Here is a 144,179-nt window from a genome sequence, read left to right on the forward strand (position 1 = left end):
GGAGCAGGAGTAGACCACTCAGCCACTCGAGCCGAGCAGGCAGGACCTCAGTTTAACATCTCATCTGAGAGACAGCACTTCTGAGAGTGCAGCACTCCCTCCAAACTGCATTGGAGTGTCAGCCTTGATTCCTGTACTCAAGTCCTAGAAGGGCTTGACCCCAGAGGCTTGTAATTCAGAGGCAAGAATCCTACCCACTGAACCACAGCTGGTGCGAGTAGTCCATCTGGACAATGATCTAGATGCATAAATCCACAGTACAAATCTGCCTAGCAACTGGCACTCAGTGATGTAAGAATTGAGGAAGGGGAGATCTATTTGCATGCAATGAGGGGCTCACAGTGGGTGTGAATTTGGATCAACCTGATCCATTGCAATTCTACATGATGGGTGTGAATTGTAAGGCCTCTGATGAATTGACATCCTAAACAATAGTTGGGAATGAATAGGTGTGCTCCTGGCATCCTATTTTCAGCCCTACATAAACGTGAGCTCATTCAAAACTCTGCTGCCCACATCCTATCATGCACCAAGTGCCATTTACACATCACCCCTCTGTTCACTGACTTACATTGCATCCTCATCTGACAATGCCTCAATTTTAAAATTCTCATCTTTATTTTAAAATCCCTTCACCGCCTCACCCCTCCCTCCCTCTGTAACCCCCCCCCCCCCTCCCTCCAATCCCACAGTCCTCCGAGATGTCTACATTCCTCCAATTCTGGACTCTTGTGCATCCCCAGTGTCCTTCTCCCCACCATTGGCTGCCGTGCCTGCAGCTAAAGACCTGCTCGGGTTTGCAAACAAAACTCGAGCCCGACCCGGCCCGAGTGCTTCCATTTTTTCCCACGCCCGACCCGACCCGACCCGACCATCAGCTAATTTACCTTTCGTTTTTCACTTTGTTGCTGATCTGCACAAACTTAAAATAACTGTAACGAAACCACCTTCCTAGTCCAAAAGTTAAATTAACGTTGGAGCCACTTACCTGTGATAGAGCGTGTCCGACCCCAGCCCGACCCCAGCCCGAATGCCGGACCCGGAAGTGCAAACCGACCCGACCCGAGCCTGACACATGCCCGTCGGGTCCTGTTGGGTTCAGGTCAGGTAGCAGGCCTTTACCTCCAACTGCCCAGATCCTAAGTACTGGAATTCCCTCCATGAATCTCTATGCCTCTCTCCTTTTAGACGCTCCTTAAACCTACCACTTTGTCCTAATATGAGGCTGTCAAATTTTGTTTGGTAAAGCTCCTGTGAAGCACCTAGTTCAACTACATTCGAGGCACTATATAAATGCAAATTGTTGTAGTCGGGGTAGTGTGGCGTGTCAGAAAATGGCGGACCCAAATATCCGATTCGCTGTGGTAGGGATGGCCCCCTATGGCCAGCGCAGGCTTGTAAGATGATTATTCTTCAAAATGAGGAACAGGGCTGTGTGTTTATCCAGAATTGTTTGTTGGAATTGCTTTTAATGTGATTCTCATGGGTTTGGCTCTGTTTATATTCCACCACAGCATAATAGCAATGATTTCGATCTCTGCATATAAGGCTTTTTGTCAGTGTCAATATCTTTCAGAGTGTGGAGATTATAAAAAGATACTTCATAGTGTGGAACGTCTTGTTCAGTTTAATGCAATGGAGATTTGTATCTGTGAAATAAGGAGTAGCTTAACCCAAGAACTGTTCTATGAAAAATGTTTGTATTTTAATCAAGATATTAATCTACTTAATTTAATCTGTTAAATTAGTGTATAAAGGGGTTTCATATGAATGTTAAATTTATCTCTAATATTTCAGTCATTTTAAGGTCAATAAGTTTTGTAGTAGAGAGAAATGAGGGGATATTGTGAAAATCTTTTCCTAAAACACAGATTGTAAAATGGAACAGATGTGTACCATATTTAAACATAAGGGACGTTAACTTGTAGCAATTAGATAGAGACCATTGGGTGTGCTGAATAATAATTGTTCTTTTGCATATACAGGCTGTATGGAAAGCCTGTTAAGTCTGGAGCTCTCCTGGGTAGTTCAATCTGAAGCTAGGGTTAAATTTGAACAAAGGAAATTATGAAGGTATGAGGGGCAAATTGGCTGAGGTGGTTTGGGAAAATACATTAAAAGGCATGACGGTAAATAGTCTTTAAAGAATTATTATATAGTTTACAGCAACTATACATTCCTTCAAGGCACAAAAACCCAAAAAGAAAAGTCAATCAACCGTGGATAACAAAGGAAGTTATGGATTGTTTAAGATTAAAAGAAAAGGCCTATAAAATTGTCAGAACTAGTAGTAAACCTGAGGATTGGGAGGATTTTAGAATACAGCAAAGGAGGACCAAGAAACTGATAAAGAAAGGGAGATAGAATATCAATGTAAACTAGCAAAAAGCTTAAAAGTGGACTGTAAAGGCTTCTATAGGTACGGAAAAAGGAAACGTTTGGCTAAGACAAATGTGGGTCCGTTACAGGCAGAGTCAGGAGAATTTATAATGGGGAATAGAGAAATTGCAGAAAAGCTAAATGATTACTTTGTGTCTGTCTTCACTGAGGAAGATACAAGAAATCTCCCAGAACTAGAGATCCAGGGCACTAGGGAGAATGAGAAATTGAAGGAAATTACTAACAAAGTTGTATTGGAGAAATTAACGGGGCTGAAGGATGATAAGTCCCCAGGACTTGATATTCTACATCCCAGAGTTTTTAAAGAGGTAGCTACGGAGATAGTGGATGCATTGGTGATCATCTTCCAAAATTCTATGGATTCTGGAATGGTTCCTGCAGATTGGAAGGTTGCAAATGTCACCCCACTATTTAAGGGAGGGAGAAAGAAAACAAGGAACTACAGACCCCTGAGCCTTACATCAGTAGTAGGGAAACTGCTAGAACCTATTCGAAAGGATGTAATAAATGGACACTTGGATAATAATGATCTGATTGGGCATAGTCAACATGGATTTATAAATGGGAAATCATGCTTGACAAACCTGTGAAAGTTTTTTGTGGCTGTTACGAACAGAATTGATAAAGGCAAGTCGGTAGACATAGTATACTTGGATTTTCAGAAGGCTTTTGATAAAGTCCCCCACAGGAGATTGGTTTGCAAAATTAAAGCACGTGGGATAGGAGGTAATATACTGACATGGATTATGGATTGGTTAACAGGCAGAAAGCAGAGAGTAGGAATAAACGGGTCATTCTCACATTGGCAGGCTGTGACTAGTGGGGTACCACAAGGATCAGTACTTGGGACCCAGTTGTTCGCAATATATATCAATGATTTGGATGTGGGGACCAAATGTAATATTTCCAAGTTCGCGGATGACACAAAACTAGGTGGGAATGTGTGTTGTGAGGAAGATGCAAAGCGGCTTCAAAGGTATTTGGACAGACTTAGTGAGCGGGCAAGAACATGGCAGATGGAAAATAATGTGGAAAAATGTGAGGTTACCAATTTGGTAGGAGGAATAGATGTGCAGAGTATTTAGTTTAGTTTAGTTTAGTGATACAGCACTGAAACAGGCCCTTCGGCCCACCGAGTCTGTGCCGACCATCAACCACCCATTTATACTAATCCTACACTAATTCCATATTCCTACCACATCCCCACATGTCCCTATATTTCCCTACCACATACCTATACTAGGGGCAATTTATAATGGCCAATTAACCTATCAACCTGCAAGTCTTTTGGCATGTGGGAGGAAACCGGAGCACCCGGAGGAAACCCACGCAGACACAGGGAGAACTTGCAAACTCCACACAGGCAGCACCCAGAATTGAACCCGGGTTGCTGGAGCTGTGAGGCTGCGGTGCTAACCACTGCGCCACTCTTAAATGGTAAAAGATTAGAAAGTGTAGATGTACAAAGGGACATGGATGTCCTCGTCAATAAGTCACTGAAAGCTAAATTGCAGGTGCAGCAAGCAATTAGGAAGGCTAATGATATGTTAGCCTTTATCACAAGAGCATTTGAATACAGGAATAGTGAAGTCTTGCTTCAATTGTATAGAACCTTGGTCAGCCTGCACTTGGAGTACTGTGTGCAGTTTTGGTCCCCTTACCTTAGGAAGGAATATTATTGCCATAGAGGGAGTGCAATGAAGGTTCACCAGACTTGTTCCCGGGATGGCGGGACTGTCCAATGAAGAGAGATTGGGGAAACTGGGCCTGTATTCTTTAAAGTTTTGAGGTGATCTCATTGAAACCTATAAAATACTTAAAGGGTAGATGCAGGTAAGATATTTCCTCTGGTTGGGGAGTCTAGAACCAGGGGACACAATTTCAAAATAAGGGGGAAGCCACTTAGGACCGAGATGAGGAGAAATTTCTTTACTCAGAGGGTTGTGAATCTTTGGAATTCTCTACCCCAGAGGGCTGTGGAAGCTCAGTCATTGAGTATGTTTAAAGCAGAGATTGACAGATTTCTAAATACCAATGACACAAGGGGATATGGGGATAGTTTGAGAAAAAGGCATTGAAGTGGATGATCAGCCATGATCATGTTGAATGGCGGGGCAGGCTCAATGGGCTGAATGGCCTACTCCTGTTTCTATGTTCCCATGTTCCTACAGAATTAAGTACCACAATTCAAATTATTGCTTTCTTGTCAATTAAACAATGTTGGAGAGACACAGAGCTGTGGGGCTTGCAGGCAGTGTCGAGATGTTGTCTGGTATCTCCCTCTTATTTTAGCTTTGAGTTGTAGGCACCAAAGCAATGATTAGGAAGAAATTGAATCAAGAGGAGGCCATTCAGCCCTTCAAGGCTGCTCTGCTATTCAACTAGAACATGGCTGATCAGTACCTCAAATACAGTTATCTCCATATCCCTTGATACCCTGACCTAACTCTTGAAAGCTCCAATTATCCCTAGCATCCAGAGCTTTTCAGGAAAAAAATCCAAATTTCTACTATCTTTTGTGTTGGAAACTGCTTCCTAATGTCCCTTCTAAATGGCCTAGCTCTAATTTTAAGATGATGTCCCCTCTTTTTTGATTGTTCCACCAAAGGAAATAGTTTCTCTGTATCTACCCTGCAGAATCTTTTTAACAATTTAAACATCTCGATCAGATCTCCTCTCAGTCTTCCATAGTCAAATGAATACAAGCTAAGTTTATATAATCTGTCTTCATAACTGAGCGCTCTAAATCCTGGTACAAATGGGATGGGAGAGATTAGGGTCGAAAATCTCTCCCATCGACCTATCTGATCCTCAAATGCCACATACACACACACAGACCCATTCAGCAGAGGACAACTGAGGACATAACGAATACTTCAGTGGTGCCAGGCATGGGAATTTGAGTTCTCATGTGGAGTCTCATCATCTGACGTCTTTTCTTTCCCATTTTGTTTCTAAATTAAGTATTTGCCACTATTCCAGAGGTTGAATAGATACATGAATTAGCTAGAGCCACATGGTTCACCAGATTCTGACATTATAGGAAGAGGTGTTAAAACATGGAGTTCTTTACCAATAGTTGGAGCTGGAGTTGGAGAATAGTATTGCATCTCCTCAGAGAAAAGTGGATGAACATTTGACAGCGTTACGGAGAGAAACCAGCAAAATTGGGCCACTCTTGGATTGCTCCAGCAAAGAGCTGGCAAAGAAGGGCTTCTTCCCCATTGTCGAACAGCCACCCAACACAAATTGTCCACGTTCACGTGTGGAAGAGGGGAGGGGCGGGTCGAATGAATTAGGAGAGAAGGAATGAAAATTGGGCAAGGTTCCAAAAAAAAAAAAAGTCCTGAATACTTAAATATTAAACATGCTTTCAAAGTGTGAGGTTGTGGGATGTGATTGACAATATCCAACAGGAACATTGGAGAGTTGGATATACCCTGTTTTTCAATAAAATTAACAATCATCCTAGAGGACTCTGTAGTTCTCCATGAGGAGGATGAGATACGGTTCTTGTAGGTTGGGTTGGATTTGTAGAATATCGAATCATAGAATTTTATAGCACAGAAAGAGGCCAGAATGCTGGTTCCATGAAACAGCTACCCACATAGCTGCGTTCCCCTGTCCTTTCTCCATACTTTTTGCAGTATTGATCCACATTCCTTTTAAAAGCTATTAGTGTTTCTGCCTCCACTGTTGTTTCTGGTAGGGCCATCTATGTTCCAACAAATCCTCTGTGTAAAAACATTTTGCTCGCCTTTTCTTTTGTTCAATTGGTGTCTGTGTTAATGTTATAGCCTCCCGTTACCAGCTCACCGACCAGTGCAAATAATAATTTTCCAGCTTAGCATATCGTTACCACAGTTGCTGTTTGCAAGTTGTCACTGATGCTGAACTCAAATAGTTTTGCAACTTAAAACTCCCCAAAATAGAGCAGTGAATAGCTTGAGCAAGTGGGTCAGTTAGTCTCCTTTTCAATTTCCTATGGGCTCCTCAGGATATTAACTCCCTCGCTTCCTACCTGAATACTTGCTCTTACAGTTGGGGAAAAATTCTATTGCTGCTCTATTTAGTGTCAGCTTCTATGGCCCTCTCCGAATTTCTACTGCCTCCCAACCTCATTTGTTTTAAAATCTCCTTCTGTCTAATCTTCTAGTTTCCTTTCTCTACAAACTTTGCACATCTTTTTCTTTCCCTAATTGCCCCTTTAATTTCCGCATTGATTCATTTTGGAACATTTTGCTGCAACTGGGTGTGGCCCTGTCCTACAGGCCCTACATAATGGTCCAGACTTCACTGGGGACACACGCCATTGCAATGACACATCTACAATATACAGCCCATGTTACAGCGCAGATGTACCAGGAAATTATGGCGTAAGTGACTTTCATCATTACTTGCTCCATGCCATAATTTCCGAAAACTCTTGCTCCACTCCTACCCTCACCAATTAAGTATTTAAAAGAAAATATAACATCTTTCACGATGTCCCAAAGCACTTTACAGCCAATGAGGTACTTTTGAAGCGTAGTCACTGTTGTAATGTAGGAAACACAGCAGCCAAGTTCCGCACAGCAAGATCCCACAAACAACAGTTCAACAAATGGCCAGGTAATTTGTTTTGTGATGTTGGTCAAGGGATAAATATAGGTCAGGACACCACAGAGAACTCCCCTACTCCTCTTCGAAATAGTGGCATGTAATTGTTTATGTCAATAGGCCAGATGGGGCCTATTCAGTTTAACATGCCACCTGAACCTCTGGCAGTGCTGCACTGCCAACCTACATCTTATGCTCAAATCCCCAGAGTGGGATTTGAACCCACAACCTGCTTATTCTGAGGCAAGAGTGCTCCGCACTAAGCCACAGCTAACACTTAATCTAAGACTATTATCCCCATTAAAGTTAACGACAATGGCAAATTTCCTGAATGAAGACCATTGGAGAATAATGTCACTGGTGGCGACGACAATGGAGTGATTCATTGCTCCGAAGTTGTTCTGGTAAACAGGGAGCCACAATCCAAAAGAAGAGTCTCACCTGAACCATTCAGACTGACTGCCTCTGGAACAATCATCACCAACCGTGCAATAACTTGAAAATCCTGGAGCAAACACAACAGTTCTTGCCAGACAAATGAATGTCCTTATCAGGATTCAGTGGTAGTGTTTAATGGACAGCTAGTCCAATAGTCACACATACACACAATTCCTACGTATATTCTGAATATATTAATGATTCTCGGGCCTGCTTGTAATGTTCACACTGCTAATTTTGTCAATTAATCTGACAGCATATGGCTTTATCTTAACTAATTGATAAATTAGTTGATAACTATATTATAATATGTAATGTAAAATCCATAGTATGTGCGATCTGAATCAATGGGTAGAGTTAGCACATGAAAAGTAACACTTAATTTAAGCCTCATTTTTCTAATTATCTCTGACTAGGAACTGACATCTCTGTCACAGCCTCATCTTCTAATAGATACATAGAAAATTCACAGCACAGATGGAGGCCATTCAGCAAATCGCACAGCGGTTAGCACCACAGCCTCACAGCTCCAGGGACCCGGGTTCGATTCTGGGTACTGCCTGTGCAGAGTTTGAAAGTTCTCCCTGTGACCGCGTGGGTTTCTGCCGGGTGCTCTGGTTTCCTCCCACAGCCAAAGACTTGCAGGTGATAAGTAAATTGGCCATTGTAAATTGCCCCTAGTGTAGGTCGGTGGTAGGGAATATGGGATTACTGTAGAGTTAGTATAAATGGGTGGCTGTTGGTCGGCACAGACTCGGTGGGCCGAGGGGCCTGTTTCAGTGCTGTATCTCTAAATAAAAATAAATAAATCGTGTGTGTTCCAGCTGAGACTTCGACATAGACCAGTTGGGCCGAATGGCCTGTTTTTTGTGCTGCACATTCTAGTCATTTTTTACAATATCACTCACTTTCCTTGTAACTCTATGTGGTTAATTGTTTTACAGAAACAGAACTTTCAAAACTTAGCAAAGAGATCAGAAAAGCCTACTCCTATATTGCCTCAAATTGGCAAGAACTGGCTTGAATTAATTCGGAAAGTTGTTCACCGAGTGAAATCGTAGCAAAGAAATGGCACTGATAGGACCGAGATCAGTTACTCAACCATTGGCTTCACTGTGTTGCTCACATGGTCTATGCTAATTGGAAAACCAGGCAATTTCGGAGTAAGTTAGCAACAGCAAGACTAGTGCTCAAAACAGTGAAATTCACAGGGCATGTTGCAGGTAACTCCAGGCCAATGTTTTTGAGGGACACTTCCTTTGAATGGATTTGGATTCGAGTTGTACTAGCTTGACTCAAAATGAGCAGCTTGATCTTTCATTTACAGAATAGAATTAGAGAAGCAGGCTATTCGGCCCATCGTGTTCCGGCTCTTTGAAAGAGCTATCCAATTAATCCCACTCCCACTACTCGTTCTATAATTGCCCATCCTTATCTCCCATTCCCTCCCTGGCCTCACCCCTCCCTATCTCCTCCAGCACTACAACCCTCTGAGATCTCTGCACCCTTCTAATTCTGGCCTCTTAAGGAGCCCCGAACGTAATCATTTCACCACTGGCAGACATGCCTTCAGCTGCCTGGGCTCTAAGCTCTCTGCCTCTCTACCTGCCTCTCCTCTTTTAATTCTCTCCTTAAAACCTACCTCTTTGACCAAGCTAGTGATCGCCTGTCCTAATATTTCCCTGAGTGGCTCCGTGTCAAATTTTGTTTGATAACATTCCTGTGAAGCAATTTGAGATGTTTTACTATGTTAAGGGCACTATGTAAATGCAGGTTGTTGGTATTATATGTGTACATTAAGAATGTGCATCTGTATGGGTTAGGGTTCCCACTCCTCTTACTTTGGACGGGTCTCTACTGGAAGTAGTGTTTGGTCTCCCAGGCACTGGCGATTCAGGAGAAACGGTCCTTACATGTGTGTTCACACAGGCGTAGTATCCTGGCTGTCATGGCTTGCGACCAAACCGTGTTGCCTGAGATCCGCTGGTTCATCTGTTATTCAGAACTCACTGCTTTCTAACTGGGTGTCAGGATGGCAGGGTCAACAAAAATCACCGGGAGCCTCCAAAATCCCTGAGAGAGAAACTGGGGGATAGAAAAAAAGCAATGCAAAGTTGCAAACTGGGGGAGGGGGAGAGAGAGAGAGAGCAACACAAACTGGGGGAGGGAGAGAGAGAGAGAGAGCAACACAAACTGGGGGAGGGAGAGAGAGGGAGAGAGCAACACAAACTGGGGGAGGGGGAGAGAGAGAGAGAGCAACACAAACTGGGGGAGGGAGAGAGAGGGAGAGAAACACAAACTGGGGGAAAGAGGGAGCAACACAAATTGAGGAGAGAGAGAGCAACACAAACTGGGGAGAGAGAGAGCAACACAAACTGGAGGAGGGGGAGAGAGAAAAATACAAACTGGAGGAGGGGGGAGAGAGAAAAATACAAACTGGAGGGAGAGAGAGGGAGCAACACAAACTGGGGGAGGGAGAGAGAGAGCAACACAAACTGGAGGGGGAGGAGAGAGAAAAATACAAACTGGAGGGAGAGAGAGAGCAACACAAACTGGGGGAGGGAGAGAGAGAGCAACACAAACTGGGGGAGGGAGAGAGAGAGAGAGAAACACAAATTGGGGAGAGAGAAACACAAACTGGGGAGAGCGATCAATACAAAACTGGGGGAGAAAGAGAGAGAAACATAAAGGAGGGGTTGGAAAGGGAGAAAGATTCACAAAGTGTAGAGAGTGTTCATGACGGGGGTGCTGATACATGCTATTGTATAATGTGTTGCATTACAGAAGTCAGGCAGCTTGACTGAGGACTGAGCTTCACCTCCCTGAAGCTGGGCATCAGCAGTGGAGTGTGGGAGTCAGTGAATTGAATTGGGTTTGATTTCGGTTGTATTATTTTTTATAACTTACTGTGTATCATATCAAATCATAAAATTGTATGTAAACAACAGCGAGAAGTTCCTTATATCGATGATGTTTTTGTTAAATCAGTGGTATTTACTTGGTGTTTCTCATCGGATCAAAACCACAGAACCATCACAGAAGTAGGTTTTATTTGAACATGACTTATCCTTAAATCTTTCTGTGTCCTGGGTTCTTGTGATCTTTCTTTGATGTTATTCATCTCACTATAAAACAGAACTGGAGTTTGGTGTTGCTGAGGTGTTCAGCTAAGGTAAGTAACATTTGCCAACAGTGGGGAAATGTTGCATGATAAAATGTCCCATGACCAAAACTCCAGCAATACATCAAACCAGAGTTGGCAACGCTAGTATGTGGGCATCAGGGGGCATGCGTGTGTTTAGATCCCTCTTGCATGTCTATTGCAGATGTTGTCTCAGTGTGTGTTGAGTGTGTCTGTTTCATGTGTGTGGATAGTAGATGTTAGGGGAGGGGTGGGGTGAAGAGGTGGTGCTGGCCAGGTGTATCTATACATGGGGGTGACAGCATTGCTATCCATCGTGATGCACCCTGTGGAGGAATATCAAAAGCTTAGGATCTCAAATGCAGAAGTGAGCAAGACATTGGAGAGCTGATGGCTCCTGTCAAAATCCAGTGAGTCTGCACGTTAGGATGGGTACGGGGGTGCGGCAACCTCTAGTTCTCCAAAATCTCCTGTTGCAATTTAGGGACATAGGAACAGGAGGAGGCCATTCAGCCCCTCGAGCCTGTCCTCCCCTTCAATTAAATCAGGGTTGATCTCTGTGTTTTTTTATTCGTTTCATGGGATGTGAGTGTCGCTGGCTCGGCCAGCATTTGTTGCCCATCCCTAAATGCCCTTGAGACGGTGGTGGTGAGCTGCCTTCTTGAACTGCTGCAGTCTGTTCAACTTTGTGTTGCGGTTTTGTACAACTGTGTGGCTTGCTGGGCCATTTGAGAGGACAGTTAAAAGTCAACCACATTGCTGTGGCTCTGGTTAGTGAACCAAATGGGTTTTTATGACAATCGATGGTGGTTTCATGGTCACCATTACTGAGACTAGCATTCAATTCCAGATTTTTATGAATTAATCAAATTTATTAATTTAAATTCACCAGCTTCCAGGGTGGGATTTGAACCTATGTCTCTAGTGAGATCAAATCTTAACTCCATCTACCTGCCTCGGTTCTGTAACCTTTGCCTAACAAAAATCTTACCCATCTGAATGTTGACATTTGCAATTGACCCCCAGCCTCAACAGCGTTTCGGGGGAGAGAGTTGCAGATTCCCACTCCCCTTTGTGTGAAGAAATGCTGCCTGACATCACCCCTGAATGGCCCGGCACTAATTTAAAAATGAGCATCAGCAAATATTCCTTCCAGTCTTTCACTTCATGGAAAGTTTCTACACAGGATTTGTGTAATACCGTCCAGAACTCAAAGAGTTAACCCCCACCCCCACCCCCCTTTCAGATCAAATTTCTCTTTACTTTCCCCTTGCCTGCTCAGGCTGACGTCAGGCTCTGTGAGGATGTGAGAGGGATGTGGTGTGTTTAGAGCTGGTTTGTTTTGCATGGCATACAGAATGTGGAGGGCTGCTTTGATGTGACGGCTCGGCGAGGCTGTTACAGGGACCACTCCCGTGTGTGAGCGATAGTCCAGCGGTGAGGATAGGGGGGGAATGCAGCAGGGCTCAGAATGAGTGTTCCTCTGTTGAAAATTGGAGCTGTACTTAGCACAATGGCCATGGTGACTAACTGGATGTCCCAGACGCTACCCACTCTGGTGGGACTGAATGGCACCAAACTCAGCTCATCGGGGAACACCCAAAAAATAGTGAGTGTGCAGATTCTGAACCCCTTTTTTTGCTAAAAGAAAAGTTTATTGCATGCTGGAATTTAAAAGTACATGGCGTTGTTGCAATTATCGTGCTTCAGACTGAATTAGTACTGTTTTATTATTCGGAAGGACTCAATTAATTCAAGTTATTTCATTTGTGGTGCTTAATTAAAACACTGTGCAGATTTCACTGTTTAAAATTGTACCCTTCCAATTCCGACTGAAATAAAGGATCGTTTAATGCTTATCATGAATAAATGATCACCAGGCTGCCAGGTAGATTTTAAATCTGGAAGTTGCCTGGTTTAGTATTTTCATGCAGCATCCAGGAAGTGAAATCCAAAGGTTTGGAAATGTCCCTCCTTTTATTCTGAGGAATGAAATAATGCCAGGCTTTTCATTACAGTGTTAACATGGTTTAACTTTTTTCTTTTGGGAAAGAAAAGAATAAACCTGCTTTCAGGAGGCGTAAAAAAATATTTTGTGCCTTTAAAAAGTGGGCAATGTCCAGCTTCTATCTGCAAGTGTGATTCTGCGACAGATCAGTAACTAACCTGTAGCAATTTTACTGTCTTTACCTCTCAGCAGTTTATCTCTCTCTCTCTCCCTCTTTTTCTTTTGCTCCGTGTTTTCCTCATTCTCCTTTTTTTCCTCCCAGAGTTCTTTTCTTAGCTTTTCCTTTATCTTTCCCCCATTTTCTAATCATCCTCTTTTTCATTTCCTTCCTCCTGTCCCATTCAATCTGTCATCTCTTCAGTATTTGCTCTACCTCAAAATATTTCTTTTTATTTCTCCTCTTTCCCCTCTCCAGTCTTTTTTCTCTCTCTCTCTCTCCAGTATGACTTCTCTCTCCCCAATTATTTCTTTGTCACCTCTGGCTGATATTTCCTTTCTCCAATATTTCTCCTGCCTCCTCTTTCCAACATTTCCTCTCTATCTTTCCACCCAATATTTAATGTGTTCTCTCTCTCTCTCCAGTATTTCCTGGATCCCATTCTCCATGTCTGTTCTGCTTTAATAAACTATTTTCAAAAGCTATTTCTTTAAATGATTCACAGGTCAGGTGCACAAGCAAAAAAAATTAAAGTCATAAATTTGACTTTGTAGAGTTTGAGAAACAAGGGCTGTGCTGATCTGCAAGAAATTGGATTTGTTTAGATAGAAAGATCACTAAATATTTCGACAGTAAAACTACAGAAGTTCTTAAAATCTCATTTGGTGTTGAAGCTAAGAGTAAGCATTTACAGGAGGTTGCTGTTAATTTGGGAATAGTTTGGTACCATGTGTGTTTAGATTCAGGGATTCAAATCATAACCTCATTGTGTAGATTTATGGAAATATTAAGAGCTGGCAATCTCTGAGAAATGTTCATAAGTTTTCCAAATGATATTGTTTCAGAAGCTACAGGAGGGGAAAATTTCCTCTGGTGCGATATATAGTGATAAATGAATTTAAAATAAAAGGTTTTTCTAGGAAGATGAAGAGGGCAAATCGCCTCACCCCATCCTCTCCAGTATTTTCTATCTCTGCGCTGTCTCCTTTTTTTTCTACCAATCTCTCTAGTGTTTTCTCTCCTATTTATTTCTCTCTCAATACAGTATATCTTTCCTTTCTCTCTTTGTTCAATACTCCCCCATCCCCCCCCCCCCCCCCTCTCTCGTATTTCCTCTCTCTTCAATATTTTTTGTCCTTTCTTTTCTCCTAAGGGCTGTAACGGGGTTTGAAAAGCTGGGGTTCCCAGACGAGCTCCACACTGTTTCTGCAAGTGACCAGTCTGAGGCAGTGAGGAGGAAAGGTCTACACACTTAACTCCATCAATTGTAACCTAAAGACAACACAAAAGTCCCTGGATAAATTCAATTTGCCTGCGTAATTACTCCACTAAAAAGTAATTTCCTGTTGAAGTGCTTTGACAATCTGATGATGCAAAATTTCAATGCAAATACATCTTTCTATCACTTAGGGAGGCTGGGAGTTGGATTGATTCCTGATATCAGGACAACTAGAAAACACTTAATTAATCTATCCACCCTCTAAAACAAATTGTTATACAATAGGAATCATTCATCCGTGTGAAATCATATACAAATTAGTGTTATTTTTTTCTCTTTGATAATAGCCTTTTCTATTAATTTTTCTCCTTAACACTTCTCAATGAAACGTACTGATTTCTTGCTGGGTATGGTTCCATTTGCCATCCACACTCTATTCACGTGAGCCCAGAGGTCTTTACGCTTGAACCCAATCCCATTCTCACCCAACGCATCACTTGTGTGCACGTCCAGCAAATCATGCTAGCAGGTAATTGGGAACAGAAATGCTAGTTGATCATTCCCTCCCCTTGTGATACCCATCTTATTGCTTGCCCATATGCTTCCCTTGGCCATATCATTCATTTTCATCAGGTTAGCCTCCTCGTGTTACTGACGACACCCAGCTCTATCTCTGCCTCAACTCCTCGATCACCGATGTGCTGTCTGATTGTAGAACAACCATTCACAGATGAGCTGGGACTTTTTCCCAAATTAACATTGCCATGATCAAGGTTCCCACCCAAAGCTCTGAAACTTAGCTTCTGATTCCATTGCCCAATCTGGCAGCTCTCCGGGTGTTGTGCAACCTCAACATGCTGTTTGACGACCTTCAAACTCTACAGTGCACCCGTCACCTAGATCCTCTCCTGCATAGGTTTTGATCCATTTTCATCCTGATCCTCCGGGACTTCCATCGCCTCCATCCTCCAAAAAACAATGAATTGAAATTTCTTGTCTTTGTTATTCCCTCTGTGGCCTCACCCCACCTAACTTTACAACCTCCTTCAACCCAATACACCATTCTCTGACTTTGATCTCCAATTCCTGCTCCCCACCTTCTGCTGCACCTTTCATGGTGGGACATTAGCCCACACGCTGGAACCAACATCCCTTTTGCTCGCTACTTCTGCCCAGCTCCTCAAAACGTACCTCTCACTTTGAAATGGTTTCCCCTCTTCCCTAGCTGTACTCCCGGCTACTTCTCAGTATCCTTTTAGTTTTGCCATCTGCAAATTGTCTCAGGATATTTTACTGCATTAAAGGCGCTAAAGGAATGCAAGTGATAAACTCACGGGAGGGGAGAAATGCGACTTGCACCCAAATTGGGAAGCAAGTTGGAGGTGAACGACTCCTGAAAGAAAATAGGACTTTGAAAAGGTTCTGAGGCCATTAGTTTTGAGCGGTTCCTTGAAGGAGCACAAGTTAGGCTGCTGGAATTCCGGCACAACTTGGCCCAATTTGCCCAGTGCAAGCTCTGGCGATTTCTACCAACCCTGCGATTTTTTGTTTTCAGCCGTGAATTGAACATCACCCCCCACCACCCCTTTCATCCTCGGGAGGGGGTTTTCCTCGGTTTGAAGCAAATTCTTTCTTTTCTGCTTCTGCCAATTGTCTCTGTCATCCTGTCAACCTTTTCACTTTACTAAGCTTGTGTGAACATCATTGGAGCTCTTCATCGCATTAGTCATGAGAAAATAGCTGAGACACCCTGTAATCAAACATCGCAACAGTAATTACCTCAAAAAGTGGCCAATTTATTACAGCGTGATTTGCTGGTGAAATGCATTATCTTGAGTGTGCCTTGGAGGAAGTGAAGTAAAGTCCAGGGGTTGAGCGTAATGGCTCATTTTTTATCCTTGCAAACTGGAACTGGCTTCCATGGTTATCTACACTTCACACTCCCTTGTGGAGCCGATTAACACTCTGGTGTTTTCTTCTGCTAAAACCCTGATGGGAATTGATACTAGCCTTCCACAGTTTCAGATTTTCTCCCCTCCTCTCCTGACTTGTAAAATAAATGTAAGTGTTGACAGGCTTGTTAACCACAGTAGTCAGCACACCCTAGTACTGACCCTGTCCACACCCAATGTCCATATACTTGCATATTCCAGAAGGTGTCGCCAGAAGAAAGACTTGCATTTCTGTAGCGCCTTTCACAACCTCAGCATGTCCCCCAACCACCCCCCCCCCCCCCCCCAAAGCATTTTGCAGCCAGTGAGGTACTTTTGAAGTGTAATCACTGTTGACATGTTGGAAACATGACAGCCAATTTGTGCACAGCAAGCTCCCACAACGAGTAATGTGATGATGACCAGGTTTTCTATTTTAGGTGCTGATTGAGGGTTAAATGTTAGCCAGGTCACCGGGGAGAATGGCTGTTTCTATGGCAATGCCAATGACCTGATAGCATTATGCACAGCTGCCTCCATTATTACATAGAATTACATTGAATTTAACAGCACACTGGGCCCAACTGGTCTATGCTGGTGTTTACGCTCCACACGAGCCTCCTCCCACCCTACATCATCTCACCAATAGCATATCCTCCTCTTCCTTTCTCCTTCATGTGTTTATCTAGCTTCCCTGTGAATGCATCCAAGTTATTCACCTCAACTACTCGATGTGGTAGTGAGTTCCACATTCTAACTGCACTCTGAGTAAAGTTCCTCCTAAATTCCTTACTGAATTTCTGAGTGACTATCTTCTATCGATGGCCCCTGGTATTGGATTCCATATGATGCATTGCCCTGCAATCAAACTCAAAAGCTAAACTATTCCCTTCACCACCCCCCCCCCCCAAAAAAAATTGAAGTCTAACACTGCACTAAGAAGAACTGAGTTAGATATGAATCCAGGGATAGTTTCATCCCCAATGCAATTATTCCTGTTCAAATATATTGAAACTCTTTTAAATCAGGGCAGGGGAAAATTGGATTTTTATTTACAGAAATATTTAGTGTTAGAACTGATTTCAAGAACCATATTTTTCTATCTCAGAGGCCTTGAATGATGCTTCAGTCACGGTGAGTTTTACATATTCAACATTTACACTGTCTAGTGAAATCACATCTCTTTAATGTTGGTCTCTGCCTCATACCAAGCCAATAACATGTCTGAAATAAGATCCGTCAGAGTGAGGATGGCAATAATGGCTTCAACTGTAATTTTTGGCTTTATTTCTGATGCGAGAGGACACAATACTTCAGATTTGTTTCTTTCTCGCGTGTCTTGTCTCCCCGCCTCTTTTTTCCGTTTCTATGGGCTTTGCCACCTATCCGACAAGGGACTGTCCTTCATATTGGAGCCCAAGCAGTCAGGCCTCGGCCTTCTGATTACAACCTGATCATTTAATGGGTTACTAATGGCGTTACAATCAGAGACCCTAGGTCTGAATGTCAGCTGCTTATTTAACCATCACCACTGGCCCTGATCCCATTCTCACTCAATGTCCGCCCATGCTCACTTTTTCACCTGGAATCACTTGCTAGTAGTCAGAATCAGGAACCCAGCTGTTTCTTTATCCCCTCATTGTAGCACCTTAAATATGCCCTTCCATGGTTTGGCAAACTCTGCCCTGAGCAAGAATTAAACTTGGAACCTTCTGGTCCCATAACTTGGTACCATGCCAGGTGGTGCCTTCATCTACCAGGCCACTGCGGGGGAGATCGACTCCAACTTGCATAAAACCGAGTGAGAGATGGCCCTTAGTCCGACCGACTTTACTCGTTCTCTGACGAGGCCCACAAACCAAACTGGCTCCAACATGACTATCCTGAGTGTTGCCCAGAAGCGCACCATGGACTGATGGGATGAGTGTCAGCACCATTTATTCCTCCCACCATACACTTCGATTTCATTCACATCACCGAGAGCAGCTGTCAAGTGGAGGCCAAGGAATTACTCTGGAACTTATTAAAAACAAAACTCATGTATGTATATTGCCTTAATGTGTCTTTCAAGATGCCCCCAAAGTGCTTCTCAATCAATGGATTACTTTGGGCTCGAGTCACTGTTGCTAAGTGAAAGCAGCAGCCATTTTGCCCATAACAAAGTCCAATGAACATAACGAGATGAATGGCCTGTTATTAATGAAACAAAAACAAGAAATGCTGGAACCACTCAGCAGGTCTGGCAGCATCTGTGGAAAGAGAAGCAGAGTTAATGTTTCGGGTCAGTGACCCTTCTTCGGAACTGACAAATATTAGAAAAGTCACAGATTATAAGCAAGTGAGGTGGGGGTGGGGCAAGAGATAACAAAGGAGAAGGTGCAGATTGGACCAGGCCACATAGCTGACCAAAAGGTCACGGAGCAAAGGCAAACAATATGTTAATGGTGTGTTGAAAGACAAAGCATTAGTACAGATTAGGTGTGAATACACTGAATATTGAACAGCAGCAAGTGCAAACCTGAAAAAAACAGGTTATTAATGATGTTGGTTGAGGGGGAATGTTAGCCAGGATACAGGAGAACTTCCTGATTTAATTTGAAACAGGCGAAAAGAAGGATGTGGAAATACATGTGCAGAGACACCTGAGTAAGAAGGACTGGCTTTCATAAATCTCTCACAACATCCCAAAGTGCTTTATGAGCTACTTCAACATAGTAAACTAAGCAGCCAATTTACATTCAGTGTTATGAAAGTGCTTCCATTTTTAAAAAAATTTTGAGCATTCATGTTTAAAGATTATGGAGATGGATTAATTTGAGGCTGAAGAGGTCCCATAGATGCTGGATTTTTTTTTTAAAAAGGTCTCTGGAAGGACTTTGGGACTTGTTTTAAAAACACACTTACTGGAAGTCACATATCTTCAGCTAAGGAAATAACAAGAGCCTTGGTGACGAGGGGAGTTGTTTACGGAGAAGTGACATGTCAAGATTTATGGTGGTGAAGAGTTAGTTTTGTTTTTGGATATTGTTTTGAGTCAGTTGGAGGGGTGTCAGCCTGCTAAGGGTGAAAACACCAGTTCATCCTTTCTCTAGCTCTCTTAGAAACCCTGGGAATCCAGTGCATGATAGCTGAAACTCCTGATGCTGCATTTCTCCTGGAAAGCCTGCCAGACTACTCTGAAGAGAACTGCTCCAAAAGTATCCCAATGACAGCCATCTATGCGTACTTGGGACACCAGAAAAGGGACAACTGATATCATTCCACATCTTATCCTTTTCCTTCAAGAATTAACACATTTGCCCAAAGTGTTTTTTTTGTAAAACGATCTCTGCAGAGAAAACCTCCCTTTTTTTCTTTAACCTCTGTGTATGTGCGTGTGATGGGCTAAGTTAGAAGGGAATTTTAATATTTCAATCTGTGTGTTAATGCTTTGCATCTTTACTGATTACGTCTTGATTTATAATAAACAGATAATTTTGTTGTTTATGACAGAAACCTGGTTGGTGGATTTTATTCTGAAATAAAAATAGAGTATATAATTGGCCGTATCGGTAACTGAGTAAAACATTTAAATATATGTTGTGACCAGTGGAGAAGTGGAACTAGAGCAAGACCGTGCACTCCTCCCCCCTCGGTCTTAACAACAGCAAGGCCCCAGGTTATATTAATGTCAAGACAATCTGTTTTAGTGATGGTGGTTGTGGGACAAATACTGACCAGATCTCTGGGGAGAATTCCCTTGGAATAGTATCCTGGCATATTATACATCTACCTGAGAGGGAAGACAGGGTGTCAGCTTAACATCTCATGAAGGACAGAACCTCCAACACTGCAGCACTCCCTCAGTACTTGCAATGGGAATGTCAGCCTGGATTTTCTGCTCAGGTCTTTGGTGTCAGATTTGAACCCACAACCTTCTGACTCGGGCAAGAGTGCTACCCATTGAGATGGCTGACATCAAGTTAATGCAGTAACTTTGGGTTCAAAATATTCTTGGAAATTCTTTTTTGTAGACATTTTCAAGTTCCTTGTTATTCAACAGTCATACTTGCTTCGTGATCAATACCTACAGAACTAGGACAATTCAAATCTGTCTGTTTAATCATTATCCACCTTGGATGTTTCTGACCTCTCATTGATTAGTTGGCAAACAGTTAGATTTCTCGAGTAATTTGTTTCCTTTGTTTTGTTTTTTATCCTGCCCATTTATCAGCAAACATGGAATGTTGGAATTTTCCATTTCACAGCAGTCGGCCATCTTGTGATGCTTCAGACCTCACTTGAGGTTGATGGCTTTCTTAATGGAATATTTCAGTGCGATCAGGTGGGCAAACAATAAGAGAGGCAGGATGTGCCCTAATGCTTGACAACTAACGAATTGCAGTAGGTGTCACTGTTTGGTTACATAGAAACCTAGAAAATAGGAGCAGGAGTAGGCCATTCAGCCCTTTGAGCCTGCTTTGCCATTTATTATGATCATGGCTGATCATCCAACTCAGTAGCCTGTTCCTGCTTTCGCCCCATACCCTTTGATCCCTTTAGACCCAAGAGCTATATCTAACTCCTTCTTGAAAACATACGTTGTGGCCTCAACTGCTTTCTGTAGTAGCGAATTCCACAGGCTCCCCACTCTCTGGGTGAAGAAATTTCTCCTCATCTCAGTCCTGAAAGGTTTACCCCGTATCCTTAGACTATGACCCCTGGTTCTGGACTCCCCCACCATCGGGAACATCCTTCCTGCATCTACCCTATCAAGGCCTGTTAGAATTTTATAGGTTTCTATAAGATCCCCCCTCACTCTTCTGAACTCCAGCGAATATAATCCTAACCGACTCAATCTCTCCTCATACGTCAGTCCCACCATCCCAGGAATCAGTCTGGTAAACCTTCACTGAACTCCCTTTATAGCAAGAATATCCTTCCTCAGATAAGGAGACCAAAACTGCACACAATATTCCAGGTGTGCCCTCACCAAGGCCCTGTATAACTGCTCCTGTACTCGAATCCTCTCGCTATCAAGGCCAACATATTATTTGCCTTTTTTACCGCCTGTTGCACCTGCATGCTTACCTTCAGCGACTTGTGTACGAGAGCACCCAGGTCTCGCTGCATATTCCCCTCTCTCAGTTTATAGCCATTCAGATAATCTGCCTTCCTGTTTTTGCTACCAAAGTGGATAACCTCACATTTATCCACATTATACTGCATCTGCCATGCATTAACCCACTCACTCAACTTGTCCAAATCACCCTGAAACCTCTCTGCATCCTCCTCACAACTCACCCTCCCACCCAGTTTTGTGTCTTCTGCAAATTTGGAGATATTACATTTACTTCCCTCATCTAAACCATTAATGTATATTGTGAATAGCTGGGGTCCTAGCACCGATCCCTGCGGTACCCCACTAGTCACTGCCTGCCATTCGGAAAAAGACCGACTTATCCCTACTCTTTATTTTCTGTCTGCCAACCAATTTTCTATCCATCGCAATACACTACCCCCAATCCCATACGCTGTAACTTTACACGCTAATCTCTTATGTGGGACTTTGTTGAAAGCCTTCTGAAAGTCCAAATAAACCACATCCACTGGCTCCCCCTCATCAACTCTGCTAGTTACATCCTCGAAGAATTCTAGTAGATTTATCAGGCATGATTTCCCTTTCGTGAATCCATGCTGACTCTGCCCGATTCTACCACTGTTCTCTAAGTGCTCTGCTATAAAATCTTTGATAATGGACTCTAGAATTTTCCCCACGACAGACGTCAGGCTGACTGGTCTATAATTCCCTGCTTTCTCTCTACCTCCCTTTTTAAATAGTGGGATTACATTAGCTACTCTCCAATCTGTAGGAACTGTTCCAGAGTCTAGAGAACCTTGGAATCTTGGAAGGTAGTTGCTGATGATTTACGCATAGTCAGCTGCCACAGGCACCAAGGGAGATAGATAACCAGATAATTTGCTTAGGTGATTCATGTTGAAAGAATCATGTTGAGTGAGATACCAGGAAAGTTCACTGCTCTTCTTTGAATAGTTTCCATGGGATATTTAGCATCTACCAGCCAATGAATTGTAGCCATCCACCACCGATGAGGCACAAGTTGGGCGTCTGATGGAATACTCTCCACTTGCCTGGATGAGTGCAGCTCCGACAGCACTCAAAAAGCTCGACACTGCCCTGGACTATGCAGCTCGCTTGATCGGCATCCCGTTGACCATCTTAAACATCCACTCCCTTCACCATTGACGCACAGTGGCAGCAGTGTGTGCCATCTACAAGATGCACTGCAGCAACTTACCAAGCCTCCTTCAACAGCACCACCCAAACCTGTGACCTCTACCACCTAGAAGGACAAGGGCAGTAGATGCATGGGAACACTACGACCTGCAGGTTCCCCTCCAAGTCGCACACCATCCTGACTCGGATCTATATCACCGTTCCTTCACTGTCACTGGGTCAAAATCCTGGAACTCCCTCCCTAACAGCACTGTGGGTGTACCTACCCCACATGGACTGCAACGGTTCAAGAAGGCAGCTCACCACCACCTTCACAAGGGCAATTAGGGATGGGCAATAAATGCTTGCTTTGTCAGCAATACCCATGATCCATGAATGAATGAATGAATGAATAAGGGAGAATAGCTACGTAGGGAGCATGGCAGCCAATTTTGAAAACTGGCAGATCCCATTAACAGCAATGAGATAAATTTCCAGATAATCTGTTTCTTTAGTGAGGGTTGAGGGATAAATATTGGCCAGTGCAGCAGGAAAAACTCCCTGGCTCCTCTTCAAAATAGTGCCATGGGATCTTTTACATCCATCTGAGAGGGTAGATGGTGCCTTGGGTTAACATCACATCTGTCCTCTGTGAAAGACTGCGCCTCTGACAGCAGAACACTCCCTCAGTGCTGGACTAAAGTGTCAACCTAGATTATGTCCCCAAGTCCTTGAACCCATGACCTTCTGTTTCTGAGCTGAGAGTGGCACCAAGTGGGCAAAGTGGCCATCAAGTAATTATCTTGTTATACCAATCCTGCTGACAGGGCTCAAAATAGTCAGCAGTAAGGTGGTGGTGTGGCAACAGTGCAGGAAAAGGAAACCAAACTTGGGGCACAGCGGCCATGAGAAGAGTTTGAAGAGCTGAGGATTGTCTGCCTTGGAGAAGAGAAGGCTCGGGGGAGACAGCAGCCAAGTATTCAAGGCCCTTGAGGGACCAGATCAGTTAAACCTTGATCATTTGTTTGAGATTCCCACAAACATTCACAGGGAACATGGGCAGAAGGTGCACAGACAGGTTAGTTTGAATTAACTTGCTTCGAGACTGGTGAATCTGCAGCACAGACTGTCCATATATGCAGATAATGTGAAAAGTATTCAGTAGAATTGGATAAATATTTGCGGGAGTTGGCAATTATGGGGTATAAATTTTTCGCAATGAAGCATCGGTTGGGGTTCTATAATTTCCTATCTTCTTAGTATTGTGGTTTACGGTTGTGCTAAGCTTTTAAAACCAACCCCTGCTTTATTTGCCTCATCTTTTCAATTGCTCTTGCATTCTGCGCTGTTCTTTCTTTCTTTTGGGCCTCCTTATCTCGAGAGACAATGGGTAAGCGCCTGGAGGTGGTCAGTGGTGTGCGGAGCAGCGCCTGGAGTGGCTATAAAGGTCAATTCTAGAGTGACAGGCTCTTCCGCAGGTGCTGCAGTGAAATTTGTTTGTTGGGGCTGTTACACAGTTGGCTCTCCCCTTGTGCCTCTGTCTTTTTTCCTGCCAACTACTAAGTCTCTTCGACTCGCCACATTTTAGCCCTGTCTTTATGGCTGCCCGCCAGCTCTGGCGAACGCTGGCAACTGACTCCCACGACTTGTGATCAATGTCACAGGATTTCATGTCGCGTCTGCAGACGTCTTTAAAGCGGAGACGTGGACGGCCGGTGGGTCTGATACCAGTGGCGAGCTCGCTGTACAATGTGTCTTTGGGGATCCTGCCATCTTCCATGCGGCTCACATGGCCAAGCCATCTCAAGCGCCGCTGACTCGGTGGTGTGTACAAGCTGGGGATGTTGGCCGCCTCGAGGACTTCTGTGTTGGAGATACGGTCCTGCCACCTGATGCCAAGTATTCTGCGCTGTAGGGCTCAGCCATTCATCTACGTTTGTCATCAGATAACAACAACTTGCACTTATATAGCACCATTTAATGTAGTAAAACCTCCCAAGGCGCTCTCAGGAGCGATATTAAACAAAATTTGACACCGAGCCCTATGGGTTATTAGGAGGCATGACCAAAAGCTTGATCAAAGAGGCAGCTTTTAAAAAGAGCCTAAAAGGGGAAGAGGTCAGGGCCCAGGCGGCTGAAGGCACTGCTGCCAATGGTGGAGTGATTAAAAATTGGAGATTGGGAAGGGTCCAGAATGGGAGGAGCGTAGAGATTCTCTGAGGGTTGTAGGGCTGTTAATGATAGTATCAAACTTAAAGAAAAAGCATATAATTGTGCAAAGATGGGAGGCAGGTCAGAAGATTGGACAGAATGTAAAAAACAGCAAAGAATGACGAAAGGATTGATAAGGAGGGAAAAAAATAGAGCACAAGAGAAAGCTAGCTAGAAATATAAAAACAGTAAGACTTTCTGTAGGTATTTAAAAAAAGAAAAGAGTTAACAAAGTGAGTGTTGGTCCTATAGAAAGTGAGTCTGAGAATTAATATAGAAAATAAAGAGATGGCAGATGAATTGAAAAGGTATTTTGCATCGGTCTTCACTATTGAGGATACAAGTAACATCCCAGAAATACCTGTAAATCAGGAAGTGGAAGGGAGAGAGGAATGCGAGAAAATTACAATCACAAGGAAAGTGATACTGAACAAATGGTTGGAGCTGTGGGCTGACAAGTCCTGATGGACTTCGTCCTAGAGTCTTAAAAGAAGTGGCTAGTGAGATATTTGATGCAAAAACAAGAAATGCTGGATTCACTCAGCAGGTCTGGCAGCATCTGTGGAAAGAGAAGCAGAGTTAACGTTTCGGGTCAGTGACCCTTCTTCGGAACTGGATATTTGATGCACTGGTTTTAATTTTCTAAAATTCTCTACATTCAGGAAAATAGCCAATGTAACTCCTTTATTCAAAAAGGGAAGGAGACAGAAAGCAGGAAACTACAGGCCAGTTAGCTTAACATCTGTCTCAGGGTAAATGTTAGAAACTATTATTAAAGACATTATAGCAGGGCATTTAGAAAAATTCAAGGTAATCAGGCAGAGTCAACATGGTTTTGCGAAAGGGAAATTATGTTTAGCCAATTTATTGGAGTTCTTTGAAGATGTAACAGGTGCTGTGGATAATGGATGTACTGTACTTAGATTTGCAGAAGGCATTTGATAAGGTGCCACATCAAAGGTTATTGTGGAAAATAAAAGCTCATGGTGCAGGGGGTAACATATTGGCATGGATAGAAGATTGGCTAGCTAACAGGAAACAGAGTAGGTACAAAATGGGTCATTTTCTGGTTGACAAGATGTAACGAGTGGTGTGCTGCAGGAATCTGTGCTGCAGCCTCAACCTTTTACAATTTATATAAATGAAGGGACCAAAGGTATGGTTGCGAAATTTGCTGAGACACAAAGATAGGTAGGAAAGTAAGTTGTGAAGAGGACATGAGGCTACAAAGGGATATAGATAGGTTAAATGAGTGAGTAAAGATCTGGCAAATGGAGTATAATGTGGGAAAATATGAAATTGCCCATTTTGGCAGGAAGAATAAAAAAGAAGCATATTATCTAAATGGTGAGAGATTGCAGAGCTCTGAGATGCAGAGGGATCTGGGTGTCCTCGTGCATGAATCGCAAAAGGTTAGCATGTAGGTTTAGCAAGTAATTATCAACGCTAATAGAATGTTATTGTTTATCGCGAGGAGAATTGAATACAAAAGTAGGGAGGTTATGTTTCAGTTATGCAGGGCATTAGTGAGACCACATCTGGAGTACTGTGTCCAGTACTGGTCTCCTTATTTAAGGAAGGATGTAGATGTGTTGGAAGCAGTACAGAGAAGGTTTACCAGACTAATACCTGGAATGAGCAGGCTGTCTTATGAGGAAAGGTTGGACAGGCTAGGCTTGTATCCGCTGGAGTTTAGATGAGTAAGAGGTGACTTGATTGAAGATCCTGAGGGGTCTTGACAGGGTGGATGTGGAAAGGATGCTTTCCCTTGTGAGAGAATCTAGAACTAGGGGTCACTGTTTAAAAATAAGGGATCGCCCATTTAAGACAGAGATGAGGAGAAATGTTTTTCTCTGGGTGTTGAGTCTTTGGAATTCTCTTCTTCAAAATGCAGTGGAAGCAGAGCCTTCAAATATTTTTAAGGCAGAGGTAGATAGATGATAAACAAGGGGGTGAAAGGTTATCGGGGGTAAGCGGGAAAGTGGAGTTGAGGGTACAATCAGATCAGCCATAATCTTATAGAGTGGTGGAGCAGGCTCAAAGGGCCGAATGGCCTACCCTGCTCCTAATTCGTATGTTCAGTAACCAGAGAACAGATTTAAGATAATTTGCAAAAGAACCGGGGGGGAGATGCAGATTTTTTTTAAACGCAGTGAGTTGTTGTGATCTGGAATGCGCTGCTTGAAAGGGCAGTGGAAGCAGATTCAATAGTAACTTTCTAAAGGGAATTGGGTAAATACTTGAAGGGGAAAAATTTGCAAGTCTATGGGGGGGGGAACAGCTGGGAGAGTGGGACTAATTGGACAGCTCTTTCAAAGAGCTGGCACAGGCACGATGGGCCGAATGGCCTCCTCCTGTGCATTCAGGTTCTCTGATTATTTCGGTTCACTCGTGAGGAATGGCCCCCAGTGGGAGGTATTGAGGGGGTGAAGCTGATCAGCAATTAAATAAAATGTGGATTGTGTACTCAGGACAGTCCAGGGCTCAAATCTGGGCCATTCTGTTATGAATGACTTGTCGATATGCCAGATGAACTGGGGACGTGGGGGAGGGGCAGGGCAAGTGCCTGAAATCTGTCAGGCTGTGAGCACCTTTTGTTAACAGACATATTAAATATGTTTTGCCCAGTTAGGAAATTCTTTTGAGTGTCAGTAATAGCTGCAGTCAGTTCTTCGTTATTGTTTCCTTGCTGCTGCTTGGTCTATTCAGACTAATTGTCACGAGAAATTGTCCCATATTACCAGGGATTCCTGTACTCTACAGGGAATGAGTTAAGACAGGTTAATAAAACTATTCAAATCAGAATATGAATATGGTTTAAGATCCTGTCAGCTACTGTGTGGTCTCAAAATGTTTTCCTCACGTGGCAAGTGTCCTGAACATGATATCTCAGACTGATTACGATGCGTATTTGATGACTGGAACATTGGCTGTGTCCATAATTTGCACAGTGTGGGTGCAATCTTGCTATGTGTTAACCTGAAATTCACAGGAATGATGTGCAATAACGCATCCATTAAAATCCTAATGCATAAACTGATAAATGTGCAGTTTAATTTCACCTGTGTTTTCCTTTATGATTTTATGGAAGACCAAAAATTTTTAACTCGGTGAAAAACTGCAGGAAAAGCAGAATTTGTTGAAAATACGCAGCCGATCTAATGGCATCTGTGTAGGGATAAGATTGGTGTTGAGTGTAACCCTTTCACTGAGCTCCTCAGTAATAAAACTGCAGCGTGCAGTGATAAACTCAGACATGGCTGGTAGGAAAGCAATGTCGTTTGTGAGCCTGGAACATCCACAGTATCACTTTTGGTCAAGCTGCCCAATTATCCCCTGATCTTTCCCACAGCCCTGCAGATTTTTTCCTTTTCAAGTATTTATCCAATTCCCTTTTGAATATTATTATTATTGAATCTGCTTCCACCGCCCTTTCAGGCAGCGCATTCCAGATCACAACAACTCGCTGCTTTAAAAAAAAAATAAAAATTCTCCTCATCTCCCCCTCTTGTTCTTTTGCCAATTACCTTAAATCTGTGTCCTCTGGTTACCAACTCTTTTGCCACTGGAAAGAGTTTCTTCTTATTTACAGTATCAAAACCCTTCATGGTTTTGATCACCTCTGTTAAATCCTTCCCTAACCTTCTCTGCTCAAAGGAGAATAGAAAAACAAAGAAATGTCGACACAAACCAAGATGGAGAAATATAAGCATAAATAAGTCAGAGTTAACACAGCTCAGGAACAATCTTTGCTTTATGCCTTACCAGCTGATTTCCCATGGTGTAATGTTGAGGCAAAGCAGATTTAGAGGGCAAGGGATAATTGGACCAGTGCAGCCGTAATTCAGTACTTATTTTATAGTCCTTGCTTGTTACTCCGTGCGTGGCTACGATGTTATTACTTATAGTTAAATAACAAATCTTAGGGCCATTGTGGGGCAGAGCAGTGTTGTTTGGAGTGCAGGAGTTTTGCTGCAGTGCTGGCTGAGGAGCTGGGGATGTGTTACCGTGCCACCAATGGCAGAATGGTGTAATTACAGAGTGACATGTTTACATAAGTAGTTTTGTTATAAATGTGGACATAGGAAGTGATAACGAAAATAAAATTGGCATACAAGTGTGACAGAAAATGTGATAACGGGAAGTATATTTCTGCTGACAGACAAATGAGGTTTTGAATAAGTGATAGATTTGTTTGTTTGCTCTGTCTGAGTGTTACAACATAGGGTTGGAAAGGACTATTTTTGACATTGCTTCACTGGTGGGTAAGTTTTAAATCACAACAGCATCATCTGTTAGTATCAACAACTTGAGATGAATAGAAGATTATCAGGTATGTGGATTTAAGTTCCAGATGTGACCTCCATAGTAACTCCATAGCTTCATAGTGTCAATCTACATGGCTTGGAGAGGTGAAGAGCTCAGAGATCTCTGGCTTAAACCAACGCAGGACAACCTTTTGCCTGTCAGTTTTTGTGTGTGTATGTTGGCTCATGTATCTCCTGTGTGCACTGTGTCTGTGTCTGCCTATATCTTGGTGCCCATGTGTGTATTCATGTGCAGCTGTGTGTGTACACATGCAGGCGTGAGCACCTGTCTCCCCATTGCGGGCATCGCTGGCAAGGCTGGCATTTATTACCCAGCTCCAGTTGCCATGAGCAGGTGATGGTGAGCCTCTTGCTTGGTCTACTGTTAATCTACTGCATTATTATTCTTTGTAGTGGTTTGATACTTCTGAGTGGCTCACTAGGCTGCTTCAGTGGGCAGTTTAGAGACAACCACATTGCTATGAGACTGGAGTCATATAGGTCAGACTGGGCAAGGGTGGCAGGTTTCCTTCCCGAAAGGACATTTGTGAACCAGTTGTTTTTTTTTCCAGTTGCTTCATAGTCACTTTTGCTGTTACCAGATTTTTATTTGCAGATTATTAACTGAATTCAAATTCTCAAATTGCCGCAGTGTGATCTGAACTCATGTCCTTTGGAATAGTAGTCCAGTGGCATAACCATGACAATATCATGCCCAGTGTATCGGAACACAGACACATACCTGTGTCCATGTCCATGCGGGTGTGTGTAGCCGTGCCTGTTTCCATTCATGTGAAGAAGCAGCACTCAATTGGCTGAAGTCTGTTAGCAACATAAGAAGTAGGAGCAGGGGTAGGCCATTCAATAAAATCATAATTGGTCTTCAATCTTCAACCTTCACTCCACCTTCCTGCAATATCCTCTTATTCCTCGATTCCCTCAGTGCCCCCAAAAAATCGTTCAATCTCTTGAATATATTCAACAACTGAGCATCCACAACTCTCAAAATTCCAAAGATTCACAACCCTATCACTGACGAAATTTTTCCTCATCTCAGTTGTTGGTGGCCGACCCCTTATTTGTTCACTTATGATGAGACGTCCCTGATCCATGGAGCTCTAGTTGTAGGGTATCCCATTTTAACCATGTTTGTCTAGTAAGGGGTCTTTTCTGTTCAGGAGTGATGTCTAACCCCTGCTGAGCTACGCCCGAGTAATGGGGAGAAGAGTCCGAAAAGCTCATATCTTGAATGTTAGAGTTACTATCTCTCTCATTTACGCCAGACTACCCTATTTTATTCAGGACTGTCTGCAATTTCCTAAGAATTTAAATCAACACTGTTTCCAAACATTGTGCCCCATGAGGCTTTAGCTACCAAGATTATTTGTATCGATAAAGAAAGACTTGCAACGTTCCTAATAATCCGACACCAAATGTTCAGGGAAAAGTAATTTGACTTATTATAGTTTGCAACAACTTCATTGCAAGTTTGTGAACACTATTTTGCTTCTCTGGAACTAAGTAGTTGTCTGATTATCACACTGATGCAACAACTACTGGAAATAGAGAGCATCTCTAAATTCGAGTACTCTCACTGATAGGTACCATTACAAATTTTAGAACTCGTCATGATCTTACCCTCTGCCTTTATCCATGCTGGACTTGTCAGCCCTCCAGGATTGTCCTAGAGTCTCCAGGACACTGTTGTGAGCAACAAAAATCATAGCATTCAAAAACTGTAGGTTTTTCCATAATCCTGTCAACACTCATTTGTAAAAATATTATAATGGGTGAGATTTTAACTCGTTCAAAATCCACCCACTTACATAGAGTTAAAATCAGGCCCATTGAAGATGAGGGAAAAGGTTGTTTTGACTGACATCCAATCAGCTTTCCAATCAGTGTGGGAAGGCAGTGTGGATAGATGAGTTGGGTGACCAATGGCAGGAGTGTGGAGGCTGGGCTGTTAAAGGCATGAGCTCACATGATGAAACCTCCAGGAATACATGTGTCTAAATTCTGGCTCCATGCCCAGTTTTGGATTTGGCAAAAGATGGCATTTGCCCTTTGGGTTGAGTCACTAGGCTGAGATCTTTGGTTCATCATTAGTAATCCTCAAAGCCCAAATCCTCTTGATATTTTGAGGGTCATTTTCTGACTTTGTGCTCCGGATGGGGAACCTCACTGCAAGGGAACATATATTTGATGTTTGGGTGCATATTGCCCTCAATTTTCCAGTTGTACATTTCAATGGCCAGAAAATCATGAGCAGCACCCCCCCAGAATTTCAGAATACGCGCTCTTGCTGAGGAAGGTTTCCCTTCTGAGAGCCCAAATTCAAAAAGAATCCCCTTTAGCACAAGGTCAAAACCCTCTCACTTGCACAGTGTTAAAATCAGGCCTATTTCGCGTGTGACGAGAATCTTGCTGCACACTTGCTAGTTTTTTTTCCTTTCTCATCAATTTCTTCCCCTTCCATCTCCTCCTGAAGTCATTAACCCCTTGTTGAGATGTATCTCTACTGGTACCCAGAGCCCCCTCATACAAGTTCCAAGTGTCCTCATTAAAGGAACAGGAGCAGGCTATTCAGCCCCTCGAGCCTGGTCCATCATTCAATTAGATCATGGCTGATCTGTATTTTAACCCACCTTGGCTCCACAACCCTTCATACCCGTGTCTAACAAACATCTGCCGATCTCAGTTTTGAATTTTTCAATTGACAACCCCCAGCTCAATAACTTTGTGGGGGAAGTGAGTTCCAGATTTCCACAATACCTTGCGTAAAAAAAGTACTTCCTAAAATCATCCCTGAACAACCGAGCTCTAATTTTAAGGTTATGTTGCCTTATTCTGGACTGTCCCTCCCCCAAATCCACCCCCACCAGAACAAAGAGTTTTAGTTTTATATAGTTTTAGCATTTACCGATTAGGCACGCTATAGCCTACTGGACTGAACGTTGAGTTCAATCATTTCAGAGCATGACTGGCCCGCCATTTTTATTTTTAGTTATATTTTTTCTTTTTTCTTTTTATTTTACTTTAGTTTGTTTCTTCATTTTTTTTACTGTATGCCTGCCCACTTTTTTTTTCATGTTTGTGCTTTTGGCCAGGGCTGTTCATTTTTCTGTCAATTAACACCCTCTTTGCACTAACGCTTTGGGCTGGATTTTACATCAGGCGGACGGGAGCTGGCCACCGACATAAAAGTCAGTGGTGATCCCGTCCCTCATTTGAAGGGTTCCCGGGCTTTAATTGTTCCGAGGCGGGACTTCCACCGGCTTGAGGGAGGAAGTCCCGCCTCATTGATCTGCCGGCCAATCATCGGGCCGGCAGCTCTTAGTCCCAGCAGCATCACCGGGAGTGGTGGCCGCTGCTGGGACTGCAGCCCAGCCGAGGACATGGAGCCAGGAGTGCAGGTAAGTTTGGGTTGCCTCGCAAAGGGTAATCGGTCGGGCCCCGGCGAGGCAAGGGCGGTCGTTTGGGGGGGGAAGGGGGGAGCATCTTGGGTCCTGGGAGTATTTGTGGAAGTGGGGGTGACCCTCAATTGGGCAAAGGCCATTAATTGGCAACTTAAGGGCCTTGATTGGCCTGGGGCGGGCGGCCCGTTTTTTGCCCCCCCCCCCCCCCACTATGTAAAGTGGGGTGGAGGTGGGAGGGGTCGGGAAGGCCTCTCGGAGCCTTCTGCTCCATTTTACTATGGAGCTGCCTGTACTATGCTAGAATATTTTGAACTCATTAAACCTTGTTAATATGTTAATGAATTCAAGGGAATTTCGATCAGTTCCAGTGATAGCTTGGGAGAGCGGGGAGCACATAAACACAGCTGTTTGGCAGCATCTGTAGAGGGAGAAACAGAGTTAACGTTTCAGGTCAATGACCTTTTCATCCCAGTTCTAAAACGTTAACTCCTTTTCTCTCTCCACAGATGCTGCCTGACCTGCTGAGTATTTCCACCTGTTTTTATTTCAGATTTCTAGTGTCTGCAGTATTTTGGTTTTATAAACACCGCTGTGTTTACACGCTGACAATGCAGTGGAGTCAAAGTTTCCTCCAGCTGGATGGTGAGGAGAACAAATTTATCACTTTAGGCCCCTGCCGCAACTCTGCTCCCTCCCTACTCTCTCTGACCACTCGTGCATCCTGAACGAAAGAATACAAGACCCAGGACTGCGTTTCCAAACCCATATCCTATCCATCAGTATATTGTTTCCTTATCTTCCCCCATCATTCTGCCTTTTAACATCAGGACTGCCCTTTCTGTCAAACAGCATTGTAAATTAGCGTAAGGTCCAAATGCGCGACTCATTTGAGCACCCTGGGGTGAACTCTGTGTCCCCTCATCTTTTGAATCTGGGTTGAATTCCAGACCAGATGGGATGAAAGTCTGCTGTCTCACTTAGCTGTGAAGGCCCAGTTTCAGTCCAGTTCCTGGTCATAAAACTGCTCCAAAATTGGCAGTCGCACTCTGGGAGGGTGCAGGGCTGGCTGTTGTGTGAAATGGAACTGTCACACTCCTGCTATAGAGGGTGAAATAAGATTAAGTTTAGGAAGATGTGTTGTGCAATAACAATGAAAGGCCAGTATTTATTAATAGCAAATTGTCATCAATCTTTAACTACCAACAGAAAAATGATTTTCACACGACTGCTCGACGAAACTCATCTTTCACATTTTAAAGCCCAATTTCAACCCAATTATTGCATTTCACCTTAACTGACCTTTGACTCACCTGGAAGTGCTTGCTTATAAGATAATGTACCAAAGGAAATGGAAAACTGTTCTATTCCCCGTTAATGCCTCACTGTGTCCAACACAGAAACTAAAAGCTGTTGTACATTTGTAGTTGCAGTAATTCTGAAACAGTCTAATTTGTTTGTACTGTAATGTGCCTCTTTTAAAGGGGCCGTGTCTCTCTATTTTGTCTCCTTTAAAGAATGGTGTTACTACATTATAAGTGTTCCATCGGGGTAACGTTACTGTTTTACATTTTCTTTAAAGTGATGGGGCTGTTACATTTGCCTCCTTTTCAAGAGGTAGTTTCTCTGTATTATGTCCCCTTTAAAGAGGCATTGCTACTATATTCTGCCTCCTTCACCACTGCTTATTTCAAACTTCCCAGATCCATATGTGCTCAACTCTGTTCCATTTTTTGCTGCAGAGCAGATTTTGCAGCAACAGGGAGCTTCTGAAGCATCAGATTTTTAGTGTCACAGTTCTCCAAAAGTCACTTTCATGTCTTTTGCCTTCTGGTTGCCAAGCGACAGTGAGAGGAAACAGGTCGTACAACTGGGTGGGCTGTAACAGGGGAGAGCGAAATACAGAAACCAAAACAAAAGATGGGGAAAGCAGCTAGAAAGAGAATGTGAAAATGCCTCTTGGTGATTCAAGGGCATCGCTTATCAACTTTAACTGTGTCTCTGGTGTGAGCTGTGAGCTCAGTTATTGAACTTGTCACCAAAAGTCTTATACTTGTGCCTTGTTCAGCATTGAAAGCAATATTGAGAAACAGATCTGTTGTGTTATTAGTTCCAGTATATAAACTTTGAGCGAGGCAGACTCTGCATTTACGTAGTGCCTTGCCCAACCTCAAAGCCCCAAAGCACTTTGCAGTCGATGAATTACTTTTAAAGTGCAGTCTGCTGTTGTAATGTAGGAAATATGACAACCAGTCTGTACACCGCAAACCCCCACAAACAGCAAATGTGATGACAACCAGATAATCTGCGATGTATTAGTTGAGCGATAAATATTGTCCGGACCCCTGCCAAGAACTGCCTTGGTCATCTTTGAAGTAGCACCATGGGATCTTTTACATCCGCCTTTAGAGAACAAGCAGGGCTTTGGTTTGATATCTCATTTGAAAGACGGTATCTCCAAGAGTGCAGCACTCCACTCACTCACTCCAGAGTAAGATTTGAACCTATAAATCTTCTGATCTAGGAGTGAACGTGCTATGCACTGAGCCATGACCGGCAAGCGGGCAACTGTCTTTTTTTCATTCTTTCATGGGAATGGGCATCACTGGCAAGGCCAGCGTTTATTGCCCATCCCTAATTGTCCCTTACAACTGAGTGGCCTGTTGGACTATTTCAGAGGGCAGTTAAGAGTCACCCACATTGCTGGAGTCACATGTAGGCCAGACCAGGTAAGGATAGTAGATTTCCTACCCGAAAGGAAATTAGTGAACCAGATGGGTTTTTACGACAATGGTTTCATGGATCTATTACTGAGACTAGCTTTCAATTCCAGATTTTTATTAATTAATTGAACTTATTAATTAATTGAATTTAAATTCCACCAACTGCCGTGGTGTTGGCCTGGGCCTCGGGACTACTAGTTCAGTGAAATTACCACTACGCCACCATCTCCACCTCTCCGAGTTGGACTTGAACCCTCACCCTATTGAGCCAAGCTAGCATGTCTAGGATCCTGAGATGACCTGAATGACACCTTATTCTGGTTAAGCCTTGCGGCTATAGAGAGACCGGGAAAGTTTCCCATAACTTTCCCCGAATTGTATTTTCTCTGTTTGTGTTGTTCTGATTTTGATCTCGCTACCACCTGCAGACAGTTTAGTTTATTTTCTTTTCCCTGCAGACTCTTTTCCCAAGTCCCGAGGAAGGCTGGGAAATCTACAGTTCCGCCCAGGATCCCGATGGGAAATGTGTGTGCGCCGTGGTGGCCCAGCGGAGTATGTGTTCACGTGATGCGCGCAGTAAGCAACTTCGACAGCTGCTGGAGAAGGTACAACTTGGGCATTACTTTATTGAGGCTCCTTTTGACTACCTGTTCAGGCAATCTATTCCAGATCATCATAACTCTTCCCCCAACTCCCCTCTGGATTCTTTTACTATTTATCTTAAATCTGCATCCTTTGATTACTGACCCTCCTGCCAATGGAAACCGTTTCTTCTTATTTACTCTGATCAAAGCCCCTTCAGAATATTGAACATTTGAGCCCAGATCTCGGATTGTAAGGCAAGGTCCTAGGCCAGTAATTCATCTAATCTTGCACTCAGTAGCCTCTCAGCAGTGCAATTGCAATTTCAGCTTTCTTAAATCATTGTCATGCTCATATATTAATACAAGGCTTTGAAAGGCGGAGATGAAGTGCTTTGCAGGTTAATTAACAGGCAAGAGTCAGCGGAAAGCATATTATTATTTCATACCTTTAGGGAATAACATGCGTTTAGAACTGTTGACCCTGGTCGATTGCCAAATATCATTTAATTATCCCAATAATGTTCTCAGTTATTTATACACCCAGACTATGTGACAATTAAAGTGAAATCTTTTCTTCGTTTAGGAAGCAGTCCACTGTCAAGAAAACTGTTTTATTTAAATATGATCCAGCTGCTGACCAAGAAACAGTACAGAGTCCACTTGGGTTAAAGATGAAGAGTGCAGCCACCCAATCCACTGGGTATGGGTGTGGTTTGCACACTTGAGAACAGAATCATGTCCGTCCGCAGGGGTGGCACAGTGGTTAGCACCGCAGCCTCACAGCTCCAGTGACCCGGGTTCAATTCTGGGTACTGCCTGTGCGGAGTTTGCAAGTTCTCCCTGTGACCGTGTGGGTTTTCGCCGGGTGCTCCGGTTTCCTCCCACCGCCAAAGACTTGCAGGTGATGGGTAAATTGGCCATTGTAAATTGCCCGTAGTGTAGGTAGGTGGTAGGGAATATGGGATTACTGTAGGGTTAGTAAAAATGGGTGGTTCTTGGTCGGCACAGACTCGGTGGGCCGAAGGGCCTGTTTCAGTGCTGTATCTCTAAATAAAAAATTATCTGCGATTAGCAAGATGTTTTTTCAAAATCCATGTGGCTTTGTAAACTTTTTTTTTTGTTTGTATGTGGCCTTCATTTCTCAGGATTAAAATAAAAGAAAGATTTGCATTTATATAGCACCTTTTATAAACTCAAGAGGTCCCATACCATTTTATGCCAATGAAGTACTTTGTGAAGTGTAGTCACTGTTGTAATGTAGAAAATCATCAGCCAATTTGCACACAGCAAGCTCCCACAAACAGAAATATGCTAATAGCCAGCTGATCTTTTTTTTAAATGATGTTAATTGAGGGATAATTATTGACCAGGACACTGGGGAGAACTCCCTTCTATTAGAACAGTGCCTTTGGATCTTTTTCATCCACCTGAAATGGCGGGCGGGGCTTCAGGTTAACATCTCCTCCGTAAAACACCACCTCTGACAGTGCAGCACTCCTTCAGTACTACAATGGGAGTGTCAGTCTGGATTATGTGCGCAAGTCTCTGGAGTGGGATTTGAACCCACAACCTTCTGACTCAGAAATGAGAATGAGACCCACTGAGACTTCTCAAACAATGTTTTTTGGTTGCCTAACCAATCAGTTAATTCTTTTGTTGTCAATTCTTAGTTCCTACCATTTTAACATTGTATTTTTTTTCATTCTCCTTAGCTCCCTTGCCTTGTGCACAATTTCTCAGCTGATACAGTAGACAAGCCATTTAGATCGCAGTCCCTAGATGTTCTTGCATGTAGATTTGTGCCCACATATAGTGTTTTCCAGTTTTATGGGAAGGAGACGAGCAGAATTCAAGCTTTTTCCTACATGATAAAGGAGGGGGAAATAACAAAACCTGTCCAGGTCCTACCCAACACAGAAACAGGAGTAGGCCATTCAGCCCCTTGAATCTGTTCCACCATTTAACGAAATCATGGCTGATCTGTATCTCAGCTTCATTTACCTGCCTTATCTCCACTGCTCTTGATACCCTTAACCCAACAAAAAACAATCAATCTCGGCCTTGAAATCTCGCATTATTCCCCCAGCATCCACTACCCTTTGTGTGAAGAAGGGCTTTCTGATTTCGCTCCTGAAAAGTCTGTGTCTCATTTTAAGATTAAGCGCCCTAGTTCTGAATTCAACACATCTCTTCGGAGGAGTCTAGGTATCAGCAATCCTGCAGCCTGGGAATGGGGTTGTCAGTCTGTCCTGTTGGTCTGGAATTGGGCTTTAGACAGGGAGTCGGCTCAATAAAGTTAAAGATGAATATCAAATAAATCCTCCATCAAATTAGTAGGGAAATCTTTTATCCCCTGTGATTATTTGTACAATTGCATTTGTTGATACTAACCCATTCAATGCTGTAAAACCACTGCCTGAAGACTGCATCAGGGCAGTTTTCTTGTGTAGAAAGCTCTCTTGCAGTAATAATGGGAAAGCAGGATAGTCAGTGAAAGTGGGTGCAAGTGGGTATTGACGAGATGTGTTGTACTCCAAGTCCCGGTTAGCTTGACACTGCTACTGAGCAAGTATGGTTTTGGCTTATTCTGAGTAAGATTATTTCTTTTCCTTTCTCCTTTTTTGTTCTTTTGTCCTTCCTTTCATTTCTCCCATGGGTGCCCCTCCATCAGGGGGAAGATATCAGGTAGAACATCCACTCCTGATAGATATCCAGCAACACTCGTCATGCGTGGTCATTGGTTGAGGACACATTTATCGCGATGCCCTCCAGAGTTAAATAGCCTCCGGGCGCTGACTGTCCAGACTGACCGCACGCCGAAGGAATGGGCGATGTAGCCCAGCAAGGAGTCAGTACCTTCAGGAGAGGAGTGGGAAGAAAATTAGCAGAACCAAAGGGTGTGGGAGAAGAGAAAACCACTCGGTTTTGTTATTAACCCTTTTGCGTGCTGCTGACAAGATTTGCTGCTTGAATGAACTCCTTTTCTTCTTCAGTCTAGGCTTGAGTGGACACTGTCAGCGGTTTTTATAGATCAAAGATTTACCGGGTTCATGCACCCTTGTCCCTTCTCGTCACTAACTGTCCAAAAATGAAATCAGAGCCTTTCTTTGCAACCAGTCAAATCCTGAGGATAAAAATGGAAGAAAGGGCAAGTTGGCATGAAGCATTTATATTTCTTTTTAATACGTTCTTTTGCAGTTAGGGGCTGAGTGCAGAGAATAAAGCGATTCCAGGCAAATGAGCTGCTTTATTGCAACAACTTGCATTTGTATAGCACCTTTTAATGTAGTGAAAGGTCCCAAGGTGCGTGACAGGAGCGTTATCAGAAAAGTTTGACACTGAGCCACATAAATTATATTAGGTAGCCAAAACTTTGGTCAAAGAGATAAGTTTTAGGGAGAGGTAGGTTAAAGGGAGGAGAGGACGGTGGAGAGGTTTAGGGAGGGAATTCTGGAGTTTAGGGCGCAGGTAGCTGAAGACACAACAGCCAATGGTGGGGCGATGAAAATTGGGGATGCGCAAGAAGCCAGAATTGTAGATCTTGGAGTGTTGTGGAGCTGGGAGGAGATTTCAAAGATAGGGAGAGGTTTTTATCCAGGATCTGGCGGTCCTTTGGGCTTTCAGCTCTGCAATGTAGGCCTGATTGCTTCTCTTCAGCCTTCTGAAGTCGAGGCGCAGCCACTGCTGTGAAACGTCGTTTTGTGATCATTGCTGAAGGTTATTTTCTGGATCCTTGTTATTCTTTATCAATGATTAGACAACCTGACAGCAGAGAGGGATCTGCTCTATTTGGGGCCAATTAGTTAACGGACAGATTTTTGTCATGAGTTTGTGGCATATGTGGCTGCCAGTGACTGGAATCTGTAATTATATTGATATAATGATGACAGCTGGGCTTCAGAAACTTAACAGCCAAAGGAAGATGCAAAGTTAATGAGAATCAGCAAAGCTACATCCACGTGCAGCTCCATCCCAAGATAGTCACAACGTTTAATTCTGAAATTCAGGAGAATTTTCCTCTCATCCCAATTTTACAGGATTTGAATTCAAATGACTTGCTATTCATACACATTAGATAGCATTCCAATGATCGAAATTCCAAAGGTTGAAATCCCTTCACTCGTCTTTAGCAGGGAATTAAACTCTTTCTCATTCAGACCCATTGTATTCAATTTTTAATGGATTAACCCTTTCTCATTCACTCGGGCTCCATTCATAATTCAGCAAGAGATATGGTGGAGTTCCCATTCATTCCCATTGCATAGTACACTCCTATATCTCTTCCAATTCATACAAGCGTTTCTTGGATCAAGCTTCCCATTCACTCCAAACTGTGTAGACCACTAATTAACTTAATCACTTCCCTACTTTATATAATTCCCAAGGATGGAATCCCTTCCCATTCAGTCCAACTGTACAGATTTACAATAGACCATCTCTTCCACTCTTCTTACATTACAACAGTGATTACACTTCAAAAGTATTTCATTTGGCTGTAAAGCACTTTGGCCCTGAGGTCATGAATGGTGCAAGTCTCTCTCTCTCTCTCCCTCTCGTTGAACAGGTATTCATGGTCTCAGTCATTTTCCAATTCTTTCCATTGTATAGAACGTGAGGACCATACAAGCTTCCTTCCAATTAAATCAATTCCATAATTTCATCCAGGGATAGACTCCAGTGCAGCATATTGCACAGCCTCATCGAAATTCTCATTTTTTAAATTACAATGAGCTAGTCCTCAGTATGTTAGTTTGGCTTCAACATGAATACTTGCATTTTTGTACAGTCGTAGAACATAGAAGGTTTATGGCACATAGAAGGCTATTCAGCCCATCATGTCAGTGCTGGCCGTACAAGAGCCTAATCCCACTTTCCAGCTCTTGCCTCATAGCCCTGTAGGTTACAGCCCCTCAAGTGCATATCCAATATTTTTAAAAATGTGTTGAGGGTTTCTGCCTCCACCAACCTTTCAGGCAGTCAGTTCCAGACCCCCACCGCCCTCTGGGTTAAAAGTATTCTCAACTCCCCTTTAATCCTTTACTTTAATCAATTACTTTAAATCTATGGCCCCTGGTTATTAGCCCCTCTGCTGAGGGAAATAGCTCCTTCCAATCCACTCTAACCAGGCCCTTCAAAATTTTATACATCTTAATTAACTCTCCCCTCAGCCTCCTCTGTTCCAAAAAAAAACAACCTCAGCCTGTCTAATTATTCTTCATAGCTAAAATTCTCCATTCCTGGCAATCTCCTCTGTACCCTCCCTAGTGTGATCACATATTTCCTGTAATGTGGTGAGTAGAACTATACGCAGTACACCAGCTGTACTTAACTAGTTATTTATACAATTCTAGTTTAACCTTCCTGACCCAGCTAATAAAGGAAAGTGTCCAGTGCGCCTTCTCAACCACCTTATCAACCTGTCCATCCAGCTTCAGGGATCTGCAGGCATGCACTCCAAGGTCCCTCTGTTCCTCTACACTTCTCAGATACCAATCATTTACCTTTTCTTGTCTTGTTCGCCCTCCCCAAATGCAAAGCCTCACGCTTCTGCAGATTAAATTCCATTTGCCAGTTTTCTGTCCACCTGACCAGTCCATTGATATCTTCCTGCAGTCTACAGCTTTCTTCCTCACCAATTTCCCTATCATCCGCAAACTTCTTAATCTTGCCCCCCACATTTATGTCTAAATCATTGATATAGTCAGGAAAAGCAAATGACCCAGTCTTTGCCTGTTGTGGGCCTATATGTGACTGTAGTCCCACACCAACATGGTTGACTCTGAAATGCCCTTTCCAACATGGTTGACTCTTAAATGCCCTTTGAAGCAACTAGGAATGGCCAATAAATGCTGACTTTGTCTGGGGCTCCCGATCTGAGAACAAATTTTAAAGAATACTTTATAGTGAAAGTATTCCTATTACTGTCATCAACTTGGGATTAGCAGTGAAGAGATGATAGGCCTTAAGACTGTGCCTGAAGTAGTCAGGTTCAGAAACTGCAAAGGGAAAACCTGAGCATTCTGTAATTTTAAAGCTGCTCATTAATATGTAGAACAAAGAACAGTACAGCACAGGAACAGGCCATTCGGCCCTCCAAGCCTGTGCCGATCTTGATGCCTGCCTAAACTAAAACCTTCTGCACTTCCGGGGTCTGTATCCCTCTATTCCCATCCTATTCATGTATTTATCAAGATGCCTCTTAAACGTCGCTATCGTACCTGCTTCCACCACCTCCGCCGGCAGCAGGCTCCAGGCACTCAACACCCTCTGTGTAAAGAACTTGCCTCGCACATCCCCTCTAAACTTTGCCCCTCTCACCTTAAACCTATGTCCCCTAGTAACTGACTCTTCCACCCTGGGAAAAAGCTTCTGACTCTGTCCATGCCGCTCATAACTTTGTAAACCTCTATCATGTCACCCCTCCACCTCCGTCGTTCCAGTGAAAACAATCCGAATTTATCCAACCTCTCCTCATAGCTAATGCCCTCCAGACCAGGCAACAACCTGGTAAACCTCTTCTGTACCCTCTCCAAAGCCTCCACGTCCTTCTGGTAGTGTGGCGACCAGAATTGCACGCAATATTCTAAGTGTGGCCTAACTAAAGTTCTGTACAGCTGCAGCATGACTTGCCAATTTTTATACTCTATGCCCCGCCTGATGAAGGCAAGCATGCCGTATGCCTTCTTGACTACCTTATCCACCTGCGTTGCCACTTTCAGTGACCTGTGGACCTGTACGCCCAGAGCTCTCTGCCTGTTAATACTCCTAAGGGTTCTGCCATTTACTGTATACTTCCCACCTGCATTAGATCTTCCAAAATGCATTACCTCACATTTGTCTGGATTAAACTCCATCTGCCATTTCTCCGCCCAAGTCTCCAACTGATCTATATCCTGCTGTATCCTCTGACAATCCTCATCACTATCTGCAACTCCACCAACCTTTGTGTCATCCGCAAACTTACTAATCAGACCAGCTACATTTTCCTCCAAATCATTTATATATACTACAAACAGCAAAGGTCCCAGCACAGATCCCTGCGGAACACCACTAATCACATCCCTCCATTCAGAAAAGCACCCTTCCACTGCTACCCTCTGTCTTCTATGACAGAGCCAATTCTGTATCCATCTTGCCAGCTCACCTCTGATCCCATGTGACTTCACCTTTTGTACCAGTCTGCCATGAGGGACCTTGTCAAAGGCTTTACTGAAGTCCATATAGATAACATCCACTGCCCTTCCTTCATCAATCATCTTTGTCACTTCCTCAAAAAACTCAATCAAATTAGTGAGACACGACCTCCCCTTCACAAAACCATGCTGCCTCTCGCTAATAAGTTCATTTGTTTCCAAATGGGAGTAAATTCTGTCCCGAATAATCCTCTCTAATAACAAAAACAAGAGATGCTGGAGTCACTCAGCAGGTCTGCCAGACCTGCTGAGTGACTCCAGCATTTGTTGTTTTTGTTTCAGATTTCCAGCATCCGCAGTATTTTGCTTTTAATCCTCTCTAATAGTTTCCCTACCACTGACGTAAGGCTCACCGGCCTATAATTTCCTGGATTATCCTGGCTACCCTTCTTAAACAAATGAACAACATTGGCTATTCTCCAGTCCTCTGGGACCTCACCGGTAGCCAATGAGGATGCAAAGATTTCTGTCAAGGCCCCAGCAATTTCTTCCCTTGCCTCCCTCAGTATTCTGGGGTAGATCCCATCAGGCCCTGGGGACTTATCTACCTTAATGCTTTGCAAGACACCCAACACCTCCTCCTTTTTGATAATGAGATGACTGAGACTATCTACACTCCATTCCCTAGGCTCATCATCCACCAAGTCCTTCTCTTTGGTAATGTAATGGGCATAGATTAAAGTTTATGTACCTGATTTCTTGGTACCTAATTAAGTATTTTCAGTCAATGAAGTATTTGAATAGTCAGGAAATTCTGAATGTGGCCACTTGCTCTGCATTATAATATGTTTGCTCATTAGCATGCATTAAGCTAACCTCATCTGTTTGAGGCTCCCTGCCTGTGAAATGCAGGGTTCAATTTTTCTCTCCTGCCAGGTTACTTACATTGTGCTGTTGAAGAACCGATAGGTCAGTTCACATCGCACATTTAAAAGGGCCTCACCACCTCGTTAAACCTGGCAGACAGTTTTTTGATCTTTCGTGGTCCACGTGCATTGCAGGGTCCTCCAAAAATGCGATGCAACTAAGGCAGCAACTTTCGATTATAAAGCGTCGTTAATGCAGAAAAAGAAAACATCCCGCGGGGTGTTTAATAAAGTCTTGAGGGGGAAAGAATGGATACCCGAGATTGTGGTCGAGAAATTGTGGCCAAAAGCTTGGCCAAGCAGGTGGGCTTTAAGAAAAAGGAGTAGATACTGAAAGCTGGTCATCGACCCTTCGTCAAAACTTTAGAAGTAGCTACAATCGCTACACTTTGGAGCACTTTATCACAGTGGCCTTAAAGGGACAGGCCAGGTTGGCAGCAAAATATGACCACCTGGAATTTGCTAGGCCCTAGCACCATAGTGATGCTGAAATAACAGCAAACGCCCTTTACTGGTGCCATTGCAGTGCCAGGGAATGATGGCATCAGTGAATAACATCTCTGTTGTAGCAAGGACAACAATGGCTGGGATGTTAACGCGTCCTGCTGGAACTATCAGCCAAACCTGAGAAGTTTCATTCTGTGAACTCCAACCCTCGTCCCCACTCACCCCTCCGCTGTAAACAGCTGCAAGTGGAAATCAGCTGTGTTTAAGACCGACTTGCTACCTCTTGCGGTAACAGCACTTCAATCCATGCTCGAGGGTCGGCCTCAATATATTTGTTACTATTGGGATGATTATGAGAAAGACAATGGGTTTCTGAAATCGCTCTTTCAAAGAGACAGCACAAGCAAGTGGGCTGAATGGCCTCCTTCCATGTTGTATCATTCTATGATTGTACAATTGACAAACTTTAACACAATGTGCGTCAAATGACGCCCCAGCAACATTGTGCCACTCTTGCAATGACAATATACTCTAAAGGCACAACATTTTATACGCTCTCCATCAGCTGTTTTTAAAAATGATAAATTACATATTCAGACAGTAGCCGGCCAAGTCACTGCGAGCAGGGGCTTTACTAATAATCGCTATTTGGGATTCTGAAATAATCTCGGATTTTACATCAGAGACGTTGAACCAATATCGGGTAAGGTACAGATTAATTCTAAATTCATTTGTGATTTGGCCGCGATTATTGAGGATTCATGAATTATGATCTGCATCCTAAAGATTAACACCAAAGAGACTTATCAAGAATTATATAGAATTTACAGCACATAATTATGATTGTCACCAATAAATCCAGTAGGGAATTCAGGAGAAACCTCTTTATCCAGAGTGGTGAGAATGTGGAACTCGCTACCACAGGGAGTAGTTGAGGCAAATGACATAGATAACTTTGAAGGACAGCTGGATAAGCACATGAGGGAGAAAGGGGTAGAAGGATATGTTGATAGGATCAGATGACGTTGAGTGGGAGGAAATACGTGTGGAGCATAAACACCAACATAAACCAGTTGGGCCGAATGACCTGTTTCTGAGATGTAAATACTTTTGTAATATAGAACCTAAAGGAACTGCCTTTTCAAGCTATGTCCTAAAGATATTTGTGTGGTTTTAATGATACAAAAATTACGCCTCTACCTTCATATCAACTGTAATCAATCCTCATTAATTGGAAACCTTTTATCCAAAGTTTGTCATTAAGATTTGCATTCTCCTGTAGACTAAGGTAAAAATGCATTTATATTGTGCCTTGTTATACTGAAATGCATCGGAGTACTTCACAAAGCACATTAGGAGCGTAGCGACTGTTTGTATGTGGGCAAACATAGCAGCCTTCCCACAGCAATCAACAGCTAGATAAAAGACCCATTAGTTGGTCGTGTTGGAATTATTGTTACGATGAATCTTCCAAGATAACAGAATAAGCAGTTATCCTAATAAGAGTTCTGCCTTGAGAGTTTGGAATAGTTATTGTACCCTGAGGACCCATAAGTTAAGAACTTGGCCTCAGAATATCCCAAATTACTTCACTGCTAACTTAGAATTCTGAATGGTAAACTTTATATAAGCATTGGGAAATGGGACCTCGCGATCTAAGCGCCTTGTATTTTAGCAATGAGCTGAGAATGGATTATCTGTCCCTTTAGTATTCAAGAATAAAAAGCAGTCTGTCCGTGTTGGCACATTGCACAAAGACACTTTAACCTAGACAGCTCAACAAGATAGGAACAGTCAGATTATCCAGATAACTCTTGAATCCTTGTTTTAAGACAGCATATATCTCTACATTTTAGCACAGAACAACTGTCCTGCTTTCTTCGGTTGCACCTCTGATTCAATAATGCGACTGCTTCATCTACCAGTCCAGTCTTAAAGGGAAACTGCAACAAAAGCAAAATACTGCAGATGATGGAAATCTGAAACACAAAATGCTGGAAATACTCAGCATCTGTGGAGAGAGACACTTAAAGGGACACTATCCTGACAAAATTATTGGCAAATGATTTTTGGGGTTGGGAAAAGGTTGGAAGAATTGGGCTAGAATTTTATCCATAAAGCGCAGAAAGACTTGTGTTTCTATTGTGTCATTCATGATCTCAGGATGTCGCAAAGCACTTTACAGCCAATGAAGTACTTTTGAAGTGTAGTCACTGTTGTAATATAGGAAATGTGACAGCCAGTTTGCACACAGCAAGATCCCACAAACAGCAATGTGATGACTAGATCATTTGGTTCGGTACTAAATATTGGCTAGGATACCTAGGAGAACTCCCCTGCTCTTTTAATAGTCCCATGGGATCTTTTACATCCACCTGAGAGGGAAAATGGTTTAACATTTCATCCAAAAGACAACTCCGTCAGTACTGCACTGGGAGTGTCAGCCTGGGTTGTGAGCTCAAGTCTCTGGAGTGAGATCTGAACCGACAACCCTCTGACTCGTGGGAGTGCTACCCACTGAGAGTATCGGCTGGGCAGAACCGAGCGAGGAATATCAGGTGGGCAGGATTGTATGCTGGTAAAGGAGCCCACCTAATTTTGCATTCTGTGCTGTGCCCAGGTGATACTCTACTCTCAGACAGTACAGGTGAAATTCTGCTCGGGATCTGTGAATTACTTATGTATTTTACATTGGGGTTTGTTATGCCCAATTAACAATCAGAAATTGGCTGTACATGATTGGGAAAATGGGCAATCTCTGATTGCAAATTTCGATTAATTTAGCACCCCTGTCTGATTTTCCAGTTAGGTTTTCCCTCATCAGATGGACAGAGCTGGGACCAGGAACTCCTCACAACTGGCCCAATGATCAAAAAAAACTCACCATGCTTAGCACCGCAGCCTCACAGCTCCAGCGACCCGGGTTCGGTTCTGGGTACTGCCTGTGCGGAGTTTGCAAGTTCTCCCTGTGACCGCGTGGGTTTTCGCCGGGTGCTCCAGTTTCCTCCCACAGCCAAAGACTTGCAGGTTGATAGGTAAATTGGCCATTGTAAATTGCCCCTAGTGTAGGTAGGCGGTAGGAGAATTGAGGGAAGGTGGGGATGTGGTAGGGAATATGGGATTAATGTAGGATTAGTATAAATGGGTGGTTGATGGTCGGCACAGACTCGGTGGGGCAAAGGGCCTGTTTCAGTGCTGTATCTCTCTGACTCTATGACTTTATAACACATTGTATAGCACCATTATCCTAAGCACTGTACCAACACACACCATACCCCATTGAATTATGGTTCTACCAACTGGAGATTCAGCAAAAAGGGCACAATTTTTAATCAAGCTCTGGATATATGTTTAATAATGAACCTACTAATGTTAAAGGAAGAACTTGCATTTTTATCTATGTTCTCGGGATTTCCCTAAGCACCTGGATTACTTTGAAGTGTAACCACCTGTATGTAAATGCCACATATTTGCATAATCTGACAAACAAAATATGAATAATAAGGTCACTTGTATTTTGGTGGTGTTGGTGAGGACAGATGTTGGCTAAGACTCTAGGAGAGTGCCCCTGCTTTTCTTCAAATAGTTCACGAGAACTTGTACATAAAATTACATAGTATTTACAGCACAGAAACAGGCCATTCGCCCAACAAGTCCATGCTGGAGTTTGTGCTCCACTTGAGATTCCTTCCAACCTTCTTAATCTAACCCCATCATATCAGATTCACCTGAATATGTCTTCAGAGCTGCAGGCTTAATGTCTCAGTTCTATCTTGTCATCAGCGTGCTATGCCCAATGATTTTTTTTTAATCGATTGGTTGGAAACCTGAATTAAACTTTTTTTTAAAAAGGAGACAACGAGCTGATAGAGGATCACTGCTAGCAGCTAAAATGGCCACTGCAATTTGCATCTAAATACCTGACATTCCAAGGTATTGAGTTGGAGACAAATATCTGGTTAATCCTCATACAGAACAATGGTGAGAATTTTGAATGGATTACCTGGTCCTGCCTTCATTAACAAGGCATTAAAAGCAATCTTGGAACATTAACGCTGGTGGAGTCAAGCCACTCAAAGGGTAATCCGGGAACAGTGGGACCGAGAGAGATTGGATTTCTTAGACATAATCCAACTAATTTGCAAAAGAGAGAATACAAGGGCCTATTATGTGACAGTCTCTCCATCTGTGTGAAACTAGTTGTCCCTTCTCTCTACTGCAGACAAACACCTGATTTTGACCAGTGAAGGACTCAAGTGGGGTCTCTCTCGCTCTCTCTGGGCGACCTTGCAAGTTCGGACCCTGCCTGCAGGCTGCAAAACATCCAAGTCTATCATTGCTACAGACAGAGACCCTAGGAAGAAGACCATCTGCATCACTGTCTCCAAGAAAACCCTGAACCAGCTGGCCACCCCTACCAGCTAGAAGCTTCAGGACCACCAAGTTCAGCCAGAGACCACTGAATCACCAGACTCCACAGACTGTATATTCTTTTTTTTATTGCTTCGGACTCTAATCCAACCAGTCTATTCTTCTCCAATCTGTGACCTATTTGTTTGTGTGTGTGTGTGTGTGTGTGTGTGTGTGTGTGTGTGTGTGTGTGTGTGTGTGTGTGTGTGTGTGTAAGTTGGAGTGTAGTTTTTTATTTTACTTAGATTGGGTTTTGGTTTTAAGTACAATAAACTAACCTCTTTCTTGTTTAAACTCAAAAAACCTGTCCGATTGGTTCTTTTATGACCTGAGCGCACAAAGTGTTAAACACTCACTGAATTGGTAAGCATAACCACTGTTGTTAAAAAAACAGTGGTTAAACAAGGAGAGGGACATGAGGGGAGCCTTTTGACCTCTCCTCACCTGATCGTAACAATCTCAACAATAATAAAGTGAAGGATACTGGAATGTGAATTTAGTACTGCTTTGGTTGACAAAGATTTCAAATTTAGTGAAGATTCACAACGGATCGACTCATCCTTGAATTCTATCAAAGATTGGTGTCTAAGTCTACATTGCTACTCCTAGTGAGTTATAAACGGTTTTGTGGAAACAGGATAAATAACATGAAGTCTACAAGTATGTTAGTGAAAGCAAAGACATGTGTCTCTGTGTCATTGATCAGTAACTAGTTAATTATTGGCTTCAAAATGGCTCCAGATAAATTAGGCTGATAGTTTTACGTCTATCCTTTCATAGCTGGTTCTGCAACGAACATACAATTGGCCAATTTAATTAGCACTCAGGGGATCATATCAGGCTGCTGTCACTTCTTACAAGTACAGTGCTCCTAATCTCCTTTCTGAGTGTCTGCACCTCAATTCATCCCTCCCACTTCTCAAAGCCAACCTGTGGACACGGGGGATTTACACCTCATCTGCAGCCTTTCCATCTGCCTTTGGCTCGCTTCCTTCACGGGTTTTGCCTGGTTTACATACATGATTCATCAGGTTTACAATTGCCTGGAGAAGTGTTTTTTTTTTGTTTTGGACTTCAGTTGCCTTTTATTGTGTAAGTGGGGACAAATTTTATTTGTGCTGCAGTGCAATCCCCTTATTTACTCTATCAAAGTCCCTTCATAATTCTGAACATCTCTGTTATATCATCCCTTAACGTTCTTTGCTCAAAGGAGAACAACCTCAGCTTCTCTGATTTCTCCACACAATTGAATTTGCTCATCCCTGGCAGCATTCTCCTCTGCACCCTCTCCAAGGCTTTATCACCCTTCTTATAGTGTGGTGCCCACAATTGAACACACTATTCCAGCTGCGGCCTGACCACAAATTTATAAAGGTTTAGCCTTACTTGCTTTCATAGTCTATACCCATATTAATAAAGCCAAGGTTCCTGTATGTTTTTATAGCTTTTTTAACTTGTCTTTGGCATCTTGAAATATTTGCGTATGTGCAATCCAGATGTCTCAGTTTCTGCATCCTGTTTAAAATTGTACAATTTAGTTTATATTGCCTCTCCGCATTCTTCCTTTCAAAATGCATTACATCACGCTTCTCCGCATCATCTGTCATGTGTCTGTCTAAAGCATCTTTTCTTTTTAAAGTGATGTTGAATGAGGGATAAATATTGGCCAGGACACTGAGGAGAACTCCCCTGTTCTTTGAATAGTACCATGGGATCTTTCACACCCACCCGAGAGGGTAGACAGGGCCTCGGTTGAATATCTCACCTGAAAGACAGCACCTCCGACAGTGCAGCACTCTCTCCATACTGCAATGGAGTGTCAGCCTAAATTCTTGTGCTCAACTCTGCAGGAGACTTAACCCACAACTTCCGTAGCTCAGAAGGGAAAGTACTAGCAACTTGCTCGCACCTCATTGGTGGAGCACTTTTATGAATTGGCTTAAAAAAATAGGTGTCATTTTGGATCTTTCTTTGGCAGTGTCCAGATATATTAGCCAATCATGTGTAAAAGAGGTTGTTCAGGCTGTTTTAGCCTCATTTGCAACACAGCATTAAACTGTTGGGGTATTTGTATTATTTTAGCTGTAAACTATCTCAGTGATTTGCAGTCAGAGTGCTGTCAAACACCTGCTGTATTCCAAAGGCTAATTCTTTTTCCATTTCATCCAGTCTTTATTTAAGTGCTGATCTCCCTATAGTCACGCTTAGCAAAAATTTGTTTTAGATTGGACCCTATATATCGATCTATCTAGTTAGTGTTAGGATTCCAACACCGTTTCTCCAGTCTCCCACTGTCACCAGCAGAAGTTTTGTCAAAACATGTGCAGAAGCAGGGTTAATGACCATTTATACTGTTTCTCCTGCGTTGTCTCCAGTCTTCCACAGAAGATCAAGAGAATCCTCTTTGGAGAATTCAGGCAATGATCTGTATAAGTCACATCTCAGATTTTTGGACTGTGCTGTCACAGGGGGAGATGGGTGTTAGAATTTAAATATAGTTCTCGAGGGGTAAAATTCCCTGAATAACAGACCTTTGGTAGTATAATTAGGATTCAAATGGATGAAGCCCAGTATGAGGTATTTCTGGCAATATACTTTTATCTGCAGCACCTGTGGAAGAGTCTGTCACTCTAGAATTGGCCTTTATAGCCACTCCAGGCGCTGCTCCACAAACCACTGACCACCTCCAGGCGCTTACCCATTGTCTCTCGAGACAAGGAGGCCAAAGAAGAAGACGACTCTCGGGAGAAGGTAGCTGTTTTACGTTGACTGGCAAAAGCCTGAATGGAGAGGAGTGAATGTCTTTCAGTGAATATCCATCTATAGGAAAAAGAAAGCTGGACACATAGTAGACAGTTAGTCATTTGAATAAGTCTGGGAAAGGGAAAAATGCTCATCTCAAGATAAAATTCAGATGAGTAACAGGAATATTGTGAGCTTGCTCATAGGGATAGTATGGCATACTTATTTTTCTTCTTCTGGAGACGATTTCTATTACTAGTTGGGTTGAAGGGAGATTTGATTTCAATTGTTCTGGTTTTCTGTCAATTAAAATACCTTAAGTATTTTCTGATCTTTCACTAAAGGTTTTTTCATTCATCTTTAAAAAGGTTGGAAAAATTCATATGAGGGTACATATGAGAGTCATGATATCCAGTTCAAATCAGAAGAAACTTGGATTGTTACACCCACAGGTTACACGACTGTATAATTAGATGTTGGGTCATATGGGCACATTCCTCAACATAAGCCACTCAGATCACTTATGGGAGTGAACAGTGCAGTTGCACTCAAGGAAGACCCAGAATTTGATAAGTCCAACACAATGTGAACACTTTGTATAAAACAGCAACACGTCACAACTAAGCAATTTTTGGGGAAAAAACATGAGAACTTTCAGCAGAGTCCCACAAACAACTTGGCTCAGTTGGTAGCACTCTCATCTCTAAGTCAACAGTTTGTGGGTTCAAACCCCACACCAGGACTGTGGAAGTGCTTCCTTGTTTAGGTGTCCTACATGTTGAGACATTGGATTGGGGTCCTGTCTGCTCATTCAGGTGGGTGCTAAAAGTTGCAACAGGAAGTTGGCAGGATTGTTATTCTATAAGGATATAATTAAATGAGCCAAAGGGCCTTCATTTAAATTGAGCTAATTACTATATGAATATATGCAAGAAAAGATTCCATCCATTGAAGTTAATTCCTTCTAGGAGACTACAACATTTGCATTAACTTCTGCCAACTTGTTTAACCTCCAGAGGAAGATCAGAAGCCATCAGGTGAATTTCCAAAAAATAATCTTCCCAACCTCAAAGACAGTCAAAGAAACATTATCAATATGCAATATAGACGATGATATATTAATGGGGTGAGCAAAATTCTGCAGACAGGAGAGAGTGTGTTCCAGATATTCTAAATGAGGTCGACTCACCAAACAGCAATAAACATATTGCCGACTATTTGTTTTGTGTCGAAGACTAGTTCACCAGATAGCATCAGTCTTTTCACAGGAATGATACCTTGTATTCGTATTGCACGCATCCCTTCCAAGTCAGTTCAGGCTAGGGAGATGATGGAAGGTATGGCCAAGAATAATGATGTATTCCTCCATGAGATTATGGATGGGGAGGGAGCAGGCAGTTTTCTGGTGATGCAGGCTGGTTGGGTAATGAGAGAGTCACTGTAGAAGGGGCAGGATCAGCAAGAACGCTCCCACGTTCCCAGTGTGGGGCTTGAACTCACAACCTTTTGGCCCAGAGATGAGAGTGCTATCAACTAAACCATTTGGGATGCATGAACATTGTCAACCATTCTAAAGGTGGAAAGGAAAGAATAGTAGTCACAGAAGAGTGAGGCAATGGGATAGAATGTTAGGGTAGGGAGCTGGGCAGGTTGGAAGGTTATTTGGGATGTTTGCGACAGAGGATGTCCAAGGAAAAGAACAGTCTAGGATGGTAACAGGACAAGATATTGGCAGGGAGTAGCCTCCAGCCCGATAACCCTCCCAAATCTCCTCACTCCTTCACTCCTAGCCTCCTTGAGCATCCCCGATTTTCTTCACTCTCACCATTGGCAGCCATGCTTTCAGCTGCCTCGGCCCCAGGCTCCGAAATTCCCTCCCTAAAACCTCTCCGCCTCTCTACCTCTCTTTCCTCCTAGACACTCAGAGGTTGTTTCCCCTGGCTGGGAATCTCGAAAATGGGGGGGAGGGGGGGACACTGTCTCAAGATATGAGGTGGATCATTTAAGACTGAGATGAGGAAAAATTCTTCACTCAGAGGGTTGTCAATGTGCCGCCTGAAAGGACAGCAGAAGCAGGTTCATCAACTTTCAGAAGAGAACTGGATAAATACTTAAAAAAGAAAAATTTGCAGGGCTATGGGGAAAGAGCAGTGGGTGAGGGACTAATTGGATAACTCTTTCTTTCAAAGAGCCGGAACAGGAATGATGGGCCAAATAGCCTCCTCCTGTTCTGTAAGATTCTATAAAAAGGGTATTCAGCATATCAAAGCTTGCTGTTTTCAGCAGGCTGCATTCAGTTTGCAATCTGTAATTTATATCCTCTCAAGGGAGATGAATAATCCCAATGTTTTCGAGAAGGCGAGACTGAATCCTTGAAGGTAAACAAACCCACGCTCCAGGATATTAGACTAATATTATTCAAACCTGACCTATTGTGTTCTACAGATGGCAGCCTTAGTTAGAGCCAAACATGGCTGGACTACATTGAATATATGATCACTAATGCATGTGATTATCCCTCAAACCTTCCATCCTTTACATAACCAAATAGGTTAATGCGGCTTTACGAAGAGTTTATTGACATTGCTTCAACTTTGAATCGAAACTGCTCCACGTATTTATGTGGGAAGGGAAATTTCTGTAATCCTGTAATCCTAGTTTTAATTTAGCTAAACATTATTCAATTTAAATTGTGATTACATCTTGAACTGAATAACCTTTTTCTAAATTAAACTAGGATTACAGGATGCAAAGAGATCTCAAGTAAGACTGGATATTGGAAAAATATTGGCCCAGCCCCCACCACATAGTAAATACAGGAGATAAAGCTCTGCCAAAAAGACTTCCCGATTTTACTTTAATTTTTTTCCCCTCTCTCTTTGCGTGACATTGGGTGTCTGCCTTGGCTCGATGGGTAACACTCTCACCTTAAAGTCAGAAGGTTCTGGATTCATGTCTCCTTCCAGAGACTTTGGCACGTTATCTAGGCTGACACTCCGGTGCGGTACTGAGGGAGTGCTGCACTGTCGGAGGTGATGTCTTTCAGATGAGATGTTAAACCGAGGGCCCATCTGTTCTCTGAGGTAGATGTGAAAGATGTAATTGGACTATTTGAAGAAGAGCAGGGGAGTTTTCCTCAGTGTCTTGGCCAATATTTATCCCTTGACCAACATCACTGAAACAGGTTTTCTCCTCATGATACCATTGCTATTTGTGGGATCTTGCTGTGTGCAAATTGGCTGCTGTGTTTCCTATATTACAACAGTGACTACATTGTAAAAGTAGGAATCGGAAACTAGAACTGGCGTCCTTTCACCTCATGGCACAGCACTTGATAGAAAAGTAGAAATTACAGCACAAGAGGAGGTGGTTTGGCCATTGGAGATTCTGTCAATGACAGCTGTTCAATTTGAGCTGTTGAATCCCATTTCCCTGCGCTTTCTCTGTATATTTCTGTCAAATATTATCTCATTCACTTTAACAGTTTCTCCTTTGAAAACCATTCTGTGGTAATTCAGGGTATGAAATAATAACCCATTCTGTGAAAAAATAATCCTCTCCAGTTCTCCCTTGCCAACGTCTATATATTATACAAATCCTTTTTACTCTAATGTCTGCATTTATCCATCAGACCTCAGCCTCTGACATAGCTCTTGGTTCCTAGTCAGATGGATCAGTCCTCTCCCACTGCTCCCTTGTTGGTTTGATATGTAGCAGCCTATTCCTGTCACATCTCCCTCCTCTTTCTTTCTATGCTTTTGCAAATCTTTTTCAAATATCGAACAAAATTCCCTTTATACAACTTAATAATACCTGCTTCCATCACCACTTCTGGTAAAGCCAACCATGTTTTAATTTCCCGACAGTTCTTTCAGATGAGACGTTAACCTACGGGGATCGAGCAGGGGAGTGGGACTGACTGGATAGCTCTGTGGAGAGCTGGCATGGACTTGATGGGCTGAATGGCCTCCTTCTGTGCCGTAAATGACTCTATGACCCTCAGGTGGATGTAAATAATCCGATGACACTATCCCAAGATGATCAGGGAAGTTCTCCCCGATGTCCTGGGCTATATTTATAGAAATAGAATCATAGAACGTTTACGGCACAGAAAGAGGCCACTTGCCCATCGTGTCTGCGTCGGCTGAAAAAATAAGCCACCCAGCCTAATCCCACTTTCCAGCATTTGGTCCGTAGCCCTGCATATCCAAACATCTTTGAAATGAGTTGAGAGTTTCTACCTTTACTACCCCTACCGGCAGTGAGTTCCAGACCCCCACCACCCTCTGGTGAAAAAACCTTTCCCCACCTCCCCTCTAATCTTTCTACTAATCACTTTATATCTAGGCTGCGTTTGCTGAACGCAACCACTAGTTGGCGCACTGCTTGCACATGCGCAAATGCAGGCTCTTCAACTGTACCGTCAGTGTCTGCGACGTTCAGGTAGCTGCCAGGATTAAAGATGGCGCTGCTCAATTTATCACAGGAAATGCTCATGGCTAGATCATTCTAGCAAACTAACCTTACGTTAAGTTGGATGGAAGCCCAGTAATATTCTGTGTAGTTATAGGATATTAACTGTAATCCTCCGATCCATTTAATATTCCAATAATCTATTAAATACAAAAGGAATTTTATGATTGAATTTCCATTGGAAATCGGGCAGAGTATAAAATGTGCCAATTCTTTATTGTGATTCGATTATATGACTGACCAGGACTGATTTCACCCGAACGTAACCTCTCGTTCCCGCCCCAATGCCTGCTCTCCCCTCATCGGCAACTCGCTTTCTTCCCCTCCCCCACTCAGCCACTCGCTGCAGACCTCACTGATCCCCCAACTCCCCTGCCCGATTGTTCCCCTCTCCTCGGCACCCGATCTCCAATCGCTTGCACTCTGCTTCCCTCCTCTCGGCCACTCACTCCCACGTTTGATCGGTCTCAACGCGCCGCCCGAAGAAGGGGTGATGGGGCGACGTAGGAGAGAGTGGCCGAGAGGAGGGAAGCGGCGCTCTGATTGGTAGAGGCGTTGTCATGGAGAATGCACCAGTTTATGGTGACTGACAGCTAACTGCCAAGCTTTGTTTGAAATTTAAACCAGGCAGAGTGACTGGTCAAGGCACTGCCCTGAGGAATGATCCAGGCTGTCATTTATTTTGTTTAACTGAAACAAGCGCAATCTGTGTACATGTTCTTTCTGTCTGCAAAGAACAGGACCCTATGTATTTATATGTGTAGTTCCAGTACGTGCAAATGCGCAGCACTGTGAGCCCGACTGACAATCTTAAATTGGCAGTTAACTGTCAGTCACCATAAACTGGTGCATTCTCCATGACAACGCCTCTACCAATCAGAGTGCACTTACCAACCAATCAACACTGTCTTCTCATACAGTATAAATTTGTTCCTTTCCCTTACATTAGTATTCTTGCGAATTCTCCTGATGACTGCAAGACAAAAAGCTTTGATAAATTGTCTGTTTCCAGCAAGACTCAAGTTCTGCACTACCAAACGATTATAATGATTTATACAGTTCCAGCATAACCTCCCTGCTCTTATATTCTATACAGCGGCTAATAAAGGCAAGGATTCCAAATGCCTTCTCAATCGCCTTATTGATCTGTCCTGCTACCTTCAGGGATCTGTGGACATTCACTCCAAGGTCCCTCACTTCCGTTACACCTCTCAGTATTCTTAACTAACACCTAAAAACAGATGATCTGGTGATTATCATATTACTGTTTGTGGGAGCTTGCTGTGTGCAAATTGGCTGTCGTGTTTCCTATATTACAACAGTGACTACATTCCAAGAGTATTTCATTGGCTGTAAAGCGCTGAGATTGTGAAAGGCGTTCTATAAATGCAAGTTCTATCTTCTAGTTAATCTCAGTTAAGTCTGCGTTTATCCCATTGATATTAACTAGCTTCCAGTCCAACACCTTTCTGCTTGACCCCTAACTATTAACTAGTTGGCTGGGTTAAAGTGTCTTGTTTTCTCTGTATGCTCCCATTCATCTTAATAAAGGTTCAAGCCACTAATTCAAAGATGTCTCTCACTGCTTCAATAGTTTAGCAAAAGTTTCTGGGTCATAAAGATTGTTTCTGTATCCTGTTTTTAAAAAAAAATAATAATTTGGTTGCAATGGGGAGAGTGAAACACATGTGGGCCTTTCACTGCCATTTATCATGAGCTTCATTAAATATTAATCAGGCAGATGGTTATACAATAATTTGTGCAAATGTTCATGATATAGGACATTTCAATAATGCCAAGCAGATGGCTCCTGATTGTCTGCTGTCTCCTTTTTCAAGGGGAACACTTTTTTATTCATTTATATACTTTTCAGGGAACTTTTCTACTCGTTTGGGAGAGGGTGTTTGGGATCTCTGGGATATCTGATCCAAGGAAAGCCATGTGCTTTTATCCGGCTGTTCTGGCAGATTCCGTGTGAATAACCCAGGGTAGTGGCCACACAGTGGCGCAGTGGTTAGCACCGCAGCCTCACAGCTCCAGCGACCCAGGTTCAGTTCTGGGTACTGCCTGTGCGGAGTTTGCAAGTTCTCCCTGTGACCGCGTGGGTTTCCGCCGGGTGCTCCGGTTTCCTCCCACAGCCAAAGACTTGCAGGTTGATAGGTAAATTGGCCATTGTAAATTGCCCCTAGTGTAGGTAGGTGGTAGGAGAATGGTGGGGATGTGGTAGGGAATATGGGGTTAATGTAGGATAAATGGGTGGTTGTTGGTTGGCACAGACTCGGTGGGCCGAAGGGCCTGTTTCAGTGCTGTATCTCTAAATAAAATAAAATTTAAAATAAATAAATAAATAAAATAGTGAGAATAAGCAGGGTTCAGAGCCATACTGGAATATTCTGGTCTGCTTTTCAGGACTGGAGGCTCTACTTGCCCCTTACAGGGGGCTGGGGTTTCCCGATGTTGGGAGTTCCTGCATCTGTGACCCATTTGGGTACCTGGCATATGTGTGGAGGGTGATGTTGCCGGTCAAATGAGGCACACTGGCTTTCCAAATGGCTGAAGTGGGTCACACTGCCCAGGATTGGGGAAGAGGCCAGGACTCCAAAGATAATTTTGAAAGAATGTTGGTATCTGCAATCTTTCTCAGAGATTTCTCCTGGCAGTATCTCTGAAAATGATTGCTTCCTCCCCCATTGAACTGCTACAGGTCAGGTATAGTGTGCAGCTGCACCGACCTTCACTATGACCCTACAGCAGACCATAACCCGAATTTCAGAAAGCTGCCATGTGGCATTTCCATTGCATTTTCTAAAATCACGAATAAGGAGACACCTGTGCTGCCCCTCAGTCATCAACTTAAAAACTAAATAATTGTGGCTCCTTTTTAAAGGGTCACAACTCACAAAGAAAAACAGATTTGTGATCTGGAATGCACTGCCTGAAGGGGCAACTATAACTTTCAAAAGGGAATAGGATAAATTCTTGGGGGAAAAAATTCTAGGGATATGGGGAAAGAGCAGGGGTTAGTGGGAGGAATTGGATGGCTCTTTCAAAGAGCCGGTATAGGTATGTTGGGCCGAATGGCCTCCTTCTGTACTGTATCATTCTATAATTCTGTAAAAGAAACTTCTCAAACTAAATAATATGGTTCGGGACATTCACTACACACTCCAATCCCTGTGGTGCCCACAAAGGTCTCCAGCGGACAACACATGCTTTGTCTCCAAGGCCATTCAGGCATGTTCACGGATGCGGAAGAGAAGTAGACAACCAGACTACCAGCAGCAATAGTGAGACAAATACAGTTTTGCAGGTTTTTCAGTAAAACAAAAGGCCTTCGACATTCAATGTTGTAATTGTCAGCAGTTTGTGTGGCTGGCCTTGTACACCTACGTCACAAGACATGTCACCGATTGTGGTTATCTTCTGTTTATGGGATCATAACATGGGTCCTGTTGGTTGACTTTCTGTCTATTTAGGGAGTGGTTAGGATGCTGCTCAGCTTGGGGAAACAATTTATTGAAGTACAGGCATGGAAAGCAGGCTCCAGTTCCCATAATACAAGTGATTTATTATTTATTATTATTTAGAGATACAGCACTGAAACAGGTCCTTTGGCCCACCGAGTCTGTGCCAACCAACAACCACCCATTTATACTAATCCTACATTAACCCCATATTCTCTACCACATCCCCACCATTCTCCTACCGCCTACCTACACTAGGGGCAATTTACAATGGCCAATTTACCTATCAACCTGCAAGTCTTTGGCTGTGGGAAGAAACCGGAGCACCCGGCAGAAACCCACGCAGACACAGGGAGAACTTGCAAACTCCGCACAGGCAGTACCCAGAACTGAACCTGGGTCACTGGAGCTGTGAGGCTGCGGTGCTAACCACTGCACCACCCATTATGTTAGGGAGACGTAAAGCATAGAATATTGGAACATTGTCAGAGCAAGACTGGATCACTCAAGTGTTACTATAGGCCATTTGAGATCGATCATCTCAAAACCTTGTACTATGCTAGAAGTATAACCTTTGTATTTTAACTCTTACTTCTTGCACTATAACTTCTTTGCTATAAAACATAGATACTTTATACCAAAGCTTCCTCTAGTCTTTCATTACCAAAGATTGAATGTAACATGAATTACTCACAAGGTCCAACCTGGACCCATGGATGGCCACCTTGGCCAAGCCCAGGAGCAGACCCATGAGGAGATCCTCCTCCTCGCCCACCATCCCTCTCCACAGTGGGCAGCCAAAGACCAGGAGCTTGAGCACTGAAGTGAAACCAGAAGTTGTGGAGCAGCCCCTCAAATAGTGAAACAGGCTGTATACTCTCAGAAAATATTTCCCACTTCCTGCAGTGATTGGAGGGTGGGCTATCCCACTGCAACACCCATGTCCTTTACAGATACAGACAAATCTAAGAAAGAAAAAAGAACCCTGTTTTTAACCCAACGGAGGGCAACATACAGTCCTGTGGAAACCAACATGCAGATGCACACAAACACACACCCCTTTGTGAAACCGACATAATGACAAATTACAATTGGGAGCATAAAGAAACAGACAGAAAAAAGAGCAAAATGAAATTCCGGTAACATGGTGATATCCCGCTCCATCTTATAACATCGAATCGAATCCAGAATGTAGCAGTCCTTTTGGTTAATTGGTCTGTTCTTGTATAATGTATATTAGAACCCTCAATGCCCATACTTTAACCGAAGAATGAAAGAGTATCTGACAATATCTAGATCAGAATATGGTGTGCTCGCAAATGACGAGCACAATGTCACCCTTCTGGTTGTGGTTAATATTCTTAATATATGCTGAGTTCCAGACATAAGATCTCACAACCCTGCTGCAGGAGATTGTCATTGGCTTGTGGTGCATTTGTCAATAAGGTTATTGATCCAGAATCTTGTTAATTGTCACTCTGTTGATAGAGCTCGGAATATAAATGACAACCACCTTTCTGTATTTGAATGCGTGTTCACGATCGCAGGTGTGATTAATTCTGGCAGCTTTACTCTAATCTTCATTGGCCCTGGGTAGACACAGCAGCTGTTCAACACTAAAAGGATTGCTTTGAATCTATAGCCCTGAAAATTCTCAGGCTGATATATCTCCAGCTACACTGGGATTAACCCTGCCAGTTCCCTTCAGCGCTGAGCCTACTGGAGTTTGTGGGGTCAGTAGAAAGGCATATAATTTTCAGGGCACAAGCAAATGTCCACATTACTACAGGAACATGACTGACACCTGTCTGCCTCTTGCCAACTGATCCCACTAACAACAATGATTGCACAATGTTCAGCACCATTCGTGACTCCTCAGATACTGAAGCAGTCCGTGTAGAAATGCAGCAAGACCTGGACAATATCCAGGCTTGGGCTGATAAGTGGCAAGTAACATTCACGCCACACAAGTGCCAGGCAATGACCATCTCCAACAAGAGAGAATCTAAGCATCTCCCCCTTGTCATTCAATGGCATTACCATCACTGAATCCCCCAATATCAACATCCTAGGGGCTATCCTTGACCCGAAACTGAACTGGAGTAGCCATATAAATACCATGGCTACAAGAGCAGGTCAGAGGCGAGGAATCCTGCAGCGAGTAACTCACCTCCTGACTCCCCAAAGCCTGTCCACCATCTACAAGGCACAAGTCAGGAGTGTGATGGAATACTCTCCACTTGCCTGGATGGGTGCAGCTCCAACAACATTCAAGAAGCTGGACACCATCCAGGACAAAGCAGCCCGCTTGATTGGCACCCCATCTACAAACATTCACTCCCTCCACCACCGACGCACAGTGGCAGCAGTGTGTACCATGTACAAGATGCAATGCACCAAGGCTCCTTAGCACCTTCCAAACCCGCGACCTCTACCAACTAGAAGGACAAGGGCAGCAAATACATGGGAACACCACCACCTGCAAGTTCCACCACCACCTGGAACTCCCTCCCTAACAGCACTGTGGGTGTACCTACCTCACATGGACTGCAGCGGTTCAAGAAGGCAGCTCACCACTACCTTCTCAAGGGCAATTAGGGATGGGCAATAAATGCTGGCCTGGCCAGTGACACCCACATCCCATGAATGAATTTAAAAAAAAAGTAATCTGTTTCAGTGACCGGATATGGATTGGGTATTGATGTTGGTGCTTGGGCGGGTGTTAGTGGCAGTGGGTACTGGTGCCAGAGTGGGTGTTGGTGGTGAGGGGGTATTCCTGGCCTGGACCTAGAGCTGATGTTGGTACAGGAGCAGGTATTGGTGTTCTTGTTGGAGTTTGTGTTTTGTGCAGGTACCTATCTTGAGCTGTATAATTGGTTTATGGTCACTGAGTAATTTAAATTGTGTCATTATCACATGGGAGTCTGTGTTGTTTTTAAAATTCAGAATTTTGGGGACTATTCTCCACCATTGTCTATAATTTAGCACATTGGGTTATGGTGAGTGAATAAGTCAAACTCCGCTTTTATTATGTGGGATCTCTGGATTTTCACTGGTGTTTTAGGGATCGTATGCTCTAATTCTATCCATTTTTAAATGTCAACACTTGCTGGCGGAGCTGGTGAGTACTGGGGCTGGATATGCAATTCAGACTTCTAGGGCAGGATTTTCGGGCCTCACTGAGCTCAGGAATTGTGGGGAATGGGGACTGGGGAATGCTGGCACCGACCAAAGTGCCGATTTCCCGACCCTGTTCCTGGGGGCCGGTCATTTTGACCAAGGTGGGTTCAGGGTTGGCACGGCTACCCGCTGCCACAAGGCAGGTAGCCAATGAGGCTCATTAAGAGCCTTGTTAAGCACAGTTAAAGGAGGCTGAGTGGTATTTTCCTGTTGGCCGGCAGGTTACCGACGCGACGGGGGGGGGGGGGGCGGCGAGGTGGGGCGGGGGGGGACACCTGAGCTCTCTGATCACAATTTGCAGTTATATGTGAGCGGAGCATTATTTGCACCATGTGACGAGCAGCCAGACCACAAGTCCTCAGCGTGCAAGTGAGCTCTACATACCAGAAGGTCCCAGGCTTTTTATTTCTCTGCTGAATTAATTAATCTCAGCCAGTGCACGAAGAGGAATGTCACAATTGGTCTCAGCATTTCCTAGCCAAGAAGGGAGAAACAATTCATCCAGGTTTCCTGCTCCTGATAACCGTCCAGCGGTCGTGCGCCTGGATGAGCCTTGATTTGGCTATGATGCTTCCTAAGAAAGAAGATAAAAGAAATTTATGCATTTAAATAGCGCCTTTCACAATCTCTGGACATCCCACAGCTCTTTACACCCAGTGAAGTACTTTGAAAGTGTAATCACTAACGTAAGAAAAACGGCAGACAATTTGAGCACGGCAAGCTCCCACAAACGTCAGTGTGATAACAACTAGATAAGCTGTTTCAGTGATGTTGACTGAGGGATAAATGTTGGCCAGAACTCCCCTGTTCTTGCTCAGAACATGGATCTTTTCCGAGAGGGCAGAACGGAGCCTCGGTTTAATGCCTCATCCGAAAGACGGCACCACTGACAGTGCTGCACTCCCTCAGTGCTGCACTGGGAGTGTCAGTATAGACCTTGTGCTCAGATCTCTGGAGTGGGGGACTTGAGCACAAAATCTAAGCTGACACCCTATGACCAAATAGATTAGCAACACCTCAGGATATAGTTAGCGTAAACCTCTGCATGGACTGAATGACCAGGGGTATGTACATACAAACATACGTACATACGAATTAGGAGCAGGAGTAGGCCACTCTGCCCCTCGAGCCTGCTCCGCCATTCAATAAGTTTTTGCATGAACTGATTTCTCCACATTACCACCTACCACCGATAACCTTTCACCCCCTTGCTTATCTTGCATCCCTTCAGACCTGACGGCCTTTCTGGTTTTGTGCAGGATTTGCTGAATATACTCGTCACTTTCTGGGGTCATGGAGGAAGTTAGAACACTTGACCAAAGTACCAATGGGAAGCCATTGTCAATGGAACTCTACCCCAGCAAAAGTCAGTGCTATCTAGGTGGGTAGGGGAGGAAGAGAACATTGGAGGGCAAAGCCATTGAAAAGAACAGAAAAACTACGCCTAAATGAAACTGACTAATGCCGATAGGAGGATGTGTGGTCAGTGGTGGTGTATGTTCAGCATCAGTATAATTGAGGTGAAAGCTGCAGCTCAAGGGCACTATTTGGAAAGAGCTAGGATTTCATTAACTGGCCATTTCTGATGATTGATAGGACCCAGTTCCTGTCCGTTTGCACAGGTTCTCATCGGGCTGCAGACTGGTGACATGACAAAATGCAAATCAGACAGAATGTGGTTTGAGTGATGCTTCGGCTGGCGAGATTAACTGTCCCTGCAGGACTTTGGGTTATTGACAGCTTGACTGATTAGGAAGGCATATATATATATGTTCAGAAGTAGATTACAAGGCTGTGGAGCTGACAAATAGCAAACTTTCCAAATTGAGGATATATTTCAGGACACAGCAAAGTAATGTTTCCCAGAGCTTCCACTATATATCTTCATCTGTCACCTCTTGATCCATTACCCCATTTTCTTAAAGGTGTACTGCGCTGCTTTAGGTCTTCTGAGATACACTATAGTTTCCAAGATACCCTAGTAGTTCTGGTGGTTCATGTTTGTGTCTATGGCCACTTCCAAAATACCTCATTGGCAGAAAAGCATAGAGTCATAGAGTTACACAGCACAGAAACAGGCCCTTCAGCCCATCGCATCCGTGCCGGCCATCAAGCCTTTCTATTCTAATCCCATTTTCCAGCACTTGGCCCGTAGCCTTGTAGGTTATGGCATTTCAAGTGCTCATCTAAATACTTCTTAAATGTTGTGAGGGTTCCTGCCTCTACTGCCCTTTCAGGCAGTGTGTTCCAGATTCCAACCACCTTCTGGGTGAAAGGATTTTTCCTTTAGTCCCCTCTAAAATTCCTGCCCCTTACCTTAAATACATGCCCCCTGGTTATTGACACCTCCGCTAAGTGAAAAGGTTTCTTCCTATCTACCCTATCTGTGCCCCTCATAATTTTGTATACCTCAATCAGATCCCCCCTCAGCCTTCTCTGCTCTAAGGAAAACAACCCTAGCCTATCCAGTCTCCCTTCATAACTGAAATGCTCCAGCCCAGGCAACATCCTAGTGAATCTCCTCTGCACCCTCTCCAGTTCAATCACATCCTTCCTATAGTGTGGTGCCCAGAACTGTACACAGTACTTCAGCTGTGGCCTAACTAGCATTTTATACAGCTCCATCATAACCTCCCTGCTCTTATATTCTGTGCCTCAGCTAATAAAGGCTAATAAATCTCATATGCGTTCTTAACCACCTGATCTACCTGTGCTGTTGCCTTCAGTGATCTATGGACAAGTATACCAAGGTCCCTCTGACCCTCTGTACTTCCTAGGGTCCTACCATCCATTGTATATTCCCTTGCCTTGTTAGTCCTCCCAAAATGCATCACCTCACACTTCTCAGGATTAAATTCCATTTGCCACTGCTCCGCCCATCTCACCAGCCCATCTATATCATCCTGTAATCTAAGGCTTTCCTCCTCACTATTTACGACACCACCAATTTTCGTGTCATCTGCGAACTTACTGATCATACCTCCTATATTCACGTCTAAATCATTAATGTACACTACAAACAGCAAGGGTCCCAGCACTGGCTTCCACTCGCAAAAACAACCCTTGATCATCACCCTCTGCCTCCTACCACTAAGCTAATTTTGGATCGAATTTGCCAAATTGCCCTGGATCCCAAGGGCTCTTACCTTCCTAACCAATCTCCCATGCGGGACCTTATCAAAAGCACTTTGGGCCTTGAGGTTCGAAAGGTGCTATCTAAATGCAAGTCCTTTCTTTCCTTGACGGAATGTTAGTCTGAGCCTGTGATTTTTCTCAATGTGATGGGACACAGATCTGTGCTTGAGGTTCCGTCATACAGTGATGGGATGTCAGTTTGAGCCCTTGATTCCTTCATACAGTGCGCTCCTGATCTTATTCAGGACACTGTTAGGAACAGCAAACTAAACTTTTCCCAATGCAAAAAGATAAAGCTACAGGGCCAATTCAATAATTTGAGTTTAATAAGCCCCTTTCACATGGATTTTGGAATGGTCCCACCTCCTAACAGTGCCCTTCCTTCTCCCCGAGCCACAACCCCACCATTTGCTCAATTTATACAGGGGAGCACAAACTGGAGAGGTAACGGCATTGAATCCCAAGTCAGTCATCTTGCTATAGGCAGGCTCAATCTGAATGGATCTGCGTTGGGTGAAAGGGAACAAGAGGTCCCATCAGTCTGCTGTGTGTCTTGCACCTTTAGAGATTCTGCATGGTTGAGAGACTGCTGCAGCTGCTATTTCCAATTTTGTAGTACAGTGTGAACTCAGAGCTATGTGTTATGACGGTACATAATTAATGAAGCTCACAAACACCAGCTTAGTAATGTTTGATAGATGATAAGGAAACTAGAAATCAGGCTTTTGAAAATGGCAAGGGAAGCAAATAATTCACCAAAAAGGGGGAAAGGAAAAACCTTAAAGTCCTAATCTCTCTGGGCTCCATTCATAGTATCCTATAAAATATAGTACAACAAGAAAAGTGATTCAGTGAGAGGCACAATAATGAGAAAGCTGCAGCATTAAAGTTACCCACCTAAAGCCAGGAGGTTTACTGTGAATCCTCAAGAACAGTGTGTCTTAGATTATCCTAACTCGTGACCAAGAGTCGAGATCAAGATGCCTTGGTGTCTTGCAGCCAGCTGAAGGATTCATGCATGACATTTCAAAGCTCCCCAACATTCAGAAGTTTTAATGCATGTTTTATAACTGCTTGCCAAAGCTTTTTGAGGCACGCTTTTTCAAAGTGGAGCATTAACATGTCAAAGACAGACTGAGATTTGCAGGTGATTGCTGTCTCTATGTTACATAGTGAACTGGGATCTACGTCGTATAAAATTACACAGAATTTACACCGAAACAGGTCATTCGGCCCAGCTGGTCCATGCTAGTGTTTTTGCTCCACATGAGCCTCCTCCCACTCTACATCATCTCATTCAATCTGCTTATCAACCAAACAACCCTTATTATTACTTTTGGAATGGTATCTGCAAAACATTGAAGGAACTGACGTTTTCGATGAAGGAACAGCTATCATTTTGTGTAGATTTCTTCATTTCAAAAGTAGATTAAGTGGGTCATTTATCTCATTGCGCTTTGTGGGATCTTATTGTATGGAAAATGGCCTCCACGTTTGCCTACACAACTTCCAAAAGTAAGTCATGGCTGTGTCATTGGTACTTCGGGACATCCTGAAGATGTGGAAGGTGCTAGATAAATACAAAGCTTTTGTGCAGGCATCATTGCTAATGGTGGTGTGGAATGATACAGCACAGAAGGAGGCCATTCGGCCCATCGTGTCTGTGCTGGCTGCATGAAAGAGCTATCCAATTAGTGTCACATCCCTGTATTTTCTCCATCACCCTGAATTTTTTGTTTCCTTTTTAAGTATATATCCAATTCCCTTTTGAAAGTTTCCATTCTCCTTGTCTCCTTGGATTTTTGCCAGTTTTTTAAATTGGTTAGCAACCCTCCTGCTTCTGGAAAATGTGGCTGGAAATTCCACCCCCACCCCACCCACCCACTGGGAGTAGGTGCAGTCCCAGCAGTGGCCACCTCTCCCAACGGCGCTGATGGGACTGAAGAGCTGCCAGCCTTCCGATTGGCTGAGCGCTCTTGGCGCGACATCCTCCCTCAGAGAAGCAGAAGGACCCGACCAAAGCCATTTAAGGGCCTCAGCCAAGCAACATAGCATTTTTCCCAGCCAGTGGATGGGGTCATCACCTTGCCGTTAAATTCCAGCCACTTTCTTCCTATCTGCTCCATCAAGACCCTTTGTAATTCTGAACACCTCTATTAAATCTCCCCTTCTGCTTCTCCGCTGTGAGGAGAACATTCCCAAGTTCTCTAGACTCTCGACCTAACTGAAATTTCTCAACCTTGGGTGTTCTTGTACATGATCATTGGATAGCGATCAGAAGAAGGGATCCTGAGTGACTTTTTGATCCACCAGCAACAAAACGTCCGTCCTCTTTGATTGTCCTGTTGAAACTATCTTACTTCTACCCAACAAGTAAAAGCGTGTGTTCACCTTGGAGCTGTCTCAGGCTCATATTCTGATTTATTGAAAATGATTACAGGAATTGAAGACGGTAATCAACCCACTCCAACATTACCTTAATCTACAATATGCGAAGCTTCATCGGACACTGCGTAATGAATCTCATTATAAATATGACCCTCTGAGAGTTTGTCTGTTAATATTATTTTTTAATGTTACAAGATAATTATAAACTTTATTACTTTTGCTTTCGCTGATTCTTTGGAATATTTCCAACGTCGGCATTGATTGCTTTGTGGAGGAGCAGGCTGTGCTTAGAGGAACCTAACAGCAACGGCGGGAGCTGAATTAATATCAGCTCAGCATCAGTAACTGCTTCTCTGAGCACACAAAACTCCTCCAACGTTATGGCGTGGGAGCAACCCTGAGGAAATTCTCGGCCAATCTCGGCAGTATGTAGTTCAGTTCCCTTTACCATGATGATTTGGACCCCTGCACATGCTTGCTGTCTGTTTGAGAGGTTCAGTTGGTTAATGCACTCCCGACAACGTTCACCGTCCAAGTGCAAAATGAATGGCCAGTTATGAACATAGGAATTGTGAGACAATAAAAGACCATTTAACTTGCCTTCTATCATCCTGGTAGTTAAATGATATAGAATCAAACAGCACAGAAGGAGGCCGTCTGGCCCATCGTGCTTATGCTGGCTCATTACAAGAGCTATCCCACTCCATCCACTCTTCTCCCATAGTCCTGCAAACTTTTCCTTTCTAAATATATCTCCAATTCTCTTTTGAAAGTTACTATTGAATCTACTTCCACTGCCCTTTCAGGCAGTGCGTTCCAACTCAATTAAAAAAAAATAAGTACAGTAGAATGAGAATTGTTGATAAAGTGAAATGACAAGCCGTACTTTACTGTTGATAGTCATAAGCCAAGACACAACATGACTGTCCATGGCACACAACATCATCTTCAACGCCAACTCATAAATTGTGGGTTGTTCGGCATCCGCTCTTTTTGAAAATATCTGCCGTTACATTTGTTTGCTGCAGCACGCATCGCTCCCCTCCCTGTTGAATTGGCGGCAAATCATGACTGTCACTCATCATTATACTCAACAAATTCATCACTTAAAGGTCTTGTCACATTGCTAAAGGCTCAAAGCGTGTCTCTCTTTGCATGTATTTAATGTCAGTGCAACCGCTGAATTAATCATTCCAACACATGCTCTTCCTCACTGCCTAGCTACTATACAACCACTCCATAACCAGAAACATCACTCACAGTTCCACCACTGTCACCTGAAACTCAGCCATTCACACCGATGTTATCATATCATAAATTCAAGATTGCAAGATAAATGCACGTAAAAGCCATCTTAACTCATCCATTCAGGTAAAAAGAAGTTCCTCAGCCTCTAACTGCTTGAATGAATCTAAGATTTCCTCTCCATTAACCTATCCAGAAAACTGTTTCGAGTGCTGATCGCTCTTTGCCTGAAAAAAAAATTCTTCCTCACATCTGTGTTAGTTTCAACCCTTGCTCGACTGCCCTGGCTTGCTTTGAAGTCCTCACTCCAGGGACTTGAGCACATAATCTTGCACTATTTTAATTCATTGTTCCCCATGCTGCTCTATTCCTCTTTCTGGCTGTGCTTAGAGGAACCTAACAGCACGGCATCAGTAACTGCTCCTCTGAACACACAACTCCAGCTAAGTTATGGTGTGGGAACTCTACCCCCTGCTCCTCCCAGTTCCAGCCATTCACTCCCGTCACGTTATTGCAGTGTGCCACACTCTACTCTATTTCCTTCAAAGTTACACCTCTGCCAATCTCCTGTCCTGCCACTCCCCAGGCTTGAGTCCCTCCTGTATAGTCCCACCATAGCAATGCTGGTTGCTCCTGAAGGAGCTATGTCAAACGGCCTTGTTCTCTTCCATGGCATTGTCCACATAATCTGCTCCATGGGGGTAAGCTTCTCTACTCTTCTCCCAGTTCCTTAATCCACTTCAGCAACTCTTTAAATTGGGTATTTCAATGGATTCTATATTACTTTCTATATTACAGTGCACAGTGCATCGCCCACCAAAAAGTCCACTTTCTGTAAGTGGGTAAATCCCCATCCATGATATCATCATCAGTGAGTTCAATATCCTGGATCTGATAGTGCCTCCAATTCCCCACCTAACTGGCTAATGTGGCTGTCGTCACCAGTTCCTTTACCCCTTCAGCTTCGTGTCTCCATTCAAGCATCTGAACCGTCAATACACTTCCCACTTCTCTTTCAAGTTCCTCAGGCTCTCATGACTTCCCAACCAAAATCTCCTTCCTAATTCCCCTAACCTCCCCTCCCACAAGATCTCTGCCATTCTGTCCTCACTCACCCTAACTCTGCACATGAACATTCCCATGCATACCCACACGCACACCCACTAGACCTGCTGTTTCATAGTGTCTTGCCATCTCCAATGTCTCCATCATGGACAAGGACATTTTAGAGCACTTCCTGATTTCACTTGTTATGTTTATCACCCTCGCCATCACGCTCTGCCCCTGGAGACAACAGCCCAGAGTTTCCTCCACTTCATCCTTTCCAACGCCCAATTCTTTCATGTCTACTCATTCCTACTTTGGGATATTTTGCTATGTTAAATGTACTGTACAGATGAGAGATTTTATTGTTTCTGGATCACATAGAAGGGAATGAAGGGCATCAATTCATCGTGACTAAAAATCAGTAGCAGGAAAGAAAAGCTAACGTTCCTTGTCTTACCTCAGGAGGTTTCCCAGGGAGTTTAGAATTTCTCATGCTTTCCACTGTTTATACTTGCTATTTAACCTGAAAAAGGATCGGATTGAAAATACTTGATTGATAGCTTTCCCCGAGAAATGACATTACACCTTCTGTGGGATGTCAATGGAAATTCAAGGAGAGTGTGTTGCATTCTCCTCTATTTCTGTGCATGTTAGCAAATGACTGGGACATTTTGTGAAAAAGAGAACTCCCTCTGTGCAGCTAGCTGTCTGAGTGTTTTATTTACATTTGCAGAGAAGTGCCAATTATTTTTTTCCTCTTACATAGAATTACAGAGAATGTACACCACAGAAACAGGCCATTCAGCCCAACCGGTCCATGCTGGTGTTTATGCTGTACTCAAGCCTCCTCTAATCCTTCCTCATCTAACTCCATCAGGATAACCCTCTATTCCCTTCTCCCTCACTCATTCACTTTCCTAGATTTCACTTAAATGCATCTACACTATTCACCTCCACCTATGGCAGTGAGTTCCACATTCTCACCACACTCCGGGAAAGAAGTTTCTCCTGAATTCCCTATTTGATTTCTTGATGACTATTTTCTATTGATGACCTTTAGTTTTGCTCTACCCTACAAGTGAAAACTCTTTCATGTCTACTCTGTCAAAACCTTTCATGATTTAGAAGATCTTTTATTGAGTCACCCCCTCAGCCTTCTTTTCTCGAGACTCTGTTCACTCTTTCCTGATAGGTTCTGGTACCATCCTGGTAAATCTTTTTTGCACCCGCTCCAGTGCCTCTATATTTTTATAATATGGTGACCAGATATGTTCGCAGTACTGCAAGTGTGGTCTAACGAAGGCTCGATAAAAGTTTAGCATAACCTTGCTATTTTTCATTTCTATCCCTGTATTGTTAGGTTTCCTTGGGAAGGGGGATGTCCAAGCTTTCAGTCTTTGTGGGCTGCACGGGTTTGTATTCTAATGCTTCGGGCGTCACATGTAAAATTTAAGTCCACGTTTCCACTAATACACACACATTGCAATTTGCTGATCCTAACAGATTGTAGCATTCTGATTTATTGTGCTAAGAACAGCCTTACCCAAATCTCCAAGCTCTCAATGTTCAAACAGGATAAGCCAGCAAACCAACCAAAGTGTGAACAAGATTCATTTGCATAGGTTTCTCGGGATGGGTGTCTGGGGCTTGAGGCTCGCTTGTGGGCTGCCGTTTTGCTCATCCTTCCCCTATAGTTGATCTTCTCTAAGTCCAGGGTCTAGAGGGACAACCTGGTGTCCTGCTCGAGGCATTCACCCATCCCTCTCCACCCCCAAGTCAGCCACCAGCACATATGCAGCTTCAGTGGAAACTTGCACTCGTCTCTTTTCCATCCTCCTTTTGTTAGGCAGTTGTCTGGTCTCCACCTCTGAACCCTTCTGAATGATTGATTAGGCAAGGCTTGGAGCAAAGGGTGTGGAGAATATCGGGTTTCCAACTCCGGTTGGTTGCATTCCTGGAAGTTTCTTCACATGATCTTCTGCCTTGAACCACCCCGCCCTCCCACCATTGGTCCATCCTCCAGGCGCTCTGCACTCCATGGCCAATTGATGAGCGCACAAACTCAGATGATTCTTGACCATTAGCCTTTTCCCTCATCTCCAACAGTTTTACAAATAATAAACGGAAGTGTGTTTTAAGAAAATAAAACACATAATACTTTTAATTCCTCTATGGTTTTTCTCCGAGGTGTTGTCCGCAGCACTGCCCTGGAGATTAATCTTCAATTCCTGGAGCCTCCAGGCTAATCCTGGAGAATTAGCTAGGAGAATGGTGAAACTGGCCCCAATGTCTACTACACTATAGGGTTCAAATTGCAACGTCTGATATTAGCCAGAAACATCTTAGAGCATTCAAATCATATTCTTCCATCTGCCATTTTGAAAAGGTGCTAAATCCACTTAAAGTGAACATATTAAAATTGTCTTCAAATTACAAAACAAAGAAAGAGCTGCATTTCTGTAGTGCCTCTCATGACCTCAGGGTGTCCCAAAGCACTTTACAACCAAGAAAGTACTTTTGAAGTGTTGTAATGTAGCGAAATACAGTAGCCAATTTGCACACAGTAAGCTCCCACAAACAGCAACGTGATAATGACCAGATAATCTGTATATTAGTGATGTTGATTGAGGGATAAAAATTGGCCAGGACACCAGGGAGAACTCCCTGCACTCCTTTCAAATAGTGCTGTGGGATCATTTACATCTACTTAAGACAGGACCACAGTTTAGTGTTAGCAGTATTTTCATTTGCAATTTATCATCGCATTGCATAAGTTCAACCATAAGCTTGATTGTAAAACAAAAATTAAAATTGCGTTACTTTTCTCACTTCTTGCAAAATGGACCTGAGATGGAGAAGAATCAAAACTTAAATAACATATGACTGAAGAAAAACATGTCCAAAAAGGACAACTAATTTACTCAAGGGCCTTGGTGCATTTTTCTAAAGGAAACAGGAGATCATTAGTTTGACATTAGATACTTTTAAAATTCTCTTCCTGATTTGAAATCCCTCCATGGCTGCACAGCACCTCTCCTCCAGCCCTACAACCCTCCGAGATCTTTATGCTCCTCCAACTCCAGTCTCTTATGCATCCTCAAATTTCTTTGCTCTACCATTGGTGACCATGCCTTCAGTTGCTTTGGGCCAAAACTCTGGAATTCCCTCCAGAAACCGCTCTGCCTCTCTACCTCCCTCCTCAAGACGCTGCTCAAGTCCTAACTCTTTGACCTTAAGTGACTGGGTGTCAAATTTTGTGTGACAAATGACCCTGTGAAGCATCCTTGGAATGCTTTGCCATGTTAAACGTGCTATATAAGTGCAGCTGTTGTGGCCCAGAACAGTCTCAGCCTGATACATTTTCTTCCTGAAGAAGGGTCACTGAGCTGAAACGTTAACCCTGCTTCTCTCTCCATAAATTCTGCCAGACCTGCTGAGTATTTCCAGCATTTTGTGTTTTTATTTCAGATTTCCAGCATCTGTAGTATTTTGCTTTTATTACATTTTTTTCCATGATTGTCGCAGGAATGTTCACAACAAGAAACAATTAGCTATTTCCTGATGCTTTATATCAGTTTGTAAAGGTCTATCCCCCTTAAGTAATGTGTAATTATGAATAATTCAAGTTATTATAACAACTTCCATTTGAAAGTCATTACACAGTTTGAAAAGGATTACCTAGCATCAATAATTCATACAGTCGTCCCTTTGAACCTGAGCTTGAACTCAACTCAAATGAACGGAATTAAAGTTGCCTCTTTCTGCTGGCCGCAAAGGTTTTCAGTGGAATGTGTGTTTAATATAACCAGCCCACGTCTCAGTACTGATTTATCTTTAGTAGTCCACTAGAGTCGGGACTGTTCCCTCAGACTGTCAGAACTGGGTGATTATTGGGATTGTCCCGGAGTCTCCAGGAATTGAAGCTTAATGTCCAGGGCACTGCTTCGCACAACACCTGGGAGAAGGATCACTAGACATTGAAAATTATTATGTTTTCCTTTTTCATTTTCTCTTGAATACCTTTTAATAACGACGAAAATATTGGTGGTGGGAAAATCAAGCTGATTGACTGACAGTCAACAATCATCCAATTGGGTCATGAATAGTATGTTCACTTCCCAGTTGGCGATGGGAAGGCGGGGCGTGTGAGGATGGACATGTTGAGCGACCAATGGTCAGAGTGTGGGGTTGGGGCAGTTTGGAGGAAGACAGTCATGTGATGAAACCTCCAGGAATAGGTCCAACCAGAGTTGGTGCTCCTAGTTACTATAGATCTATTGGCTTGATTTTATTAATAGGCAAGGTACAGGAAGTATCATAAGAGATGGTCTATATGACCATGGATAGCAAAGGGCCCTTACAAGCTTGTGGGGGATAAAAAGGATCATGGTCCTATTAATTTGATAAATTGTTTTTGAATGCTTTAAAACATTGTCTATGTGGGCTTTCAGAAAGACTTTGATAAGGTACCCCACAAAAAGCTTCTCTAGAAGATATAATCTTGAGAAATTAGTGGCAATCTCATGTGGTGGACTGAGAGTTGGCTAAATGCCCATTGGCTGAAAGTTATCCATTAATCTGAATCTGCTTGGAAACTCACAGGATTTGGCATTTGGACATGTTCTGTATTATCATTATGCAATACCTATATGTGGCTGTTAGGAGAATGATCTGCAAATTTGTGAATGACACCAAGATATGTACTACAAAGGATGATCAATTACTGAAAGCAGATCTGGATGTGTTGGGGGAATGAGTGTTTACCTGGATTTTTGCCTCTCCCACAGGATTTGGTTCCAAATGATCAGGAAGAGTCTGTATCACGGCGTGTAAGGCATCATGAATGTATGAGACAGGCGAAAGATATCAATTAATTTTTTTTCTTGCCTGCCATTTTCATATGTTCATGTGTCATCTTGAATCACAGACATGAAAAGAGTGGATGCAAGTACAAAATTCATCAATTTTGAGCACTGTTAGAATTTAGAAATTTTGAGTGAGGCATTAAACCGAAGCCCTGCCTACCCCTCAAGTGGATGTAAAAGATCCCATGGCACTGTTTTAAAGAAGAGCAGGGGAGTTCTCCCCAGCGTCCTGGCCAGTACTTATCCCTCAACCAACATCACTAAAACAGATTATCTGGTCATTATCACACTGCTGCTTGTGGGATCTTGCTGTGTGTAAATTGGCTGCTGCATTTCTTAAAACAATGACGACACTTCAAAAGTACTTCATTGGTTGTAAAACACTTTGGGACATCCTGAGATTGTGAGAGGTGCTATATAAAGGCATAAAGTCTTTCTTTTATTAGAAAGAAATTTGTTTTCCCAGTAATTGGTGGGACATATGTACCAGATCTGAAGAGGTGGTCATTGATTTAGGATCAATTGACATTTTTGCAAGAAAAAAAATAGAGCAGGATTGCTATCTTTTCAGGAAAGAGCTGCTTTAGGGTACTGTCAGAGAAATTGAGGAAGGAAAATAATGTAAGGGATCAACGGATGATGAGAGAGGGACTTCCATATTAGAGTGTGGACTATGGATGGAGTGAGCCAGATGGGCTAAATGGTCTTTTCTTTCAATTTTAATGTTTTGGGTAAGGGTTTTCTGCAGGGTGGGGAGGGTCAAATGGGTACTACTTAATCTGACTGTAAATAATAAATGGTTCATTCTCTTGATGAGTGATTAGCTTCCTCTAACTCGATTCAACTTCAATCTCAAGAGAAATAAGGCCAATCTTGATCTCACCAACCCTCTTCTCACTGAATTATAGAAGCCTTGAATTATTGATTAGGTCTTTAATTATTTAGGCTCCCATACAGCCAAACAACATTAATATCACTTGGAATTGTTTCAGCTTTATAAGAAGGGCTTCTTTGTGAATCTAAATCACTGCTTGCCTCGAACAGTTTGCTGCATTAACGTCCAGTGACATAAATTTATATTTTTTATATCACATTTCAAAGACGAACTCAAAGACAAGTTGCATCAAGTATCATGCTGTCATACATTTGAGGAAAAAAAGAATATGGTTCTACCATAGCAATGATGGTTGTCTCAAAGAAACTATGTCCGAAAAGATACCAGAACTGACAGGTAATACCTATCAGGAAAGACTGAACAGGCTGGTGCTCCTTTCTGTAGAAAAGAGAAGACTGACGGGTGACCTGTTATAGATCTTTAAAATGATGAAGGGATTCAGTAGGGTAAACATAGAGGAGATGTTTCCACTTGAAGAGGAGCCCAGAACTAGTGGCCATAAATATAAGATGGTCACTAATAAATCCAATAGGGAATTCAGGAGAAACTTGTTACCCGGAGAGTGGTGAGAATGTGGAACTCGCTACCACACGGAGTGGTTGCAATGAATAGAAAAGATTAATTTAAATGGAAGCTGGGTAAACACATAAGGGAGCGGAGGAATGGAAGGATGCACTGATTGGGTGAGATGAAGTAAACGGGGGGGGGGGGGGGGGGAAGACTTGCATGGAGCACAAACACTAATTGGGCTGAATGGCCTGTTTCTGTGCTGTAAAATTCTATGTAATTCTAAGCCACCTTTTGTAAGCTATTTTGTAGCTATTGCTACGACACTGGAGAGGAGATTTTCTGTTTTATTGCTCCTGAAGGGGAATATCTCCCTTCTAACCTGTACACTATATGTTGTGAATGTGATGCATTGCAATCAAAGAGCAACTGAGTTTTTTAAATATAAAGTAGATAGTGGTGGGAATAATCTATCTGTGCATCTATTCAGAACTCCCTAATAATGATGAGGAACACTTTGTCTGAAGTCTAATCCATTGTAAAGGCTTATGAAGTGTTTATAGTGGCACAGTGGCGCAGTGGTTAGCACCGCAGTCTCACAGCTCCAGCGACCCGGGTTCGATTCTGGGTACTGCCTGTGTGGAGTTTGCAAGTTCTCCCTGTGTCTGTGTGGGTTTCCTCCGGGTGCTCCGGTTTCCTCCCCCAAGCCAAAAGACTTGCAGGTTGGTAGGTAAATTGGCCATTATAAATTGCCCCTAGTATAGGTAGGTGGTAGGGAAATATAGGGACAGGTGGGGATGTGGTAGGAATATGGGATTAGTGCAGGATTAGTATGAATGGGTGGTTGATGGTCGGCACAGACTCGGTGGGCCGAAGGGCCTGTTTCAGTGCTGTATCACTAAAACAAAATCCCTACCATGGTGCATACTTGAAGATCCTTTTCAAAGAGATTCTCGAGATGGACTGTTGGGAAAAGGCCTTTACTAAGAGGCCAGTTTGAGATCGGACAGTGCGTTTAATGTGTGCACATCTAACCAGCTTTGTCAGCCCTTGTACAGGCCGCAAAGACATTTTATGAACTGCTTGTTTTAAGTGAGTTCTTTTGTACACATTGAGGACAGGGATATTAATACTGGGGAATGGAATATTTTTCAAATAACATCAACTGTTAGCGCCAGTGTTTATAGATGCTTCCCTTTCTGCAGTGTACCTTAATCCGAATTTCAGAAATGCACATTATGACATTTCCATCCATCACGGTAACCATCTCTCTGAGGAATTGCCAGTTAGAGGAATTTCATCTGCAGTTTTGTGCTGTTAATTCACGCCTACAAGCAGCTTTCTCGTGACGATCCCAAATGTTTGTCACGCAGACATCCTATGGGTTTCAGACAGGAGAGCCTTTCATCTTATCAGTCCGAGCTGCATTTAAATTAACCCAGTGTCTGCTGCTGGACAGTTTCTATAAAGGACGATGGGGAGTACTGCTGTCATATTGTGTCCAATCATAAAACATGTGCAATCTGTTTCAGGCAAGGTCCTGATCTGGTCCCTGGTAAATATTAATTTAACTGATCGACTTGTAAGATCTTTGATCTTCTTTGGCATGGCCTGTCCATGAATCACAGCCACTCAGGAAACATCATTTCCACAGTCTTAAAAAAAAATGAATGAACCGATGCTTCCTCCATGTGGCCTCCTTCTAAATGAAGTAGACAGCTCATCAGTGAGATGTTGGAGTTGTTCCTCAAATTTAGTGAAAGACTCTCCTCCTCCATTCATACCCATCTTGCTTGTGAGTTATGAGGCTTCCACAGGAATAAAGTACTGACTGTGACTCACTGTCATAAAGGAGCTCCGCTCAATACAAGTGCTTTACATACATTTAGAGACCTGATGCTAAACCGAGGTCCCTTCTGTCTGTTCATGTGGATGCTAAAGATCTCTCCAAGTTACTAGTCGCAGAAGAGTAGAGAGTTCTCCCAGTGTCTTGGGACATTCTCCCCTTAGCACTACCAATGAGAAGGTTGGTCATTCATCCGATTGTCCTTTATGGGATCTTGCTGTGTGCAAAAATGGCTGCTGCATTTATATTACATAACAACAGTGACTTAACTTCAGCTCATTGAGTGAGGCGCTTTTAGATAATTTGGGTGGTAGAACTCTCAATTCAGGGTGCTTTATTTCCCTGTAAGATCTGTGTGTCCTCTCCAAGGACTCTGTGCGCACCAACTCTGGCCTCTTATCCATCCCCCATTTCTTTTACTGCACCATTGAGACTCACCAGCAGCAGCAGTGTTGGCAGGTCTGGCTGGAGACTGAGTGCAGCGACGAAGGAGTCAAAGAGGGCAAGAGAGAGGCAGCCCAGAGACTCACCAGCAGCAGCGGCACATCTGGGTGAAGACTGAGTGCAGTGATTGAGCAGTTAAAATGGGGGAGAGAGTCTTAGTGAAATCACCAGCAACAAAGGTAACATCTGCAAAACAACTATAGGGATGTCACAACCAGGGAAGGAGCTGATTGGTGAGTATTTAGTAAGTGTTTCTATTTAATAGTCTAGAAAGTAAAGGCATGGCAGGGAACCTCAGCCCTGTGGAATGCACGCCCTGTGCCATGTGGAAAATCCTGGGCACCTCGTGACCTGGAGGACCACATGTATAGGAAGTGTTGCCAGCTAGAGTAGCCCAAGCTTGGGGTTTCACAGCTTGAGCGGTGACTACAGTCATTATGATGCACCTCTCCCTCTCTCTACATCTCTCATCCCTCTCTCTACGTCTCTCTCCTCCCCCTCTCTACGTCTCTCTCCTCCCTCCCCCTCTCTGCATTTCTCTCCTCCCTACCTCTACATCTCTCTCCTCCCTCCCCCTCTCTACATCTCTCTCCTCCCTCCCCCTCTCTACATCTCTCTCCTCCCTCCCCCTCTCTACATCTCTCTCCTCCCTCCCCCTCTCTACATCTCTCTCCTCCCTCCCCCTCTACATCTCTCTCCTCCCTCCCCCTCTCTACATCTCTCTCCTCACTCCCCTCTCTACATCTCTCTCCTCACTCCCCCCTCTACATCTCTCTCCTCCCTCCCCCTCTACATCTCTCTCCTCCCTCCCCCTCTCTACATCACTCTCCTCCCTCCCCCTCTCTACATCTCCCTCCCCCTCTCTACATCTCTCTCCTCACTCCCCTCTCTACATCTCTCTCCTCACTCCCCCCTCTACATCTCTCTCCTCCCTCCCCCTCTCTACATCTCTCTCCTCACTCCCCTCTCTACATCTCTCTCCTCACTCCCCTCTCTACATCTCTCTCCTCCCTCCCCCTCTACATCTCTCTCCTCCCTCCATCACTCTCCTCCCTCCCCCTCTCTACATCTCTCCCCCTCTAAGATGCTCTTTTAAAACTGCCTTTTTGACCAAGATTTTGGTCATCTATCCTAAAACCTCTCTGGGACTCGGTGTCAAATTTTGCTTGCTAATGTTCCCGTGAGCATCTTGGGATGTTTTACTGCGTTAAAGGCATTATATAAATGCAATTTGTTGTTAACTTCCATGACAGCAGCACGATGGGCATTGCGACAGTGTTTGGAATTGGTCTGCTCCAACATCTAGGCCTGTCTGAAACCTTAGAGACGTAGAAAATAGGAGCAGGAGTAGGTCATTCGGCCCTTTGAGCCTGCTCCACCATTCGTTATGATCATGGCTGATCATCCAACTCAGTAATCTGTTCCCGCTTTTGCCCCATACCCTTTGACCCCTTTCACCCCAAGAGCTATATCTAACTCCTTCTTGAAAACATACAATGTTTTGGCCTCAACTGCTTTCTGTGGTAGCGAATTCCACAGGCTCACCACTCTCTGGGTGAAGAAATTTCTCCTCATCTCAGTCCTGAAAGGTTTACCCCATATCCTTAGACTATGACCCCTGGTTCTGGATTCCACCACCATCGGGAACATCCTTCCTGCATCTACCCTGTCAAGTCCTGTTAGAATTTTATAGATTTCTAAGAGATCCCCCCTCACTCTCTGAACTCCAGCGAATATAATCCTAACCGGCTCAATCTCTCCTCATACGTCAGTCCTGCCATCCCAGGAATCGGTCTGGTAAACCTTCGCTGCACTCCCTCTATAGCAAGAACATCCTTCATCAGATAAGGAGACCAAAACTGCACACAATATTCCAGTGGGGCCTCACCAAGGCCCTGTATAATTGCAGCAAGACATCCCTCCTCCTGTACTTGAATCCTCTCGCTATGAAGGCCAACATACCATTTGCCTTTTTTACCGCCTATTGCACCTTCAGCGACTGGTGTACGAGAACACCCAGGTCTCGCTGCATATTCCCCTCTCTCAGTTTATCGCCGTTCAGATAATAATCTGCCTTTCTGTTTTTGCTACCAAAGTGGATAACCTCACATTTATCCACATTATACTGCATCAGCCATGCATTAGCCCACTCACTCAACTTGTCCAAATCACCCTGAAGCCTCTCTGCATCCTCCTCACAACTCACCCTCCCACCCAGTTTTGTGTCATCTGCAAATTTGGAGATATTACATTTACTTCCCTCATCTAAATCATTAATATATATTGTGAATAGCTGGGGTCCTAGCACCGATCCCTGAGGTACCCCACTAGCCACTGCCTGCCATTCGGAAAAAGGCCCATTTATTCCTACTCTTTGTTTCCTGTCCGCCAACCAATTTTCTATCCATCGCAATACACTACCCCCAATCCCACGTGCTTTAATTTTACACACTAATTTCTTATGCGGGACTTTGTCGAAAGCCTTCTGAAAGTCCAAATAAACCACATCCACTGGCTCCCCCTCATCAAGTCTACTAATCACATCCTCGAAGAATTCGAGTAGATTTGTCAAGCATGATTTCCCTTTTGTAAATCCATGCTGACTCTGTCCGATTCTACCACTGTTCTCCAAGTGCTCTGCTATAAAATCTTTGATAATGGACTCTAGAATTTTCCCCACTACCGACGTCAGGCTGACTGGTCTATAATTCCCTGCTTTCTCTCTACCTCCCTTTTTAAATAGTGGGGTTACATTAACTACCCTCCAATCTGTAGGAACTGTTCCAGAGTCTATAGAATCTTGGAAGATGACCACTGTAATGGTACTGCCCCTTAAATAACCACTGACTAGCACGTGGCAGGTGGTTCTTTGAAAGACTCTAACATAATAGATCTTCTCAGTGACTTAATAAACTATACAGACCATAAGATATCGGGTTGATAACTCTGCTGAATTGCTTCAGGTATGTGGGGCATTGACTGGGACACTGCAACTGGGCCAGGAAAAGGTAAAGTTAGCAACCTCCTATGCCGATTGGCTATTTGGGTCTGTAAGTGGAGGTTGGGTGAGGGCAAGTTCAGGTCTGACTGTGACGCCATCCACAATCAGATAGCCTGATGACATTCACAGTGTCGAGCCACATATGGACAGAAATACTGCAGGGAAAAGCTCTGACATGCCATGAGGCTGCAAACGATGGGAACTACATCTGCGGTTGTTCTGTCAGTGTTTTGAACCAGTGTTCTCCATCGCTGTGCTGAAGGGAGTACGTTTATTGGGGTGCCATTGGATTGGCATAGGCAAGCTCTACCATCCCCCGCCACTGGGTAACTCAATCAAGCGTTTTTCCTTATCCGTGAGATAAGAAAATCTGCCTGATTTTTGTGGTGTTAATCAAGTGGGGGTGGGGGGTGGTGGGTAGCATTTGTAAGACTGGAGCTCCAGCCATTCTACTGCTGTGCGGCACATGGAAGCTCCTACATGGGCATGCTGAGCAAGTCATGGACGCCTCATTCTATGGAGCCAGGAATGTCATCTCCTTCCCCTGGAAATCTGGCAGCAGACCCGATACTGCAATTTTAAAGTGGAAATCTTCCCGAAGTGGGTCTGTGGCTTGGAGATTCAGCTGCACAGCAAGTTCTTCTTTTGGGTGCTAAGAGGCCTGCAATATGTCAGGCAGGAAACACCTGCTCCTTATGAGCCAAATTTGCCATCTTGGTGAAGGCAAAAATATGGGCAGCAGTGCCCACAGGTGTTGGAGCCTTTCCATGGACAAATATGTAAATATGTGAAAGTGGGTGCACCCAAATTTCTAAATTGCAGATTACACCCACACGGCCAAACAGGCTCCCTTGCTCATGCCTTCAGCTGCCAAGGCCCTAAGCTCCGGAACGTCCTTGCTAAACCTCTCCGCCTCTTCTTTTCTCCTATAGACACGCCTTAAAACCTACCTCTTTGACCTGTCCTAATAGCTCCTTCTGTGGCTCAGTGCCAGATTTTACTTAATAATCATCCCTGTAGAGTTTAAATACACTGAAAGTGGTATATAAATGCAAGTTGTTGTCATTTTATATATATTCAATAGAGAAACTGGATATATATGGTAAATCCAATACTTATTTTCCAGGTTCAGAACATCTCCCAATCTATTGAGGTCCTGGACCTTCGCACCTACAGGGATCTCCAGTACGTGCGGAACACGGAATCACTGATGAAAGTTCTCAACGCCAGATTGAAAGTTGCAACAGAGAGTCAAACAAACCTGTTGAACAAAAACTTTCAGGTATGGTGGCAGCCCCCACAGGTGCCTCTCTTTTCCTTTCCAACTTCCCTCCCCCATCTTTCCTAAAATACATCTCCGTTGGAGACTCTTGCACACGATTGTCTTGCCCAAGTGGTCGTTTGTGATTTAACAGCCTGGGTATTTGACTGTGGAGACATCACACCCATCCCATTCGCAGACGTGCTTCTCAAATAGAGGGGGGTCCCGGGATAAATAGTGTGAAGTATGACTGATATAGTCTTTTCCTTACCTTAAGTGCTCTGAACACAACTTCAGTTTTATTGAGGTTAGTTAGTCAAACCTAGGCCAGGGGCTGAACTTGGCATAAAATAAAAACAAGAAATGCTGGAAATACTCAGCAGGTCTGGCAGCATCTGTGGAGAGAGAAGCAGAGTTAATGTTTCAGGTCAGTGACCCTTCTTCAGAAGTTGGCAGAGCCAGAAATGTAATAGGTTTTAAACAAGTAAAGTGGGGGTGGGGCAAGAGATAACAAAAGAGGTGTTGAAAGGACAAGGTCACAGAGAATAACTGACCAGAAGGTCATGGAGCAAGGGCAAACGGCATGTTAATGGTGTGGTGAAAGACAAAGCGTTAGTGCCGGGAGGGTGTTAATTGACAGAAAACTGAACAGCCTTGGCCCCAAGCACAAACATGAAAAAAACAGTGGGGAGGCACAGTAGAAACAAACTAAAATAAAATAAACACATAAAAAAGAAAAAATAACTAAAAATAAAAAGGGGGGGCCCCGTCATGCTCTGAAATTATTGAATTCAATGTTCAGTCCGGCAGGCTGTAGTGTGCCTAATCGGTAATCGAGATGCTGTTCCTCGAGCTTGCGTTGATGTTCACTGGAACACTGCAGCAATCCCAGGATAGAGATGTGAGCATGAGAGCAGTGTTGAAATGGCCAGCAACCGGAGGCTTGGGGTCATGCTTTCGGACTGAGCGGAGGTGTTCCACAAAGCTGTCAGCCAGTCTGCGTTTGGTCTCCCCAATGTAGAGGAGACCACATTGTGAGCAGTGAATACAGTATACTACATTGAAAGATGTACAAGTAAATCGCTGCTTCACCTGAAAGGAGTGTTTGGGGCCTTGGATAGTGAGGAGAGGAGGTAAATGGGCAGGTATTACACCTCCTGCGATTGCATGGAAAGGTGCCGTGGGAAGGGGATGAGGTGGTGGGGGTAATGGAGGAGTGGACCAGAGTGTCACGGAGGGAACGATCCCTTCGGAATGCTGACAGGGGTGGAGAGGGGAAGGGAGGGGAAGATGCATTTGGTAGTGGCATCACGCTGGAGGTGGTGGAAATGGCAGAGGATGATCCTTTGGATGTGGAGGCTGGTGGGGTGGAAAGTGAGGACAAAGGGAACCCTTTCATGGTTCTGGGACGGAGGGGAAGGGGTGAGGGTAGAGGTGCAGGAAATGGGCCAGACACGGTTGAGGGCCCTGTCAACCATAGTGGGGGGGGAACCCTCGGTTGAGGAAAAAGGAGGACATATCAGAAGCGCTGTCGCGGAAGGTTGCATCATCAGAGCAGATGCGCTGGAGACGGAGAAACTGGGAGAATGGAATGGAGTCCTTACATGAGGCAGGGTGTGAGGAAGTGAAGTCAAGGTAGCTGTGGGAATCGGTGGGCTTATCATGAACATTAGCAGACAGCCTATCCCCAGAGATGGCAGCTGAACCTGGCAGCTTTCTGCTCTGTATCTCTCCAAAAACAAGGCAACTTTATCTTTTGGCCATCGGATGAGGTTATGGGTTGCATTTCTGTTGGAGAGAGATTTATTTGCAGTGTTTTTCTTCAATGTGGCTTTTGTCCCGAACCTTATCTCAGACAGGAGCAGTATCTGTGTGTGTCCCTGTGCTTCTGTCAGTGTGTGACCTGCGTATCTGTCTGCCTGTGATGCGTATCTGTCTGCCTGTGCATAACTGTTTTTTTTGTCTGTGCATGTGTGTCCCTGGGTTACAGTCTGTATGTAAATAGACAAATATGTCTTTCCACGGGACGAAGACTGAACTGTTGATTCCTGCTACCTGCACAGTGCAGTGGATGATACTGTGTTTTATTAACATTTTTGTCAAGGTAGATTACAATGTTTGAACAGAGCCTGGAGTCACTCAGCTTCATGTCCTTAAAGCTGGGGTCAGGTACATTCCTAGGAGCCAATCCAGAAATAGCGACTGTGCTTCTGAGGCCTGTAAGTTGGAACTGTGATTTGAGTTTCTATTGAAATAAACATAGAGCAGACTGTCACAAGTCAAGGCAGTCCAGAGTTGTTACAGGCTATGAAGTGGTGAATGATCTTGACATGTGACTCAAGCTCTGGCATTCAAGCCTTACAGTGTAGGTTGTAATGGGCACAATTGTCAGGAATGGAAGGGAGTGAGTGAGTCGCAGCCTGAGTTGAGCAAGATCAGTCGAGGTGGTGTGGATGTCTGAAGACAGAGAAGTGCAATGACCTCATTAAAGACAGTTGGTGAGGTTGGTATTATTTAAAGAAGGAACTGCCAACACTATCTCTCTGGAATTGTTAAAGACAGCGGCCGGAATTTTATGGCCCCCCAATGCGTGGGCTGGAGGCGGGGGGGGTGGGGGGGGTGTGTAAACTTGACTGGGAGGCAGGGGGCCATTCCCAATTCCCTCCCACCCCCGCTACAATTTTACTTGGGGCAGCGGTGATGAGAAACTGCCCGCCCGTCCCAGGCCAATCAAGGCCCTTAAGTGGACAATTAACTGCCACAAGGGCCTCCTCCCACTACCATGGGTATCTTACCCTTGGCAGTCGGACGGCAAAGACCCCAAGTACTCCGCCTGGTAAAAACGGGTGGCGGCCTTCTTGCGGGCTTGTGGGGTGGGGGGGGAGGGGGTGCCCTCCTGATCAGGCACTCTGTGCCCCACGGAGGGCTGCCTCCGATGCCCCAACTGTCCCCAACACACGACACTCTTCCACCCCCCCTTGCCTTGCGAGGGCCCAGCCGATTGTCTCCAGCACGTCCCTAAAAACTTACCTGAGTTCCAGAGCCGTCCTTCCTGTTGTCTCCAATGGCTGGTTGTAGTCCCAGCAGTTGTAACCGCTCCGATTAAGGGCCTGGGCACCGAAAGATCCCGGCGTGGCTCCACAGGCCCAGCGGGGGCAGGCTCGGCCATTGACTTTTTGGCCAGTGGGTGTGGCCTCCGTAAAATTCCAGCCAGTATTATCACCTTGACTTCACATATATGACTATGGCAGGCATCTTCTGCACCACACACTGTAGTGTAGTTGGCATAAGCAGGACTGTAACGTGGCAGTCATGAGTTCAAGCAGTGCCCATCATGACAGTGAAGGAGTTAGAATTTTCTCTCCACCAGTAATCTGGGAGATTTCCTGCTCTTTTATCGAACCTGTCAGGCAGCTAGGGTTGTAATCAACCCCCAATACAATAGGAGAGATGACTGGATAAAGCAGAAAGTAGTGGTTAATACATAAGAGCCAAATAACATGGGATAAGATAATAAGATACTAGCTCAGTTCTCAGACTGGATCCACAGGCGATTTCAATGTGAGATGAATGTTGTGCTTTTCTCCTCTATCGCTTCGAGCTGCTAGATATTAACTCCCAGTTCCTTCATCACCAGCATGTTGTTCTACCCTGAACTGTCAGTTCTTCTGCCTTGTTTTGGACATACTGCCTATCCACACAGGCTGAGGCTCAACTTGCTGCCACTATGACAGTTTGAGAAGTTGTGAGCAGTTTTTCAATCAAACCTGGAAATAAAATCAGATTATCGTTAAAAGTGGCCACAAAGCTGTCAGGTTGTTGTAGCAACCTAACTGGTTCAGTAATGTTCTTTAGGGAGGGAAACATACCATCCTTAGCCGACCTGGGCCTCTACCTGACTCCAGTCCCACACCAACATGCTTGACTCAGATGTTTCACCACCTACTCAGGGCACTGAGGGATGAGCAATAATTTAAGAAAGGGAATTGTGTATAATGCTAAGAGCAGTTCCAGTGCCGCCTTTTGAGCACCTCAGTATTAAATTCTGCAAACTTATGGCATAAAAGTACAATAAATCGTTTCCATGCTATTTAAAAGCTGGGCAATCTATGATGATGAAAATAGGTTCCTTTGCTTATTAGAAACATTTCTTTTTATTTGATTTGATTTGATTTCAGGATTTGTCTGTTCTATTCCTATCCTGTGATGCATGTTTATCTGTCAAGTGCCTTTTGCCTCTTTTGTTTCCCGAGTCCCATCCTGTCATGTTGGTCAGCGGGCACGGTGATGAGCGAAGGGAACTGGTGTGAGTCGGGTGTGGTGACCCAGGACCCAGGACCTTCCATCGTTGAATGTTGCTGTTTCAGGCAGTAGACACCACGTAGCTTTGAACATCTGCAAACCAACAATCCACACACCTTCACCTTCATCTCTCGACCTTGGCACTAAACAGGCCATGCAGTTTTGGCAGGGGTGTGGGGTCAGATACCGTTCAGGGTTTAGCACATTTATGGCCCACCTTCTAGAATATAAAAGCATAGATTCCATTGCATTAGATATAGTAGACGTGGTGGCTATTCACCACATAGTTTACCATTTCCCCTCTTGTTTGGCCAATGTTGAATTCAACGAGTTTAAAATATCATGGGGCTAATGCTTAAAGAACGTGTAGGTAATGGGAAACCTCGTCTCCCAGCCTGTGAGTTTTCAGCCTGTGCTCATAGCTAGCGAGCACTTACTCCGGAAATGACCCCCACAAGGTGTGCATTAGTTTAGTGCATGCTTCCCCCACATTTTAACAAGTGTTCCTCATTGTGTACATCCTGATAGGGAAAATGAATTCTTTTTGCTTTAAGTTGTAAATATTTAATTATGTTCAAAGTCTAATTAAAACCTTCCTCCAGACTCACCTTCTGCTCACGTCAGCATGAAATGAAACTAACTGCCCAGGGACACCATTGCACAGTGCACCAGGGAAATATGAAACAGTTCTCTCAAAGGGTAAAAGGATGTGTGGGTCTGCACATGTCGGGTGGGACGATCTCCCCTGTGTTGTAAATTAGTAAACATGTTTATGATTTCATGATACAGAGAGAGACAATTATCTCTCCATAGTGAGTTTCTATCCCGTTAGTTGGGGAGCTACTGTTTCAAAGACATGCTTGCATTCAAACTGACTTCTTGTCTGCTTTCACCTCCCATTATTTGTCCGTCCTGTGTACCATCTAAAAGATGCACTGCAGCAACTTGCCAATCCTCCTTCAATAGCACCTTTCAAACCTGTGACCTCTTCCACCTAGAAGGACAAGGGCAGCAGACACATGAGAACATCACCACCGGCAAGTACCCCTCCAAGCCACACATCATCCTGACTTGGAGCTATGTCACTGTTCATTCACTGTCGCTGGGCCAAAATCCTGGAAGTCCCTCCCTAACAGCACTGTGGGTGTACCTGCACCACAGGGACAGCAGCAGTTCAAGGATGCGGCTCACCACCGCCTTCTCAAGGAACAGCTAGGGGATGGGCAATTAATGTCTGCCTTCCCAGTGACGCCCACTTCCCAAGAATGCATTTTTTGAAATGACCGTTGGTAATGCAAGCAATGTGAATTGCTGACTTCTGAAGCAGAGGAACTCAGACAGGAGTGGCCAAGAGGGACATTACAGGTCCTCCTGATGTTTGTGACAAAATATACAGTTCAAAAAAAAGTTTTATAGGTGCTCATAACTCATCCATTGCCCTTTTCCAGCCTCTGCACTGTGAAAGTCAGATGTAGATTAATGTAAGACTTTCAGGCCCACTGTTTGATCGCATGTTCTTCCTCGCTTCCTTGCCTCGTGTTGCTTCTAGCTAATGCATTCTGCTGATAAAAGCCAATGCCTGCTAAAATTCTTGTATAATATTTAGCATTGTTCAGGGATCTAGGGGATGTGTAGTTATATTTCAGGACAAAGATTTTGAATTTCATAAACAAAACAAATGTCAAGAAGATTGATGTTGCATTTGCTGATTCATAAATTACATGCCAATCCAAGCAAAACTTTTCAATTTGGCTATGGATAAACTGTCGGATTAAATTACTGGACACAAATTACATCTAGTTGCTTTAAAGATGCATGGGCAGGTACAATGTGAGGCCCTGTTTCCATGCAACAGTCTACATTGCTACTAACCAGAGAGGGATCAGTTGAATTTCTTGCAGAAATAGAGCTGTCTCTCTCCACAGCACTGTTTTTGTTCAGTGTGTAAGAAGACAGGTTATAAGGATGCTGTGTTGCTGTGGTTTAGAGGTTATGTTGGTTACGTTGTGAGGGCAGCCATTGGATGCCAGTGTTCTCAAGACATGAAAGGTTCTCAGTCAGAAGCGAAGAAGAACATGCTATCAAACAGTGGGCCTAAAAGCCTTACATTAATCTACATCTGATTTTCATAGTACAGAAGCCCCGCTGAACTGCCCACACAGCCGTCATCACTTCAGTAGATCCTGGAGCTTGTACATCTACTGCCATATGGCCTATTGGAGCATCTCGCATACGGGTTAACACTCCAAGACTTTCTGGTACAGAGCAGAACCATGCTGCTTGCCCTAAGTTATGAAGGAGAACTCAAGAGAGTGAGAGGGTGATCCTCTGTCGTCCTTGCACAAGCTCCAGTGACTGATTTACTGAGCTGCACTCAGAGGTTTGAATTAAGGTTATCCACGCTTGTTTATAGTTTGATGTGCTGCATGGCATTGCACGTGTCCTTGACCAACACATCTGCAGGAAGTGTTTCTGGCTGCAGAAGCTTACGTTTCGGGTTTTGGAGCCCGAGCGGCGGCTGGAGTCACTGTGGCGCATCCGCGAGGCGGAGGACTTCAGAGGATAGCACGTTTCAAGAGGTAGTCAACCCGGTGCTTAAGAGAGCACAGTCAGAGAGGGACTGGATAGCTGCCAGACAGACAAGAAGGTCAGGGCAGGAGGCCCTGGAGGGCATCCCACTTTCTAATCAGTATTCAGTTCTGAGTACCAATGGGAAGGAGGGTTCCTCTGCAGAGGGCTGTGAGAGTCATGATCAGAACACCATGGGTGGCTCAGCTCTGCAGGGAGGGAGGAAAAAGGACAAGAGAGCAGAGATGGTAGGGGAATAGATGGGTATTCTTGTGGTCGCAGACGTGATTCCAGGATGGTATGTTGCCTCTCTGGAGCAAGGGTCATGGATATCACCGAGCGGCTACAAAACATAGTGGAAAGCGAGGGTGCGTAGCCAGAGGTCATGGTCCACATTGGTACCAACGATATAGCAAGTATGAGGGATAGGGTCCTGCAGGCTGAGTTTATGGAGTTAGGAAAGATTAGCAAGAAGGACCACAAGGGTAATAATCTCCAGATTACTCCCAAGGCCACATGCTAGTGAGTATAGAAATAGGAAAATATACCAGATGAATGCGTGGCTGGAGAGATGGTGCAGGAGGGAGGGCTTCAGATTTCTTGGGCATTGGGACTGGTTCTGGGGAAGGTGAGACCTGTACAAGCCGGATGGCCTGCACCTGAACAGGACTAGGACATCCTTGCAGGAAGGTTTGCTAGTGCTGCTGGGGATGGATTAAACTAGATTGGCAGGGGGACGGGAACCTGAGCGCAGTCTTAGATAGGACAATTTCAGAGCAGGGAACAGGAGGCAGAAAATTAGCGAGTGACTCTGAAAGGCAGAAGAAGCAAAGGTTAAAAAGTACGTAGCACAGGAATTTGGCAGTGTTAAAGGGTATTTATTTAAATGCAAGGAGTATAGAAATGAAACCGACGAGCTGAGGGCACAGATTGTATTGTTCTGGTCATAGTCCCAAAGGACCATAGGCATCACTGCACATTAGAGAGACAGTTGGTGACGTATAGCTTGAGGGTCACCACTCCCCAAGCCGTGGGGCAAGGCAAGGAGGCAGACCTCCATGGACTACCTAAGCCAGTATGGGGATTGAATCCACATTGTTGACATCTTTCTGCATCATATACTAGCCATCCAGCCAACTGAGCTAACCAACCCTACTGATGGCAGAGATAGACACATGGCAACACAATATCGTTGCTATAACAGAAACTTGGCTTAAAAAGGAGCAAGAATGGCAGCTCAACATCCCTGGATATCGAGTTTTCAAGCGTGATAGAGAGGGAGATAAAAAAGGAGGGGTGTAGCATTATTAGTTAAGGAATCAATAATAGCTTTGAGGATTGATGATGTGCTAAATGAATCATCAAACGAGGCCATATGGGTGGAGCTCAGAAAGAAAAAGGGGGCAGCTACATTACTGGGAGTGTACTATAGACCCCTAAATAGTGAGAGGGAGATTGAAGAACAAATATGCAGGCAGGTTTCTGAGTGCAAAAACTTAAGGGCAATAATAGTTGGGGATTTCAACTACCCCAATATCAACTGGGATACAAACAGTGTGAAGGGCTCAGAGTGGACAAAATTCTTGAACTGTGTTCAAGAGAACTTTTTTGGCCAGCACGTAACAAGCCCAATGAGAGGGGGTGCAATTCTAGATTTAGTCTTCAGTAATGAAGCTGGGCAAGTGGATGAAGTAACAGTGGGTGACCATTTTGGAGATAGTGACCATAATACAGTTAGTTTTAGCATAATCATGGAAATGGACAAAGATCAAACAGAAGCAAAAGTTCTAAATTGGGGGAAGGTAAATTTTACAAAACTGAGAGGTGACCTGGCGAAAATGGACTGGATACAGCTACTTGATGGCAAATCAGTGGCAAACCAGTGGGAGACATTCAAAAGCGAGATACTGCGGGCACAGTGTAGGCATGTCCCCACAAAGATTAAGAGTGGTATGGCCAAATCTAGAGCCCCCAGTTATCTAAAAGCTTACAGGGTAAGTTAAAGCAAAAAAAGAAAGCTTATGACCATCACAAATAGAGGAGTATAGAAAGTGCAGGGGTGAAGTAAAAAAGGAAATTAGAGAAGCAAAGAGGACATGAAAATCTATTGGCAGGTAAAATCAAGGAAAACCCGAAGTTGTTTTATCAGTACATTAAGAGCAAGAGGATGACTAAGGAAAGGATAGGGCCTGTCAGAGATGTACAGGGGAACTTATGCATGGATGCAGAAGATGTGGGCAGGGTTCTTAATGAGTTTTTTGTCTCTTTCTTCACAAAGGAGAGGGTTGATGCAGACATTGTAGTTAAAGAGGAGGAGTGTGAAATATTAGATATGATAAGCATAATGAGAGAGGAAGTACTAGAGGGTCTGACATCCCTGAAAGTGGATAAATCGCCAGGACCAGATGAATTGCATCCCAGGGAGGAAATAGCGGATTCACTGAGGATCACCTTCAAATCCTCACTAGATGCAGATGAGGTATCAGATGATTGGAGGTCTGCGAATATTGTACCATTGTTTACAAAGGGTGTGAGGGATAAGCCAGGTAATTATAGGCCAGTCAGTCTGACCTCGGTGGTGGGTAAATTGTTAGAATCTCTTCTGAGGGACGGATAAACTGTCACTTAGAAAGACATGGATTAATCAGGGATAATCAGCATGGATTTATTAGGGAAAGGTCATGTCTTACTAATTCGACTGAGTTTTTTGAGGAAGTAACAAGGAGGATTGATGAGGGTAGTGCAGTGGATGTGGTCTACATGGATTTTAGTAAGGCATTTATCATGGTCCCACATAGCAGACTGGTCAGAAAAATGAAAGCCCATGGAATACAGGGGAAGGTGGCAGGTTGGATCCAGAATTGACTCAGTGACAGGAAACAAAGGGTTGTAGTTGACGGATGTTTTTGCGAATGGAAAGCTGTTTCCAGTGGTGTTCCACAGGGCTCAGTGTTGGGTCCCTTGCTGTTTGTGGTATATATTAATGGTTTAGACTTAAATGTGAGTGGTATGATTGGGAAATTTGTTGATGACACAAAAATTGTCCGTATAGTTAATAGTGAAGAGGATAGCCGTAGACACCAGAATGATATGTTTTGGTTGAGTGGGCGGAAAAGTGGCAAATGGAATTCAAACCAGAGGAGTGTGAAGTAATGTATTGGGGAGGGCAAATAAAGCGAAGGAATATACAATAAACGGGAGGATATTGAGAGAGATAGAAGAAGTGGGAGACGTTGAAGTACATGTCCACAGGTCCCTGAAGGTGGCAGGACAGGTGGATAGAGTGGTGAAGAAGGCATATGGAATGCTTTCCTTTATTGGCCGAGGTATAGAGTACAAAAGCTGGGATGTGATGCTGGAGCTATATAGAGCATTGGTTGGGCCACAGCTGGAGTATTGCATGCAGTTCTGGTCACCACATTACAGAAAGGACATAATTGCTCTGGAGAGAGTGCAGAGGAGATTTACAAGAATGTTGCCAGGGCTTGAATGTTGCAGCTATGAGGAAAGATTGGATAGGCTAGGGTTGTTTTCCCTGGAACTGAGGAGGCCGAGGGGTGACTTGATTGAGGTGTACAAAATTATGAGGGGCCTAGATAGAGTAGACAGGGAGGTCAGTTGCCAGGGGACACAGATTTAAGGTGATTGGTAGAAGGATTAGAGGGGACGTAAGGGGAACGTTTTTCACCCAGTGGGTGGTGGGTGTCTGGAATTCGCTGCCAGGATTGGTGGTGGAGGCAGAGACCCTCAATTCTTTTAAAAGATACCTGGACATGTACATGAAGTGCTGTAACCTGTAGGGCTATGGACCAGGTGCTGGAAGGTGGGATTAGTTTGGGTGGATAGTTTATTCGGCCAGCACAGACATGATGGGCGGAATGGTCTCCTTCTGTGCTGTACTTTTTCAATGGTTCTAATATTTAGAACCTATGTTAGAGAGATAAACATAAGAACAGGAGGAAGCCATTGAGCCCCTCGAACCTGTTCCGCCATTCAATGAGATCGTGGCTGATCAGTATCTTAACTCCATCTACCCACCTTGGTTCTGTAAACTTTTAATACTCTTGTTAAGAGGGAAGTAAAAGTGTGTAGAAAAAATGGGAAATACTCAGCAGGTCAGGCAGCAATTGTGATGAGAGAAACCGAGTTAGCATTTCAGGTCATTCTGAGGAAAGGGCATCAACCTGAAACATTAATTATTTGGTTATCCCTGTATAGTGTGTGTTTATCCTAGTATACTGTTTGGTTATCTCTGTGTAATGTCCTGTTAACTCTGTATAGTGTTTGGTTACCTAGTAAAGCAACGCTGTGGCATTCTGTTTTAACCTGGTGTCGGCCTCAATGTTAATCAATGTCCAAGCCTCCCTGTTTCTACATGAGACTGATCTGAGTTAAAACAAATGATGGAGGTAACCGTTATAGTTGAGAGTGAAGATGTTGCTGTGATGGATTGGATTATTTTTTCGCGAAAAGAAACTGATTCAGCAAACTGCTTTTGCATCTAACAGGAATTAAAGGACAAGATGAATGAATTGTTGCCACTGATCCCAGTCCTTGATCAATACAAATCTGATGCCAGATTGATTCTGAAGTTAAAAGAAGAAGTTCGGAACCTGTCGGTGGTGCTGCTGGGAATCCAGGAGGAAATGGGTGCCTATGACTACGAGGAACTCCAGCACAGAGTCATGCTTCTCGAGCAGAGGCTCCATGCTTGCATGCAGAAACTGGGTAAAGGCATCTTTGAAAAAGTGTTAACATTGGCGTAGCCACCTCCCTTGTTCTTCTTTTATCATGTTTTAGTTTCCGATTGCATCGGCAAAGAGCTGGCACAGGTGCAAAGGGCCGAATGGCTTCCACATGTGTCTGCTTTGCCTCGTGACCTGTATTGCCACATTTAAAGTGCTGGATCTCACTGTCCTGAATGCTTTTGGCTTCTAATTGGGTGTTGTCCCCTGCTCCTCCCCAACCCTCTCTCCCTCCCTCCCCTACACCATCGCTCCACCCTCCCCTCCCCTCCCACCATCCTTCACCTTGCTCTCCGTCCCCATCAAGTGGGGGTGTTAAAACGGGCTACTCATTCATTCTCTAAGATCCATTTCTTGTTTTCATCAAAGACCAATTTCATCCTGTTTTTTTTTTAAGCTTCCCTGTCAGCTTTTGGCCTGTTTTGTGAAAATTGCTTTGTGAAATTCTCTTGGACTTTCCCAGAAAGGAAGTGAATATTTTAACAACCTATTTTCCAATCTAGCTCATTGCAAGTTTTATCCATTATCTCGTCTTCTGTTCCAGGCTGTGGAAAGCTAACCGGAATCAGTAACCCATTCACTGTCCGAGCATCTGGCTCCCGGTTTGGTGCATGGATGACTGACACGCTGGCTTCCAGCACAGAGAACCGGGTAGGTGGACAACTCGGGTTTGGTCTTGCGGGGTGGGGATTGTTTAGGGTGCTACCAGGTAATTACATATGTGACCAGCAGAGAGAGGCCAGTCTTGGAGTTCACTTGTTTATCTTAGACACCTCAATTAGATCCACCGTTAATCTTCTATATTCAAGGGAATACAAGCCTAGTCTATGCAATCCTCACTTGATCAAGCACCGAGATCATTTACAAGCACTGTTGTCAGAAGCCAATGGACCAAAGAGGCAGCCGTGGAGTGGGACCGTCCTCGCCTGTAGTCTGTCAGTCCCACAGTAGGCTGCACATCAGCCAGCTGAGCGCTGCGGAGCAAGAGTAAAAGCTGCCTCACTTGACTAAATTTTCAGGGATCAAAGCAATTTTACACTGGCGACCATTGGTGGAATGTTAATCTTTTGGTGTGAGGGATATTGTTCATGTGTGGAGCAGCTGACCATATTTATTATTCATCACCTTTCACAATCGCTTCCCTGGTAATGACCAGTTTAGCATTCATGGTGAGTTCCTAGGTAATTAATTTGGCCGTTACTCATGACACCGCAACAGTTCATGTTATAACTGTGGGATTAATGGATTGTTTTTACATATTCTACATCAGTGATTATAATGGTGAACGATGCCACTGATTCTAAATTGTTGATTAATCTAACCTTTCCCAGCTGACATTAATTAATATCACAATATTTCAGTGTCATGTTTATGAGGCACATTGAATGGAACCTTTACAGATGATGCTGCCTTGTGTAAGCTGAAGGAGTGCTATCCCCCTCTTACTGGGCAATGAGACAGTCTCAGGGAGTTGCTGCTGTTGGATCAGATCACAGAATCACTTCCAAAGCTATATTTTGTCTATCATGTTCACGGTTGTAATATACAGGCAAAAACATGGAGCCTTTACATTATCTTGCCGAAGGACAGTTATGTTGCTCAACGTGAGGGACACTAGGGATTGGGAAATGAAGCAACTCCCACTTTTAATGGACAGGAACTAAGCAAAATGTGGGATTGCGTGCAGAATAAAGGTCTCTCTGTACTGCCCCATTGAGTATTTGCAGGCTAGGCATACGTGGATTAAATGCAGAGTAGAGCTCCCTTTATACTGCCCCACAAATATTCCAGGTCATGGATTCACAGATTAGACACAGAATAGAGTTATCGCAGCACTCTTCAAACCCGAACCCGAACCTCAGAAGCAATCTCCTCGAGTATGCCAGTGTGGTGTTCCATTGCACACTCTGTGTGATCTGTGTGACCCAGATTTTGCCAATTCCATGAGCACCTTTTCGTTGTGGACTCGTCAATAACTTGATTAAGGCTGTCTTTGAGATCAGTTCGCAGCTCCCAGAGGATGAAGATGCACTTTATCAGCCTGGATTGCATTTAAATCCAAGGGGCAGGCGGCCAATGCACTGGCTGGCTTTTAGAAAGCTATAAAATCCTGAATAGAAATTTTCCTTTTCATTGTCTATTAAGGGGAGGCATATGTGCCATCTAGTCTAATCCCAGTGTCTTGCTTGTTCATAACACCCTTTAATGTTGTTCTTTTTCAAGCAACTAATTCTCTCTTTAACAGAATTTATTGGTTTGTAATGGGGAATTCCACATTTTAGCCCCAATCTTTTTTGAGATCTTCAATTTTGCCTTCTCATTGCCATCTTCTTGACCACTCGAGACAATTTATCATTATTTACTTCATTGTAACCTTTCATTATCTTGAAGACTTTACATTAAAGCCTAGCTACCCGACCCGAACCCGACTAGACCTGACTACACGCGTCGGGTTCGGGGATTGTCGGGTCGAAATTCCGAGTCCAGCATTCGGGCTCGGGTTGGGTCGGGCTGGACAGTGTTGCTTCTGGGAAGTCACGGGATCAGGCTTACCCATGATACCCCACAACTCCATCTGCAGGAATAGCTTGCTGCCGGAACAGATGAAGGAGAGTCGTGTCGGGTCTGGTCAGGTCGGGTTCGGGTTGGGCCCGGGTCGGGTTTTAATTTTATACCTGAGCCAGGCTTTACTTTACACCAGGTCACCCCTTAACTGGTGAAAAATGCCTAAATTTTCCAGATTCTCTAAGAATCGCTGGTAAAATCCCACTAAAACTACTCTACAGCTTTCCTGTTGCTTTTCATTTTCCTGTAGCAGGGTGGCCAAAACTTTACACAATAGTCAAACTCCAGCCTAATTAAGACCTTGTACAGGTTCACTATTAACTCCATGCTTTTGCATTGTATGGCCTAGAAATTAGCCACAAACATTTTTGCGTGCGGGAGGAGATGTAGAGCAGGGAGCCTCAGTGGCTGAAGGCAGAGCCACCAATAGTGGGAAGAAGGGAGCTTGGATGCACAAGAAGTCAGAGTTAGGGGAAGGTTGAGTTTTGGGGAGCAGTTAAAAATGGTATCGAAGCACTAGAGAAACTGCAAAAGCAATTTACAAGGACAATACCAGAACTGAAAAGGTACAACTATCAGGAAAGACTGAACAGGCTGGGGCTCATTTCTCAGGTGACCTCCTAGACGTCTAGATGTCTCTTAAGATTATGAATGGCTTTGATGGGGTACATGTAGAAAAGATGTTTCCACTTGTGGGGAGGTCCAAAACTAGAGGACAAAACTATTAGATAGTCACTAATAGATCCGAATAGGAATTCAGGAGAAATTTCTTCTGTTGGGAATCTGTAACTTGCTGCCACGTGGCGTAGTTGAGGCAAATGGCATTTAAGAGGAAACTGGATAAATACATGAGGGGGAAAGGAATAGAAGGATATGCTGATAGTGAGATGAAGCGAGGTGGGAGGAGGCTCGTGTCGAGCATAAGCACCATAGTTGGGCCAAACAGCCTGTTTCTCTGCTGTAAATTCTGTGTCAAGTGCCCTTTCTTGGTAACAACCCATTGGTTGTGAGTGGATGTGGGTTAATAAATCCTTGGTTGAGAAAACTGACCTGAAGAACTGTGATGATCACTGCTCTACAGGGCCAGAACCTGCTAGAGTCTTTTAAGGTACAGTTCATATCACACATTTCGGAAATGTGCTCAGAGAATAATAATTATGTTTCCAACCAAAAAAAAAAGCAAAAACATTTGGGCTGCCAGCCACTCGGATCTTAAAACCAAGGACATGTTGAGCTGATTAGTCAGACTGGTGTGTGGTTACGCATCAAAATCAGCTTGGGGAATTAATTAATGCTCACTCTTCAACATTGCACTGAATATCACAGTGGAACAGAAGGGCTTTGAACCTCAGTGGACTTGGCCTGAAAGCATTTGCTGTTTCCTTCCCTTCTCTCTGCAACTAGTTTCCTTGCAATCTTTGAACAATTATCAAGTTGTGAATTAGTTTCTGTAGAAAACACCGGCCTGTACTGATTGAATGGCGGAACCGGCTCGAGGGGTTGAAGGGCCTGCTCCTGTGTGGGGAAATGAAGACCCCTTGTTTTGGTTCACGTGAAGGTGTGTTGTCAAAGACCCAATTAAAAAACATTGTTTTTTTTTCACCCTTCCTTTCCGTAAGGAATGCGTTGCCGATGGTTACGAAGCCTCTTGTGAAGCATTCCTGCTGGGAATAGCTACCCATACCCTCCCCACCTCAGAGCATCTCATTCTCATTATTGCGATGCCAGAGAGTGAGTGTCAGAGAGTGGATGCCTCCCAGTCAAGCTGATTTTTGTCTTCACCGGGGATGGAACCCTCCACATGCATATGCACATTCAGGCAGGAGGTTTTGAATAGGTGGGAAAAACTGAGATTGAAAGGAGCAGCTCATGTGACTGCTGCACCGAGATCAGCAAACTCACTCGGGCAGAAATCTGACACTTTCCAGGGATGTGTGAGACAGTTCCACACTGCAGGTTGACTAGACAAGCCATCTGGGGAGGTCGCACAAGATTCTTTCCACCATGTGACTAATGCCAGTGTAACAATACACCAAGATTTGTTATTAATGAATTTTAATTTTTCTTCGAGACTTGCCACTGAGGAGACAGACAATCAGGCAGCTCCTAGGAACAAGGTGGTGGTAACTTGAGCTTGGGGCGAAAGTGCAAAATGGCAGACATTGAATTGGCTGGCCATTATATGTCCTGTCAGATTTTTTGCTTCCATTGATTGTTTGATGTATAACGGGCAGCAAATTCCAAATTATACACTCTATTACCCAAAGTCAGAATTATCCCAGAAGTGTCTGTTCCAGCTGAGCAACTATATCTCCTTTCCTAAAGCCTTGGTTCAGTTTGAGTGTATTTTTTGGGCTGCTGGGGTATTTTGCTTGAACAGTGGTTAATAAACTCTAAGTTTTTATTGTTAATCTTCCTCCCTCACATTGATCTCAGTAACTCCCTGTCCAAATAACTAGGAATCACAGTTGAAAGAAAAATATAGGGGCAATTAACAGGTCAGTCAGCATCTGGAAGATAAACGTAGGCCAACCTTTTGGGAAGGACCCCCTCATGAGAATTTTGCACAGATGGAGTGATTCTGTGATCTTGTGTTCCTAATAGTTATTCCTTCAGCATGCCGACGTTTTTCGGATCAGGCTTCCCTACATTGTGGTGCCCTCAGTGATGTCGGTGTGTTCATGCTGTTCTGTTTGTTTTCCAGTTGTGGTACATGGATGGGTATCTGAACGGTCGGACGGTCCGGGAGTTCCGCACGTTCAACGACTTCGTCAAGGGGGAGAAGTTTGTGATCTACCGCCTGCCCCACCCTTGGGCTGGCACGGGTCACGTGGTCTTCAATGGCTCCCTTTACTACAACAAGTACCAGAGCAACATCATCATTAAGTACCACTTCCGCTCACGCAGCGTCCTGGTGCAGCGGAGTCTGGACGGAGCCGGCTACAACAACACGTACCCGTACTCCTGGGGAGGCTTCTCCGACATCGACCTGATGGTGGACGAGAGCGGTCTGTGGGCCGTCTACACCACCAACCAGAACGCGGGCAACATTGTCATCAGCCGGCTAGACTCCCAGACGCTGGAAATCCTTCAGAGCTGGGACACCGGCTACCCCAAGCGGAGCGCCGGTGAGTCCTTCGTTATCTGCGGCACACTCTACGTGACAAACTCCCACCTTGCCGGTGCCAAGATCTACTTTGCCTACTACACTAACACATCAAGCTACGAGTACACCGATATTCCGTTCCACAACCAGTACTCGCACATATCAATGCTGGACTACAATCCAAGAGACCGAGTGCTTTACACGTGGAATAATGGTCACCAGGTTCTCTACAATGTCACCCTCTTCCATGTCGTAAAGACATCAGGCGAATTGTAATGTTGTGACAGGACACTCCTTTTTACATTTAAAAATCCCATTATTTAAAAGAAAAAGACTGTTCAGTGTGAGTACGCATGGTTCTTTTGTGTTACTGAAAAATAAAGTTTAACTTTGAAATGGACAAGTTGGTTGGTGTCTCATTGGATGATTTCCCACCCCTCAATTAAAGGGTCCAGTCATAGTAAGTCTGTTTGAACTGTGCAGCTAGTTCCACAAGTGATTTTGTTTTGGCTCCTCCATTGTTTCTATCACAGACATGATGGACCGAATGGCCTCCTTCGGTGCTATATGATACTATTGGTTGCTGGTTGCATTCCAGTCCTTGATTCTCCATTCTGTTATTTCTGATTGCCCTCCTAAGATTACCATTGCAACAGCCAATCTGAAGCTGGGCAAAAGATTATTTCCCTCCCACAGAGACATCAAAGAGAAAGCTGAGGCCCAACGTGTAGGACAACACAAAGGTTGAGCAGGGTAAGGGGTAAATTAGAAAAATCGCCATGATTAGTTGGCACCTTTTAAATCTTGTAGATTGTACGAGAAGGGAAAACTGAGGGCAGTATGGTGACCTAAAGCACTGACATCCTCGGAAGAAGTGAACCTAGGAACAGGAGGAGGCCATTCAGCCCCTCGAGCCTGTTCCAGCATTCAATTGCATCATGGCTGATCTGTGTCTTAACTCTATCTTACTCGCCTTGGTTTTGTAACCCTTAATACACTTGCCTAACAAAAAAATTCTTTAAATGAGTTAGATAACGAGATGTAGTGGATGCAAGAGATCCATTTTCCACATTGGACAAAGAAAAGAAAGACAAAGTGACATTTAGGGAGTACTTAAATGGAATATGTGTTCATCTAAACTGTTTTGTAATCTCAAATGCTAAGAAAGGAAAATATTGGGGAATGTTGAAGGACCCTTTATATGTTCCCTTAGTTAAAACCCATGTTATTCATTTAGAGATACAGCACTGAAACAGGCCCTTCGGCCCACCGTACTTGGCCGACCATCAACCACCCATTTATACTAATCCTACATTAATCCCATTACCCTCTCACATCCCACTATCAACCTGCAAGTCTTTGGCTGTGGGAGGAAACCGGAGCACCCAGCGAAAACCCACGTGGTCACAGGGAGAACTTGCAAACTCCGCACAGACAGTACCCAGAATCGAACCCGGGTCCCTGGAGCTGTGAGGCTGCGGTGCTAACCACTGTGCCACCTGTAAGACCATTTCATATTCACATTGTTAAACTATTAGAGATCTTTAAAATGATGGAAAGGTTTGATTGGGTAAATGTAGAGAATATGTTTCCACGCATGAGGGAGTCCAAAACTTGGGACCATAAGTATAAGATAGTCACCAATAAATCCAGTCGGGAATTCAGCAGAAACTTCTTTACCCAGAGAGTGGTGAGAATGTGGAACTTGCTACCCTAGGCAGTAGCTGAGGCAAATAGTACAGATGGGTTTAAGGGGAAGCTAGAGATAAACACATGAGGGAGAAAGGAAGAGAAGTATATGCTGATAGGGTGAGATGAAGTCAGGTGGGATGAGGTTCAAGTGGAGCATAAACACTGGCATGGACCAGTTGGGCTGAATGGCCTGTTTTTATGCTTTAAATACTACATAATTCTAGATATTGCAATCCGTCTTTAGCCAGTTCATGAATTTTCAATCACCATTCTTTACACGAAGATTCTTCACGCAAAGTGGCTACATTTTGACTTTGCGCGATAATGTAAAATGGGTAATAGTGAATCGTTCTAACATCTCCTTATTTCTATTTCCATTGAGGTCAATGGATTACTCCACAATGGCTGCTTGTGGCAGTCTCAGACCAGCCATTTTACACAGAATAAAATAATACAAGAACAAGGGAGAACTGAGAAAGTCATTTCATTATGTGACACTTTTCTTTAAACTCTTACTAAACTGGTTCAAGGCAGCTGTCGAGTAAGGTCAGAATTTAGGCCCTTAAAAGTTTATAGTTTACAATAATCAGCTGCCTCATTTGAGTTAAATTGCTCTATGAGCCCATTCAAGTCATGGTGGAAGTTTGGGAAAGGATTTGATTTCTAAACCAAGACCCATGCTTACAGGAACCGGCAGTCGAGATCATCCAGCTTGACGTACTTGAGTCTAATTTGGGTCTCGTAACTGCAGCAGTGAAGTCCAAGCCTTTCCACTAGAGTACAAAGTAAAATATTGCTCTTGCAGTAACATTTAGACTGAATGTTATCCATCGTTCAGACACTTTTATTTATTTATACATGGGATGTGACTAGGCCAGCATTTATTGTCCATCCCTAATTGCACTTAAGAAGGTGATGGTGAGCTGTCTTCTTGAACCACTGCAGTCCATGTGAGGTAGATACACCCACAGTGCTGTTAGGAAGGGAGTTCCAGGATTTTGACCCAGTGACAGTGAAGAAACGGCGATATAGTTCCAAGTCAGGATGGTGTGTGACTTGGACGGGAACTTACAGGTGGTGGTGTTCCAATGCATCTGCTGTCCTCGTCCTTCTAGGTTGTTGAGGTCATGGGTTTGGAAGGTGCTGTTGAAGGAGCCTTGGTGAGCTGCTACAGTGCATCTTGTAGATGATACACATTGCTGCCACTGTGCATCTGTGGTGGAGGGAGTGAATGTTTGTGGATGGGGTGCCAGACAAGCGGGCTGCTTTGTCCTGGATAATGTTGAGCTTCTTGAGTGTTGTTGGAGTTGCACCCATCCAGGCAACTAGAGAGTATTCCATCACACTCCTGACTTGTGCCTTGTAGATGGTGGACAGGCTTTGGGGAGTCAGGAGGTGAGTTACTCACTGCAGAATTCCTAGCCTCTGACCTGCTCTTGTAGCCACAGTGTTTATGTGGCTGGTCCAGTTACGTTCCTGGTCAGTGGTAACCCCCAGTATGTTGTTAGTGGGGGATTTAGTGTTGGTAATGTCATTGAACATCAAGGGGAGATAGATTCTCTCTTGATTGAGATGGTCATTGCCTGGCACTTGTGTGGCACAAATGTTACTTACCACTTATCAGCCCAAGCCTGGATGTTGTCCAGGTCTTGCTGCATCTGGACACGGGCTGCTTGGAATAAGATGTTCTAACAGGGACACACTACTCTTAAGGAGTTTAACAGGGGGCAGAGCCAGTTCAGCTATACTGTGTCTCAGGCTCATTGCTATTCCAAAGCTAAATTTAATTGGATTGGGTGTGAGCAGTCAGAGGCACACTACAATTAAAAAATTGAATTGGATACGACAAGTCACATGTAAACTGCAGTCCATAATAAGATTGGATATGAGAAGGTTCATGTACACTACAGCCCAGAATTGGATTGGATATGGCAAGTCACATGTGGACTACAGCAAACAAATAAAATAGATATGACAGGTCAGGTATACACTGTGGCCCATTAACTGCCCTCGGCAAGTTTTGATGAAAAATTAAGACGCCTCAGAGTGCAGTGTGACATCAAATATACCGTCAACCCTTGGCTTAGCATTGACAATCAAAATTACATCCAATAAAATTTGGCACCGAGGGCCTGAACTGTGCGAAAGCTTTGATATACCAGAGTTTTCAGTGTATCAAAGTTTAATCTTTGAAGATTCCTCTGAACTTCAGTTTGCTCTTTTAGTTCAATTCCTTTTTGCAAGTTTTAAGTGTCAAACCCGTGTCTGCTAGGGACCAATAAGGATAGGTGTCACTTGAAATAGAAGTCTTGAAAGGCTCTGGAGAAGAAAATCATCCACCCTCAGGATGGAATTGAATCTAGGTTGCAAAGAGAGTTTTCGAGCTCATTTTCTGTCTTGTTTCTTTGCCCCAAGCGTTCAATCATGATTTGCTTGCTACAAGAGCAAAATACTGTAGATGCTGAAACAGAAATAAAATACAGAAAATACTGGAAGTATTCAGGTCTGGCAGCATCTGAGGAAAGAGAAACGAGGTTAACGTTTCAGGTCAATTTAAATTGTTTTTTGTTGGTTGCAGTTGCAGAAACTGTAGCATTATTGCTGACCAGTTCTCGAATACAATTAACCCTAACATGTGACCTTTTCCATTCACCTGAGAGGGCAGATGGGGCCTCGGTTTAGAGACTCATCTGAAAGCAGCCCACAATGAGGATCCACCAAGTCTGGATAGGGTAGGGTTGTGTAATAGTTATGTTACTGAACTAGTAATCCTGAGGCTTGGACTAATGGCAGCTGGGGAATTTAAATTCAGTTCATTAGATAAATCCGGAATAAAAAGCAAGTCGCAGTAATGGTGACCATGAAACTACTCGTTTTGTGCAAAAACTATCTGGTTCACTAATGTCCTTTAGGGAAAGAAATCTGCTGTCCTTAGATGTGAGTCCAGACCCACAGCAATGTGGTTGACTCTTAACTAACCTCTGAAATTCTACCTGCTCTCTGCCCTATCAAACGCCTTCCCCTTTGTTCTCTTCCTGCCCGCCCCTCCCCATCACTTGCTTAAAACCTAATTTTCTAACTTTTGCTGGTTCTGATGAAAGGTCACTGACCTGAAACGTTAACTCTGCTTCTCTGTCCATAGATGCTGCCAGACCTGCTGAGTATTTCCAGCATTTTCTGTTTTTATTTCTGAAATTCTATCACTCAGTTGTATTCGAGAAGTTGTATTTACCACCACTTCTCAAGGGCAATTGAGGATGCAATAAATGCTGGTGATGCCCATCTGTGGATGACCAAAATATAAATTAAAAAGTGAGAAGATGAGGAAAATCAAGAATTACTGCTATTTGGAAACTCGTGAAAAATGACTGGGAACACTTGAACAAGCTAAGCTGTATTTTGCTTCTTTCCTGCCCATTTTTGTTGATGGTGTATTGATTGACCATCCCTCGGTGTTCTGAACAGATTGTGATGACTGTTCTAGAATCTGGTAATAATTACTTGTCCAACTAAGTGGTTCAGTCGACCATCTCAGAGGGCATCAGGCGTCCAGCATGTCTGGTGCACCAGAGTCACATAGTGGCATGACCACTCCCAGCTGGAATGGGAATGATTGAGTAATTCTCCCCTCAGTCATGCCTGGAGACCACACTGCTGTAAGTAACTGGGATTGGTTTTACTCACATAATGCAGATGTCCTCTACTCACTGCATTTTGCTGGAGAAATCGCCCTGCTTCAGTCATGAGTTCTGTTTGCTGTAGTTCGTTGAGACCCTTCATAAGTAGACTCTGTAGACTGTTTGCCGTTGTTCAGACAGACTTTGTTAGATGCAAAACACACTGTTTGCTGTGAAAACTGCCATAATTCCTGTCCCTCCCCCAACTCATTGCTGACACAGTGGTGTCAATGGGCAATCTGATTGGATAGGAATGGCAGGGTCTGAGTGGATGGGGATTGTAGCTTCCCTGAAGGGTAATAATGAGTCAATAGAATTTTTTTATGACAATTCAACAATTTCTCTGTTACTAGCCCAAAGATTCACAACTTACTATGGTGGAATTTGAACTCATGACCTCTGTGTACAGGTCCAGTACCATAACCACAACTTTGATTTTCTCCTTGGTCTCTATTCCAAGGCTCTGCAACCAGCAACTAGTATTGCTAGTACCCAGAAAGATACAAGAGACTTAAGAACTGCAATGTGGAGGCATGGCTACTCAGTTTAAAAGAAGAATTCTAATGTGAGCCTTTAAAGTTATTGACAAAGTGGATTCAGATCAGCAAGGTGATGCTAAAGCACAGTTGTCAGTGTTTGTGTTATAAGGGAAGGTTGGCCTTGTTCTCTTGTAAAGTGGAAGGCTTCTCGTGGAAGGCTTCTCAAGGATGACCAAATAGGAATTTTAGCTCACAATGGCAATAGTTTCAAATCTATGGGATACAAGTGCAACATTACATTAAGAACACTTTCGATCTAAATGGTGATCGACATGGGGTGAGGGACAAGTCGTAGGCTGAGCTACTCAATCATACAGGCAATTTCTGATCTTGTAATTATTTACTGGACACAACAACTTCAACATGATTATCTTGTTATTCTCCTGTGATTACCACTAAAAATAGCAATCGCTTGTTATTGCCCAATCTAGTTACTGCTCATTGATTTTACCCAACAGCCCCCATAGGATATCCTTAATAGGATGTAAACTGTATTCTCTCTATCACCAAGACTGATTACTTCCAACTCCATAATATCGCCTGTCTCTGCTGCTGCCTCAGCCCATTTTCTGCTGAAACGCTCAGCCACGCCTTTGTTACCTCAAGCCTTGAATAGTCCAACACTCTCCCTCGCTGGCCTCCCAACTTAAACGCTCTCTAAACTTCAGCTCATCCAAAGCCCTGCTGCCCCTATCTTAACTCTCACCAAGTCCCATTCACCCATTTCGGTGAGCTTCCGGGTTCCAACACACCACCTTTTTCAGGCCCAAACGAATTTCCACCCCAACAAATCCTTCCCCACCCCCTCTCCCCAGGAGTTAGCATTTACCAGTGACTAGGGAGGCTGGTGAATGAGGTTGCCCTCTCTAGTTGGGTGTATTCCTGGAGTGTCCATCCAATGATTTCCCACCTCCAATCATCCTGTGTGGTTACATTGCCTTTTATTCCCCCAATCTTCAATACTTTTTATCACTATTTATCAAAAGTGTTCAAAGAAAAGAAGTCACATTTTCTTTAATGTCCCTCTGATTTTTTTCTCTGGGTGCAGCTGGGCAAACTGGAGGGTTGGCAGTCCCAGCGTGCACTCTATTTTGGACAGGATAAGCATTAGTGAGCTTGTCTCCTTCTTTCTTTTGTGTGTTAGCAATGATATTTTCAGCAGGCACTGCAGCATTGAGATGCAAGTTGTGCCTCTCCATCATGGGGAAATACAGAAACAAGGCTTGTCAAACACTGGGTAATGAAGTCTGTGTGCTGCTTAGTCAAGCAAGATGCAATGTATGAGATTGCGTTGCTGTATCTCCACAGGGTCATGGCCAATGAAGAGGGTTGTGTTTGTAACTTGTGGTTTCAATCACTGTATCACTGCTCACCTATATCATTGTCAAGATTTTCTGCTGCCTCGTTCGTGTTTAGCATTCAATGATGTCAAAGATTACAACCTGACCTGGATTTGACCTTTCTTTTGACGCAATTTAATAAGTCAAACCTTCCAAACCATTACGTATTGATTACTCATTTATTGCTCCAAGGTATTTTAAATTCTTGGTCTCATTTAAATGCTCACCAGGTGACTTCTCATCTGTACTGGCCAGAAAATGGGGTTGTGTGTTTGACCAGGAAAGTATATGGGATTGGATGCCGGGCGGACCTGTGGGATCATGGTGGAGGGAAGGGGACAGGAGTGGGAAGTGAGATTGCGGCAGTGGAAGCCACAGATTTCCTTGTCAGTAGGGTCGCAAACTCTGGACAAATTCTAGGAGGTTTTATCACATGACTTCCCACCACACCCACCACCACCCACCCCACCCCCCCCCCACCCCTCCCTGATTCCTCCTGCCATTGGTACCACCTGAGGTGTTTATCCTTGCAGTGCCCCACCCCCATATCAATCATAAAGTAAACACTCTTCATTACCCTGATTGCATGATTCCTGAGTAAGTCAAAGAGCCCTTTTCCTTCATTTCCAATACTTTTATGACCAATAAACGAAAATGTTCCAATTTTTCTTTTAAAAATACATATTCTTTTTGTTATTCCTCTTCTGATTTTCCTCCCGGGTTTGCTCACATCAGCGTCAAAGATATTAATGTTCAACTCCTGAGGGACTTCAGGACAATCCTGGAGGGTTGCCAACACTAAAGTATGGGCAACATTCAATATCATTCTGAGGAGAAACATCATGGGGCCTTAAATAAAATATTTTCTTTTTCATTTTCTTTGAATGTTTTTGTTTATTAATTGTAAAAAAAAATATTGGGAATTGAGGAAAAAGGTTATTTGACCCAACAATGTGGTTGGAGATGGGAGGTTAAGGAGTGAAAGCTTCAAGACTATGTCCAACCAGAGTTGGCAACCCTACTACACTGACTCACTACTCTGCTCCTGTTAAAACAGAATTTCACGACTGGGTGATCACGCTGGTGCAATGAACAGAAACTGGATCTAATGCGAGAGAAACTATTAGTAAAAATCTTGGGGGCATTGGGCTCGCATTAGCTGGAATTGGCTTTCTCGTTCTCTGGGCTAGTGAGGTGAAAGTTCAACCAGGGTTCCTCCTCCTGATCATCATCCAGTGGTTATTTGTCGGCAGCTATCTTCATTCGAAAAAAAAATCAAGGGGATTTTTTGTTGCCTTGGCTAACACTTCACTCTAAACCAACACCATCCAGTCATTCATTTCAAGTTATTGTTTGTGGGAGCTTGCTGTGCACGTGCTGGTGACTATGTTTGCCTAAGTAACAGTAGCTATGCTCCAACAGTAACTCGCTCACTTTGAAGCCCTCTGAAGTGTCTTGAGGACGTGACGGGGTGCTGCAGAAATGCAGGGTCCTTCCTTTGCGCTGAGTGGGGCTCCATGAAAAAGCAGACCCCAGTCCTCCAGTGCAGAACACTTCCTCGAGCCCAATGTAACAGCAGGAGAGCAGCACACCGCTCTCTCCCAAAGAGATTCACACATCTGAAACCAGACATGAAGCATTGGGAGAGGATGACTCATCACCCAAACAGCACTGCTGTAAAACTACCACCTCAATAAGTTCTGTTTTATTTATCCATCTCTATCTATTGCAAAATAACATCAAGTATTAATTGAAAATCTCTCGTCAGTCATGAAAATATATATTAATATTCTGTTCAGCCAAGTGTAGCGTCCTTAATGATATCTCTCTCAAGCTCTCTGCATCTTGCACAGCTTTTACAGTGACAAGCCGGGTATGAGAAATGGTATTAATATCTGGTAAGCCAAATGTAACTGCATTTAAAAGCATCTCTTATTTGCTCACTGTCTTGCTCCTTGCAATGTGGCTGATGGACTCCCATCTTGCACTTTAAATCAGTGTACTCTTTGACCCTGAGCTCAGCTTCCAATCCCAGAGCCTCTCCATCACCAACACCACCTGCTTCCACCTCCTCAGTCCATCCGCTACCGAAATGTCACATCTTGTACTCTATCACCTCCAGACTTGACCGTTCCAATGCTCAACTGGTCAGTCTCCCATCTTCCACCCTCCCTAAACTTCAGCTCATCCTAAGGTCCGCTTCCTTTGTCACATCCCACACAAAAGTCCCACTCACCACCCATCACTCCTGTAATCGCTGATCTACATTGGCTCCCAGTCCCCCAATGCCTCATCCTTGTGTTCAAGTCCCTTCCTAGCCTTGCTCTACCCATTCTCCTTCTACAGCCCTGTGCTCTGTGCTGCTCAGACTATGTCCTCTTGTACATCCTGAAATACCTTTGCCCATTTTCTCAGTATTTATCCTGTCAAGCCCCTTAAGAATTTTATGTTTCAGTGAGATTACCTCTCATTCTTCTAAACTCCAGGGAATATAGGCCTAGTGTAAAGGCCTGCTTGGGTCCGCAAATGAGATCCGACCCGAACCGGACAGAACCCCATCCGACCCCAAACCCGACCCGGCCCGAGTTCTTCCATTTTTCCCGCGCCCGACCCGACCCGACCATCAGTTAACTTACCTTCTGTTTTTCACTTCATTCTTTACCTGCATAAGCTTAAATAACTCTAACAAAACAACCTTTAAAGTCCAAAAAGTAAATTAACATTAAAGTCACTTATCTGAGGTGGTGATAGAGCATGTCCGATCCGGCCCGACCCGACCTGACCCGAGCCCGAATGCCGGACTCAGAAGTGTGACCACGACCCGACCCGCACCCGACACATGTCATCGGGTCCCGTCAGGTTCGGGTCGGGTAGCAGTCCTTCAGCCTAGTGTACTCAATATCTTCTCACAGGACAATCCCCTCATCCCAGGAACCAGTCGAGTGGACTCACCAAAGCCCTACATAATTGCTGCAAGATTTCATTACTTTTGTACTCCAACCCTCTTGCAATAAAGGCTAACAGACCATTTGCCTTCCTAATGACTTACTGTACATCCATGTTAACGTTCTGTTATTCATGCACAAGGACACCCAAATCAGTCTGAATAACAACATTTGCTAGTCTCTTCCAATCAAAGTGGATAATTTCATTGCTCAAAATCCAGAGATTGAGGGTTCACATTTGGTTCGACCCCTCTGTTTCTGACCTGTAATGGCTCAAACGGCTTTAAACAGCCTCAGGTGAAAAGAAAAAAAAATACGGAACTCAAAAAGAAAAAGTACCTCTTTCAGTACCATGGTAACGCTTAGGGGACATTGTTAAAAGAAACAAGAAAGACTTGCATTTATATACCAACTTACACAACCTCAGACCATCTCAAAGTGCTTCACAGCCAATTAAATACTTTTGAAGTATTTTAAAGAGACAGAAACAAGTTATCACTTTACTGCAGATGCTAAATAACATTATCGGGAAGCTGCAGAGAAAGTTCAATATTTATTCTGCATTGACTTGTTAATATTAATATTTAATGGTCTGCTGTATTAGGCTATGCCAAGATACTGAATGAGAGGGTTACAAATGAATATATTCTCTTCTCTCTGAACAGCTGGGGAGGGGTTAGCGAGGTGTTGAGGAGGGGGGAATGAGGGTTGGGGGTGGGGGAGACAATTATCAGATGTATTGGTTCAATTTTCTCTGAGAACCTTGGGAGGTAGCCTGTTAATTCTAGCTCAGCAGTGTTGGACTCGATTGAGGTAGTCATGGTTCAAAGCAATGTATGCAGTGCCAGGAAGCTGCAAATGTGGAATTGTGTACTTGTGGGCACAATGGTTCCTGAATGGTTCCTGAAAGGTCTGCAAGTGCAGACTGTAATCAATACTGTTTTGATGGTTCTTGAACTAGGGAAAATATCTCGAGTTCACAGAGCAATTGTTCTGAACAATGATAGTCACACATTGGGTTTGATTGATTAAGCACCAATGTGATATTTAGAATCTGGCACCATTGGGTTTGACCAAAGTGACAATTAAATTAAAGCAGAAGTGAAGTATGTGGGACCCACGATACATTATTAAGGCATCCAGTTCACCAGCGACGAACATCGAGAGCAGCTTTGTGTCTGTTTTGCCAGATTCGCTCTACAACCGTCAGAGATCTCTGCGCTCCTCCAGGTCTGACTTCTTGACCATCCCTGATTTTCATCGCTCCACCATTGGCGGCCGTGCCTTCAGCTGCCTGCCCTAAGCTCTGGAATTCCGCCCCCCCCCCAAATCTATCTCTCTCCTCCTTTAAGTCACTTTTTAAAACTTACCTCTTTGGCCAAGCTTTTGGCCGCCTGTCCTAAATACTCCTCATGTTGTTTGGAATCAAATGTTGTTTTCTAATGCTCCTGTGAAGAACTTTGGGGTATTTTACTAGTTAAAGGCGATATATAAATGCAAGTTGTTGTTGTATGTTGTGTGGAATGGTGGATGCCCTGTCCTGCTGCTAGAAGGGAGCACACGGGTGGGGTGATGAGTGGAAGGACATTCAGCCCATCAAGCCCATTCCTTGCAAAGGGCCAAACAGAGACTCCCTTACAATGAAAATTACCCAGCCTGTTTAATCTAGCAAGTTAAATAAACTTTTGTAAAGTTTCTCCCTGTAATGTTAATTCAAGTCAAACTCCATGCTGCCTGTTGTGGAGGTGGTGGCGTGGTAGTGTCACTGGGCTAGTGGTCCAGAGGCCCAGGCTAGTGCTCTGGGGACATGGGTTCGAATCCCACCACGGCAGTTGGTGAAATTTGAATTGAATTAATAAATTTGGAATTAAAAAGCTAGTCTAATGGTGACCATGAAACCATTGTCGACTGTTGTAAAACCCCATCTGGTTCACTAATGTCCTTTAGGGAAGGAAATCTGCCATCCTTACCTGGTCTGGCCTACATGTGACTCCAGACCCACAGCAATGTGGTTGACTCTTAATTGCCCTCTGAAATGGCCCAGTAAGCCACTCAGTTCAAGGGCAGTTAGGGATGGGTAATAAATGCTGGCATATCCAGCGACACACACATCCCACAAATGAATTTTAAAAAAACTTGCATCCTGCATTATTCATTCTCCATCCCATTGCCTTCTCTAACGTGACATTTCTAAGGTCCCCGAGATGCACTTTACAGAAAAAATCTTGTGCATTGATGGAGTTGATTGACAGTTCTGGGTTCCTAATTGACAGCTGTTGACTCCACTGATTTCAAAATACGCCCTGTTACAGACACCTCTTTCTCTTCCCCAGCCCCACTTCCATCCTGTTTATTTTTACTCATTTGCAAAGAATTAATATGAAATGCTGCTTCGAAATCAGAGCGTTTCACTTACAGGTATCTCTTTCATTACTTTTTTTACTATTGTGATTGGCAACTGTCCCTCAACGTAATAAATTTGATATTGTTTTAGCATTGAGGAGGAATAGGCAGGGCTGAGGGTCCCTTTGCTTTTTCTCCCGTAATCTTATTGTTTTCTCATACAACTAATTATTACCAGCCACCTGCGATCGCACTGTGAGATCCTCCAACTTCTTTCAATTTTATTTATTAATGTGTTTCTGCGTCATTGAGACCCCAGAGGACTCGCTGTCTCAGCCTAATTAAACAACCAGACTTGTGTGTTGTTTCTGGAGGTTCTGCTAAATTATGTACCTGTGAATTATTTTAGCCTCTTTGTCACATACACTGGGTGATGCCAGCTCAGATTTCAAAAGGTTAAACAACTGTTAAAGAAGGTAGAGGATTTCCTGGCTGGGCCTCCTACCTTCCACTAAGGTTTTAACTCATTCACAACCCTGCTGCCCATATCTTAACTTGCACTAAATCCCATTTACCCATCACCCCTGTGTTCTCTGACCGACTGTTCTCAGTCTGGCAACATTTCAATTTTTAAAATCCCATCCTTGTCTTCAAATGGCCTCACCCCTCCCTGTCTTGGTAACTTCCTCCAGCCCCACAACCCTCCGAGATATCAGTGCTCCTCCAATTCTGCCCTCTTGCTCATCCCCAGTTTCTTTCCCTCCACCACTGTTAGATGTGCCTTCAGCTGCCAAGGCCCTAAGCTCTGGAATTTCCTCCCTAAACCTCTCCAACTCTCTGCGTCTCTCTTCTCCTTTAAGATGCTCCTTAAAACCTATCTCCGTGACCACAGCCTGTCCTAATGTCTCCTTGTGGGCTCAGCGTCAAGTTTTTGATGACGCTCCTGTGAAATGCCTTGGAATGTTTTTGCGAAATTATTTATGTAACATTTCTTTCCTCCAATCCTTTCGCTTTCGCTTCTTGAAAGCGTGTCTCAGTAGGTAGCCTCCTGACCTCAACTCTTGCAGGACTTGACACAGAAACTATGCAGACCTATTGATTGCAGTGCTGAGGGAATGCTGTACTGTCAGAGTTGCCATCTTTCCGATGAACCAAGGCCCTCCCGGGTGAACGTAAAAGATCCCATGGGAGGGGAGTTATCTCTCAACCAACATCACTAAAACAGATTTATCTGGGTCATTGTCACATTGCTGTTTGTGGGATCTTGCTGTGCGCAAATTGGCTGTTGCTTTTCCTACATTACAATAGTGACATCACCTCCAAAATGTACTTCGTTGGCTGCAAAGCAAGGTGGAGTGTCCTGTGATTGTGAAAGGCGTGATAGATTGGAGAAGCTGGGGTTGTTCTTAAAGAGAAGGTTGAGAGGAGATTTCTTCGAGGTGTTTGAGATTATGAGGGGTCTGGACAGAGGCGATAGAGAGAAACAGTTCCTGTTGGCGGAAGGGTTGAGAACCAGAGGACACCGATTTAAGGTGAAAGGCAAAAGAAACAAAGGCAGCATGAGGAAAAACATTTTTACGCAGCGAGTGGTTAGGATGTGGAAAATGCACTGTCGGAGAGTGTGGTGGAGACAGTTTCAATCGAGGCTTCCACAAGGGAATTGGATAATTAACTGAAGAGAAAACATTTACAGGGCCAAGGGGAAAGGGCGGGGAGGGGGACTGAGTGAGTTGCTCTTCCAGAGAGCAGGCATGGACACGTCAGGCCGAATGGCCTCCTGCTGTGCTGTAACCATTCTATGATTCTATTTTTCTGTAGAAATGCATCTTATTAATAAATTGCTGTAGGTGACACTAACAAAGTTACAAAGTATGTACAGCACAGAAACTGGTCCATGCCAGTGTTTATGTTCCACACGAGTCTCCTCTCACCCCCTCTTCATCTCATCCTATCAACATATCCTTCTGTTCCTTTCTCCCTCATGTGTTTATCTTAAATCTATCTACACTATTTGTCTCAACTACTCCGTGTTGAAAGTTCCACATTCTCACCGCTCTCTGGGTAAAGAAGTTCCTCCTGAATTCCCTATTGGATTGGTTAATGGACATCATATATTTATGGCCCCTAGTTCTGGTCTTGCCCACAAGTGGAAACATCTTCTCTATGTCTACACTATCAAATCCTTTCATAAGCTTGCAGATCTTTATCAGGTTACCTCAGTCTTCTCTTTTCTCTGTTCAATCTTTCCTGAAAGCTATCATCTCTCAGTTCTGATAATATCCTAGTGAATCTTTGTACTTTCTCCAGTGTTTCTGTATCCTGTTTATAATGTGGAAACCAGACCAAAACTGAATGCATAAATTTTCCCCCACTCCCCACCCCAGCCAAGCCAATCACTGTCAACTTGGCACTCTCACCTCTTGAATCAGAGGGATGTGGGTTCAGTTTCCACTCCAGGACTTGATATAATCAAGACTAACAGCCCAGTACAGTACTGAGACCGTGCTGCTTTCACTGAGGCCCTGTCTTCCTGTTGTGACAGGACTTGAAGACGTGCAGTTAGTTCAGTGTACATTAAAGAAACTATTGTAAAGTGACGTCCTTTGACATGATTCTGAGAAATGTCATGAGGTGCAAATATTAACAAATTCCTTCCTGCTCCCCTTTTCCCAGAAGGGAGAGATATGTGCGCAACTGTCTGTGAGTAAATCAAGTGAGAATGAAGGCAATACATAAATGCATAAAAAAACACAGGTAGAAGAGATTAACAGGCTAATGTGTTCAGGTCACTACACTGACGAACAAGCAATTACCATACAGACAAGGCTTGAAAGTATTCAGTGCTTGAATATGAAATTCCAATTAGGCGCAGTAAGCTATGGTGTTTGAACCTCGATCCACTTAGAACACTATCCATACTCTGTAACAGCATAAAATAGGATCAATTGCACTATTGAATAAATGTCGAATGTTATCATAACCACAAGAGAACTAACCTAGGCTGGAGATGATCTCATTCTTCTCTGAAGGTATGCTGTTCAAATTTGAGGTCAAGTGTAGTCTTCCCTCTAAACTACATGTAATGATAGGGACTCAGTATCTTCTACTTGATGTGTTTTACTTCTGAAGCTGCACAGAAATAAAACATAGAAATTAGCAGAAAAAAGGCCAGTCAATAATGGAAGCATTGTGAAAACAACCTTGTTCACAAGCTGTAGCAGAAGTTATCGATGTGTTGAAAGCTTCTGGTCTATTAGATCATCTTTCTCTTAGCTTTAGCCACCAATGCCTTTCCCTGTGTCTCTCTCACATACATTCTATCGCTTTTCCTGTTTCTCAAAAACTCCTCTCTCTCACATAAGTGAATAGGTTTAGAGTGAGTTAAAATCTCACCATTTTCTGTATCTCTCTCTCACTCACACACACACACACAAACTTCTCTCTCTCACATACACACACAATCTTTATCTCTCTCCTCTTACAAATTTTCTCATACACGCAAACTCCTCTCTCACTCTTTCACTCTCTCTCTCGCATGCTCTCTCACTCCCTCTTTCTTTCCCTGCAGGGTGGGGGGGGGTGGGGGGGCGCGGTGAGAAATTCAACTGGCATTGAAAATGGGCACGTTAGCTGATATGTCCGCTTAAGAATGTCAGCAAGGGGCACGTACCCGGTTGGCGTGTGTGCCGCACTTCCCTACGATTGGTCAGGTGCGAGTGCTGCTCCTGCTGTTTGTTGGTAGCTCGCCGATTGGGGAGGGAGACCAGGAAATGGGGTGTAAGCAACACCACTTAAAGGCAGCTTGCACCTCTTAAAGGGGTGGTGCACTTTTCCTTAACTGAAGCAGTGCAAACAGAAGGCAGGTCAAGTGAAGCTAGACAACCCCTCCCCCACCCCCATGCCCCCGCCCCCGATGGTTCTCAGGCACTGGTGGGGAGGTTCTGGTAGGAGTTGAGCATGGGGAAGCGTTGATGGAGTGTCACTGCTTTTTCCTAAAATGTCTATTTCATAAAATCATAAGGCTTTTGACAGAGTAGATAGGGAGAAACTGGTTCCACTGGCAGAACGGTCAGTAACCAGAGGACAAAGATCTAAGATAATTGGCAAAAGAACCTGGGAGAGATGAGGAGAATTGTTTTTTTGTGCAGCGAGTTGTTATGATCTGGAATGCGCTGCCTGACAGGGCAGTGGAAGTAGATTCAATAGTAACTTTCAGAAGGGAATTGGATAAATATTTTAAAGGGAGAAATTTGCTGGGATATGGGGAAAGAGCAGGGGAGTTGACCAATTACATAGCTTTCAAATATTTGGCACAGAGACGACGGGCTGAATGGCCTCCTTCTGTGCCACAAGATTCAATGATTTATATAAGACCCCGAGTTGCACACTAAACAGGCCCACCACCTGAAACAGGCATGCACTTTGGATACCAGGAGGTAGGTAGATCCCCCCTTTCAAATTGGAGGCTGTGCAAGGGTTAATTGGGTGATGAGGTTCCTGGCACCATTCTGAGGCCTTTAGAACCAGGAGAAGCCAGTGAAAATTTGACACTCGTGTCTCGAATTCTGGCTGACGTACTCTTCTGCACTTACTGACTGCTAGCACATAGGGCCTGATTTCAACTCTCTGTAAACAGATGGGTTTTGAGCCAGTTAAAATCTCAGTAGCCTGCTGTGAGTCCAAATTTACAGAGTGTGGGGGGGGGGGGGGGGGGGGGTGGCGCGGGAATCAACTGCTCTAATCCCAAGAGCCCACCCTCTGTGCGGTTGAGAAGGCAAAACTTGGAAAATGACGGAGACAGTAGGGAAACGATGTCGCGGGTGAGGGCTGGAGATTGTGGGCTCCCTGAATTTAGATCATATCACCACAAGTGCCATCACCTAGCTGCATCGGAGATGACATTAATCTCCAGAATGTTTCAGCCAGGCTTTCTAGTAAGGGGATCATAAATAATGCATGTTATATTAGATGTCATGGCTGGGTAGGTCTGCACTGAGGGAAAACTGTTTGCTGTATTTGAGTAATGAATTCCTGGTAAGTGGAATTTGCCAGCAAGCGAATAAGCAGGACATTCTCCTTGTCAGGAACAGAGAGTAATTAAACAGGTCGGCAAAGATACTTGGTAGCAAACAGCTACGTGCGAAGCAGCATTTGTACAAGATAATAACTGCTGTCACGGACTCTTGAGATTTTGATAGTCCTGTCAGACATATTTGCACGAAGCAGACAGAATGAAATTCAACTCCCTTTGGTACAGTCCAACCAGAAAGAAAAGAGGCAGATAGAAACTGGGCCAATCTAAACAATCTCTACAGGACTTCAAAGTTCCAACAGCAACCAAAATAAAAGACCCAGTCATTCCCGGAGAACTAATTCCAAACATTTATGTTTTAATATCGGGCAATTTGCACAAAACCGTTTCCTTCAAAAATTGAGTGCGCCCAATCTGTCGTGCAGGGGGAATAGGAATGTTTTCCTAAATTACTGTCACTGAAGATTGGCATCAGATACATCCAGCGCCAGACTTGCTGCAAAATGAACACTGGTGTCTTCTCGGCTTCTCACTTGAGATACTAGGAAGGCAATTAAGGAAGGATTATTTGTAGATTATTAGTGTAGCCTGCAAACGTCATTAAGTGCAGAGAGGAACACTCCATAATTGATGCGAGAGATAAAACGTGTAGCACATAAACACCGGCATGGAGCAGTTGGGCAGAATGGCCTGTATCTAAACTGAAAAATCATGGGAGCCTTTAAAAGAAAATTGTTTCTTTTGCACATTTTCTTTAAACACTTTTGTTTATTAGCTATTAAAATGTTAGCGATGGGAGAGAAAAAGGCTGTTTGACTGACAGTCAAGATTTGTCCAATCAGGCACTGAAGAGTCTGCAAGCGTTTCAATTGGCCATGGGAAGGTGGGCGCCATGGGGACGGACATGTTGGGCAACCAATGGTGGGTGTGTTGGGGGCAGGGCCGTTGGGGCAGGAGGTCATGTGATAATGCCTCCAGGGATATGTCCAACCAGAATTGGTCATAGCACACAAAACGCCCTCAAATTTGGCACAGAGTTGGCAATCTTAGTCGGGTAAGAGTTGGTTGTAGGAAAGTCAGGGGCAGGGCTGCTTTGCTGCAGCCAAGCCCTGGGAGCATGCCTCTGTATGGCTGTCCGACACCATCACAATAATACATATAAATTCCATTTTGAAAACGCCACAGCATTTCCGTTTTCCGCACAGGAACTCTGCTTCCAGGTGCTCTGTGTGCGATCACCCAATTGTTAATTAATGCTGAGTTATGACTGGCTAACGGGCTACTTGATAAATAAACCACTTTGCATCCGCCTCATTCACCAGTAATATGCTCCCTGCTAGAAGATTCACGGAACAGCATTGATAGCGGAGATTAGCAAAAGCCCAAATGCTCAGAACCAATTTTCTGGATGGGTGCAGGGAGACGAGGATATAGCTGAAGGACTTTTATTTACATACTGCCTTACTGTGGCTCTCAGGAGAGCCTCAGTGCTTAGCAAAGAAGTCATTCTTATTGGCATTGATCCCAAAAATCGTTTATCTATTTTTAGTGATCTTGGTGAAGAAATGGTTAGGTGGGCAGAAAATCAGCAAGGGGAATTTATCCAGAGCAGTGTGAGGTATTGCATTTGGGGAGGGCAAACTAGGCAAGTGAATAAATGATAGGATACTGAGAGGTGAAGAGGAACAGAGAAATCTTGCAGTGCATGTCCACAGATCACTGAAGGTAACTGGACAGGTGTAAAGGTCGTTAAGAAGGCATACGGGATACCTTCCTTTACTGGCTGAGGATGAAGAGTATAAGAGTAGGGAGGTTATGCTAGAACTGTATAAAATACTAGTTACGTCTCAGTAAGTGTACTGCGTATAGTTCTACTCACCACATTATAGGAAATATGTGATCACATTAGTAGGGTACAGAGGAGATTGCCAGGAATGGAGAATTTTAGTTATGAAGAATAATTGGATAGGCTGATGTTGTTTTCTTTGGAACAGAGGGAGAATTAATTAAGATGTACAAAATTTTGAAGGGCCTAGATAGAGTGGATAGGAAGGCCCATTCCCCTTAGCAGGGATAATCAAAACAAGAAACGCTGGAACCACTCAGCAGGTCTGGTACATCTGTGGAAAGAGAAGCAGGGAGGTCAATAACCAGGGGGCATAGATTTAATGCAATTGGTCGAAGGATTAGAGTAGAGTTGAGGAGAATTTCTTTCACCCAGAGGGTGGTGGGAGTCTGGAACTCACTGCCTGAAAAGGTGGTAGAGGCAGAAACCCTCAACACATTTAAAAAACACTTGGATATGCATTTGAGGGGCTGTAACCTACAGGGCTACAGGTCAAGAGCTGGAAAATGGGATTAGGCTGGATAGCTCTTTTACGGTGAGCACAGACACGACGGGCTGAACGGCCTGCTTGGTGCCATAAATTTCTATGTTCTATGACTGTACAACATGAATATTTGCATTTTGAAGCCAAACTAACATACTGAGGAACAGCTCATTGTAATTTTAAAAAATGAGAATTTCGATGAGGCTGTGCAATATGCTGCACTGGAGTCTATCCCTGGATGAAATTATGGAATTGATTTAATTGGAAGGAAGCTTGTATGGTCCTCACGTTCTATACAATGGAAAGAATTGGAAAATGACCGAGACCATGAATACCTGTTCAACGAGAGGGAGAGAGAGAGACTTGCACCATTCACAAATTCAGGACATCCCAAAGTGCTTTAGAGCCAAATGAAGTGCTTTTGAAGTGTAATCACTGTTGCAACGTAGGAAGAGTGGAAGCGATGGTCTATTGTATTGAACAACTGAATCACACGGTGGGAACTCAGTTTAACATCTCATCTGAAGGACGTTTCCTCTGACATTGCAGCACTCTTCAGTGCGGGCTGGTATCCAATATTTTACACCACCTAGATTATGCACTCAAGTTATAGAGTGAGGTTTGAATCTAATGTGACAAGTCAAAGAGCTGCCATTTTAGAATCATAAATCACTATTTTTACGATTTACATACGCGGAATTTTTGGAGGATAGCATTGTGGCAAGGTTAATACCTCTCCTATATGCTCTGAAAGCTGTTTTGCCGCATCGAAGTTATCTGCGTCTTCTTAACATATTAACACATTAAGTCGCTTCAGAAAGGACAATCGGAAACTGGCAAGGTGAACGGATTGAGAAGTATCAGAGACAATAATATCTTAGATCGGAATGTTTTCATTTCAGATATCCTTCTCACGAACCTCCTCACCCTTCCGACCCGCACAGGTCAGAGGTTACCTAGTTGCCTCTGGTAATCCTACTTTCAGACTATTCATGAGAGAAGCTGCGAATCATTTTTACCCTTTTTTTTTCTAACTGGAAGTACTTGGTATCTTCCCACTGAAACACGAATCAAGGATTTGTTTCTAAGCTTTTAATTGAACTAGCTCAACAGCTTTTTTGTAAAAAAAATTTCCAGATTTCCTCTACCCTATCATTTCCTTGTACCTCGCTCACCCTTCTTGAATAATTGAGTGATAATAATCATAGAATCATGATACAACATAGAAGGAGGCCATTCAGCCCATTGTGCCTATGCTGGCTCTTTGAAAGAGTTATCCAATTAGTCCCTGTAGTGTACAATGGTTCAATTAATCTGTGTTTCATTGCATTAGTTTGTTCACTGATCAGTGCTCACTGTGCTTAATTGCTTAAACCTGGAATTGAAGAAACTGAAACTAGATGCTGGAAGGTTGTAGTAAATACAAGAGTGTTCTGAAAAGACATTGTACTGAAATCTTGTAAGTGCTGAGATATTTTAAAGTACTGTAAATAAACTAGTTGTTGATTTAGAACTACTGTCATCTCTGCATTGCTCTGGGATAAATCAGATATATAAAATATCCAGCAAACCAACAAATACATAACAGCCCCACTCCCTCTGCTCTTTCCCCATAGCCCTGCAATTTTTTTTCCCCCTTCAAATATTTATCCAATTCCGTTTTGAAAGTTACTATTCAATCTGCTTCCATTGCCCTTTCAGGCAGTGCGTTCCAACACCTTGCTGAGTAAATATTTTTTCCTTATGGCCCCTCAGTTTCTTTTGCCAATTACTTTAAATCTGTCCTCTGGTTACTGACCCTTCTACCACTGAAAACAGTTTCCCCTTATTTACTCAATTGAAACCCTTTAGGATTTTGAACACTTCTATTAAATCTCCCCTTAATCTTGTTTACTCGAAGGGGAACAGACCCAGTTTCTCTAGTCTCTCCATGATTTTCACCACTGGTACCATTCTAGTAAATTTCCTTTGCACCTTCTCTAAGACTGTAACATCCTTCCTAAAGAGTGGTGCCTAGAATTGGCCACAATATTCCTAACCAGTGTTTTATAAAGGTTCAGCATAACTTCCTTAGTCAATCAAAGACATGCAGCTTGGAAAATGACAAGACCCCTGGACCGCTATAAAGTCTTGATGCCATAGATTACAATGTGTCCAATGGTCATCAGTTAATTTTTGTCTTCTGCCATATTAGTATCTGAAAGTGTGTTTCATTGCTCCTGGGCTTACAAGTAAACCAGCCCATGAATTGGCTTTCATTCACTTGCTCCTGACATTCTAAAATTTACCTTAGGAGTCTGAGGCTCAAAGCCAGGTGATCAGAAGAGAAGATTAACCCATCAATGCTGGATGCCAAAGCCTCGCGAATAGCTAACCATTTCAAACCAACCATTTCAACACAACTGAGCGGCAGACCAAAATGAGCCCAAAATTCAATCCTCTCCTGCTTCATAACCTCAGCTTGGATGGCAACAGGTTGGTGCAACTGGTCACAGTGCCCATAGGCTACAACAGCAAATTGCATTTATATAGCACCTTTAAAATAGCAAAACATCCCAAGGTGCTTCACAGGAAGCATCGTCAACCAAAATCTGACACCGCATAAGGAGCTATTAGGACAGGTAACCAGAAGCTTGGCCAAAGAGGTTGGTTTTAGTGTGCGACTTAAGGAGGAGAGAGAGGCAGAGAGGTTTAGGGAGAGAATTCCAGAGCTGGGGGCCTCGGCTGCTGATGCACGGCCGCCAATGGTGGAGCGATTAAAAGCAGGGATGCACAAAAGCTGGGAATTGGAGGAGCACAGAGATCTTGGAGGATTGTAGATCTGGAGGACGTTACAGAGATAGAGAGGAGCGAGGCCATGGAGGGATTTGAAAACAACGATGAGAATTGTAAAATTGAGATCTTGCTCAACTGGGGGCCAATGTAGGTCAGTGAGCACAGGGGTGAATGGAACTAGGGTAAGGTGATCAGGCACAGGTGCTATCTGGTGACCTCGGCATCAGTCCATTCAGACTTCATATGAGGACACGATTGGGCTTCTGTGATGGAATAGCATTCTGGCCTAGACATGCGGAAATGAAATGGCCAATTGAATGAGGTATCAGAGGGATCTTGGTGTCAGAATGCCAGCAAGACTTTAGAAGAAGAGATGGAGAGGAAAGTGACAAGAAGGAAGGGAACATGTTTGCTATTGATCCACTACCAGCAGAGTGTACACTGATACAATCATCTCATGGTTTAAACAAACCTTGGCTGAATGCACATGTGAAACCTTTCAAAGGAGTGTTGAGGCAGAACCAACTTGCTCCACATCCTTCCATTGTTTGTCACTGAGCGAATGTGTGTACACAGATGACATTACAGAATTTAAATTGTCATTTAATTAGAACATAAAATCTAATCGTGTTCTCCAAGGCCTGCCTGCCTTTATTTGAGAATTGTGCAAAGATCCTTCCAGCTGTTAGGAGTGGGAGTTTTATTCCGCAATCGTGACTCAATTCACAAGCAAGAATGTTTATTGCTATCTGACTTAGAGAAGAGTCACAGCCAGGCACATTCAGAATTCCACTGACAGAGACAAACGTCAAGGACCCTCCTCCACTTCTGTGGAAGGGGTTGGAGGGAGTGAAAGAGGCACAAGATCAGGGCCTGAGCTAAGGCTAAGAAATTTTGGGTCTTGGTTTAATGTCTCATCCAAAAGTTGGACCTTCCACAGTCCAGCACTCCCTCAGTACTGCCCCCTGACAGTGCAGCACTCCCTCAGCACGGCCCCTCCGACAGTGCAGCACTCCCTCAGTACTGCTGTCGGGAGTGTTAGCCTAGATTTAGTCTCAAGTCTCTCGAGTGGGTCTTGAACCCACAACCTTCTGACTCAGGCAACATATGGAGCTGCAGCTGACACTGAAACCTGTCTGAGAGTCCTTTTTATTTATTCATTTCATGGGATGTGGGTATTGCTGACAAGGTCAGCATATGTTGCCCATCCCTAATTGCCTTTGAGGAGGTGGTGATGAGCTGCCTTTTTGAACCACTGCAGTCCATCTGATGCGGTTATATCCACAGTGCTGTTAGGAAGGGAGTTCCAGGATTTTGACCCAGCGACAGTGAAGGAACGGCGATATAGTTCCAAGTCAGGATGGTGTCTGGCTTGGACGGGAACTTGCAGGTGCTGGTGTTCCCATGCATTTGCTGCCCTTGTCCTTCTAGGTGAAAGAGGTTGTGGGTTTGGAAGGTGCTGTCGAAGGAGCCTTGGTAAGTTGCTGCAGTGCATCTTCCAGATGGCACACACCGCTGCCACCGCGCACTGGTGGTGGAGGAAGTGAATGTTGAAAGTGGTGGATGGGGTGCCAATCAAGCGAGCTGCTTTGTCCTGGATGGTGTGAATCTTCCTGAGTGTTATTGGAGCTGCACTCATTCAGGCAAGTGGAGAGTATTCCATCACACTTCTGACTTATGCCTTGTAAATGGTGGACAGGCATTGGGGAGTCGGGAGGTGAGTTACTCGCCACAGAATTCCCAGCCTCTGACCTGCTCTTGTAGACACAGTATTTATATGACCAGTCCAGTTCAGTTCAGTTTCTAGTCAATGGTAACTCCCAAAATGTTGACAGTGAGGGATTCAGCAATGGTAATGCTATTGAACATCGGGGGAGACGGTTAGATTCTCTCTTGTTTGAGATGGTCATTACCTGGCACTTGTGTGGCATGAATGTTACTTGCCATTTATCAGCCCAAGCCTGAATGTTGTCCAGATCTTGCTGCATATGGACATGGACTGCTTCAGTATCTGAGGAGTTGCAAATGGTGCTGAATATTGTACAATCATCAGCGGACATCTCCACTTCTGACCTTATGATTGAAGGAAGGTCATTGATGAAACAGCCGAAGATGGTTGGGCCTAGGACACTACCCTGAGGAACTCCTGCAGCGATGTCCTGGGGCTGAGATGATTGACCTTCAACTTCCTTTGTGCTGGGTATGACTACAAACAGTGGAGAGTTTTCCCCCTGATTCCCATTGACTTCAATTTGGCTAGGTCTGCTTGGGAAATCAGACAGGATATGTACTCCTGCTAGCTATTCCGTGACTTTCTTGCTAGAAAGCGTAAAGACCTCAAGTGGGGAACAGGATAAGAAATTGCAGTGATGCACTCCATGTAGATAATCCTACCAACACTCACTGTTTGGTCTCACAAATGAAATTGGATGAAGGCATCCTGACTTGCAAAGGAGAAGTGGTGGGCGTGAAGGGTTGGTATGTTTAAGTCACTTTGTTTACTGTTGGTTAGTCTTAACAAGTTACATATTTATACATCATCCCTCCATCGCTCTTCATCCCTCTCCCCTCTTCAGGCCTTCTTCCATCATTGTGTTGTATCTTCACATCTGGTGACCTCTCCTGCCCCTCCCACAAATGGTCATCTTTCTTATGCATAAAGATTGGGAGCAGGAACGGTCTGAGATTCACTTCTGTAACCTGGGGTAGCCCCAGTGCAGCAGTTGCACTGAGGCCCCAGCTATCAGCTCGCTCACCAAAGATTAGCAATCAAACCCACGGCCTTCCTATTCCACATGCACTTAGCCAAGTAAGCCCACTGATGACTGGTAGAAGAAAGACTTGCATCTTTAGAACAGGTCAGAGCACTTTGCAGCACCAACATTAATTCATCAGCTCAGCACATTCAACATAACTGAAAGGGTCGCAGAGAGAAGATACAGTTTAGCAGACCCCCATCTTCTTCAAGCAAGTTGTCAACAAATATAACTGCCAACTGAATGAAATGAAGAAAAGAGCTTGAATTTATATAGCACCTTTTACAACCCCAGGACATCTTAAAGTGCTTTACAGTCACTGTTGTAATGTAGAAGCGCAGCAGCCAATTTGCATACAGCAAGATCCCACAAACAACAATATGATAATGACTAGATAATCTGTTTTGGTGTCGTTGGTTGAGAAATCCAGGATTCCCCTGCTGTTCTTCTCAATAGTGGCCGTACGATCTTTTAAATCCACCTGAGAGGGCGGACAGGGCCTCAGTTTAATGTCTCATCTGAAAGACAGCACCCTCGACAGTGCAGCACTCTGAGAGTCAGCCCAGACTATGGACTTAAGTTTCTGGAGTGGGACTTGAATCCCTGACCTAAAACGTTCTATTAGCAGTAGCAATCTTGTTGGCATTCACTATCCAAACACAAAGGGGACCCACCTGATGATGGACTCCAGAACTACTGCCTCCTGAGATATTGTACCCCAAATAAGTTAATTCCTTGGGGAAAGTAAAGGGAAGGGAGCTGGTTTAGACAGGTTTGTGGGGATGTGGGAAGGTGAGGGGGGTTGCTGGTAACAGAGATTCAAAATGTGCGGAAAATAAGGAAAGTAACTCAGTGTAACCAAACTCCCTTCTCCAAAGCAATCCCTTTGCATGGCAAGTCTTGTACATTTCAATTGCTGGCTCCCATAATGGGACTTCCAACAGCCAAAAATAATTCCAGTGCTCCAATAAATTTTCTCAGTAAGTGAATTAAATTACTTTCCTGTTTAAGTGCAATGACTGTCCAGCCAAAGTGAAAATCTCAGGACTTATCCTCCGATTTTTACAACTTGATGGGGAACACATCACACGGATCAACACTAACTAGTGACCCAACCCTACCCCTACCCCTGCCCCTCCACCCCCTCAGGGACTTAAAGTCATAGAAGCTTACGGCTCAGAGGGAGGCCATTCAGCCTGTCGTGCCTGTGCTGGCTCTTTGGAACAGCTGTGGGATTGTAGTCCCACAACTTATTGTCAACTCACACTGAGCAAAATTTTTGTGGACACTTTTAGAAAGTACTTTATTTACAGCAGTTGGTTAAGTTCACAATTGCAACCTTACGAGCATAAAAAATAAGAGCAGGAGTAGAGCAGCCTGCTCCGCCACTCAATAATTATGGCTGACCTTTGACCTCAACTCAACCTTCCTGCCCGATCCCCAGATCCCTTTATTTCCTCAGATGTAGGAACATAAGCAATAAGAACTTTACTGTTCCGTAGGTACTTGATGTGGGAATGTGAGTTCACCCTACCCATGCATTTCAATGTACCTTGCTGTTTGTGGGATCAGCACACGATAGGCTAAAACAGCTCTCAGTTCCGCTGAACAGGGTTGCTTTGTTAAAGGATCAGATGCTGAAAAAGTTGGAAAGTCACTCTTCCAATTCTTAAGCGTTTGGCCGGTATTTATAGTAAAAAAAAAAGTCATTAAAGTGCTTGGGTGGATCGTGTAACAGTGGTACTGGAAACATTGAGGGAGACTGATGACATGAGTGTGTCTTTTGGGTTCCATACTATATGAAGCCTGCATTGCGAGTCTTTTGATGTGGTTTAGTGTTATTATGCATGGAATGTAGAGATCAAAGCTAGAATTGGTATAAGTGTTTAGAATAAACCATCATTTGCAGTAATCAGGCGGAAACTGAGCTTGGTGCCTGGATTCTCTAGTGATTTATGAACTCAACAATAAAGAGTTATTATAAATGGAACCATGTTGTATGATTTGACTGAGCACTCATGTCGGATTGTATAACATGAGCTCATTAAAGACAAGGATCTGATTCTGCAGTTGTTACAACTGTTGTTTAGGTAACCAAAGAAAATGGAACAAGAAAGCAGTCTCTGGGCTAGAGTCACACATTCTCCTCCCCACTCACCAATTAGGTGCAGTCAATCAATGTGAAGAATCTCCCCACCCCGGCAGCTATCAATGGAGCTGACTGCACAAGTGATTGATGATGACCTTGTTGAACTAGCATTTATATAGCTCCTTAAAAGTAATTAAATGTTTGAAGGCGCTCACAGGAGCATTTGCAGACAAACTTTAGCACCAAGCCACATAAGGAGATAATAGGACAGGTTCGAGCTTGCTCAAAGAGGTAGGTTTTAAGAAGTCTCGTCCAGCTTTACAAGATACCTGCGCTCCTCTAATTCTAGCACATCCCCAATTTTCATCGCTCCACCACTGGCAGTCGTGCCTTCAGCTGCCTGGGCCCTAAGCTCCGGAATTCCCTCCCTAAACCTCTCCACGCTCCACCTCTTTCTCCTCCTTTAAGACACTGCTTAAAACCTACCTCTTTGACCAAGCTACTTGTCACCTGTCCTAATATCCCTTTATGTGGTTCAGTGCCAAATTTTGTTTGATCGTGTTCCTGTGGAGTGCCTTGGGATGTTTTACTACATTAAAGGTGCTATATAAATGCAAGTTGTTGTAATTGTTGTTGAAATAAAATGAAAGATATTTTGACAGAAAGTGCTCCCACTGGATTTACCGTCTTCTTTAAGCAATGAAAAGTTTCCCCGGAGTACAAGATCTAATGAATGCCACGGAGTATTCTGCTCACTACATAAACACATGATTCATTTCAGTGAAATGATTTACTTTTTTTAGCCTTTAGGAACAGATTGGCCATGGGTAACATTAAGGCAATTAATTATGCATGATATGCAAATTATGGCATGTAAGATTTATATACACAGAAAAACTTCCGTTGTATGGATAAATAATGGAACGAGCTTGGGAACTGTTCACCCAAATCCTTGTGGGAAAATGCCCAGGGCACAAAGCTGCCAATCACTTGGTGCTAAGTTGGCAACCTGATTGCAAGAAGTCACAGGACAGCTGGAGCAGTAAGTGAAACAAATAGCAAACTAGGGCATAGGGATTGCTTTTCTGAGTCTAACGCTGAGGTATATTGAACCAGAGTAGAGCAAATTTCAGTTTGCTTCCAACTGAGTTGTTCCTGACATTGAAGTGCTTTTTAAAATTCTCATCTTTGTTTTCACATCCCTCCATGATATCGTTCCTCCCTATCTCTGTAACATCTTCCAGTCCTACAACCCTCCAAGATCTCTGCACTCCTCCGATTCTGGCCTCTTGCGCATCCCTGATTTTCACCATTGGCAGCCGTGCCTTCAGCTGTCTGGGCCCTAAGCTCCGGAGTTACCTCCCAAATCCTCTCTGCCTCCGCTCTACCCCTTTAAGACACTCCTTAAAACCTGCATCATTGACCAAGCTCTCGGTCACCTGTCTAATTGGTCTGGATTTTGCTGTGAGCTGCAAAGGAACAGGTTTCACCGTTCACCTTGTGTATAGTTGCCCAGAGTCTGTTTGCCAGCTTGTTAGTGGAGATTGCTAGTTTTCGGGCATCTATTCCGGATGTGGCGCTTTCTACAGGGCATTGTGTCTGTGAGCAGAACAAGCATTTGGGAGGCTCCACACCCAATCAAATTGAAGACTCCCCACTGAGACACGCAGATTGCAAAGCAGGAAGTAAAAACCAGGAAATAAAAATTACATTTAAACCATTGTGCAGGAATTGAAATAAAAATTCAAGCATACACATAGGAATAATGGAAAGACAAAAAAGAGAAAAACAGAAAAGCTAAAAATAAAATATTTTATTTTTTTAAATCTGCAACACTAATTTCTTCGAAGGAAATGGCACTCTATACTGTAGACTTAAATTTTCAGGACCAGAGAGGTTGCTCGGCAGTAATTATCAATTATTATGCTGTTAAAATCTCACCTAATCATGATTGCACGAGCTTTAACCTTTTCGTCCATCAATAGAGCAAGAATAGTTGTTAGTTACCCTAAATTCAGACCATTACAACAATTTCTGTGCAGATTCCATTGGTGAAGATTGCAACAGTGCACCTGTGGAACAGCAGGGCATCACGCAAAACAACATCTGGATTTCAGGGGTTAACTGTGCATGTGTGGATGCCAGAGGTCTCTTTGCCCTGTAATACCTACAAGCGCTGATAACCTTACTGTTCTTAGTGTAGCAAGATCCAGGCCAATGTCCCCTTACATGGCTCTATGTCAAGTTTTGTTTGATAACACCCCTGTGGAGCCCTTTGGGATGTTTTACGATGTTAAAGGTTCTATATCAGAATGATTCCCGGGATGGAGGATTTTAGTTACAAGGTTAGGTTAGGTTGGAAAAGTTGTGTTTGTTCTTCTTAGAACAAAGGAAAATGAGAGATTATGATAGGCTTAGATAAGTTAGACAAGGAAAAACTGATCCCATTAACAAATGGCACAAGGACTAGGGGACACAGATTGTAAGTTTTGGGCAAAAGATGCAGGGGGACTATGAGGAAGCATTTTTTTTAGGCAGCAGATGGTACTGATTTGGAACACGTTACCCACGAGGATGGTGGAAGTGGAGACAATCAATGCCATCAAGAGCAAGCTGGATGAGCAGTTGGGAGGAAGAGACTTGCAGGTCTACGGGAATTGTGCCGGTGAGTGAGACTGACTACATAGCATTGTGGAGAGCAGCATGGACTCAATGGGCCAAATGGCCTCCTTCTGTACCGTAAATGGCTCTATGACTATGACTATATAAATACATGTTATTGCTGTTATTGATGCTAACATTGGGAAATAACAAAAATATGTCACAAAATAGGAAGTGCTCCCATTTTCCAATACAATCATCCATCACTTTCATGAGCACAAGATCCATAAAGACATAAAATCCCAAAATTCTAACAGTCAGAGGCTTTGCTCTAACTTATTTGGATTCATTTTACCCCATTATAACTACTCAGTGGCGTTGGCACATGTAGCACTTAGAGCCAGCCAGGAAAATCGGCAGCCAAATGAAAAGCTTGTTAATCGCTTTCCTCTCTTCTCATCTCCTGACTGTGGCTGAAGCTATAGGATAAGAAGTGTCAATGGCTCACCAATACCTGGTGTACTTGCGAGCACAGCTAGTCAGATTTAGAGAGTGCCGCAAATACATAGGCCCGGAGCTGCGCTCGCTCCTCGTTCTGGCATGCACGGCCCACCATGTTGGTGGCACAGTGGGCCTCTGAAAAAACAGGCAATGCACAGCCAAGTTTTTGGGCCATGGGCTCTGACTTTCCCCGCATGTCAACCAGCTGTCCGCCGCAGTTCCGTCAAAGTTACGCCGACAGAAAGTCAGAGGAAACTCGGGCTATAGTCTTACTTTGTGTCCTCCTTAAAAATACAGGGCAGGTGTGTTTTGCGGCTGTTACAAGATCAAGAGCAGGGCTATCTATGCTGAGATTAATGTGCTATGTGCAAATGGCCCTATTTCTCATCCTCAATGAAATTCATTGTGCTTGCCTGATAACATGTAAGTGACCTCTATGCAAATTGAAATGTAATTCAGTTTCTTAGGATATTGCATGGAATAGATTGCCATGGGAAAGAAAAAAGAAAGATTTGATTTACATGGTGCCTTTCATGACCTCAGGACGTTCAGGAGCACTTTACAGCCAATGAGGTACTTCTGAAGGGTAGTCATTGTTGTATTGTAGGAAACGCGGCAGCCAATTTGCATATCAAGATCCCACAAACAGTAATATGATAATGATCAGATCACCTGTTTCAGGAGTTGGTTCAGGGATAACACCATATTCTTCTTGTGCTTTCTCCCTCATGTGCTTACCTAACTGCCCCTTAAATTAATAGGCTATTCGCCTCAACTGTTCCTTATGGTAGCAGGTTCCACATTCTCACCACTCTCTGGGTAAATGTCTTGGAGATATTCAAGTGCTGAATGCAGTGGGGAGAAGAGCTGATCAAGGGTCGAAGGTTTGTGGAAATACTAAAGAGACTCATCCTAGAAAAAAAGCATCTGAGAGCCGCTCATATAGAAGTATATAAAGTAGCAAATGATATGGAAAAGGTGAATTATGGGATTAGGACAAGGGGATATAGGTTCAAATCAGTGAACTGTAAACTCTAAGACTAATATTAGGAAATTCTTCAGAGAGTGGTCGATACTTGGAACAGACTTCCAAATAGCATGGTGAAAGAGAAAATCCTGGATAACCTTGAGAAGTAGACAGATATTACAACGGTGGGAATTTTATGCGCCTCTGGGTGGAAGAACTAAGATAGAACTCAATGTAATTATCTTGTCACCACTGAAGAATAGCTAGATATTCCTCTCGTTAAAATGCATGAGCAAAATGAACAAGAACATCAGGTTATAAACCAGAGGGGGAAAGATTTGGGAAAGGTTTACATTTTTATGGAAATCCAAATATGTTTCAAGAGGAGCCATACCTAGGTCAAGACATATAGAACGTTCAGAGCCTGGTCTCTTGATGTTAGATCCAGAGACAGAATTTTGGAGTGAGTTATGAATCTGTTGTGCTTCAATTCGAGAAGCCGATCACCTGTTTGTTCCTCTAGGGAGGATTGGCCTGGTTCCAACTTAAAATCCACTGAAAATAGCAACAAATGTCAAAGTTTTGGCACTTCAAAATAACAGATCCCTTAAAAAAATATTTATATATACACCCGCTAGCAATTTACCGATTACCTTCCCTGCAATTCTCTGAAAAAAGTGACAAGGAAATTAATTGTACTTGTTGTGGGTTCTGCAGGTCGAAGAACTGCTAACGATACTGAATTTCCATTGCACCTGAATAATAGTCCTTTAACTCTAGAGAGTGAGAATATGAATGTTCTGCAAAGATGTTTAATAAAGAAAGACTTGCATTTCTATAGCAACTTTCACAACCTCAGGACGTCCCAAAGGCCTTAATAGCCAATGAAGTACTTTTGAAATGTAATCACTGTCGGATGGTATGAACCTCCAGTGATCTGTTGGGTGTAAGACAGGGGCCGACAGATTGGAATGCCTCACAGTGTATACTTGGTTTGCGCTGTATTCACTGATCTCGCTGGGGGAGGCACTGAAGACTAGAGTCTCCAGGAATTAGAGATTAATGGCAGGACACTGCTGTGAGCAACACCGGGTAGAAGTATAATAGGGCATTAAAATATTGTTGTCTTTAAAACATTTTCTTTGGGCACTTTTGTTTATTAGTTATAGAGGTAGTGGTTATGGGGGAAGAAAGGCTGTTAGACTGACAGTTAAGAATCATCCAATCAAGTAATGAAGAATCCATTTGCTTTCCAATTGGTATGGGAAAATGGGGCACTGCGAGATGGGTGACCAATTGTTAAATTGTGGGGGCAGGGTGGTTGGAGTCAGGGGGACATCTGATTTCACCTTCTGGAATAGGTTCAACCATGGTTGGCCACCCTAGTTGCCTTTTAACAAGTCCACTCATAAGACGGACTGCAGCGGTTCAAGAAGGCAGCTCACTACCACCTTCTCAAGGGCAATTAGGGATGGGAATGAATGCTGGCCTTACCAGCGATGCCCACATCCCATGAAAGAATTAAAAACCACAGGCATATCCTCCATCCACTCTTTACGATAGCTACAGGGAGCCAAGCTTCACTAATCCCACTCCTCGGCTGGATGAAGACTCGAGTATCAGTGGAGACCCATATACTGAGTGAGGTGATGCGCACCAGCCTCCACGGGGGAGTATATAGACCCTCACCACTGAAGTCCAGGTGAGACGAGGGACCGGAACCTCCAAAGAGAGGACGTTTTATTTTTGCCACATCGGCCCCCTACCCCCACTTTCTTGAGTGAGGAAAAATTTCTCTCTCATCGTCTGAGCATTTACAATTGCTGTTCATTTTCCATCACAGGTAAACAAGGGTGTTCCTTGTTAAGCCTGATTAGACTTTCATCTACTATAGTGCCTCTGAAGATAGCCCCAATTTTAAAAGGAATATTCCTCTGTTTGTGCCTTAGTGCTCGGCTGCAATGAATAATTTATAAGAAGCTAGCACTATAGCAGAAATGTGGCCTTCCCTTGTACAGTAAACACTAGAATTACATTTTCTGTTCAACTCTCTCTGTGAGATGTGTGATGTTATGTTCATTAATTTAAACTTCCTGTTTCTTTTGGTCCATTCCCAGCTCTCGAGAGAACTCAGCATCAATTCCATTTCAACAGAGAAATAAAACGAAGACCCAACTTACCGTTTTTTAAAATTTCAACAGCTTGTCAAAATTATTTAATACTTTATAATTTGGTACAGTTTAATTGTACAGAACACACAGGGAAGAAGGCAACACTAATAGGAAACTAAATAGACACAATATTATAAGAGACAAAATATGCCGGTTTAAGGGAGATGAGTCTAATCAAGATAGTTTCTCCACAGTGCCAAGTCCTGCACTAATTATATAGGCCATTTGAAATATCAGCTGCTCCCTACTCAACACAGCCTGCCTTGCTGTCAAATAGGAGTGCCTCCATTATCTCTACAGTCTGTTCTGCTGTCTGGTATCAGTTACTCCATCTCCAGCGCAGCCTCTTCTACCCTTAAGCAGCAGATCCTCCAACACTAACACACAGTTAGTCCATCAACATGAGTCATCTGATTAACAAGTAGGATCTGGTGGAAAAGATTCTTTTTCACCTCAACTGTTCACATAAAACAACAATAAGAAAAACAACTTGCATTTATATTGCAACTTTAACTCAGCAAACCATCTCAAGGGGCTTCACAGGAGCGTTAACACTGAGCCACATAAGGACACATTAGGACAGGTGACCAAAAACTTGGTCAAATAGGTAGGCTTTAAGGAGCATCTAAAAGGAGGAGAGAGAGGCAGAGAGGTTTAGGGCGGGAATTTGAGAGCTTAGGGTTTAGACAGCTGAAGGCATGGGCACCAATGGAGGGGAGATTAAACATAATACAGAGTAAAAAAAATAATAATTTGTAAAAATTGTCTGAATATAAATAAATCAGACTGAGCTTTCGGTTAATATCGTACTTTATGAATTGTTCCAGAATTTATCAGCATTATAGATGCCCAAGCAACTATTACTTATCAATGACTATTTAATGGCTGGCATTTAATTTCAATAGATTAGTGATTATACTGGGCTAGTTGAAGTATTCAGAACAACATAAAGAGTGTTTGACATGTCATTGATTGTACACAACAAAAGGCTGCCATGTACAATAAAAACCTTCGCCCAGCCTTAATATCATCAGTAACATTCGCACATTGTGATTGATTCTGACATAAAACAGAGTAATGGGAAATAAGGAACAACAATGCTCAAGGAGTCACCAGGGGAAGATTTACTCTGTTTCTTTTTGAGACCACTGGCAAATTCATAAACACTTTTCTTGACAAGACGTTTAGGATTTCACCAGTGAGATATCCATTTCTGATCTCCATACACATACTGACCACAATTTTCATTACCCTGTAGCATGGCTCAGTTGGTAGATCTCTTGTCTCCGAGTCAGATGGTTGCAGCTTCAGGCTGACTAACTGCAAGGAGAGAATGAGACACACAAAAATCAAGGGAAGCAGAGAAAAAAATGGAAAGAATGGAGCAGAGGAATATGTGGATGCTACGTAAATATCTTGTGGCCGACGTGACAGCCTCAGTTTGCTTGGACATCCGCAATTTTATCCGCTCCACCATCAACTGCCGAGGCCTAAGCTCTGAAATTCCCTCCCTATGCCTCTCCACCTCCCTACTTCACTCTCCTCCTCAAAACCTACCCCTACCAGGTTTTTGGTCAGCTTTCCTAATATCTCCTCCTGTGGCTCAATATCAAATTTTGTTTGATAATCACTCCTGTGAAGTGCCTTGGGATGTTCTACCACATTAAAGGCGCTATATAAATGCAAGTACTTGTTGTTTACCCTTTTAGTTTTATGGATCAGGCTGAAAAATCTCACTCTAGAGGACGTCCACAGAGGAGAAGAATAAATTGAAAATGGCACCCCCATGTAGAATATGGCCCCATCGAATCAATTAGATCCGAATTGTATTCCTGTGAAGCATTGGAAAATGGACTTTAAAAAGTATCAGAGATAGGTTTGAAGGATTGAAAATCACATTCCAAAGATGAAGGGCTATAAGAATGGAAACCAAAACGGAAGAGAGCAGTTTGCTGGCATGAACGGGTTTTTGTTTAACACAAGTCTTTTTTATCTCGTCCTTTCTGTGTACTTCATACAACTGACTGCAATTGTGGCCTGATTTGTGTTGCTTTGTAGACCTGGGGACCTCCACAGTATTAAAACACTCTTGTACAATCAAGTGGATGATCTAATTATGAAACGTACATCAGTTACAGAGAGAGGAACACGCTTTTGCCCCCCAAACCACAACAAAAACTACCAAGTGTGTGAATAAATTTGTTTCGTTTTGAAATAGAAATAATCCTTAAGCTGTCCCGATAGTGCAGTGTGTTCATCTCAGTGAAGTGAGTGGGACCCACGTTCAATCCATGGGGGTGTAGTCTCACCTACACATGGTATTTGGGAGGTGACGGGGGGGGTGGGGTGCGGTGGTGTGGGTTCTGAAATCTTTCTTAGAAGCAGATGCTCAAATAGGGTTAGTAATCAGCAGCTAAACTAGGGCATTTGTAGCATGCAATGGGTGTAATACGTTGGCCGCCACTTCAATCCCAGCTTTGCTGGCCAGTCCTCCAGGCTTTTTATGCTCTCAGCATCCACTACGATCAATATAACCTTCTAAACAGTTGCCTCTGATGACAGTATTTTACTAAAACAGCAGGATTGACCAAGTTTAATAAAACACAGTTTACATGTCACACCCTGACAGACATTCCCATGGGGCAATTTGTATGACCTCACTAAATATCGATTTCTAAGTGAATTCAATTTATTACCTTTGTCATGAAGGTGCTTCCATTATTTTTTTTGAGGACTTGTGTTTAAAAGACTAATACCTGAGAAGATGTCTGGACTTGTTTTTTATTTAAAAAGGGTCACTGGAAGGACACTTGAGACTTTCTTTAAAAAAAACACTTACTGGAAGTCACATGTCTTAAGCTAAGTAAACAGCCAGAGCCTTATGGACTATGGAACTGTGTGGACTTAGAGAAGTCACATGTCTGGATTTATGGCTATCAGGAGCTTTGGTTTCATTTTTGGATATTGTTTGGAGTGCAGTTGGTGTGTAGCCTGCTAAGAGAGAAGACACCCTTTGCCACCTGTTTTGAAAAATCTTCTAAGAATCCATTGTGATAGCTGAACCCACTGATGCAGTAATACTCCCAAAAAACCTGCAAGACTACTCCTCGAAGTCTCCTGAACAGAACTGCTCCAGAAAGATCCCAGTGACAGCCGTCTACATGGACCCGGATCTGGAACATTCCATATCTTATCCTTTTCCTTCAAGAATTGACAATAACTTGGCCAAAGTCATTTTTTTAAAAAGTTGATCTCTGCAGAGCCAGTTTTTTCATTTTTCTTAATTTTTTTCTTTATCGGGTGTGTGTGTGTGTGTGTGTGTCCGTATGCGTGTGTTAGAATATTTTAAAAGGGTAGATATTTATATTTTCATATTTCAACCTGTGTGTTAATAAGCTTTGCATCTGTGTTGAATAAGTCTTGTTTTATAATAAATCAACAATTTTGTTGTTTTATTAAAAAACCTGGTTGTCAAATTTTTATTCTGAAACTAATGTAAATAAAGTATATAATTGGCCGTTTCAGTAACTGGGTTAAACATTTAAATATACATTGTGACCAGTGGAGTAGTGGAAGTAGAGAAGGACAGTGCATTCCTCCAACCTTGCCAATAACACCTTGTATATACATTTCAGCAGAAGACATTCATATCTGGACACACTCCCCATGTTAGGAGTTTATATGGCAGTTCCATGTGATATCATTCCCTCACCATGCACCCTGACTGTTAAATCTTTCAGTCAATAAAAGGCACATTTCTTTGAAGGTTGCATGACAGGATATATATGCTTAGAAATGTCATTTAAATAATTTCAAGTGACGGACTGTCAGCCATTGATACATAGACACTCCTGACTGTCTACTGGTCTGACTGACATACTCCTGATCATCTATGAACCTGATCCCCACTACTCTGACGTAGTTCTGATTCTTTTATATCTATCTGAACCATTGCCAGTGGTCAATTAGTCTCTATCTGACACAATCTTGGCTGATATGCTGGACACACTTCCCATGTTTCTATTCTGGTCTCTATCCTACACTCCTGGCCAAATGTTAGTCTTTGCCTCATACTGTCATAGTTATTCATTGCACATTATCTGACTCATTCCTTGGTCTTACTCATTGCTTGACTCCACCACCCCCCTCACCGCCCCTACAGATACAAGTACCTTTTTACCTATAGTTGGCTATAATTATTAACCGGAGCAAGATATGGCCCTGCAAGTTAAGGGCAAGAGGGCTGGCAAAAAAAAGATGTCAGAAGTCCAGGGAAGGAAACTGGCATTAAATTAATCTATTTTGACCACAAGACTGTAATTTATTCCCCATATACACCAATCTCATCTTCCTGCATTACAATGCATGTACTGAGATGACAGGAAGGCCTCAGTTCAATCACTTTGGAAGTTCCAATCAGAGCTTTATTACACAGACAGGACAAAGGGAATAATCCTGACAGCTACATCTTTCATAGTGAGTTCACTATTCCAACTTCCTTTACAAGGACAACCAATTGCAGGTTCAAATAGTGAAAGCTCCTGCCAGTTTTCTTTTGGATGATCCAAGTTGCTGTTTTGGAATTAGCTGGAATTTTCTACTCTGCGGTGTGCGTCCATGCTTCCTTTTTTAATTCTCTACTTCCCTCGTTTTCCCCCAAAACTGCTGACTTCTACTGGAGCTTGGTTCTACAGTCAAGGCAGTTCGCTATTGTTGCCAATTGGACAAGTTCCAGCAGGTGTTATCACATGACCTCCAGCTAACCCACCCTCACACTCTCGCCATTGGTCATCCCACATGTCCATCATCACGACAGCCCACCTCCCTACAGCCAATCAGAAAGTGAGCAGACTCTTCGCGACCTGATTGGATGATTCTTGACTGTCAGTCAAAAAGTCTTATTTTCCCCATCACCAATATTTTTATAACAAATAAATGAAAGCGTGCAAAGAATCTTTTAAAAAAAATTCAACTGTATTGCCAGGAAATATCCAAGAGATTAATCTTTAATTCTGAGAGACTCCTTTTTTAAGCACTCTTTGTGGTACATAGCCCTGCCCTAGCTGAGGTGGCAAGTAGTCAACTCGATCCCAGACTTGTACCATTGCTGGTCTTTTAGTGCACCATTTGGAGATGTTAGCTGATGATTGCACAATGTTCAGTACCATTCGTGACTCCTCAAATACTGAAGAAGTCTGTGTCCATATGCAGCAAGACCTGGACAACATCCAGGCTTGAGCTGATAAGTGGCAAGTGACATTCGAGGCACACAAGTACCAGGCAAACACCATCTCCAACAAGAGAGAATCTATCCATCTCCTCTTGACATTCAATAGCATTACCATCGCTGAATCCTCCACTATCAACATCCTGGGGGTTACCATTGATCAGAAACTGAACTGGACCAGACACATAAATGCTGTGGCTACAAGAACAGGTCACAGGCTGGGAATTCTGAGGCAGGTAACTCACCTCCTGACTCCCCAAAGCCTATCCACCATCTGCAAGGCACAAGTCAGGAGTGTGATGGAATACTCTCCACTTGCCTGGATGGTTGGAGCTCCAACAACACTCAAGAAGCTCAACACCATCCAGGACAAAGCAGCCCGCTTGATTGGCACACCATCCACCAACTTAAACATGCATTCCCTCCACCACCGATGCACAGTGGCAGCAGTGTATACCATCTACAAGATGCTCTGCAGAAACACATCAAGGCTCCTTCAACAGCACCTTCCAAACCCACAACCTCTTCCACCTAGTAGGACAAGGGCAGTAGACAAATGGGAGCACCACCATCTGCAAGTTCCCCTCCAAACTACACACCATCCTGACTTGGAAATGTATCGCCGTTTCTTCACTGTTGCTGGATCAAAATCGTGGAACTCCCTTTCTAACAGCACTGTGGTATTTCCGCACCAGAGGGGCTGCAGCGGTTCAAGAAGGTGGCTCATCTCAACCTTCTCAAGGACAATTAGGGATGGGCAACAAATGCTGGCCTTGCCAGCGATGCCCATATCCCATGAAAGAAAATAAATAAGGATGTCATGAATAAAGAGGAGAGGAGGGGATGGGGTGAAGCATGTGAATTTGATTTTCTCTCTTGGCCCATGAGGAATTCCCTGGGCTCTGCCTGATATGGAGCAGCTGACATTAGATGTCGGGAATCAAGCCTGTGCAAATGATATACCCCAGAGAGGTGTAATATTAGCATGGTCACTTTTAACAATTACCTCTGGTTACTGCCCCTCCTATCAGTTCTCCCTATTTATTCTATCAACGCTCCTCTGTGTTGGAGGTGGGAATGCTACCAATGAGTCAATCTGACAGCACATTCCTCAGTAATGCAACATTGATGATAAGGTCTCCTGTTGTATTAGCAGGTAGACGCTCGGTATGGTGTAGTGCAAGCAGGAAAGTCCTAGATTCATCGCTCCTAACCTGGTGAAGAGAGGTCATACAACTGGGATGAGTTAGGCAAAGGGAAAAATCTGACAGGGTTCCCCATCACAGACTTCTGACACTCCCAGTGCAGTTCTGAGGGAGTGCTGCGCTGTTGGAGGTGTCATCCTTTGGACAAGATTTTAATCCGAGGCCCTGTCTGCCCCCCAGAAAGACGCAAAAGATCTCACGGCACTATTTCGAAGAAGTGCAGGGGAGTTCTCCCCCAGTGTCCTGACCAATATTTATCCCTCAACCAACGTCACTAAAAACAGATTATCTGGTCATTATCACATTGCTGTTTGTGGGATCTTGCTGTGCACAAATTGGCCGCCCCGTTTCCTACATTTCAACAGTGACTACACTTCAAAAGTACTTCATTGGCTGTGAAGTGGGACGTCCTGAGGTTGTGAAAGATGCTATAAAAATGCAAGTCGTTCCTACTTTATCCAGTCATTATTTTTAAACTGTTTCTTTTGGCGTGTTACAGCTTTATGAGATTCTTCTGATATTTAGTCACTTTGACAAATTAGCCTTCCATTGAACAACAAGCAACTCTCTCTCTCCGACCAAGGTTTTCCCTCTGCACTCTACACAAGGCTTGCTGCACTATGAAATATTCAGCAGCTGCTTTGCAGCTTTTCACACTGAAAATAGGTTTTGTGATTTAAAAAAAAAAACTAGTTTGCACAAGGCTCCTCAGAACTCAAAAGGTTCAGCACGATCAGGATGGTTTCTCTCCATAGATTTATATACACTGCACAAATTAGATTACACTAATGCACAACAGCAGAAAGATATCACGCAGAAAGATACACTGGTTCCTGGGTGTGAAGAGAATCCTAATCCGTTCATTATTGGATTCTGCTGGCACAGCTTTTAAACTACCACATGTACCATAATACAGTTGCCTCTGTTTAAAGGCAAACCCCGCTAACGTGTCTTTCAAGAAACCATGGGTGACTGACAAGGCTCACGATATACGGTGACGCCAGACCTGAAAGAGTTAAATGAAGATGAAATAAAGCAGCAAGTTACATAGCATTTACAGCACAAAAACAGGCCATTCGGCCCAAGTGCTCCATGCTGATACGGCACACGAGCCTCCTCCCACTCCTCTTATTCTCCCCCTATCAACATAACATTCTATTCCTTTCTGCCTCATTTATTTATCTGGCTTCCCCTTAAATGCATCTATACTGTTCACCTCAACTACTCCCTGTGGTAATGAGTTCCACCTTCTCACCACTCTCTCGATAAAGAAGTTTCTCCTGAATTCCCTAATGGATTAGAGACGATCTTATAGTTATGGCCCCTGGTTTTGGTCTCCCTCATAAGTGGAAATATCTTCTCTACATCTGCCCTATCAAATTCTTTCTCAATCTTAATGACCTGTGTCAGGTCACCTCTCAGCCTTCTCTTTTCTCAACTATAACTAGTAGGAAGTAGGAATGCAATGGTAACTCAAGGTTGTAATTTAAAAGTTGGTGGAAGAAAAGATAGAGGGCAAAAAAGAGCGAAATAAATCTTTATTTTAGCACCACAAAGGAACCTGGGGAGAAGTGAAGGTGTGTAGGACATATATGGAGGGTAGAAAGAGTAGAGGAAAGCTAAGAGAGCCACTGGCCGTTGTACGATTATTACAGTAGATGGGCATCATGTGTGCTTCAGGTAATCTGGTATACTCATGAGCTTAAACTGGTGGTCACCTACAATCATTGAGTAATTTCCTGTATTTTAGAGATCCCCATTTCTATTTAGCCAAGGACCACTTACCTCAGTAATGAATCTTACAAGATGCGGGGCGTGCTCTGCACATTTAATGGTCCATAAATGTTAAGGTTACTAAAATATTAAGTGGAGTAGAGGAGCAGAAGACACTTTGTGTACAGATAAGCATCATTTTAGAGGGTAGCACAAACACTTAGAACATAAAGGAGAGAAACAGAATCGTTGGTCTTGCATCAATGGGTATAAAGTTATGTTGAACTTGTACAAGTTGTTGGTTAGGCTGCAACTGGAATGTTACATAGAATCTGCAGAACAGAAAGTGGCCATTCAGTCCTGCCTGTCTATGCTGTTGTTTATACTTCATACAAGCCTCCTCTATTTGTTTCTACCCACCCGCCCCATATTCCCTTCACCCTTGTGCATGCTTCAAACTTCTTAACTGCATTAATGCAATCTGCCTCAACCACACCATGTGGCAATGAGTTTCACATTCTCTGTGTAAAGAAATTCCTCTTAAATTATTTATTTAATCCTTGAAAATCTTTTCTGCACTTTCACCAATGCTTTAACACCCATGTTGCAGTTTGGAGACCAGGACTACATCCAGCAATACAAGTATTCCCTGCAGTTTTAGACACCCTGAATACTCTAACAGCAACAGGAAAGATGCAGTGGAGTTTTACTGGGATATTTACCAGTGATGAGGGGATTGCAATGAGAGCATTGGCTGATCCTTCCGAAGATGTGGTGCCCAGAACTGCTCCCAGTAACTCCAAGTGTGGTTTAACCAGGGCTTTGTACAGCTGAAGCATGACTTCTACCCCCTTGTACTCTAGTCTTCTCGATATAAAGGCCAGCATTCCATTAGCCTTTTTAATTATTTTCTGTACCTGTTCATGACATTTTAATTGTCTTTGTACCTGGACCTCCAAAATCTCTTTGGAACTCCACTGTTTCTAGCTTTTCCCCATTTAGAAAGTATTTTGATGCAGAAGAGAGTGTCTGTTATAACTCAAATACAGTGTTTTTGCATTGAACCAGCCAGGAGAATCTCCAGAGGGCAACTTAAAACAAGGCTCACAAACAAATAACCAGATAATGCTTGCAGGATAAAGATTGTCCAGAACATCAGGGAGAACACCCCTGAACTTTCATGTCTACCTGACAGGGCAGAAAGGGTCTCAGTTTAACTTCTCATCCGAAAGACAGCACCTCTGGCAGTGCAGCACTCCCTCATTATGGCACTGGGAGTGTCAGCCTAGATTTTGCACTCAAGTCTCTGGAGTGGGTCCTGAACCCATGAGCTTTGGGATCAGAGTGCTACCAACTTAGCCATGACTGAAGCCTAGCTTCCATACACCTCCTCCTGCCCAGTGGACAGTGGGAGGGAGGCAGTAAAAATAGAGTGGAGGGTTTGAGGAGCTTGGGGGGAGGGGGAGGGAGGACATTCCTGCCCTACTCTGGCCAGCTGCTATTTTCCCCTGTCGACAGCATAGCTACCTGCCTCGAGCTGGCTGGGAGCCTCAAGCTATAGCACATGCAACTTGAATGAAAAGCAAAACGTAAACCTCACCTACAGTTGCGCTGGCAGATAGTTTGCGACCCAAAAGAAACATCCAATTATTGGGCTGAGCTAAACGTTAATGGAAGAGTCTGAAGACATAGGTTTATATGACTACTAACCATTTGGAAAAGAAATTGAATTTCATTTCCCACATTGAATGATTTTTAATCTAAGAAACATTTCTGCTGTGTGGGTTATGAGGAATAGATCAAAGGAGCTGTTCAATCAGGACCAAATGATGCTAGTGTGAGGCACTGGTTTAAGAGGGCCACTCATTTCTTTTCATTATTTACTCTCTTTATTTGTATCTTGTTTATAATATTTCACAGTAACCATCTCTGTTTGCAAATTGGATAAATAGATCTAGTTGAGTGTTTGCTGTGATTTTCTAACACCCTGGAAGGATCAAATGACCTTCCAAAGGACCTTCTATGAGCCTATCAGCATTTCCTCAATCAATTGGGTAAGAAGTCTGTGCAACAGAACTTCTCAGTGTGTTGAGAGAGGGTGGTGCAGCTCTCTCTGTGAGTTAACGAGTGTCAGGAAGTCAGCAATGGGAGCTTCATTCAGAAAGGTCTTTAAAATTAATAAGGCATAGAGAGGATGGTTCCACTTGCGGGGGAGTCCAAAACTAGGGG

General features: G+C 43.6%; 1 protein-coding gene across 1 annotated transcript; it reads left to right on the top strand.

Annotated features, from left to right (window-relative positions):
• The first annotated feature begins 11,890 nt into the window (after positions 1–11,890).
• Positions 11,891–100,441, top strand: olfm2a (olfactomedin 2a). The gene is made up of 6 exons (XM_068020822.1): positions 11,891–12,188; positions 35,227–35,373; positions 82,627–82,782; positions 94,140–94,359; positions 94,921–95,027; positions 99,646–100,441. The coding sequence occupies exons 1-6, from the start codon at positions 12,051–12,053 to the stop codon at positions 100,321–100,323; spliced, it is 1,446 nt and encodes a 481-aa protein (XP_067876923.1). The 5' UTR covers positions 11,891–12,050; the 3' UTR covers positions 100,324–100,441.
• The last annotated feature ends 43,738 nt before the right edge of the window (positions 100,442–144,179 follow it).

Source organism: Heterodontus francisci, chromosome 43, assembly GCF_036365525.1.
Source record: "Heterodontus francisci isolate sHetFra1 chromosome 43, sHetFra1.hap1, whole genome shotgun sequence".
NCBI lineage: Eukaryota > Metazoa > Chordata > Chondrichthyes > Heterodontiformes > Heterodontidae > Heterodontus > Heterodontus francisci.

What these genes read in the sequence shown, in the direction of transcription:
- olfm2a (XM_068020822.1), top strand. Translation starts at nt 12,051, where the DNA reads ATGAGTGTTCCTCTGTTGAAAATTGGAGCTGTACTTAGCACAATGGCC. An exon ending in TGTTGAACAAAAACTTTCAG is followed by an intron (nt 82,783 to 94,139) that starts GTATGGTGGCAG and finishes TGCATCTAACAG; the next exon opens with GAATTAAAGGACAAGATGAA. An exon ending in CTTCCAGCACAGAGAACCGG is followed by an intron (nt 95,028 to 99,645) that starts GTAGGTGGACAA and finishes TTTGTTTTCCAG; the next exon opens with TTGTGGTACATGGATGGGTA.